This window comes from Myotis lucifugus, unplaced genomic scaffold (assembly GCF_000147115.1).
Source record: "Myotis lucifugus unplaced genomic scaffold, Myoluc2.0 scaffold_195, whole genome shotgun sequence".
NCBI lineage: Eukaryota > Metazoa > Chordata > Mammalia > Chiroptera > Vespertilionidae > Myotis > Myotis lucifugus.
Window position 1 is genome coordinate 1,930,766 of NW_005871243.1, and position 141,890 is coordinate 2,072,655.

A 141,890-nucleotide genomic window follows, 5' to 3' on the forward strand; every position below is an offset into this window, starting at 1 on the left:
GTTGTCCTCACTGCAGTGGTCCCTGCGCCCATTGTGATGGCTTGAACCAAGTGCTTTCACCCGTGTCAGTGAACTTGATCCCCTCTAACAATTCCATCTCCCCCGGGGACCAGCTGTGTAAAAGGTGCGCTACCCTTCCGCCCTTGAGTTTCTTGACCTCAAATTCTTTGTCCTCCCCACCCTTCAGCCACCCACATTACAAACCTTGTCACCTCCAGAATCTGCCTTACCAAGAAATCTTTAACTTAGCATCTCCCTCTCTGACCACAACATCCTACTGTTCCCACCCCCTCTTACCCTCCCTCAGTACATCACTCCCTCCTGTTTTCCACCCCGTCAAGATCTCTGGCAGCTTGGACCTGCTATTTTTATTATTATTATAATTACTAGAGGCCCGATGCATGAAATTCGTGCAAGGGGCTCAGCCCTGGCAGCCCCAGCTTTGTCCAAAAGGTCGTTCGGCTGTCCAGTCTAATTAGCATATTACGCTTTTATTATTATAGATCATTATTATCAGCCCCATGCTGTCTTTTTGTTTTGTCTTGTTTTTGTTAATCCTCACCCAAGGATATTTTTTCCTTTGATTTTTAGAGAGAGTGGAAGGGAGGGGTTGAGAGAGAGAGAGAGAAACATCGATGTGAGAGAGATATATCGATTGGTTGCCTCCCTCAGGGTGGAGCCTGCAACCGAGGTATGTGCCCTTGACCCGAACTCGACCCTACGACCTCTTAAGTTCGAGAGCCAACACCTTTATACTATGAGACAAACCAGTCAGGGCTCATACTGTCTTGACTTAATTCTTCCATCAACCAGACACATGGTCACTACCTCAGTCCATCTGGTCCCAATACACTCTACACGCTGCCCTTCTGGCACCTCTGCCTCAAGGAACCCTGGCTCTATCTAGCAGTTCCACTTCTGTATGGATGCTCAGCCTTCTAGAGACATTCCCCCAGGGGTGAAGACTCCACAGACTCATGGTCTCCAGTGTCAAGTCCTGGCTCTGCCACTTCAGGCCATGAAATGCTTGTTACTTCATCTCGGCAAGGCTTGGCTTCCTCACTACCAAGTGGGAATCAAGAGCACATGGCTCTCTGGAGTGCGGGGAGGATCGGCGGGGGCATGCAGCACACTGCAGTAAATGTGAGCGACAGCAATTGCCATCATTGCTGATGGCCAACCCTCCACATGAGGGCAAGGGGAGGTTTCTCTGAAACCACTCACAGCGGGTCCAAGCCTCCATCTTCCTTCTCCAGCCCCTCATCCCGCCTCTTCCGTGATCATTCACCACTCAGCTCCTCCTTCATGGAGGAGAAGAAGCCACTGGCATAGGTCTGGGCATTCTGTCTCATTCTCATTTGTCCGCACCCGCTGCCATTCCTAGCTCCATGTTTAGGATGTGCTCTTACCCTGCCCCTGCCCAGGGCTGATTCCCCTCCTTGGCCTTCAGGTGTCAACCTGCCCCTTTCCCTCGCATCGGCTTCCATCAGTGGGTCCCTCACTGTCTTGCACCTTCGACCTCTCCAGTGACCCCGTCCTTCCAGCAACAAAAAAGCGAGCACCTAAAGAGACGTCCACTTCTGAGAAGATGGAGTCAATATCCTTTTCCCGTTCCCTTCTCTAAGTACAACTAAAAACCCAGGGCGTTATAGATAAGACAAACATAGGAAGACTGAAAGGTGGAGAGAGGAAGACAGACTGACTACAGATCCCAGGACTAGAGGAAGTACACAGTGGTGAGTTACCTGAGTTTTCTTTTTCCCTTGTCTATCCCAAAATTGGAGCTGAAGAAGCCAGCAACCAGGACACACCAACAGGGAAGGAGGCAAAAAGCCCTGCTAGGGCTGCTGTAACAAAATACCACAGATTGGATGGCTTCGGTATTGGGATAATGCTTATCTCACAGAGGTAGAAACTGTTCCTTCCTCTTTGACTTTTTAGAAGAGTTTAAGAAGGATTAGTGTTGATTCTTCTTTATATGTCTCATAAAACTCACCACTTAAGCCACAGGGTCCAGGACTTTTCTCGGTTCAGAGATTTTTGATTACTCATTCAATCTCTGAACAAGCGTTATCTGAATACCAAAGCCAGATGAAGAGACAAGAAAACTACAAACCCATATTCCTTATGAGTATTTATTCAAAAATCCTCAACAAAACACGAATAAATCAAATTCAGCAGCATATTAAAAGGAGTAAATACCATGACCAAGTGGGATTTATTCCTGGAATACAGCTATGGTTCAACACCTACAAAACTCCGTCGACATAATATACCATTCAGGAACTGCAGCTACAGTGTTAATAAATCATTACAGGCTTTTCTGCTTGGTATGTGCTTCTTCCACATTTTGCATTCTCATCAGCATGTGACCCTTTCTGACTAAACGGATCAGCTGAGATTGAATTAATTCATTTATTTCAGCAAAAGCATGAGGATGTGCGTGCGGACGGATGGACCTCTCATTCACAGCTGACGGAGGTGCGTGGATGCCTGCTCCCTCTCTAACTATAAGAGGGTGTCTTTCTCTAACTATATTTTAGATCTTAAAATTGTTCATATCTTTTGACCCAGGAACTTCATTTCTAGATATGACCCTAAAGAACTAATCAGGCATATGCGTGCAAGAATATTCAATGTTCTACCAGCATTCATACTGAAAAGTGAGAGAGAGCTGAACCGCCTAACAGTATGTGTGTGGCTAAATCAATTGTGGTAAACCTGTGTGACTAACTGTATGTGGTTATTACAAATTATTCTAGAGAATCGGAATGATATAGGGAAGTACAATGCCATGCTAAGTGAGAAAAATGGAAAACAATTTGATTTCAATTCCACCCAAAAAAAAACCTAGAAGGAAATACTTCAAGTTATAAGTGGTTATTGCTGAGTTGTCTCATTGATTGGGGGTGAAGTCTTGTTTTTATTTTTGTGGTAGTTCTCTAAGTTTTTGTTAGTAACTCTATATTTCCTTTCTAATGGTTTTCATTTATTATGAACTCGTTCAAACATTCAAAAAATAGAAAGAAATGAGCAGATATACCTTAGGTCTCTACCTCATACAATAAAAAAGATAATTCCAGATTAATTAATTCCAGACAGTGGAATGGAGAGACTTTGGTAAGAGAATAGAGAAAAGCCTGTCTGATCTCAAGGTGAAGACCTCTACTGCTGACCTCTTTAGGAAAACATGTGCTGTTTCAATATTCCCGTCTAACAAGCCAGCCCCAAACTCAGTGGCTTAAAGCAGCAACCAGCTTTCCCTGTTGACAGTTCTGCAGTTGAGCAGTTAAGTCTGGGCTTAGTGGAGCAGGCCTTTAGGTCTTTGCTGGGCTCATTCGTGTAACTGTGGCCGGCTGTCAGGTTAGCTGGGGACTGGGTCAGAGGGTGTCTGGGCCACATGTCCATCATCCAGGAGGCCAGCTTGAGCTCATGTACCTGGCAGCTGGCAGAGTTCCAGGCCTCTGAGCTCAGAGCTCCCACAGCCTCACTCCCACCGCATTCCCTTGGCCAAAGCAGGTACTGAGAGTCCAGGAGGGTAGCCATAGTACCACCTCCTGACCGGAGGAGCTGTACAGACATTGCACGGATGCAGGAACGCAGGGAGTGGAGAGATCGCGCCATCTGTGCAATCGACCATAAAGTATAAAATGCACAAACCATAAAGGAAAAGATTGATAGTCTGAATACATAAAAATTAAAACTTCTGCATGAAAAATGACACTATATATGTATTACTTTTATAATCATAAAACAAAGTTACAATAAAGATTTCAGGACACTGCACATTATTTTTTTTTAAAGCACTGAAGAAAATATCTGTGTAAAAATCTCAACTTCCAAAGTGGGAAAATTACTGGGTCAATAATTTCATTATAGTTGGATGCTTCCTCCTCAGATAAGCGTATTACAGACTCAGTCAAATAGTAAAGCCCACCTCCTGCATTTGAAAAGGAATTCCTTCCACAGAAATTCTTATTACACATCTTATTACATGGTACATAATAAATTGTGTCTATTTAAAACTGTAAGTGCTGCCTTAGCTGGTTTGGCCCAGTGGATAGAGCATCGGCCTGAGGACTAAAGGATCCCAGGTTCAATTCTGGCGAAGGGCACATGCCCAGGCTGCAGGAGGCAACCGATCAATGATGCTCTTTCATCATTGATATTTCTATCTCTCCCTCTCTCTTCTTCTCTGAAATCAATAAAAAATATATTTTTAAATAAATAAATAAGTAAGTAAATAAGTAATAAAATTATAAATGCTTCTTTATCGTAATTCTTCTCATTCCAGGAGGATTACCGAATCAGTCACCAGAACCTTGGAGGTCTCCTGCTAAAGAAGCAGGAACGTTGAGGGGCTTGAACTTTCCTGTCTTCAGAGAGAGTGAGTAAGAAGGGACTGGGTCTAAGCACAGACTGAGGGACCTACATTTTTTTTTCTGAGTCAGGGCTCGAAAATCCGACCTTTGCCTTTTGTGTGACTCTGGGAGTGCCCGAAACACCAGCGCCCGTGGCCCCCTCCAAGGCCACGCGTGAACAGTTTGGGTCAGACCATGAGTTACCCGAGTGGCTCATGGCCGTCACAGTGTGAGCAGAGGGGGCTGCGGTGTCTCCAGGACGTGATCACAAATGCAGCCCTGAGCAGCAACAAGCCTGAAAGCAACCTTTCAGCTGAGAGCTGCAGCCCTGGGTCCTTCCTGGCTTGTACCCACAGATGAAAAAAGAAAGGGAGTACCAGAGATCGAGTGAGTGAGGGGGCACAGAATTCTCCGGGTGCCTCCACTCATCTGCCCGCCCTTCAGACCCACCGCGCTGGCCAGCATCCTGGAAAGAGCCCCTCATGTAAACAACACAAGGGTAGTGAGTGAGTCACCTCTGTCTTTGAAGGACCAACCAAGGTGAGAGCTGAGAGCTGATGTAATCTCTTCACCCAGCTTCCTGCCCAAGTGGCTAGAACACCCATCACACCCCCTTGCTGTCTGCTGGCCCAGCTCTGCGAGGGGGAGGGGGCGGCAGCATGGTACCCCACCCCCAAATGTCAGGGCCCTGCTTACATCCCTGTGGCGTTGCTTGACGATAAACATGGCAATTTCGCCTTTACCAATATTTACCTGCACCTCCAAGGGCCACAGGAAGGATTCACAAACACTTGGTTTCTCACAGAAACGCTCTGCAAAGGGGCGAGGGAGGGTCTCTTTCCCTTTTAGCCACCAGCAAAGTTCAGGTTTTAATCTACCCTTCACTCGGGGGAGGGCAAGGCCCCAGGACCTGGGAAGCAAGGGCCTCCCTTCCCCAGTTTGGGGGGAGACTCCAGCCGGCTACCCTAGGAACGTGCAGAAGGAAGTGACTGAGGACCAGTGGCCAAGAGGAGGGCAGTGTGCTCGTGACCTGGGAGATGGGAACGGCTCTCCTGGGGGGTAGTGGGAGGGGGGCGGGGGAAAGGGGTCAGGCACCTCTGGTTTGCTTTGAGTTGATGGTATAGCAAGGAGCGTGGCAGAGGCAGTTCGGTGTTAACAAGGAGCGTGGCAAAAGCAGTCATTTCTGTGAACACTGCCTCCAGTTGCCATGGAGTCCACAGAGGCTGCGATGCTCCTGTGGCAGCTCAGTGCACAGGAAGTGCCTGACCATGTGTGGAACCGACCCTTATCTCAGGTCTAATCTCGGAAGGGCCACTGCATGGGCCCTGGAGGTCTCTTCCTGTGGGCTCAGACTCCCCTTGGGGGGCCCCCTTTTGACACCTACGCCATCCCATCTCTGCGTGGAGTGCAGTCATTTCCCGTAACAGAAAATTTCCAGAATTGCTTCTGAAGTACCCCATCCCCCCAGGCAGGCAGGCAGGTGAGCGGTCAGGAGGCAGCGGTCCTGGATTGCAAGAGGGATGTCTGACTTTGCTTTGGCTTTATTTTGTTGGTTCTGTTTGCTTTTAATAGCCCTTTACACAAATGTATTAGCCTGAATGGGGTCTTGGTACCCCATCCCCCCACCTCAAATCATGGGTGTCATGGAGATGGCAGTGACCTGAGCGGGAGGAAACATTATCTCTGGAAGAGCAGGGGAGCCCCCACGGTGACTGTGGAATTCAGTCTGTTGTACCCAGAAACCTCTCCCCCAAGAAAAATGATGCTGACTCAGCTGCTGAGAGACTCAGAGACTCCAAGAGGGCTGGGACGCTACAACTGAATAAAAGAGCATGTGTTCAGCCCTGGCCGGTTTGGCTCAGTGGATAGAGCGCCGGCCGCGGACTGAAGGGTCCCGGGTTCAATTCCGACCAAGGGTACACGCCCAGGTTGCGGGCTTGATCCCCAGTAGGGGGTGTGCAAGGCGGCAGCCAATCAATGATTCTCTCTCATCATTGATGTTTCTATCTCTCTCTCCCTCTCCCCCCCTGAGATCAATATATATATATTAAAAAAAGAAAGCATGTGTTCAGAAACCATCACTAGGTCCTCGTTTCTCTCCTCGTGAATTTTGTATGGTTTCAAGGCCCCATGCGAACAGCCCTTGCATGAAGTCTGCCTGCGTCCCTCCATCCCCAGCTGCCCCTGGTCTTGCCCACCTCCCACCACTCCCCAGCCCAGAGCCTGGGTTGGCTTCTTCTGTGGCACCCTCATACCAACTGAAAAACTGAATGATTGCAACACTTTAAAATGTTCTGACTTCAGGAGCGAGAAGTGGTCACTATAGAACAACCCAAAAAAAGCACAAAGAAGAACATTTTTAACGAGAAGAATGAACCAGACTGAATGTATTGCCCTGCCTTCTACAACACCCTTTTGGTGCTTCTGGACCATGGTTGACTTGAGGCAGCAGAGCACAGTGATGAAAAGTGTGGCTCTGGAGTTGGACTGCCTGCGTTGAAAGGCTCGGTGACCTTCAGCAAATCCGTTCACTTCTCTGAGCCTCAGTTTCCTTATCTGTAGAATGGGGACATCCCTCACGGGTTTGTTGTGAATACAAATGTATCTAAAGCACTTAAACAGTGCCTGGCCCATGGAAGCACCATATTAGCATCCACCATGTTCTTGATTTGTTCACAGTCTCATGGAGTTGAGCATATAAAGGTCAAGGTTACTACTCTAAGTATCGCTGCATTGACCATCATGGTTTTTTGTTTTGTTTTTTTTTTTTAAGGATAAATGGAACTTCTGCACATTTTTAAGGTTTTTATGTGTATGTCAAGTGCCTTTCTATTGACATGGAACCAGTTTTAAAATCACTAATGCGTGTGATGACGGTGCCCATCGACAAGGAATGATGGAACATTTTGAGCAGAGGAAGACCTATCAGGTCATAGAAGGCTCAGCAGTGTCCTACTCATCCACCTATTACTACTCTAGATAGTATTGGTCTCTACGTCAAACCAAGACCCCATTCAGGCTAATACATTTGTGTAAAGGGCTATTAAAAGCAAACAGAACCAACAAAACAAAGCCAAAGCAAAGGGTTTTGTTTTTTTCCACTGAGAGAGGGAAATGCATGGGAGTTGTCTATGCTTTTTAATATTAATTGTATTAGGTGGAAGTTGAAACAGATGTCATATTCTCCCCCACAAATCCAATAAACACCAGAGTTCTGTTGTTTTAAAACAGGCAAAAACACTCCAGCGGCTCTCAAACCAACAAAGGAACAGATGTCACAATATGTACTGCTTTGCAAAGTGCTGTCGAAAACAGAACTAGAATGTTCATTCCTGACGTCTCTGAGTGGCTGCCCCAGAAGCGAGTGATGGCACTGGGGCGGGGAGCAGGCGGAAGTGCACCGGAAGCTGAGTGGACAGAGTGTGCAAAGTGTGACTTAAATCCCCAATTTTAAGGAAGTAGGTGGAGAGGAGCAGTTTCTAGAATAGAAACCCTTCCTTAACAACGTGTCAGGGATAAAACCAAACTCACAACAAGTACAAAGAAGAAAATAAGCATTATTTGCTATCTCTTTCCTCACTGATCACACTCATTAATTTGAATATGTGTTTTACATCATTGAAATCATGTGATACATACAATTTTATATTCTTTTTTCACTATTACATCAAAAAATTATCTCACATCATTAAAAATTTCCCACAAACATCACTTTTAAGAACTATAAAGTATTTGTAGATGATACCATAATTTTCTTATTTCTTTATTGGTAGATATTTTCCCCAATTTTTCTTTCTTTTTTATTGATTTCAGAGAGAGGAAGGGAGAGAGAGAGAGAGAGAGAGAGAGAGAGAGAGAGAGAGAGAGAGAAACATCAACGACGAGAGAGAATCACCCATTGATCAGCTACTTCTTGCACACCCTCCCACTGAGGACCGAGCCCGCAACCCAGGCATGTGCCCCAACTGGGACTAGAACTGGTGACCTCCTTGTTCATGGGTTGATGCTCAACTACTGAGCCACACCAGCCAGACTCCAATTTTCAATATTATAAATAATACAACAATAAAACCACTGTGTATCCTATCTATGTTTTCCAGAGATATACTTCTCTCTTAACTTTTCCTTGTAAACACCCAGAAATAACTATGGCAAATTTTGGAAAAGAGAAAACACTCATATTGTTATGAAAATAGAGGTTAATGGGCTGGTAAAAGGCAAAAATATATTATAACATATCACATTATTAGAATATAATTTTACCCACAAACTTGAGGATATTTGAATCATTTAATTATTTCCCAAATTATCTACAATGAATGTATATTACTTTATAACCAAGGAAACGACAAAAAGAGGGTAATTTGTGGAAAAAAAATACAGGAAGTGTCACTTCAGGTTGGCCAACATATGTGTAATAGGAGTTTCAAAAAAGAAGAGGAGTGAAAATGGAGAAGAGAACATTATCAAAGAAGTACTAGAAAAAGATTCTCCCAGGGCTGAAGAAAGACAAAAGGATTAGTCTGAAAGATCCTGAGTACCTGGTACAATAAACAAAGAATAATTCATAGAAGCAACCTCATGGAATTTCAGAGTTCTGATAATAAAAAGAGATCCTAAAACACTCAGTGAGAGGCAAGAAACAGATAGCCAACTAGAGACTAAGAGGGAGATTGCCATCATTCTTCTCATTAGCAACACTGAGGCTTGAAGACAATTGAGCAACTACCTTCAAAGTCCATAGAAATAATTTTGTACCTAGAATTTGATATCTTGCGAAATGATGGATCCAGTGTCATGCAGGAACTTGGATTCCCATGCAGTTTTTGGAAATAAAATTACTTGATGATGTACTACCCAAGCAAGAAAAGAATATGAGAATTAAAACCAATTAAACCAGCCTTGAAATGCAATTTAATGAAACTCCAGTAGAATGTGCAGTTGGCCTAGCCGAAGGTCTGTATATTTGGAACAAACAAATGATATAATTAAAGAGCTGAAAGGTATTTGTAATATTATAAAGAAGATACATGCTTCTTTGTCAATCAACTAAAAATTCCAGAAAAAATAAGTTATAAACACACACACACACACACACACACACACACACACACATCATGGCCCAAATATAAAACCAACCAAAACGTATGATTTTGTACAGTCGATGGAGCCTAAGAAAAGAAGACCCACTTGGCCTTGACTTTGGAACATTCCCCACTACAGATCCCAACATAATACCTGCTCTGTAGAGACTGATATTTACAATATCTGTACTTTAAATACAGCTTGTTCGTTGGCTTTAAATGATCAGACTTAACTGACAGAACATGGAGAACAAATTTACTAAACAGAAGGCATGTGCTGGAAGCCTTGGCAACATTACAGAGGTGGTATAGCTGAGAGAGGGTGAGGAGTAATGGGAGAGAAGCAGTGGACAGAAGAAAAGGGGTATTAATTTTCCATCTTACATAGAGGGGAACCAAGAGTTACCACCAACAATTAATGGGTCAATAAACAGAAATTGAATATTCTGTAAAATCATAAGGTTAACCATCAGAAGAAATAAAAATACACAACTATCCATGATTTGCAGGTGGGAGAAGGGGATCTATAAGTGAATAAGTTTCTCACCTATTGCAGCTAAAAGTTCTTCGATAGTGCTTGGAGCTGATAATCGAGATGTAGGTGTAGTATGCTACTTAGCACTATCAAGATAAATACCAGAAGAAATAGAAACAGAAACAATCAAATGAAGGAACCTATTAGGAGGAAACTAGGAAAAGAATGGAAAAGAAGACTTACTTTTATGGTGTTCTATGTGTTTTTAATGTTTATTTCCAGGCAACTATATTTTAATAATTAAAAAGCAAAATAAGAAAAATACCAAAGGATTTTAAAGTAGTAGATATGCATCAGGTAAAAAAGATAGAGCAGGTGTTTTTTCCCTCTGTTTTCTAATTATACTGTATGTAATATGGTATTTGTTATTTCCATAATGGAAAAATTCATAAAGAAAAGAGAGAAATAATGCATTATTTTTATCACATCATAGTTAGAAGTTGTAGAAAATGGGGATGACGAGGCAAAGAAATGCACCTAAAATATCTGTGGGAGGATTCTACAACGTCATGAAGGCCAGGCTAGCTGTGTGATCTTGGCTGTCACTTAGCTCCTCTGGTCTCAGTTTCCACCCCTGAAACACTGAGGAGTTGCCTTTAGAAGTTCTCAGGCCAAGTTCAGCTCCAAGAACGTATGAATCTCTGAATTTCCAGCAACTGTGAGCATCGCCATTGAGATCAGTGACCGAGGCAGTCTTGACTACAAAACAACTGGGTCCTCTTTTCTGTTGTTGGGGGGTTATTTCCTCTTGGAAGTTGAAGCTGAGAGGGGCTGCAGACCTCATGTTTTTCTAACAGAATTGCAGTTGTTTGCTCCAACAACAAGTACAAGGTCCACATAGATTATTTGCCCTGGTGTGTGCTCAGAAAAAGGCCAAAGGATGTACCCCAGTGAGGACCAAGGATGTACCCCATGTCCGACCCAAGCCCTAGAAGAAACCTGTCATCATTGGGGCTGTTGCTGTTTTACAAAAAAAAAAGCAGTAAGTGTGTTGAAAGCCATAACCACAATAAAACTGCCACATCAATCCGGGAGGTATTTTTTTTACTAATAAACACAGGAAATCACACACCACCAAGACCCGGCTAGAACCAGATCCCGCTGCCTGCGGGGTTCACCATCTCTCTAAGTCTTGGCATTTCATCCACATTGAAGTTCTGCCTCTAGTAGGTTATTTACAACAGCAACAAAACAGAAATGAAAACAGAAAGTTTGTGGTGAGATCAAGTAACAGATGGCAATTCATTTGCTTGTTGTAATATAGTGTCTGAAATTGTCGGGTCACGTTTTGAACACTGAGGGGCAGTATCTAAGGAATATCCACAGGTCAGTGGTAGATTCTATACTCTTGCCATAGGAAGTGGTCCTCAGAGCAGCGACATCCCGGGAAGCTTTCACATGTACAGAAGTTTAGGCCCCAAACAGACCTGCCCAATCAGACACGGCTTTTTACCCAAATCTCCAGGTGACACGTTTGGGCAATAAAGTTTGAGAGATGCTGGTTTACAAGACCTATGATGTCCACACACCTTCCCATATCAAAAACTGAGGATTTAACTGTACACAAGGTCAAGTACCTAAGTCCACAAAGCTCTCCAAGAAAGATGGTTGTTGTTTTTTTGTAATATATTTTATTGATCTTTTTTACAGAGAGGAAGGGAGAGAGATAGAGAGTTAGAAACATCGATGAGAGAGAAACATCGATCAGCTGCCTCCTGCACACTCCCTACTGGAGATGTGCCTGCAACCAAGGTACATGCCCTTGTCCGGAATCGAACCCGGGACCTTTCAGTCCGCAGGCCGACGCTCTTTCCACTGAGCCAAACCAGTTACGGCAAGAAAGATGGTTTTTGTTGTTGTTATTATTCTTATTATTCCTCCCATGTACAGATGAGGAAACTCAGGGCACTTCCGGAGGACTGGGCTACCAGGAGCTTGCAGAGGAGGCTTAGGGAAGTTAGAAACTTGCTCAAGGTCATAGGTAGCAAAGGGCAGAATTGGGATTTGAAACAAGATCCCTTTGAAGCCCAGACTCGTATTCTTAGCCATTACTTTCCGTTGCCTCGCTAGAGTTGACTGTTTTCAAGGGACTCCAGCAGGCTGATATACAGGCTGCCACCAATGAATTCAGTCGGTAGCATGTCAAGAACCGTTTTCCAGAAGACCATCCTTAGGAGACATCCTCAGGAAACTTCTTTCTCACTCCTCCCCTGACCATCAGGGGTAGATATGGATGTCCTGGAAGGGATCCTGCCCAGAGTTTTATACTAGAGAGTGTGACCCTTCTAGGCAACTGAGTCTGAGTTAGGCAGCCCTAGAAACAAAGCCTACGAAATGCCTGTGTTTAAAAACAGAAGGCAAAGCTTCCGGGAAGGATGGCCTATTTTATGATACCTTACGGTTTCAGAATGACTGTGGGCCCCTTCACCTACCTCCTGTGGGCTAAACACCATCATCTACCCTTTGACACTCGGGTCTAGAAACAGAAGGGGAAGGCGTAGAGGCAATTGCAGCTGGCAGGAACCTTAATTTTCAAGAACCTAGGTCAAGCTTCCCCGAGCCCCTCATGATATGACTTGGGGACATGAGGGTTTTCTAGAAAGTCATGCATGCTTTTCCTGGGAGGAAGGGCGGGGGAAGGAAGTGGGAGGATCCAACAGCGATCTTCTCAGCAGTCCATTCTTCAGCCCCACTTACTTGGTGACACCAAATGGGGTTCATCTTCTCTATGTGCAAGAACTAGATTCAGCTGCAAACAATAGAAATGATGATGATCCGGATGATTGTGATGATGGCTTAAATCAATGCTCTTCAAACCATCATGTGCTCGTGCATCACCTGTGAACCTTGTTGAAGTACAGATTCTGATTCAAAAGGCCCGGGGCAGGCCCTGAAGTTCAGCTTTCCTCACAAGCTCGTAGGGGTGCCCGTGTTGCTGGACCACAAAGCACACTGAGAAGTGAGGGCTTCAACGAGGCACAAGCTTACTCCTCACTTAGGTACAGAGCTCCTGGAGGCTGACCCTCCAGCTCTAGGGCACCATAGCAGCCTCAGAGGCTCTAACTCTGAGCTCTCTGTTCTTCTCTCTTCAGCACGTGGCTTCCATCCTTAAGATCACCTAGCGATCCAAGAAGGATCCTGGAGACCCAGCCCATCCAGCCATGCTGCAAACCTGCAGAAGAGTTTCTACTAACCAAACCAGCTCCTCTGAAAGAAGGTATGTGGGCCTTCTGCTTTGTCCCTTGGCCACTCCTAACCTTCATAGGAGGGGAGAATGGGGGCTGATGGGCAATTAGGATGTCTGCCCATCTCTTCATCCCACCCATCTTTCCATCATTTTGAAACTTTAGAGGAATACGACCTTGGCAGCCCCTCTTTTCCAGAAATTACTCTGGGGAAGAAGAAGCTGGGCCCCACTGTGCATTGTCTGGGTGACTGTGAGCCATTGGGTAGGAGCCAGAGAGAATAAATGAAAACATGCTGACAGCAGGGCAACAGGGAAGATGAATCCAGCGGACTGGTCTGAATTCTGCTAGAGTCAGGCAGAAAAGTAAAAGACCATGGGCAGACCTTGTGTCCCACATTTGGTCTTGCTTCTGACACTTAAGTTCTACTTTATATTACCCCCATGGGCCTGACAGCCTCTTTTAGTCTCCTTGGAACACAAGTCCTTTCTGCCATGTTCCAGCTGGACTCTTCCCACTCTCCCTCCATGCCCGGAAGTGCTCCAGCCAAAGCCTGGAGCCTCGCTTTTGGCTCATGCCACTAGCACCTGGTCTTAACCATTCTGGGGTCCCTTCTCATGCTTTGACTAGAGCCTCCAGCGCTAAAACCTGCCAGAATCATCAGAAGTGGCTGAAGCCAATTCCTTAATGCTTTAGGTATTTTTTTCTATGCCCAATGCCCCTTTGATTGAAACTGCCTAGCATACAGCCCCTAACCCACCTACCCACCCATCTAGGGAAAACAGTTCTGGGATAACTTTTGGACAGGGGTGACCACAGAGGGGACCAGGAGTGGACACCCTACTATAGATTGCTAGTGGCTTACGACATGGTCTGATGCAAAGGGAACTGAGAAAACTAAGATGGTAACATTAATTGAGCCAATCAGAGTCCCTCACCAGGGAATTTAACATGAAGTTACAGGATAGAAAGAGGCAGTTGTGATTGCCACTGAGTCAGATTAAGGATGCCTCAAACTCCCATTGATGATGTCCCCAGCTCTCAACACCACTGAGCTCAGAATTTCCAACCTAGTGTTATTCATTCTGCTTGTTATCTAGGAACTCCACAGATATTCAGACAAACACAGTTGGCATCCTTTTCTATTCATCTAGTGAAAATGATCTGTGACATCTTACGATGTACACAGTTAATGCTGTGCGAGTTTCTGGTTTTGATGCCTGTCCTGCCGTAGTATATGTCCCTTCCTGGCTGAAACTGCCCTTCCCACAGGTATTCTCTGTGCTAAGGTGGTCACTGATTGGGCCAAAGGAGCCCAACCATAGGCTTTCCAGTTGAGGCTGCTGACTTGTGTTTTCCTAAAGGTAACAGTGGCTCAGCTGCCATGGTCAAACCCCAATAACATGGTTAAAACAAATCTATGTTTACTTTTTTCTCTTGTGGAAGTCTACGCTAGTATGGCAGCTCTATTCAGCAAAGGTGTCAGGGACCCAGGCACTTTCTATCTTGTTGCTCTCCCAACTCTATAGTTTTGTCCTCATCTTCACTGCCCAAGATGGCTTGCAGCATCCACATTCCAGTAAGTAGGAAAGGGAAAAGGACCCTGAAGGACATGCCCCTTCCCTTTAAAAGCACAACCTGGAAGGTGCATAGATAACTTGCACTCACATCCCATTGACCAAAACATGAGCATATGGCCTCACCCAGGTGCAAGGAAGGCTGGGAAATGTTAGTCCTATACTAGTCAGCTATGTGCCTAGTGAAAAATCGGGGTTCATATAAAGTAGGGTTACAGTTGTGAGTACACAAAACACAGAGTTTATTATTTATTAATTATTGTATTATTTTCCATACAAACAACCATAAACCTATTTTTGCCCCACCCTGTATTCTGTGCCTCGCTAAAAATTGGAAGTTCTATTATTTTGAAAGAGAATGAAAAGGAGGGGGCAGGTCCAGTCTCGGCTGGTCAGACCAGCTCCGTCTGGATTCTGGGGCTGGAGAAACCAGAGATGATTACTTATTGAGAGTAAGAGGAGATGGAGGGTGACAGGCCAAAAGAGTCACAGCCATGAGGCTCATGAAAGAATTCAAGAGCATGGATACACCCCAAACCACCTGTGACACCGACAGCTCCCACTGCTGCTCTCTGCTCTCCCATAAGGTGTCCTCTTGGAAAACGCCCTTCTCTTAAGGAGGGTGAGACACTCTGAAGTCTTTGTTGCAGGTCCAGGGCAGTCCTGTTGGAGGTGAGGTTCAAACAGTGTTTTAACAATGCTCCTATTCTCCAGATGAGATAACTAAACCCTAGGTCAGTGATGGCGAACCTATGACACACGAACTCATTTTTTTGGTTGATTTTTCTTTGTTAAATGGCATTTAAATATATAAAATAAATATCAAAAATATAAGTCTTTGTTTTACTATGGTTGTAAATATCAAAAAATTTCTGTATGTGACACGGCACCAGAGTTAAGTTAGGGTTTTTCAAAATGCTGACACGCCGAGCTCAAAAGGTTCGCCATCGCTGCCCTAGGTGCTTCATCATCTGTCCTCAGGCAAAGGAGAAAACTGCATGAGAATCTGCTGCTTCAGCCTCTTGATCAGAGATGAAAACAAGCCATCGGTACACGTACACGATGCTATCTGGCTTCCTCTGTGTGGAAGGTGCTGATAGAAATCAAGAGGGTCCTGTTTGCCAAGACCACAAGTTCCGGGTAAGTCAGCGTAGAAATACATCAATAAATGAGATGTGAAGCTGGGTATATCAACGGACACTGAACACCTGACACACAGGCCTCACTGAGGCTCCGAATGTGTGAGGCCTTTGTGGAGACCACTGAGCAGTTAGCCACAGTGCACACAGTAGGGCCTGAGGACAAGTGGGAAAGGAGAGTGCGGTCAGGACCTGGGCCCCAGCTAGCGCCCAGGGGACAGGATTAGTCTCAGGTCCTGGGGCCAGAAGTCCTTCTCAGAAGGCAGAAATAGTTCCTGAAGAGGAGAGCCAGTATGATACCTTGCCTGACAATATAACTTTCAAAAACAAGACATCCAAATCACTTCTCAGGCCTTAATTGATTTGCAATATGCCTGATCTGGCAGTGGGCAAGTCCAGAGGTCATAGGCAACCCGCAGCCCCAAGTGTGGGCGTCTGCCAGACACGCTGGCCACAGGCCAACTGCACTGGAATTCTGAGGTCTCTGTTTGGGCTTGGATGGTCCTTGGGTTTGGATTCAGACATGCTGGGCAGCATGGAGAGGACACAGTGGGTGACCATGGTCCATATCAGCGAGCACCAGGGGCTCCAGCAGCGCAGGGCTCCCACAAAGAGTGAAAGTTTGGTCCTGTTCAGCAACTACTGACAACTGTTGATGGTGAAAAAAATTAATCAGATACTTAACTCTCACCAGCATGAGCGAAAAAGGGAATCTGTGGGCTGCATAAGCAAACCGCGCAAAGTACGGCGGTACAGCTGGACCCAGGGACGGCCAGATTCAGAGATTCAGCTGTTATCCAGACTTCTTCCCCAGGTTGGGCTGCTATAAAAAATGCCACAGACTTGGTGGTTTAAACAGCAGGCATTTCTTTCTCACAGCTCTGGAGGCCAGGAAGCCTAAGATGAAGAAGCTAGCATGTTAGTGTGTGGGGAGAGCCAGCTGCCTGGCTTGTAGAAGGCTACCTCTTGCTGTGTCCTCTCCTGGTCTCTTCTCTGTGTAAGTGAACATGGGAAGAGAGCGTGAGCTCTGGTTTCTCTTCCTCTTCCTAGAAGTGTGCTAATCCCATCATGGGGGCCCCAGCCTCTTGACCTCATCCAAACCTAACTACCTCCCAAAGGCCCCACCTCCTAATACAGTCACATTGGGGTTAGGACTTCAACATCTGAATTTGGTGAGGGAGGGATATGGGATATAACCATTCAGTCCATGACAACTTATGTCTCTGATTTTCTTTGCATTTTGAATTCATTCTCACAATGTAGCTTCCCCCCACATGGCAAAAGCCATGAGTGCATGCAGCTTTAGACCTAAATACTAACGAGGAGAGAGTGTGGGTTGAAAAAATGCCTCCAGCAAGTCTCTTGATTGGCTTTGCAAGCCACTTACCTATTCCTGGACAAACACTTTGACCAAAAGAATGTTGCTACTATGATTAGCCCAAGCAGGTCACTGATGGTTGGACTGGGAAGAAGCAGCTTGCCCCCCAAATGAGGAGTGCTGCTGGAGGCCTTCCCAGCAACAAATGTCCATCACTAAGGGAGCTGAGGGTGAAAGGGATGAAGTGGGAGCTGTGCTGAGCTAGCGAGTGGCACTAATGGGGAATCTGTGAGAGATGCCTGGGGTGCCTAGAAATAATTCAGGGGATGTACTTTGTAAGGGGCTGAAAACCATGAAATAATGTCTTGTAAGCCAAAGAAATGCTGTTTATTACTATTAATATAGAGATTGGGGTGTTCTGGTACTATGATGTCTACCATTGACTTTGAAATTCTTCAACACTGAAAGTGCGATATAAGGGTGAGTCACTCCTTTTAATCCACACCCTAGAGGACTCCTGTCACCCTAACTATGGTGACTCAAGCAGTGGTCATTAGAATTTAATCAGAAGGCCATTTGTGAGGCAATCCCTCTTCTGGATATCCACCCCAAAATTTTGAAAACATTTATTCATAGAGATATATGTACCCCTATGTTCATTTTAGCATTATTCATAGTAGCCAAGACATGGAAATAACCAAAGTGTCCTTCAATAGATGTTTGGATATATATATAACAGAATACTACTCAGCCATAGGAAAGATAAAATATTGCCTTTTGCAACAACATGAATGGATCTTGAGAATATCATGCTAAGCAAAATAAATCAGATGGGAAAAGTTAAGAACCATATGATTTCACTCATATGTGGGATATAAAAGCAACAAATGAACAAACAAAAACTTACAGACACAGACAACAGTATGGTGATTACCAGAGAGTAAGAGGGGTAGAGTAGAAGAGGGGAAAGGGGGTCACATATACGGCGACAGAAGGAGAGTTGACTTTGGGTGGTAGGCACACAATGCAATATATAGATGATGCATCATAGAATTGTACACTTGAAACCTATATAATCTTATTAACCATTGTCACCCCAATAAATTTAATAACATTTTATCGTTTAAAAATATTTTTATTGATTTCAAAGAGGAAGGGAGAGGGAGATGGAGGTACAAACATCAATGATGAGAGAGAATCATTGATCAGCTACCTCCTGAAAGCCCCTGGGGACTGAGCCCACAACCCAGGCATGTGCCCTGACTGGGAATCGAACCTCCACCTCCTGGTTCATAGGTCTACACTCAACCACTGAGCCACGCTGGCTGGGCTTAATAAAATTTTGCAAAGAAGAAGGCCATAACCAAGAGGTACTCCCACAAGTGCTTCAGCTGTCTTTATCTCTGATCAATACCAGAGGTCCTGTTAATTAGCATAATGCATGGAGAGATGGGCTTTCATTGGTGAAACATGGAGAAACTCCACAATACATAAAAACAGGGTATTAGACTCTAGTGAGCCTTCCTCCTTCCCTCTTAGGAACGCTGCCCATGGCCTATATCCAGCTGCTGATTCCAGAGAATATGGGCCAGCCTGAGTCTGATTGTGTGGTGCGCCAATCCCACTATGAGAGTCTTGTCACATTTGCCCCCAGTGAAACTTTCTTTCATGCACAGAGCTCCCTACAGAAGAGAGTTTGGACTTTATCGAGCACACAAGGCGGAGTGATTGGTTTGTGCCTACTCGCTGATAAACATCTGTTGGGGGAAGAACTCAGCGTGAGACTTGCTTGTCTGGGGACCTGGAGCAAGGCTGCAGGGAGGAGCTGGCCCTTACTCCTGTAACTAGTGGTGGCTGCTGATAGTAACCAAAAGGAACCCCAGGGTTCTATGTGACCAAAGTGGGGAGTAGAAGGTGCCCTTGCAAGCCCAGGGGCTCATCAGTTTTCCTCAGAAAGATCTGTCATGCATTAGGTCTTAGGGTTCCAGCTGGGGCAGGAGTCCAACCCCCAAAGATGGGTAAAACTGTTTGGTACAAGGCAGGACCTACTCAGAGTGAGACTGAGAAATGAACAGGTGTCCATGAGGCAGAGAGGAGGCAACCCAAGAAATGAGGCAAAGGCCCAGTAGCCAGAAATGGAGGATGACCTTGGGACCCGAGGATGACCTTGAATGTGGGCCTCAGAGTGGGCCACAGCCCTCTTAGAGACCTGGCAGAGGGGAGCTTAATGTTGGATGGTGGTGGTGGGGGGGGGGGGGCTGCAGAACTGAAACCAGGCCAAGGCTGGCAGCTCTCTACCCATCCAGGGACACCCGGACTATCCCAAGGAAAAGCAAAGAGATTGGAACTCCTGATGCCTCACTCTAGTGACAGCTTTGAATCATGAACCTTTCTCTGCACGGACCACCATGTTAAAGATCATTGCAAAGACTGTGGAGAAACATCTCTGTAGCTACTGGCATGAACGTTTCTTTGAGAAGAAAGGGTCTTTGAGAAGTCTACTTTTCAAAGGGTGGAAAGGGAGTTTCCAGCCTTGACTTTGAGTGCCTCCTACATTTTCTGCAGAAGGAAGGGGCTTTTCTGGAAGGCAAAGGAGGGAGGAAGAGGGGGAGGGCTGGTGTCAGGTCAAAAAGGCAAGGAAGAGAAGAGAGTTGCGCCCACAGCCCACAGGAAGGTCTCAACAAACCTGCTGAACACAGATGTGTGAGGTTAACTGGCCCTGCTCCCCCCCCCAACCCCTGAAATCTTTATCAAATTCCGCACTGCTCATTAATGCATGTGTACCTCCTACTCCCTATTGAGTCATGAGTAACCACACAGTTCCTGCTGGTTAATACCAACTACCACTAGTTAAAGGAGTTGAAAGTCACCTACCACCTGCTCCCTCCCCACCAATGCCCCTTAACCTCACTCCAGGTCACCCGAAGAGCAAGTCTCAGAATGAATTCTGCCCCAAATACTGATATTTGTTAGCAACCAGGAAATCCTTTCAAGTGCAAGGAAATCGTTTGGGGCCACAGAGAGGTGGTGAGGATGAAAACAGAGACCTCAAGCGAAGACGAACATATCTTAGTGAGAACTGATGTAGATGGCTTTCTGCATATTTCTTTATACACACCTAGTACTTCATCCCAAATCTTATTGGAGTCAGGGACTACTTATTTTGCTTTCACAACCGCATGTGACCTCACTCCCCAACCAGCAGGGGAGAAATATGATAAAACGTGAACAGCATACAAATGAGCCTTCTGCACTGTGAAACGTGAATGACTCTGTTCTGCGAAGCTGTAGATATTGAAGGTGTGACTATGGGATGTTGTACCTTCCAAACCAAGCATTTCCACCCAAGGTGTCCCACAGGAAGATCTATAAGGAGACACCCTGGAGGAGACACAAAGGGACGGGCAGGCTTCATCTGTCCAGCTGTAGGGGAGGAAGGAGGTCCTGTCCAGCTGCAGCGGCAGAGTGTTTGGCATCTGCACGGTCCAACACACGGAAACCAGGTGAGCATCCGGTGCTGGGGTCCGGCCAGCCATGCACCAAGAGGTGCAGAACTCAGAACTCAAGAAAGAGGACCCCAACGACAGAGCCTTCCAAATTCAGGAAGATGGCGAGTGTGGGTAGAAGGGTACCTGGGACAACAGTAGGTTGGTTATAAGGCTGCAGCCACTAGAGTGAGATTTGGGAAGAGCAGAGGACTCCAGCTCTGAGCAGAAACTGAGGATAACAGGAGCTATAAGAGCGGGTTCTGGAGGGACTGAGCCCGTGACAGGTAGAGGTTAGGGACGGAGAGTGAGAGAAAATCCCAGTTACCAAAAACCATGTCAGGTCAGGGCACACTGGCCAATCCTGAGGCTTAGGCCTGGCATGTTGAGCTAAATCTCTTTGAAGGCTCCTTCCTAAGGTCAGGGCTAATGCCAGAAACAGAAGGTTTTTCTTTCTTTTTTTTTTTTTTATTGATTTCAGAGAGGAAGGGAGAGGGAGAGAGAAATAGAAACATCAATGAAGAGAGAGAATCATTGATCAGCTGCCTCCTGCATGCCCCACACTGGGGATCGAGCCGGAAACCCAGGCATGTGCCCAGACCAAGAATTGAACCGTGACCTCCTGGTTTGTAGGTTGATGCTCAACCATTAGCCACGCTGGCCAGGCAGAAGGAGTGTTTTAATTAGGAGGCATGCAGCTGCAAGTAACCAGAAGCTGAACTAAAAGTGGCTTTAACGAGGAAATCATTGACTCACAAATGAAAAGACAGTAGAACAGGCCTACGGCTGACCAATACAGTGGCTCCAACTCCACCTTTTGCTGACTTTTTTTTTTACTCTGTCTGTCATGGGACGGTGGCTTCATCTGCAGGCTTCATCCTGCCATGCTGGCCTTGGGTGTGGACAGGGTGACATTGCAGGGTCAGCTCCCTTTGGGGCTATGAACCATGTGGGCAGGGTAGACACCTGCACGAAATCATTCTGCTGTTAGGAAGAAGGAAGGGAACGATACCGAAGGCAGGATGAAGTGCAGGTGGGTGGCTGACTTGAGGTCTTCCTGCTGGTCCTCTGACCAGCTGTGTGAGCTGGGGGAAGCCACTTCCACTCTCGAGGCCTCCTATTTTTCATCTTATAACAAAGAGATTGATCTAGAGCAGTGATGGCGAACCTATGACACGCGTGTCAGAGGTGACACGCGAACTCATTTTTTTGGTTGATTTTTCTTTGTTAAATGGCATTTAAATATATAAAATAAATATCAAAAATATAAGTCTTTGTTTTACTATGGTTGCAAATATCAAAAAATTTCTATATGTGACACGGCACCAGAGTTAAGGTAGGGTTTTTCAAAATGCTGACACGCCGAGCTCAAAAGGTTTGCCATCACTGATCTAGAGAATCTTTAAGGGGTCTTGGACTCTATGCAATGAGATGTTCACGGATTACTCAATGCGGGCCTTCGAGTGTGGGAAACGATTCTAGTCGTTTGTGGAAGATGGTACTTCCCAGAGATGAATGACCCCAGCAACTTCTCCATCCCACGCGCCCATCTGCAGTGGAACCTTGCCACTCCGCCATCAGGTGACGGAGTCTGATTCTCAGCCCCTGGCATCTGTGCCAGCCTGATGACTCGCCTGGACCCAGCGGGCCACAGTAGATTATACCTAATAAACTATGGGAGAAGTGACACTGAAAAGGCCGTGAAGACTCCAGTTGGTTCTCTCAGCACACCAGCTGCAGGAGAATCCAGCGCCATATAAGAAACCCAGCTACTCTGAGACGGCCTCGCTGGAGAGGCCGTGGGAAGGCGTTCATGTGGACAGCTCAGCTGGGCTTCCAGCCCAGCGCCAGCATCAGCTGCCCGCAGTGAGTGTGCACCACCTTGGACCTCCAGCCCAGGCTGACCTTCGGATGACTGAACCCTCAGCTGACATCATATCGCAGCTCCATGAGACATCCCACAGGTGGATAGTCCTGCTAAGCCCGTCCAGAATTTCTAACCCAGAACATCAAGAGCAAAAGAAGATGATTGCTGCCCTAGCCGGTTTGGCTCAGTGGAGAGAGTGTTGGTCCTCAACTGAAGGGTCCCAGGTTTGATTCCGGTCAAGGGCATGTACCTTGGTTGCAGGCTCGATCCCCAGTGGAGGTTGTGCAGGAGGCAGCTGATCGACATTTCTCTCTCATTGGCATTTCTAACTCTCTATCCCTCTCCCTTCCTCTCTGTAAAAATCAATAAAATACTTTTAAAAAAAAAAAGATGATTGCCATCCTTCACCCTTATGTTTCGGAGTGACTTGTTATGCATCCGTGGTAACCAGAATATCCTTAGAGTGGAGTGGGCATAAGTGAACCAGGAAAGATTTAGACTCAACTTTGAGAAGTTGTTTCTGATAGTTGCAAAGCACTGAAAATATTTTGATTCTTTTTTTATGTGGCTACTTACGAAATCAGGAGGAGAGATTCTTTGAGGAATAACCTGGGGGAGTCTTGCCAGGAGGTCATAACAATGACCTTCTCATTTAGGCAGCCCTTTGGAGTTTGTGAAGGGCGAATGAACTCAGTTGAATGTCAGAACTAAGGGCTAGGGCACAATTCAAGCCCCATCTTTGTTCAGTCCCCCTCCTGGAGTTCCTGAGCCTTGCCCACCTGTTTTTTCTTGGAGAGAGAACACTAATGAATGAGCAAAACCTCCCTTCAGTGAGCGCCCGTATGTAATGGGCCAACTTCCTAATCCTCTCCTCATTGTACCTTCACATGGGGACAGCAAAGAGGGCTGGAGGCCTCTGAGCTACCAAGTTTCCTTGTTGGCCCTCCTGTGCTCCTCTGATGGTCTCAGGGTCCCGCCCCAGCAGCCCCTAGTACAGCTGTTTTTAGCAGCTGCTGCCTTGACTCTTAGCAGTTGCACCTTTGATTAATGGTTTTTCTTGAAGTTATACAATCAAAACTTACGATGGCTCTGTGAGGCGGGCAGAGCAGATGTTATTAACACTATCGTGGTAGCCAGCCTTCGAGATGGCTCCCAATAGTTTGTACCTCCTGGTGTTCACATCCTTCAACAGGTTGACTTGGGTAACAAATGGGATAGTTTGACTTTAGAGGCTATGGCATAATCGAGTGTGGCTTCTGTCTTGCTCTCTCAGATTGCTCACTCTGGGAAAGGCCAGCTACCATGTCAGGAGGACCCTCAACTGGCCCCATGGAGAGACTCCTGCAAATAGCCTTGTGAGTGAGCTGTCAGTAAGCAGACCCTCCAGCCCCAGTCCAGCCTTCAGATGACTGGGGCCCCAGCAGACACCTTGACCTCATCTCATGAAAGATCATGAGCCAAAACCATACAACTGAGTTGCTCCTAAATTCCTGACCCAAGAAAACTGTTTAAGGTAATAAATGTTTATTATTTAAGCTACTAAGTTTTATATATATTTGATTTCAGAGAGGAAAAGAGAGGGAGAGCTAGAAACATCAATGCTGAGAGAAAATCATTATTCAGCTGCCTCCTACACGCCCCCCACTGGGGATTGAGCCCACAACCCGGGCATGTGCCCTGACCAGGAATCTAACTGTGATCTCTTGGTTCATAGGTCGATGCTCAACCTCTGAGCCAAGCCGGCCAGGCTAAACTACTTAGTTTTAAAGGAATTTTAAAAAGCGTAATAAGTAATTACAAGTGAGAAGCTGAGGCTCAGAGACATACAGTGCCTAGCCCAAAGTGACACAGCTGGAACTGGGAAGAACACCCTCATCTTGTGACTGCTGACTCATACAGACAGGTTCTGTTAGTCCATGACTCAGCAGTTCTCTAATTTAGCCCCAGAAGAGGGAGAGATGAGGCTGCAGGCATGGAGCAGTGACGGCCCAAGCAATCCTGCCACACTCAGGCCCCAGACCCACACAGCTCCTGCCCAGGAATCCAGGGCTAGGGAGAGCGGCTGAGACCCTTGGCTCCCATTTGCATGGGGCCTCCATGACGAGGAGAAACAAGCCAGCATCCTGACCTTCTCACCTGGACAGACCCCCACACACGTGTTCTGGGTCTCAGCCCTGACCACTAAGGACACAATTGCTGAGCCGCGATGCTGCAATCCTGCTGGGCTGTGGCACAGGCGTGTGTGCAGGGGGGAGGAGGGGAGGGAGGCGGGGCGAGCTAGGGCCTAAGATCCCCGACTCAGAGTCTGGCCTGGTCTCCAGTGCCCTCACTGCTGACTCCTGTGTCCTCTTTAGAGAAGTCACCCAGTGAGGGGTGCTTTCAGTTCCCATGTGAATCACTGTCCACATGATCACCGGTCACCCTGCCGCAGGCTGTGCCTGTGGCCTACGTGAGCTCTCGGTGGTGACAGTATGGGTTGGTCATGCGGTCGGCCTGGGGCAAGTCTATCTGGCTGTTTCTTCATCCTTCCAGCTAAATGGGACTTATTCCAGCAAGAGCCACTATGCTCCCCTCACCCCCAACCCCCTGGGTTTGTGCACGTCAAGAGGGTGGTTTAAGACAAAGGGTAAGCAGTTCTTGCTTGTCTTCAGAGTCTCAAGTCCAGCTGTTGGCGCTGTGGAGGGAGCACCAGATAGAGGCCTAAAGCAGGGGCTGGGATTGGCAGCAGGAAGCGGAGAAAGGCTCACGGGATGGGCATAGGATGCGGCAGGGAGCAGCCCCTTGGCTGTGCAGACCTGTGGAAGGGAACAGGGAGAGACCTGAGGTGGTGACATTTCTTGATAAAGGACCTCGACAGCCCAGCGGAGGGTCTTATGCCTATGACCTTGTGTGGCATTCAAGGACTTCCATAATAGAAGAGGAAAAAAACAGGTATAGGACACCTGGGTTCTAATTTAAACTCAAGATTCCATCACTTGGATAGCCTTGGAAAAGTTGTTGGCTGATCTGGGCCTCGGTTTCTTCCTGAGTCAGGTCAAGCAAATGGTATTCAGACTGGGTTCCCTGGGATACCTAGGGTTCTGCAGACCTACCTTAGAGTTTGGCATTGGGAGGGAGCCTCTAAACCAGTGCTGCCCAATAGAAATATAAAGTGATTCACATATACAATTTAAACAATTTTTAGTGGCCACATTTTTAAAAATCTAAAAACAAATAGGTAGAATTAATATTAATAGTATCTTTCAACATATAACCAATTTATTACGTTTATTAAGATATTTTACATTCCACGCTTTGTACTAATTTTTCAATATTTGGTGTATAATTTGTGCTTAAGCACAACTCAATTCTGACCAGCCACACTTCCTTCGCTCAATAGCTGACCTGTGCAGGGGAGGAATCAAGGCTTTAAGTAAGAGCAGAAGACTCTCCCTGGTGGACAAAACGGAAAGTGCAGGAGAGACCAAAGGATTTAAATGAGTAAAACACCTGAAAGCACAGAGAAGACTGATATGTGTGTGTGTGTGGGGGGGGGGGGGGGGGGGGGGCAGGTGGCTCAGTCCAGCCAGAGAGTAAAAGCAGGTGAAGGAGCATATCAGAGAGGCCATGAACTCATTTGGCTTCCTCCGGCATCATGGGTTTTCATGACATCGAGTCAAGGTCTCAGTTCCTTGATTTAATGATCATGTATAATGCGGGCATCTGTGAGGGCATCTGGGGAGAGCACAGGCCAATCAGAGATGCAGGTCACGGCCGAACTCCTGAGGGATTTGGGAGCGAGAACTGATGCAGACTCACTGCTGGGAAGAGAGGGAATGTGTCCCGGGGATGGGATGGGGCATGGACAAGGGTGTGTTGAGCAGGGAAAACCTATTTGGACAATAATCCAGGCTGCAGAACAACTGTCACCATCAAGGCAAAGAAGCCAGAGGCATTCAAGAGGCAAAATAGCGGAGGTGTTAGGAATAGACTCTGGAGCCAGGTTCGCTGCTTGCTGGCCGTGTGACTTCGGATAACTTACCTCCCGGGCCTCAGCGTCCTCATCTATACAATGGAGGCAATAATCGTTCCTGCCCCTGTGTCTGCAGTGTGATGAGTTGTGTTTGTGACAATAGATTCTTTCCTAATAGCGTATGTCAAATGCTTAGAATGGAGATAAGAAAGTGCCATGGCTTGCCTATTATAATTACAGGGGTTTCTTTAGAAGGACCACATTTTCTGCGAGTGCTCACGCAGGAGCCAGCCTCGTCCCCAGTGAGTTGACCTTCAAGTGCAATCATATGACAAGTCTGTTCTCTACTTAGAAATGGCAATATTGTTTCAATAGAGGGCAGTGGCCCACAGCGTATCTCTCTAGCGCCTTCAAATGGAAACTGCCAACACAGCCAGCTTCCTGACCTGGTGGGGACTCAGGACCACGGAGGTTCAGCCCTTGTGTTAGGGTTCCCTCTTCCCCAGGGAAAATGTGGGTGTATCCGGATTCACAGTTCTCTCTTTTAACTTTGAAGAATTCAATGATCTTCTCATTTAAAAAATAATACTAATGGCTGCGGTTCGTGGAGCCACCTCTAAGAGGCAGTCAGTGACCAACGTCCCATCTCCGCCATTCAAGTCTGCAAGGCCTTTGTCTCCCATTTCAAAGCTGAGGACCCTGAGGCTCAAGTGTCATCAGAATTTGCCTAAATGACAGGATTCCCTGGAGCATAAAAATCTGAGCCCTGGGCAGTTGTGCTCAATCTTCCTGTACCTGGAATCATTGGGTGAGAAGGAGATGGGGGGAGGGGTAACTTTGTAAAATCCTGGCAGTGCAGGCCTCCCCTCCAGGTCAATCAAACTGAAACCTCCCGCTGTGGGACCAAGACATCAGTGTTTTTAAACTTCCCGAGTGAGTTAGTGTGGAGCCCAGATTGAAAGCCACCCATTCGGAAGAGGTTGGTCTGGTTCCCAAACCTGACCAATCAATCCCCAGTATCATGCCTGAAACATTTTTACACGGAATTGCATGGAATGTTCTCCTCGCCATGGCCTGCTGCAATCATTGGTGGTCTGTGCCAAGAGGAATACGTATGTATGTTCTTGAAAACTCCAGTATGTGTGCATTTAGTTTATGTAAGTGACACTGTGCCATCAAATATCATTTGGGATGCTTTTTTTTATTCAGCATAATGTTGTTTTTAAATATATTTTGATTGATTTCAGAGAGGAAGGGAGAGATGGAGAGAGAGAGAGAGAGAGAGAGAGAGAGAGAGAGAGAGAGAGAGGAAGAAACATCAATGATGAAAGAGAAACATTTTTTGGCCACCTACTGGGGATCGAGCCTGCAACCAGGCATGTGCCCTTGACCGGAATCAAGCCCGGTACCTTTTAGTCTGCAGGCCGATCCTCTAGCCACTGAGCCAAACCAGCCAGGGCAGCATGATGTTTTTTTGAGCTAAACCCATGCAGCTGTAGTAAATGTACTTCTGACTTCTGCTTTGTCTTCCTGCATGTCCACGTATCAACATTTTATGTGTCCGTTTCCTACTGACAGACACTCCAGATTTTGCCACCAACTAAGCTGCCCTGAGCATCTTCCTGCTGTCTCCTGGTGACCTTAGCCAAGTTCCTCTGGGTGTGCAGCCTAAGAGTGGAGCTCCCCAATCAGAGGGAACGTGCAGCCTTAAGTTGTCCCAGCTTGTCTTCAGGACACTACACCAATTCACACTCCCACAGACTCACCTCTTGGGGCCTCTCTTTCCCCATCCATCCTCGTCAGCCCTTGACATTCTCTGTGGTAGGTCCCCAGAAAGCAGCCAGGCCAAGAGATGTTATGAGACTTTTAAGAAATGTTATTGCGCTCTCTCACAGTAGGCTGAGACCAGTGTGTGGGTGTCAGCCCCGAGGGGAAGGTTGGGTTCTCTTATCTAGGGTAGAAGCATGCAACATAGGGTCAGGTTGTGGCAGCGCCAGACAGTCAAGCGGAGGGAATGGAGGGGAGGGCACGAGTGGGTCAAGGGAATTAAGGGAGGAGAGGTCACAGGTCAGTCAGGCAAAGGGGGATTCATCTTATCTTGCTTCTGCAGGCGCCAGCTGTCTGCCCAGAGCTATGGGAAAAAGCTTCTAACAAAATATATTTCAGAAAACATGTCCAAGTAGGAGAGATTAGGAGTGGTTCATCCTAACAATCTGACTTTCTAATTTTTGCCCAATACATGGGTTAAAAAATGATATCTGACAGCTTTAATTTGCATACACCCGAGCCTTCCAGACTTGAATTCACAGCTATTCCATGACTTGCCTCTCGCTACCTCTGTAGTCACACCTGCCCCCACCATCTCTAACCCCTGGCAACCATGCCTGCTTTCCATGTCTATGGCTTTGTCATTTCAAGAGTGTTATGTAAATGACATTGCACAGTACGTGACCTTTTGAGGGTGCTTTTTTTTTTTTTTTTTTTTTTTTTTTTACTAATCATAAAACCCCTGAGTAGTAGTCCATGATATGGAATTTAGCCATTCATCTACTAAGAGGCATTTTGGTTGTTTCCAGGTTGGGGCTATTAAGAATAAACTTTCTATAAACATGTATAGTTTTTTGTGAAAACATGAATTTTTATTTCTTGGTCATAAATGCCTAACAGTGCAATTGTGGGATCATACAGCGTGTGTTCTGTTTTTTTTAGAGGACGGCCCATAACTAGGCAAGGATGTCTCTTGTATGTTGACTCTGATGAATCTTCCAACCGATGAAAATGGTATGTCTCTCCATTTATGTAGATGTCCTTTGCTTTATCCACATTTTGTAGTTTCAGCATACCTGTTCTGTACACATTTTGGTGATTTATGCATAAGTGTTCCTTTCTTAAGAGAAATGTTATACATTAATTGTACATTAATTTTGCTTTCCACACTTCTATTGCTACTGCATAGAAATACAATTGATTTTTTTACATGTTGCTCTTGTATCCGCAGCTTTGCTTATTATTCTAGGAATCATTTCAGTTTTTTGTTTTTGTTGTTTTTTTAATATTCTTTGGTATTTTCTATGTAGACCATCTTGTCATCTCTGAACAGGGACAGTTTTATTTCTTCCTTTCAAATAAGTATTCCTCCCTCCCCCGCCCCCTTATTAACCCTTTGAGTCCCAAGCAGCGCGATTGCGCTGCTGAGATTTTATGTCAAGAAAACATACGATTCGTTTGAGTCCCAGGGGGTATTGAAAAAACACTGTCGAAGAATCCCAAACAGCGCAACCGCGCTTTCTCTAAATGAGTACGAAAAGACCCAAACAGCATGATAGCGCTTGTTTTATTTTATGTCGAGAAATACCAAGCAGCGCGATCGCGCTGCTTGGGACTCAAACGGTTAAACTGTCTAGGACTTCCAGCACTAGATTGAATAAGAGTATTGATAGCTGACATCCTAGCCTTGTTCTCAGTCTTATGGGGAAACACTCAGTCTTTCACCTTTAATATGAGGTTAGCTATAGGTTTTTAAATAGATATTCTTTATCAAGTTGAGGAAGTTTTCCCATCCTTTTTTTTTCTGAGAGTTTTATCATAAATGACTGTTGAATTTTGTCAAGGGTTTTTTTCTATATCAACTGAAATGATCATGTGATTTTGCTTCTTTAGCCTTTTAATATAGTGGATTACACCGATTGACTTGAAGTCAATCTCTGAATAAACCCCATATGCTACTTGCTAATATTTTGTTAAGGATTTTATTCATGTACATGTGTGAGGGATATTAGTCTGTGGTTATATTTATTTTTGTACTTTCTTTGTCTAGTTTTGGTATCAAGTTGATACCAGTCTCACAACATGAATTGGGAAGTGTTCTCTCTTCTTTAAACATTTGGAAGAATTCTCTAGTCAAATTATCTGAATCTGGAGACTTCTTTCTTGAGAGTTTTAAATTATGACATCAGTTTCCTTAATGGTTGACAGGCTAATCAAGTTATTTCAAATTGGTGAGTTGTGGTAGTCTGTATTTGTTGAAGAATTAGTCCACTTCCCTAAGCTGTAGAGCTCTTCATAGGATTTGATTATTATTTATTGGTGGCTGCAGAGTCTGTAGTGCTATCTTCTACTTCATTCCTGGTATCAGTCACTTGTGTCTTTCTCTTTTTTGTCATTCTTCTAGAGCAGCCGTGGGCAAACTACGGCCGGATCCAGCCCGTTTGAAATGAATAAAACTAAAAAAAAAAAAAGACCGTACCCTTTTATGTAATGATGTTTACTTTGAATTTATATTAGTTCACACAAACACTCCATCCATGCTTTTGTTCCGGCCCTCCGGTCCAGTTTAAGAACCCATTGTGGCCCTCGAGTCAAAAAGTTTGCCCACCCCTGCTCTAGAGGGTTATCATTTTTTATTGATCTTTTCAACCAGCATAAATTTTTTTATCCCATTTCACTGTTGTTTTTTGTTTTCAATTTTATCATTTCTGCTCTTATCTTTATTTTTCCTTCTCTCTACTTAACTTGGATTTATTTTGCTTTATTTTCTATGTTTTTAAAGTAGGAGTTTAGATACTTATGTGAGACATAATGTAGGCATGTAGTGCTATAAATTTCCCTCTCGGCACTGCTTTAACTGTTTCCCACAGAGTGTGATGTGTTGTATTTTTATTCCATTCAATGTATATTTTTACTCCCCTAGAGACTTCTTTGATCCTTGGATTATTTACAAGTATGCTATCTAGTTTCCAATAACTCACTTGGTGAAGATTTTCAGGCACAGAAACTTGGTTTACTATTTTATTTTATGTTTTTCCAGCTGATAATTTTATAGTGATGATGGGCTACAAAGAGAACTACATCTTTTGTTATTGAAGGAGCCTGGAACTTGGTGAGCTAACTTTGTTGACATGGAAACATATATAAAACCACGCATACATTCATGCATACACACACACACATACATACATACATACATGGCATTCTTATACCCACATTTAACAAGCAGAGCTCAATCTCTCATTTTCAAAAAACAAAAAACCAAGAAACAGGAAAAGGAAGACTAAAAATGTCAGGTCAGCAATGCATCTCTAAAAAACGTAAGCCAAACCAGAAACCTCTGGCGGAAATATCAGATTTGGGGGTGACCATACACAAGCTGTATTTCTTGTAGGTTAGCAACACTCACCTCTAAGCCAATGTCCCCCCCCTCCTCCCTCATCACTGCCCCCATCATAGCAAGATCAATCCTCACATTCTGCTTTGAAAATTTGAAAAAATAAAGGGCACTCCATTTAACACAACAGAGGAATGAAAATTTGAGGAACTAAAGATGTATCACATAGAAAGAAAAGTCTATCGGCAATTCAATGTCTGACAGATAATAATTCCCTTCCCCAATGGCATGTGCTGAGGAGCATGGACGTAGTCTATGTGTAACATGTGGAAATATATAAGTATCTTTATAAGGTCTTTCCCTATCCATCTGGTAACTATTTCTGCCTTCCTGGTTTTATGGTTTCATTTCTTACACTTAACCATACCAAGTGTGGCTTTATCGTACATTTACATATCTGGCAGTGTCTAGGGTCACTCGGAAGCCAAGCCAGAGAGGGGGATCTTGGGGCTCTCGCTCCAATTGTAGAGTGAGGGAGGGAAACCCCACCTTCCCCGCTTAAGCTAAGGGCACCCAATTAGTTTAGGCCAGGGCTTTGCAACCTCGGCGCCATTGCCACGTCGGCAATTTTCTTTCATGCGAGTTTGTCCTGTTTGGCTCATCCTTGGCCTCTACCAGCTAGATGTCATGAGCTTCTCCCCAGTTGTAATAACCAAAAATTCCCCCAGACGAGAGACACTCGTTGAGACAGATGCCTCCTCACTTCCTGTTCTGGATGTTGTAGAAGCCATGTTGGCCGGAGCCATAGCAGCCTTCTTGCCAACCTGAGGAGTGAAACCACAGAGAGGCTGCGGCTGGGGTAAGAGACAGAAAGGGCCCTGGCTCTTGGTGACATTGCCGAGTTGCTGCACCAGCCCTGGCATTTTCTTCCTAAGGGGAATCAGCAGCCTCCCACTACCTAAGCTGTTGTAGACATGTGCTCTGTCCCTGACAGCCAAGAGTATCCCAGTGAGTCCACTGATCACCCTATTCCTCTACTGAGACCTTCACTAAGTCTCATTCAGCATGAATTTCAAACTCCTTAGTTTAACGCAAAGGCCTTGCCTCCCTCTCCTCGTGTCTCACCCACCAGTCCTCTCCTTTTGAGCCATAATTGGAGTCCTTCGAACCAGCCCTGATTCTCACATTGGCTGATCTTCTCCATCTCACGTTCTTCCTTCTTTTGTCTTCCTGTTCATTTCTACTCACCTTCCAAGAGTTAGCCCATGTCAGTTTTCCCTGGAAGTGAAAACTTCCAGTGCTCCCAAGGTGTGGAGAATTCTGGACGTTTCTGGTACCACTAATGACTAAACAGACACCCGAGAAGCTTGGGGCCCCTGGAAGATTTCCCTGAATCTCCATGAGATGCTTTGGAAGCACGGACCCACAGTTACTTAACACTCCTCTCACTGGGAGTGGTCACGTGTTTCCGTGGGCGGGGAGTCGGGCCTCTGTGGCTTCTTGTACCAAACAGAGCGCTGGCTGGCTGGTCCAGGGTGAGTGCTGTTGTTCGGCACACCAGGTGGCCTTCGTGGTAAGGATGTGCCATGTGGGAGATGAGCTGGCCAGAACCGAAGGCAACGGGGACCAAATTCAACCCAAAGAGGCTACACATCTTTCCAGCCTCAAACCCTGGCAGTCCTGCCTCTCACACCACACACCTCATCCGCTCTGACTCAGCGGGCGGCCCAGAATGTGCACTACGGCGTGTGTTCCCCAGCACCTGGCGTTCAGCCCCTGGATGACTCATACTCGTCCTGCAGAACTTTCTTTGACATCACCTCCTCTAGGAGGCCTTCCTTGCTCTCCAAGGCTGGTGTGCTCAGAGCCAGCCGCTCACATTGCACTCACCACCCTGCATCCCGATCGCCCATTTCCACACCTGTGAGCCTTGAGCATCTTAGAGGCAAGGAACCCGATTTAGTCCTTCTCGAGCCCTCTGCACCTAGAATAATGCCAGGCCTGACATGGCACAGTCAGTGAGGTGGGTGCTGTAATCCTCTGCAATTCATCTAGGGAAACTGAGGCACCAAAACTACACGGGCACTGAATCCTGAAGTCCGAGTTGAAACCCAAGCAGCCTAGTTCCAGCGCCCCTGATGTTAAGTTCACCGTTTGGCTTCCTCCTCCTGAGCCTCCTAGACACTTGTTACAAAGGCAGAGGCCGGCCTGGGTCGGGTAGGGCCTGGGAAACCGCGTTCATCCTGAGCCCCAGACAGCACTGTGTCCACACCAGCTTCCTGCTGAGAAAGGATGGCCGTGCCCAGGAGCATAGGAGAGTCCAAGGCTCTTCAAGGCCCCGCCTTCCTGTGCTTGTCTCGCTAAATCACAAACACATCCTCCCTCTTCCCCAAACTCTTGTTCTGCCAGGAAAGCTGTCACCTTCCCCCCAACCCGCCCAAGGAATGGGGGAGTGAGAAGAGGACCCCCTCCCCCTACTCATGAGGAGCTGACACATGCCCCGAGCCCCAGGGACATCCCCACCAGACCCTTTCAGAGGCCCTGGGGCAGGCCCAGAGGCCCCAAGCTTCTCGTTGTCTGTTTAGTCATTAGTGCTACCAGAAACATCCGGAATTCTCCACACTTTGGGAGCACACCCACCAGGGGCCAGTCCTCTAACTGCAAGCCGTGGCTGCCCTCTGACACCCCGATGGTTCCAGAGGCGCTTTGCTCTGCGTGCAACCTGGGAAGCGAGGTGGTGTGTCCAGGGGCAGCCCCAGCCAGCCGCCCGCCCGTGTTTCCCCAGCTCCCGTTGTGCATACCCTCCAACCAGACCCCACGTGGTCCAGGGGCCAGAGCATGCTTCTAAGGAAAGGGCCTCTACCCGAGTCAGTGAGTTTGCTGCCACCGAGGTGGAAGGGGTGCCATGTGAAGACTTGGCAGGTGGCCCAGAGCGACTCAGCTGTCACTTGGGGATTTCCCGGCTGTGCTGCAAATGGAAGCTGAATAGAGGGGGCACTCGCCTTCAAGCCACATCAAAGGCAAGTTGCTGGAGAGTTCACAAAACTCCGGGTGGTGATGTTTATCTGAGAGTGTGGGATGGCGGCAGGCAGGATGGAAAATAGGCTGGGATTTCCCCCTCAGCAATCTTACACGTTCTGTTGTCTCATAAAGCACCCAAATAGCAGCTTAAAATGAGCACCATTTCATTATTTCTCATAATTTTGTGACTCAAGAACTTGAGCGGGACTCAGCTGTGAGTGTGTGTGTGTGTGTGTGTGTGTGTGTGTGTTTTATCCATGGAGGTCCCTGGTGCTACTGAGCTGGTAGATGGCTTTTGGCAGAGGAGACTGGTGAGCTGGCCCAGACGCTCCCATGTGGTCTTACCAGCACAGCGGCCACATGACAGTGGACTTCAAAAGTGGTGGTTCAGCCTCAGCCGGTTTGGCTCAGTAGGTAGAGCATCAGCCTACAGTGAAGGGCCATAGGTTCGATTCGGGTCAAGGGCACGCCCACCCCCAGCCAGGTAGGGGCAGTTCAGGAGGCAACCAATCAATGTATCTCTCTCTGTCTCCCCCTCCCTTCCACCCCCTTAAAAATCAATGAAAAAATATCCTCGAATGAGGATTAACAACAACAAAATACAAAAACAAAACAAACAAAAAAACAACAACCTGGTGGTTCAGGGCTCCCAGCCAGAATGTCCCAAGAGGTCCAGCTGAAGGCTGCGGACTTCTCATGACCTTGAAGTCCCAGAATGTCCCTGCACTGGGTTCAATTGGTCAAGCTATTCGCTAAGACCAGCTCACATTCAAGAAGAGTGGGATTAACAGTTAAAACTTCACCCTCATATTTATTCTCCCACGTGAAAAGAGAGCTAGAAAATACTTGCTAGGCTCATTGTGGGGACTTTTTAACCCCACGTTTGCTGAGTTCCTACTGTGTGCCAGGCACTGTCCCCGACACTGGAAAGAGCGAGAGCCAAGAACAAGACACAACGTGGTCCCTGCCCTCACGGAGACGGTGCTCTAGACAACCGTCTAACAAACAGTCACAGTGTCTGGCATCAGAGCTCAGCACGTGTTGGCCGCTGGCATTATGATTGTTCAATACATCATTATTGGATGAAAATGTTGTCATAAGCAGAGCCATGCTTTGAAGAATGACAGGGTGCAAAAGAACACAATCAACACAAGAGCCTGACCTGTTCAGGAGGTGGAAGTTTAAGCCCCGGAGGAGGAGGAATGAACTAGGGGAGGGTGGCCAGGAGAGCCTTCAGGCAGAGGGGACAGTGTGGGTGACGGAATGCTGTCGGCAAGGGAAGCATGCACTGAATGGGGCAGGATGGGGATGGATCACCCATAGCTCTGAACTGGTGTCTTACCTTCTCCACCCTGCCCCGTGCTCCCATGAATGGGCTGTATCAACAGGCTCTCTCACCTCCTTGCTGGACCCAGGGGAAGGTACCAGTAAGAGTTGGATGGAGTGGAGTAGGGAGGAGAAAGAGGTTGGAGCATGTATTCCTCTGGGCCCCTTTCTGCTGGGCTAGGGTTGGAAGTGACTTGTTCCTCAGCCAAAGGTCAGGTCCCAGGTCAAGCAGCCTTCTCCAGGCTGTAGGTCTCACCAGCCTCTGCAGTGGCTTTCCCCTGCCCACTCTGCTAGGTCAGGGGCGCTTCACCAGTGCTCCTTGCCTTCCCCACACCCTGACCCATGGCCCCAGCTGCCTCCAGTGCACACTGAGCTGCATGCCACTCCCCCCACACTCCCTGCTGCTCTAGCCAGTGACTGCGTTTGGCAGGTAGTAGATCCCTTTCATTCCTGCCCGAACCAGAATTCCCCTACGCCAGTGGTCGGCAAACTCATTAGTCAACAGAGCCAAATATCAACAGTACAACGATTGAAATTTCTTTTGAGAACCAAATTTTTTAAACTTAAACTATATAGGTAGGTACATTGTTATTAACTTAATTCGGGTACTCCTAAGGCTTAGGAAGAGCCACACTCAAGGGGCCAAAGAGCCGCATGTGGCTCGCGAGCCGCAGTTTGCTGACCACGGCCCTACGTTCTGCTTGTCTGGAGGTCTTGGTTCCAAAGACACAACAATGATTCCACTGAACTAGAAGTTGAGGCTGCCATCCGGACACTTTGGGTCCTCTTACCTCTGAATCAACAGGCAAAGGAGGGATTCACTGCGCAGGCTGGCATGTAACTGACCTGCCACTACACAGTAGACGTTAGAAAGAATATGTCTGGAACATGGGTGACTCCTTGGGGTGTCTCTTAGTCCTACGTGCTGAAATGCTAATGGTCCAGGTTTTAGGAATGAAGGGTTGGATCAGTCAAAGAACCATGACCACCTAAAGTACCTGCGGAGGGCAACGAGAGTATGGAATGGGTAGTGAAAGAAGGTAGCCGTCAATACCAGCTATGACTATGTGGCCAGATAGAGAAATGTGAACCAGAACTGTTATAAGTATCTCTTCCTTATTTTGTCATGAGTATGTCTATATACGTATGTATTAAAGCAAATAAATTTGTCTTCCTTCTCTTACCCTCTAACACAGTGATGGCGAACCTTTTGAGCTCAGCGTGTCAGCATTTTAAAAAACTCTAACTTAACTCTGGTGCCGTGTCACATATAGAAATTTTTTGATATTTGCAACCATAGTAAAACAAAGATTTATATTTTTGATATTTATTTTATATATTTAAATGCCATTTAACAAAGGAAAATCAACCAAAAAAATGAGTTCGCGTGTCACCTCTGACACGCGTGTCATAGGTTCGCCATCACTGCTCTAACAAGATATAGTAATAACAAGTAACTGTACATTATGTATTCAAGTTACCAGATATCCAGGAAAAGAATATCACCCAAGAACTTTGAAACCTGTCTAGGGAAAAGCTTAGTACATTCTCAGTTGTACTCAAGATAGTGGTATCACGTAGGAACAAGTATGACTTTGTTATTATAACTGTGTGTATACTTGTTATTATAAATGTATCTATAAATATATATGTATATAGTAACTGTATATATTTATAATTTATATTACATATAAATATATGATATGATAGTGTATATATATAAATACATATTTATAAATATATCTAAATATCATATATATGTATGTATGTATATCATATATATGTATATATACAGGGTGTCCCAAAAAATATATACACACTTTGAATAATTATTAATTCCAATGCGTTAAATCTAAAAAGAAAGAAACATCAATTGAGCTATCAGCTGTAAAGCATGTATACATTTTTTGGGACATATATATATATGTGTGTGTGTGTGTGTGTGTGTGTGTGTGTAAAATTTCTGCAAGAGTAGGCCTTCCTTCCCCCAGCTGCCAGCACCAGCTTCCCTCTGGCACCCAGGACCTGGGCTTCATCCAGAAGGTCGTCCAGTCTAATTAGCATATTACACTCTTTTATTATTATAGATATGTAGAGAGAGAGAGACAGAGAGGGAGAGATTGCTTTTCATCCTACTGATGCTCTTTTTCTGGTAGAACCTTGCCTAATACATCTACACTAATAAAAGACAAACATGCAAATTGACCGTACCTTTGCTATGCCTTAAGCCACACCCACCAGCCAATCAGAGTGACTATATGCAAATTAACCCAACCAAGATGGCGGCCAGCAGTCACGGAGCTGGAGCGAGCAGGAGGCTTGGTTGCCCCAATGATGGAGGAAGCCAAGCTTTCCGCCTGCCGCGGCGGCTCTGAGCTCCACTCAAAGCAACAAAGTTTCAATTATAGAAGCTAAATAAACCCCAGATACCTGCTTTCAGCCAGTCGTGGCCATGGAGCTGGAGCGAGCAAGAGGCTTGGTTGCTCCAGTGATGGAGGAAGCCAAGCTTCCTGCGGCTGGCTGTAGCCTCTGCAAAAGGCAACAAAGTTTCAATTATAGAAGGTAAATAAATCCCAGAATAAATAAAAGAAAAAAAGGAGAGGCTGGGAGCTTCCGTCGTCAGGGGGCTTGGCCAGCCTGAAAACAGCCCTCAGCCTCTCATCCAGACTGGCCAGGCACCCCAGTGGGGACCCCCTCACCCTAAAGGGGGAGTGGCCAGCCTGAAAACAGCCATCAGCTTCTCACCCAGGCTGGCCAAACTTCCATGGGGTGAGGGTCCCCACTGGGGGTTGGGGGGGCTTGACCAACCTGCAAACAGCCATCAGCCCCTCACCCAGGCTGGCCAGACACCCCAGAGGGGACCCCCAACTGGATCGGGACACCCTTCAGGGCAAACCAGCCGGCCCCCACCCATGCACCAGGCCTCTATCCTATATAACAAAAGGGTAATATGCAAACTGACCCTAACAGCAGAACGACTGGGAATGACTGGTCACTATGACACACACTGACCACCAGGGGCAGATGCTCAATGCAGGAGCTGTCCCCTGGTGGTCAGTGTGCTCCCACAGGGGGAACTCTGCTCAGCCACAAGCCAGGCTGACGGCTGCCAGCACAGCAGTGGTGGTAGGAGCCTCTCCCGCCTCCTCAGCAGCACTAAGGATGTCCTACTGCAGCTTAGGTCTGCTCCCTGCTGGTAAGTGGACATCCCCCGAAGGCTGCCGGGCTGCCAGAGGGATGTCTGACTGCCAGCTTGGGCCTGATCCCCCAAGGAGCAGACCTAAGCCAGCAGGTGGACATCCTCCGAGGGGTCCCAGACTGCGAGAGGGCACAGGCCGGGCTGAGGGCCCCCCCCCCCCCCCCGAGTGCACAAATTTTTGTGCACCGGGCCTCTAGTACCTCAATAAAGTCGAACCAAAAAAATAAATATGGGCGACTACAGTGGTCATGTGTAGTTGGACCTTGGTCAAGTGAAAGTGAAAAGTGGCCAGGCACCCTTTCCTCTTTTTTGCTAGAAACGGGAAATGCAAGCTGCCTGTTATATAGAAGTAAAAGTGAGAGTCCTTTTCTCTTTCCTCTCTATACCCAAAACTGGGAATCAGGGAACTAAGATTTCCCCTCCGAAATCAACTAGCAGATTTGACGTGCACAGGCTGAGATCGGTGGGACTGAACCCAGACACCATCTAGAAATAACATGACTAAGAGCATGGGTACCCCTTGCTCTTCCCAAGCAAATGAACAAGCAGGGGAAGCGCTCCAAGTTCTGCCCGTTGGGAGGCTTTCCCCTCACCGTTGTCCTTCAGGGATGTCCAGCAAGAAGCTGCAGTGCCTCTCCAGTGGATCACCTTTGGGCGGTGTCTGCAGATCACGCAGAACCATCTATAAACCAGACATGAGTTTTTCTCCTCCTCGTTCAACTGGACATAAGGAATTCCTCGTGAGGTCATAGGTGTGTGGCTGGGAGTAAGAAGGCAGTGTAGCAAGCGTAGGGGCCGTGGGCATTTGGGTCACTTCCTCACATAACTTACTTGTGCTTTCAGGGCCTGCTTGGTCCTGTCTCATGTAAAGGGTGTCCCAAAATTCATGCAAGAAGTAATTTTGATAGAAAACACAGGTTTATAATTAAAAATTGTAAATTTTTTATTGATTCATAAAGTATACAGTATAGGGTTATGTATGGAATAGCATATCAGTTAAATGGCCTCCAAGGCTTTGCTGACACATACACACTCTTTTGTTATTGCCTGAGCAGCCGCATTTTCGAAGAAGAATGGTCCGATGATGCTTCTAGCCCAAAATCCACGCCAAACAGTAACACGTTGTGGATGCATTTGTTTCTCAACAATCACTCATGGATTTTCTGAACCCCAAATGCGACAATTTTGTCGATTAACAAAGCCATCAAGATGAAAATGAGCCTCATCGAAATTCAGCCATATTTATGCAAAACGGTCATGGAAAATTTCAACAAAAGAGTGCATATGTATGCATGCATATAAGCATAACCAATGGACATAAGACACTGGGGGGTAGGGGAGGCCAGGGGATTGTCAAGGGCGGGAAAAAAAGGAGACATATGTAATACTCTTTGTAATACTTTAAGCAATAAAATAAAAAAAAGAGTGCGTATGTGCCAGCAAAGCCGTGGAGGCCATTTACCTGATATGCTATTCCATACATAACCCTATACTATATGCTTTATGAATCAATAAAAAATTTACAATTTTTAATTATAAACCTGTGTTTTCTATCAAAATTACTTCTTGCGTGAATTTTGGGACACCCTTTATAACACCTCCATTCAGTGATGGCTTGGTGGGTCATAAAGAGGTGGAAGGGCTGCTTCTCCTGGCAATGAAGGGGTTCTATAACCCCAGCTTCCTTGGATCTTCCCATATGTCTCTGTCCCAATTTTCAGGATCTCTTTTTCCCTAGTCAATGCCCTCACTTTAACAGAAGATACCCTGCAAGGCTGTGGATTTGGTTTGCATTATGATTTGGCCACTGCAGGTTGAGAGGTGTTTTGGTTTTCAGAAATCTCAGTCTGCTGGCCACAGGAGATAGATTTCTTTAAGGACAGATCTAGAAGTTTTCATGTCACTCATGCAAAACTTGAGCTGACAATCTGAAGCCCTGAGCTAATCTTCTTTGCTCACTTTCTCTAGGACAATGGAGAGCCACCAGCCAATGTCATTACACATCTTAGATTGACTAAAGCATCTTAAAGTATCAAATACATGGATGGTCAACCAGAACCTTGCCTTTGTAAGTATTTGATTAAGAGCACACATTGGCAATATTTTCCCTATCTCTATTGCCACATCACAACAAGATGACAAACTTTTTATCACCCACAGAAGTTTCATCATGCCCCGTTGTATTCAAACCCTCTCTCCACCCTCAACCCAGGCAACCACGGATCTGATTTCTATTACTGCAGATTAGTTTGCATTTTTTATAACGTTCTATAAATGCAATCACCCAGTGTATCCTCTTTCTCAGTTCCTTCACTCAGCATCATTTTGAAATTCATCTGTGTTGTAGCACGTGTTAATAGTCGGTTCCTTTTAATTGCTAAGAGTATGCCACTGTATGGGTATTCCACAGTTTATGTACCCATTCACCTGATGATGGACGCCTGGACTGCTTCAAGTTTTTGCACTATTACAGATATAGCTGCTATGAATAGCAGAAATAGCTGCTATTATGAACAAAATTTTGTATGGACATTAATTTTATTTCCTTTTTAAAAAATATATGTCTTTATTGATATGAGAGAGAGGGAGGGAGAGGGACACAGAGAGAGAAACATCGATCAGCTGCCTCCTGCACACCCCCTACTGGGGACTGAACCCCCAACCCAGGCATATGCCCTGACCAGGAATTGAACCAGTGACCTCTTGGTTCATGGGTTGACGTGCAACCACTGAGCCACACCGCCTGGAGCTGGTTTTTGTATTCTTGAGTAAATACATAGGAGTGGGATGGCTGGATCACATAGGTGTGTGTTTAAATTTTGAAGATTCGGTCAAATTGTTTTCCAGAATGGTTATATCGTCTCTTCAAGTTAAAGCTGTCACCAAATAGCCCTTCATTGATCATGTGGGTCAAAATCTTTGTGTGAAAAGAAATCAGTGTTGAAATGAAATCTCAAAATGCTAGTCTGACACATATAATGAGGACTGAACCTCCTCCGGGCGTTTCTTTTTATTTTATTTTTATTTTTTGCCTTGTCCCTCCCTACTCACTCCAGTTACCACAATTTCTTCCTGGCAACTGGGAAGAAATATCTCCATGAAAGAGAGATAGTTCAAAAGCAGGAAGAATTTCTTGTTGGTCTGCCCTTACAGTGAACACACATAACTCTGTATTGCCCACCAAGATCCTCCAGAACGGTAAGAAGACAGATGGAGGGGGACATTCCACCCCAGCCTAAAGGGTCAGATACTGTTTAACACCCCAACCCCAACCCTACACCCAATCTTGGAAAACAGCTTGAACCAAGCCATCCCCAAGAAACCTGAGTCCTCGGAGTCAGGCGAGCTGGGCTGAATCCCACTCGGCCACATCACAACAAGATGCAGGATTTCATCCTAGATTGGATCTTGACTGGAAGGAAAAGGCTATGATAAAGAACACGATTGAATCAACTGACTAAGCAGGAATACCCATGAGTAGATTAGACACCAGTGTTAACATTCACACAGAATTTACTGATGTTGATAACTGCACTTTCTTGCTATTTGACTGTGGCCCAGTGACTTACCTCTGGGCAGCTCTGCAGGCTCATCCCTAAAGTTCAAATATGGATAGTGCCCTCCTTACTGAAGTGTTGCTATGAGGTCTAATCAAGTCAGTGGTTGGCAGAGAGATGGAGGCTCCCGAAAGCCATGCTTGTCTGTGCAGATCCTCCTGCTAGACAGGCAAGGATCCCAACAGACTTGGGCTTTTGAAGTTATGGAATCAGGGCCTCCAGAGGGGCTTCTGGGCCCTCTGCTCCCTCCTTCCCAGCCTGAACCCCCTTCAGAGGGCACCTAGGGATACAACTTAGGAGAAGCTCTCTTGCTCCCACTCCAAGGTCCAGATGTCTTACCTGCTACAGATTCCGCCAATGAATGAATGGACTACTTGGCCAGAGGGGGAAGTTCGGAGTATTATACTAACAATAAAGACTTCTGTAGGAAACAAATGAAAAAGCAAGGCCATTTGAGTGAATCTTTGAGAAGGTGGAGACTCTAGATCAGTGGTTCTCAACCTGTGGGTCGCGACCCCTTTGGGGGTCGAACGACCCTTTCACAGGGGTCGCCTAAGACCATCGGAAAACACATATATAATTACATACTGTTTTTGTGATTAATCACTATGCTTTAATTATGTTCAATTTGTAACAATGAAATTGGGGGTCACCACAACATGAGGAACTGTATTAAAGGGTCGCAGCATTAGGAAGGTTGAGAACCACTGCTCTAGATCATGACTTCATGCAAAAATAACCCGATTGTATTTGCAAAGAGGAACTTGGGAAGGAAACACAAGAAATTAATCAAAGTGGTTTGAAGGAGGACAGAAGAGTAAGGTTTTGCACCGTCTACTTTTTGTTTGTTTTTAGCTTTTAAACTATTGATTTGAATAGAATTTCAAACAGAGAAAGAGGCAGGACTAAGAACAGCACATACAGAACTCACACTGTTGCCACTGTCACTGACAGTTGCTAACATTTTGCCCCACAGCATTTTCCTGTGTGCTTGCAGGCATTCTCTCTCTCTCTCTCTCTCTCTCTCTCCCTCTCTCTCTCTCTCTCTCTCTCTCTCTCCCCGAATTATTTAAAAATAAATTGCATAGCCCATGGCTCTTCATCCCTAAATATTTCAGTGTGTACTTCCTGAGAATAGGGATGACATATTACATAACCACAGCGCAGTTTTCAATGTCAGTAAATTCTGTGTTGACATTAACATTTGTGTCTAATCTGGGTATTCGGCTCAGTCAGTTTATCCCATCATGTTCTTTATAACAAGTCTTTCCCTCCAGGCAAGATCCAACCTAGGGTCATATCCTGCATCTGGTTGTCATGTCTCTTTATCTCCTTTAATCTGGAATCGTTTCTCAGCCTTTCTCACAGTGACATTTTTGAGGAATAGAGCTCCCCTCTTTCTTTATATTAATTTCTGAGAGGAAGGAAGAGGGAAAGAGAGTTAGAAACATCGATGATGAGACAGAATTATCTATCCTCTGGCTCCTCCACATCCCCCACTGGGGATTGAGCCTGCAACTGGGCATGTGCCCTGACCGGGAATTGAACGGTGACCTCTGGTTCATAGGTTGGCGCTCAACCACCGAGCAACACCAGCCAGGCAAGCTCCCCCCTTTCTTAACAGAGGATTCCACATGTTGAGTTTGATGAGTTGTCATCTTTGGATTTGGGTTATGCCTCCCTGGCTAGAATAGTGATATTGTGTCCTTCTCAGGACATCACATCTGGAGGCACGTGATGTCCACCTGCACCCTCATTAATTTTGATCATTTTGTCAAGGTGTTGTCCAATTTCTCTGCTATGTAATTACTATTGTTTAATAAGTAGTCTGTGTGGAGACACTTTAAGACCATGAAAATATCCTGCTTGTCAGTAAAATTCCTCACCCTTAGACTTAGTGTCCATTGATGGCTCTTGCTTGAACCAACCAACCTTCACTGTGATGGCTGCACAGTGATTTTCCAACTCCAGCTCTGCCTCCACTTGGACCTGCTGGCCTCCAGTCCTCTCCTGTATGCAGAGCCCTCCCCTCTCACCTGTCTATTGTCTTACTTGCTTTCTTACTTACTATCAATATGGAGTTGTTTCTCAATATGTATCTTTGATTTTGATCAATGATTCACATTGACTCCTGTGACTGTATTACTGATGCAATAAGAATAATGTGCAGTGACCTGCAGTGACCTTCACAGGGTCACAAATTTCTGTAACTCTTGAAGCTATTGCCATTTCATGTCCTCCTGTAGATCTAACTCTGCCTTAGACTCTGACATTAATAGAAGGGCCCACCCTCTCCAGCCTAACACTCAAATAGGTCACACTAACTTCAAAATCCAGATTACACTGGCCCTTGCAAATACATACCCCCCATGACAGGACCTCAGCACTAGTCTTCCTGACCTCATCTCCTAAAGCCTATTCAGTGTATGATGAGGACCTGACATGGTCTCATGTGTTGTCATCAACAAGGCTGCAGTATTCTTCCTTTCCATCCCTTCATGGTATCCTTAGCCTGCACGGCTACCCAAGGCTGCCCCTTATCAGTGCCATGGTTGCATATGTTCCCTGTGAACGTACTGCTCACTGAAGCCAGGATGCTCTCCCCAAGGGCTCCCAACGCTGCAAGACCTTTGATGTGAATAAGCCCATGCCTGGTCTCATGTCCATGGGGCTGAGGCTCAAACAGAGCCATCCATATTGCTGGACTTGGTCCCATTAGATCATGAGACCGTGGAGACCTACAGTCAGAAGTTCATGTATTAATAGCAATTCATTCCTGCCAAGGACTCCACTCTGATACTGATGCCAAAGACCTCTGACGCTGTTCTCTGCCCTGGATCCTACTTTCCCACAGACGGGTCCAGACCTTAACAGTGGTAACCAGGTCGCTGTCCACACTGTGCTATACCCAGGACTGGACTTCTCCTTTTGCATGTTGAGTCGACATGAGGCTGGAACTCAGCCCCACCTCTGTGCAGCCTGACGCATGTTTTAGAACTTTCTGTTTTAAAATGTATATACTGACCCTGGAAAGGAAGAAGTAAAACCATCTCACTATGATGATGGCATGATTTTACAGAAAATCCTAGATTTATAAAAACAAAACAAACAAAAAAAATAAAAAAACACACACTATTAAAGCTAGTAAAAGATGAAGAATATAAGATCAATATATAACAATCAGTTGTATCTTTATACTCTATTAATGAACAATCTGAAAATAAAAGTAAGGAAACAATTTCATTTACAACAGCATAAAATTAAATACTTAGGAGTAAATTTAAGCAAGAATGCATAAAATCTGTATATCAAAAACCACAAAACACCATGGGAAAAAGTTAAAGAATACCTAAGTAAATGCAGTGTTTATGGATTGAAAAACTCAATATTGCTAAGATAGCAATACTCCCCAAATTGATCTACAGGTTCAATGCAATCCCTATTAAAATTTATTTTCCATTTATTGATAGTGTCCTTTGACCCACAATAGTTTTATAGTTTTAGTTCTTAACAATTGGGCCCTTAATCCATTTTGAGTTAATTTTTGTATCTCACATGAAGTAGGAGTCCAAGTTTTTCTTTTGTATCTGGTTTTCCCTGCAACATTTGCTAAAAAGGCTAATATTCTCCCACGGAGTAGTCATGGCACCCTTGTTGAAACCACTTGCAATCATACTCCATTTATCTATTTACAATCTTAAACAGAAGAATACAGCTGGAGGCCGCATACTTCCTGATTTCAGAACTTACTACAAAGTTATAGTCATCAAAACAGTGGAATGCTGGCCTAAGACAATAATGGAATATAATTAAGAGTTCAGAGATAAAACTGAAAAACTTTGGGCAGGAAACAGGTACAAATCTTTGTGACTTTGGATTAGACAATGGTTTTTTAACTATGACACCAAAGCCACAAGAAACAAAAACAACTTATAAATGTACCTTTATCAAAGTTAAAAACTTTTGTGTGTGAAAGGACACCAGCAAATAATTAAAAAGGAAACCACAGGATGGATAAAGTTATTTGCATATCACATATCTGATAAGAAACTGGTGTCCAGAAGCCATATATATAAAAGCCTAATATACAAAGTGTCCCCTTGGGAGTTTGACTACCCGTGAGTTTGATCACTCACTATGACGTGCGCTGACCAACAGGGGGTGGCATGGAATGAAGGGAGGCCCCGGCCAGCAGCCAGCAGCCACTAAAGACCATACCTGTGCACGAATTTTGTGCACTGGGCTTCTAGTATATAAATAATGCTTTTAAGAATAAAAAGCCAAATAACCCAAATTTTAGAAAGGCAAATGTTCTGAATAGATACTTCCCCCAAAAAATACCCAATAAAGTAAATTTCCAAATGACGTGGAAAGATACTCAACATTGTTATTCATTAAAGAAATATAAACATAAATCATAATGAGTCATCATTTCATACCCTATCAATTTTTTAAAGGAAGGAAACTAACAAGCGTTGGTAAAGATGTGGAGAAATTGAAACACTCATACAACATTGGTAGGAAAGTAAAATGGTGCAGCTTTGTGAAAAACAGTTTGGCAGTTCCTCAAAGAGTTAAACATAAAGCTACCATACAATCCAGAAAGTTCACAACCCAAGAGAATTAAAAATATATGTCCAAATAAAATGTGTACATGAATGTTCAGAGCACCATTATTCATAATAGCCAAAAAGTCAAACAACCCAACTGTCCATCAATTGATGAATGGATAAATGAAATGTGGTTTAACCATACAATGGAATTATGCAACCATTACTTAATCAGTTATTTAACCTTAAAAAGGAAGTACTGACATGCCACAACATGGATGAATCTTCAAAATGTGCTAAGTGAAAGAAGCCAGACACAAGAGATCACATATTGTATGATTCCATTTACATGAAATGTCCAGAATTGACAAAACCATGGAGACAGAAAGTAAATTAGTGGTTGCCAGGGGATGGAGAGAGGTGAGGAGTGGGATTGATTACTAACAAGCATGGCATTTCTTTGTGGGGGGTGGTGATGGAGATGTTCTGAAATTGGATAGTAATGATGATTGTACATTGTGAATATTCTAAAAACTTCTGAATTCCACAATTTAAAATCATAAATTTTTGCCTGGTCAGTGTTGCTCAGTGGTTGAGCATTAACCTATGAACCAGGAGGTCATGGTTCCATTCCCGGTCAGGGCACATGCCTGGGTTACAGGCTCGATCCCCAGTAGGGGGCCTGCAGGAGGCAGCCAAACAATGATTCTCTCATCACTTGTTTCTATATTTCTCTCTCTCTCACTTCCTCTCTGAAATCAATAAAAATACATTTAAAATAAATAAATAAAATAGTGAATTTTACATTACATGAATTTTATCTTAATTTCAAATAATCATAATTATTTATAACCGGTACATTAATCAAATACAATTTTTGATAAAATAGAAATACAACTGAAAAAATACATTATCCTTTATTATCCCTTCTAACTCCAAAATTACCTGAACCTACCCTTGATAGATTCCAGGTAGGAAGCCTGGTGGTGGGAGGAGGAGGGGTTAGTGAAGACTCCATCTCCCACCTTCCTCTAACCTACTTTTGGTTTCTCATGAGAAGCACCATTTCTGCCTGAGACGCGTGGAAAGAGGTGTAGATATAGGTGAGTTCCTTTTAAACTTATGTTCTCCTCTAATTTTAACAGGAATTCTTAGACTTTGGTGGCCAGCAGAACCACCTGACGAGCTGATAAATGTGCAGATTCCTGAGCCCTCCCTCCAGAGGCTGATTCCATGGGTCGGTGCATGGTGCTTGGAGTAGAACTGTCATATATAACACTTTTCTTTTCCTTATGCTAAAGACAGTAGAGGGGATTAATTGGTTATAAATTTTTTTAAAAATATATTTTATTGATTTTTTACAGAGAGGAAGGGAGAGAGATAGAGAGTCAGAAACATCGATGAGAGAGAAACATCGACCAGCTGCCTCCTGCATATCTCCCACTGGAGATGTGCCCGCAACCCAGGTACATGCCCTTGACCAGAATCGAACCTGGGACCCTTCAGTCCGCAGGCCGACGCTCTATCCACTGAGCCAAACCGGTTTCGGCGGTTATAAATTTTTATGTAAGGTGTGGTTGTTATTGGTAGTTAGATAATTTAGAACTGTGTTTCTCAATCCAAAATATATTGCGGACCAAAAAGATAAGTTTACTAGGGTTGAGGAGGCCAAGGAGATAGGGAGAGAGAGCAATGACAGGCAAAGGGGAACCAACTAGAATGTAACTCAGAGTGGTATAGGGTCTGGCAACATTCTCCTTCATATTCCTCAGGCCTTCCGGGCCCAGACTAGGAGTACCTTTCAATTTTTGAGTAAATGAATGAATAACCAACAGAAAAGTAGAGTGGTTTTTGTAGATGCCCAATATCCCCTTTATTTTTAATTTGCTGAGAGTTTATGTCATGAATGGGTATTGAGTTGTGTCAGATGCTTTTCTGCATTTATCAAAAAGGATCATGTAGTTTTGTCATTATTCTGGTTAATATGGTGAATTATATAGATTATTTTTTAAAAGAACAATTCTTTTTAAAAACGATCATTATTGATTTCAGAGAGGAAGGGAGAGGCAGTGAGAGATAGAAAAATCAATAATGAGAGAGAATCATTGATCGGCTGCCTCCTGCACGCCCCACAATGGAGATTGAGTCCACAACCCGGGCATGTGCCCTGACCTTCAGAATTGAACAGTGACCTCCTGATTCATAGCTCAACACTCAACCCTGAGCCATGGCAGTCGAGCAGATTAATTTTTCAAATACTGAACCAATCTTATATTTCATGTATAAAGACCACCTGGTTATGGTATATTATCCCTTTTAAATATATTGTTGGATTTGATTTGCTAATATTAGGTCAAGGGTTTTACTTCTATGTTCATGAGGAAGTTTGGTCTGTCATTTTGGGTGGGGGGGGTGCAATATTTTCGTCTGGTTTTGGTATCAGGATTGTGCTGGCTTCATAAAATGGTTTGGGAAGTATTCCATCTTATATTTCAGATAGTTTTTATAAGATTCATATCATTTCTTCCATAAAGTTTCACAGAATTCACTAGAAAAGTCATCTAGAGTTTTCTTTGTGGGAAAATTTTTTTATATAGTTAACTAAATTTCTATAATAAATGCAGGACATTTCAATTTGCCATATCATTTCATGTCTGTTTTAGTAAGTTGAATTTTTTAAAGTTTTTTCCTATTTCATTTAAGTTGTTGAATTTAAGATAAAATTAATATATTTCTTTGTTATTCATTTAAAATCTGTAAGATCTGTAGCAATCACCATTCTTTCATACCTGCTGTTGACAGTTTCCGTTCTCTGTTTTCAATCAATCTAGCTAGAGTTTTATTACCTTTACAAATATTTTTCAAAAACCAGATTTTGTTTTGTACATTTTCTCTCTTTTATTTTCTATTTCTTTATTTCTTTCTTTATCTTTATTATTTCCTTCCTTCTACTTACTTTGGGTTTAATTTGTTCTCTTTCCAGTTTCTGAGCCACCAATTTTAGATCATTGATTTTTAAACCTTTCTTTTTTTCTAATTAAAGCATTTAAAGCTATAAAATTTTCCTCTAAGCACTGCTTTAGTTACATTTCATGAATTTTGATATGTGCTACTTCCATTATTATTCAGTTCAAAATATTGTACAATTTGCCTTGTGATTTGTTCTTTGACTCCTAGAGTCTTTAGAAGTATGTTGTACTTCCAAGTTACTGAGGTTTTTCTAGGTATCTTATTGTTATTCGTTTCAGATATTCTCAGTGTCTAGATGGAGCCCTCAGGCATCCCAGAGTCCACCACCCCTTATGATTATGATTCGCAGAGCCTTTTGTGTGAGACTCAGACCTTCACCTTTGCGACCTTCAACACCACCATCCTGTACTGCCTGGTGTTCTTCCTCAGCCTGGTGGGCAACAGTCTGGTGTTGTGGGTCCTGGTGAAGTATGAGAGCCTGGAGTCCCTCACCAATGTCTTCATCCTCAACCTGTGCCTCTCAGACCTGGTGTTCTCCTTCCTGTTGCCTCTGTGGGCCTTGGTGTACCACTGGGGCTGGGTGCTGGGAGACTTCTTCTGCAAGCTCTCCAACATGATCTTCTCCATCAGCCTCTCCAGCAGCATCTTCTTCCTGACCATCATGACCATCCATCGCTACCTGTCTGTGGTCAGCCCCCTCTCGTCCCTGAGAGTCTACACCCTCCAATGCCGCGTGTTGATGACCACAGCTGTGTGGGCCGTCAGCATCCTGTCCTCCATCCCCGATGCCATCTTCCACAAAGTGTTTGATCCTCCAGAATATTCATCGGAACCTTCGAAATGTGATTATTCAGAACTCAAGTGGTACCTGGCCTCGGTCTACCAGCACGTTGTCTTCTTCCTGCTCTCCATGGCGATTATCCTGTTCTGCTACGTGGAGATTCTCAGGACTCTGTTTCGCTCGCGGTCCAAACGGCACCACCGGACAGTCAGGCTCATCCTCACCATTGTGCTGGCACACTTCATCAGCTGGGCTCCCTACAACCTCATCCTGTTCCTGCAAACACTGTTGAAACTTAAGATCATTCAGAGCTGCAAGATCTACTGGCAGCTGGATTATGCCTTGCTCATCTGCCGTGATTTTGCCTTCTCCCACTGCTGCTTCAACCCAGTGCTCTATGTCTTTGTCGGGGTCAAGTTCCGCAGACACCTCAAAAGTCTGCTCCGGCACTCCGGGCTCTGCCGGTCACAGGCACCCAGCCTTTCCCCGTTACCTCACTCCCCAGGTGCTTTCCACTCTGAGGGCGCCTCCTTCTATTGAAAGGGAGTTTGGCGCTGCAGGTTGAGATGGACAGAAAAGATGGAGGGGGAGCAAAGAGAAGTGGTACAAGAAAGAGCATTGCAGAAGGCACAACGCTGGGGATGCTACGGCTGCAGGGGTGGGAGATGAAAGAAATACGTTATACCAGGAGGTCCTACTGCAGAAAAGGTGCTCCCTGCCTGGAAATTTTATATTGCCATCAAGAAAAACATTTCTTAGATTCTGAGCTTATTATTCATTCCTTCATTTATTCATTCATTTAGACATGGGTTTGTTATCATTGCTTAGTTCAGAAGGTTCTAAAACATGAAAGGGTTCCCAGAAAGGAGCATCCTTCAAGACTTGATAAGGGGCTGAAACTCATGTGTGATAATTGTGCAAATGTAGGCTGCTGGCAAGACAGTCTCTCCCATTCCTGACTGTACGGTTGTCCCAGCTAATTTTAGAGAGCATTCCTCAGTGATGACTGGATGAGGACAAAAGTACCCACATCCTCAAATCTGGATTCTAAAAACCTACAACTGGACTGGAGATGTGTTCTGCATCATAATTCCAACTTCTAGCATATGTAGTCCATAGATCTTTTATTGAAAAAAAAGAATGAATTCAGTAAGTGCTGCCGTCTGCATGAAGCAAGTACTTGGAGAATATAAAGATGAACAAGGTCCCAACGTCCAGCTCTGAAGGCCCAGGCTGGCATCCATCTTGGTGAAGGCAGCCAAGGTGAAGATTCCTCCAATATCTCATTCTCTCCCGGTAGCTATTGATCTGACACTTCAGATTCATCATGTTCCACCTGGAATGTTCTCCTGCTTGGTTGACGGCACCAGCTTCCCCCCCCCCCCCCCCCCCCGGTGCTCCCCCTCCAAACCTGAGTCATTTTCAAGCCATGGATTTCCTTTTCCGCCACTCCCACGGCCAAGTTCTATTGACTCTGCCTTTCCAGGGCCTCTCAAAGTTGTTCTCCCCATTGCAGGGGCATGGATTCGTCCCCAATGGGCTCACTTTCTCGGGATCTTCCTGCTGCTCATCTCTTTCCCCACCAGCATCCTTTGCATTGAAACCAAGCTGCTCAAAACCCTTAGGCAGCTCCTATACCTACAATAAAGCCCACACACCTTAGCAAGTCCTTCAAGGCCCCTGAAATCCACTGCTAGCTAACTTGTGCATTCTATTCCATCCTAAGCCCCCATGCCACCAGCGTGGCATCCAACCACAAAAGACCCAGTTTCCTCTTGGCCTCTGCCATGCTGTCAGGATTCCAGATTACACACCCACTTGGCCAAACCAAAGCTCCATGGGTTTTGAGCCCACTCTTCTTAGAAGGCAGGCTTAAGGGGTCTTGTATCACCAGAGAGCATGGCCTTTGAGAGGCTTGATCCACTGTCTCCTTACCCCATCCCATTCCTTCAAATCCCAAGATGCATATCTAAGTATTTCTTTCAACACATACAGCCACATCCCTAGGAGCAGTTCATGAAATACAATCATGTCCATCTCTACATTTCTAGTGATGTTTTGGCACTCCCAATAGACTAGCTCTGAAAGTGATCTTTAACCAAGAGTCTTCTCCTAATCCAGTTCCTTGGGAATGCAAGGAAAGAGGCATAGAGACAGAAAGGTAAAAACTGGAAGGTAGAGGGACCCCCTATCAAAAAGGGAGTGTGGGTGAGGCCAGGGACTGTACTCTACATTCTCTGACCACACCCTTCATCAGCTACAACCTCCTGCTTTCTCCTCCCTCCACCCATTAAAACCACTGTTCAACCTCAACCGGACTCTTGTGAGCCTATCCCTCCCCTAATAGTTGAAATATGCTGCCCTGGTCACCGGGCTGCAGAACTGCCACACCAGAAACATATAAAATCCCCAACGATACCCAAGGAAGATCCTCTTCACAGCATTTCCACCTCCACACTCCCTCAAACAAAATCAAGAGGAGAGGAACCTTGCTGATCTCCAAACAGGAACGTGCCTCCAAGCCCAGGGCAGCCCCAGACCTCAGATGAAGTTCCAGCTAGAGTGGAACTTCCTCAACAGCACAATCTGTGTTGCATAACTAGAACCTGCCTTGGTGCCCCACAATATTTGTGGTTGGTTGAGTAAGTGGATAAGGAGACTCTCTTTTTGGTGTGTTTTTTTTTTTCTACTTCCATTTCCTCTTCTGACACTTGCTTATATTACATCCATCTTCCAGTCACTCCAGGTACCATTCACAGGCTTCCCATGGGTTCTTCTCCAGAGCCCACCAGCCCAGGCCTCACCTGGTTGTTGAATTCCTATGGCTTTCATTTGTGAAAGCTGCCTCTGGTGGGACAAAGAAACCCACACGCATGGAAACCCCAGTAGAAAAGACCCCCAAAGTAAACTGGCTGAGAAGTCTCTTGGGATTTGAGCCCTGGACTCAAACCCCAAATCCAAGCTCTTTACTCACTTACTGTGACCTTGGATCTCTCAGAGCCTCAGTGTCCTCATTTGTAAAACTGTATGTCAACAACACAAAGACAGATTCTATGCACACAGTGGAGGTGCACATGAGGTTATGTGTGTAAAGTACTTGCTTTGTAAATCATTCAGCCCAGACTAATATGAATTACTATTGTAATCATCTAATAAAAACAGAATCATTGTATCATATGCACAAATAAATCTCTACCCAAGATCATTACATAAGATTCCTAAAAGTTCTCTGCTTATGGGGGGAATTGGGTTAGGATTTGGGGTGAAAGGAGGGACACAGAAGAAGGGTTGGAGATAAAGTGTGAAACAAGTCCTGTGTGAATCAGGATGGTGGAAAATTGGCTCCATTTAGGCCTTAGGCGAAATTGTCCGAGGCCAAGTCTGTCTTGAGTGTTCCCTGGCTCAGTTTTTTGTCCCTATCTCTCCTCTGGCCTAACACCCACGTCTCTGTCTCCAAGTCCAGGGCTTTTTCGTATTCTTAATCCAACTGTGTCTGAACAAGGACCAACCAGAAGGAATGATACTGCTTTCTGCTCGGAATTTCTTTTTCACACTAAGTCTTTGGAACTCAAGTGTATTCCGCACTTATAACACATGTACAATTCAACTCAAACTAGCCACATTTCAAATTCTCAAAAGTCACACACGGACGGGGCTGCTTTCCCAAAACCGTGGTTTGTGTGTCCTCGGAGATTGAAAGGTTAACCTACAGCCAGATGCAAGGGAGAACCAGTAGGCGTTGTCAACCTCAGCTCTGCGGAGCATGCCGGGAGTTGTAGTCTGAGCCCATCTGCCGCTGGGGTCCGATGGGCGTTGTAGGCCTCGGGCTTGTGGTGCATGCCGGGAGTTGTAGTCCGCACCCGCTGGTGGCGGGCTCTGCGTATCATGGCCGTCTCCGCCGCGCACCCACAGTCTTCCGCTTGGCCCCAGAAAGTTTCGGTTCTGCCCAGCGGTGGACCCACTAGCGCGTAAGTGCCACCGGGGGGCCGGCCGGACCCTGGGGGCGCCCAGGCTGCTCTCGGCCCCGGAGCGGAAAACTTCGAGGCACCTGTTGCCCTTTCCGTTCCCACCCCTCCTGGGTGTCCCGCAGACCCTGAGCCCTTGCCCAGCGGGCCTGGGAAGTGTCCACAGCGGGTGAAACTGGCCCTAGAGCCCAGGCTGTCCCTGGTGACCAGTGAGGAAGACAGACTCCTCCCCAACGCCAGCTCCAAGACCTCCAACGGCCGAGGGGCCGCAGAGGAACGCCCCTGGTGGGGGTCTCAGAACAAGCCTGGGGTGTTTTAGGCGCAGCAGGGAGAGGTCCCCAGCTTTCTGCTCGCATGGTCCAAGGCACTGACCTGAAGGAGCCAGTTCCTGGCTCAGCGGGGCCAGGACTGCCCAGACCCTTCACTTTGCGCTGCTCCACGGATGCTCTGGTCTCTCCCCTCCTCCCGTAAGAGGTTGGTTTGTTCATCCCGAGACATCCATCCTCAGATCACGGCCCTCGGCCCCTCTACCCACTGCCCCTTGTGCCCAGACACAGGCTCTCAGGTTGGCCCCCGGCCATCCTTGCTGAAACACCTGTGGGTTTGTGGATTGGCTCTGGTGTGGCTGCTCCGCACTTGAGCAGAACCTCGGCTGGGGGACGTAGACAGGGTGCTGAATGTTGTTGTTATAAGAAATCATGTGTGGTTGACACATTAACCACGTGGCTCCCTGTGCGTGCATCTTCTGATGCCTTTTGTCACTCTTCACAGTTCCCATTGGCTGCCCTCCCCAGGGGAAAAATTAAAAAATTAGAGCACTTCGTGAAACCGCCGGCGTTGGCCACAGCCTCTCTGCCCCTCTGCGCCCGCGTCTTACCACAGCCGCTTCCTTTTCCGACAGAGAAATGGGTCAGGGGCTCCGAGGGCAGAGGATCAAGCCTTAATCTGCTCACTGCCCCCCTGCTGCCGCCGCGGGCCTTTCGGTCTCGGTCGCAAGCTTAACTTCCCTGCCATCTGCCTCGTGCGGGTGCTGGGGGCGCAGCCGGGGGAGCGCTGCCGGCTGAGGTTTCCTGCTTTGGGGGCTCCCACCTGAAGTGGGCCCAGGTTGAGTGGGCCGCCTTCTCCCCCTTCTGTGACAAGAACTGCTTATAAACGATTGAATGCCCTGTACCGGTTGTGGGCCGTTATTATCTTCACCCCGGAGAGCAGAGTTCATTGTCTCCGAGCTGGGCTGTGTGGCCTTCTTTGATTAAATGATTCCTGTTTTAGGAACCGGGTTTTCCGCTTCGGTTCGTTTTTAATTGTTTCCAGGATTTGGTTAGGAAAATAGTTCAACGCACAGACTCTTCGAAAGACTTGTATGGTGAACGCATACCCACCTGTTTGATTCTAGGATCAATATTTGACGTCGGTGATTTTTGTGCGTTGGAGTCAGTCCCTCTAGCGGCTCCTTGGATGGTCTTTGCTCCTTGTGGCTGGTTTCAGGGCACTGGTGTGGGCTTGGGAGCCACGCTGTTAGCCTGGTCCTTTGGGGGCAGGGTTGGCACCCACAGATGTTTGTGATGGGAGGAACCACTTAGAGCAGATATTGGGGAGGAAAAATTATCCTCTGCCCTTCAAGGTTCTTCTGATGGGACTAATAGTCAAATTGACAGGAGGCAAATTAGCAGGAGAAAAACAAATTAAAGGTTAATCACACGTATCCAAGGGAGAGACCCGGGGAGAACTGTGTAACTCACCAAAATGGTGGAAGCCAACACCTTCAATACCACCTGCAGCTAAAGACAAAAGTAGATGTTGGGGGTGGAGGGTCCTTTCTGGGAGGGTCCAGGGTGAGGCTGTTATGCAGATTTAAGCTCCTGCCTTCTCCAGTGCAGGCAAAAGCAGGCCTGGTCCCCTGAGGAAACACCCTTACAAATGGAGATTGCCCTTACAAATGTAAATGGCCTTTTACTAAGGGTAGCTTCTAGGTATTTGGGGCTTCTGGCACCTCTGCTGTTAAAATTAACTGGCCTGCCGTGATCTGTATCCCAGAGAGGCCCACGTGGAGCGGTAAACTGCTTAACCTCCAACCGCCAGGCCGGAGCAGCTGGTGACGTTGACCCGTGTTGGTCACCGAGGTCGTGGGCTGCTGCCACCAGAACGCACAGCCGCCCACCACTCCTGGCGGTCCTTCTCTTCCCTCTTGGCTGATGGGTTTTCTGGTGAATCCAAGGACAACTTGGGTGAGTCAAGACCAGAATGCCTTTAAACTGGAGGCAGAGGAAGGGTGTTGTCTAGCTGTGGTCTCCTGGTGAAAATCACTGCTAGGAACTCAGAGTTTGGTGCCTCATTCACAGGAGCAGCCCCAGTCGGCAGAGCAGGTAAGGCTCATGAACTGGTGTCATAACTAGGCAGAAGCCGCCTGTGAGCAGAGATGAGTGGAGACTAACTAGGCAGAAGCCGCCTGTGAGCAGAGATGAGTGGAGTTTGGCCTTGTCAACATCTGCTCACCTAGTGGCTGAATGTCATTGTCTTGCTCAAAAGATAAACAATGTTCTCTATTTGTAATCTCAGTGCCAGGTTTGTTTTGTTTTGTTTTTAAGCTCTTGATTGGCATAAGAGCCTCTGTTTGAGGAACTAAATACACGAGTAGAGTGGCTGTTGAAATGTTTCCATGGCTCTGTTTATCTCCTTGCTGTTTTTAGATGTGTCACTGTGCTGTCCCCATTTTAAGAGGTTCACCGTCAGAGCACGTGGGCTCCATGGCTTTTAGAAGATGAAGATGGCAGAGATGTGCCGAGTTGTGCAGGAGGCATGTTCCCCTCTTCCTCACATTGAAGCCACTCAGCCTGGTGGTTGTAGAGAACACCAGTGGTCCTTCCTGTTCATGCAGTTCTGGGTGGCATTAGAAAGACACCAAGCGGTTGTTTATAGCTGGGCCAGATCCTGTTTTCAGGGACCAGGGTGTGTACGTCAATGTAGTTCTGAGGACTGACTTAAGGAGAACCTGAGGTCTGGTTACAGCACTGGGGCCCTGCGGCTGGTTCAGGGACCCAGGGGCAGGTTTGACCAAACCATGGGAGGATGTAGGTAGTGCACCTTCAGCCTGAGGCAGAAAACTCTTAGGGACAAACTTGCAATTTAAAAATAAAAAAACACAACGGAAGCAGAAAAAGCACTCTAAGCAAGTCACTAGAAGGCAGAGGGGTAGGGCAAGAGAGTCCCTGTAAGAGGTCCAGGATGGACAACTGAACCAGAGGTGGTGTCCATTTAACATAGAGCTGGAAGGAATTTCCTCAAGCTGAACCTGCAGCCTTGGTCAGGGAGGTGCAGCTCTCAGTAGGAGCCTCAGCCAAAGTTAGCCACTGAGAGTATCTGTTCTTCTCTTTCCCCAACTCATGAAGGAAGGTAAAGGATCACCTCCCCACACTGTACCAAGAAAACAAATTTTAAAACCACCACACACAACGTAGGAGGAGGTCAAATAATGTCCCTAGGACAAATAGATTTGCTAAAACTGCCTGAAAATAGTTTGGTGAGCGAAACATACAATGGTTCTCACCCAATCGTGGTGTGATCTTGATTGCATTATTCATCGCATGATAGGTAACGGAAATTTCACATGACCAGTCTGATTCCAAATTCAAAGAGCATCCAGATTGGCAGTACTCGGCTACAACTGATAAAAGAGAAGACCGTTTTCTTGCCCATTGCCACAACTCCCACAATCCTAGTTCTTGCTTGCCCCTCTTATGTGCCAGCATAGCCCCACCCCCTACCCCACCTCCGTAACCATGTTGCTGCTCTTGTCACCCAAGGAGCACAACCTAACTCAGATCCATCAATTCTTCCCATACCCACCCCTGTAGTGTTCCTGTTGATGGTTCCAGATCTAAACTTCCAGGAGTGGAGGAAGCAGAGGGCCTTGGGGAAGGCTGGGTGAATGGGGAGGTGGTGGTAGTGGCTGGGTGAGGGAAAGGAGGCTTCTGGGTAAGGCTGCCTCCGGGTCAGAGCTGTGGTACACACTCTCCTGTAGACACACTTAATCCATCCAATCCCTAAATTACATAATTCCATTCATTCTCGGAGTAATAACTATAGTATTGCCACAATGATGATGATATAATGTCTGCGTTTACAACTTGACTTTTGAAATGCATTATTTTAGTCAACATAAAAGTATTTTTATGCTCAATAAAGGCAAATTGAAAAATCAGAGAAATAGTTTTTTGGGGGCAGATTTACCTATGTTACTCACCATTGCAGGATAATTATCATTATTTACATGGTGCTACATTTCTAGTATATTTCTACGCCTAAAGCACCCCCCATCCACAGGTTCCTCTTCACCCTGCTCTCCTGGGTCAGTGGGCAGGGATTGCGGCCAGATTTGTGTGTCTTCCAGGACAAGTGACCAAGAAACCTGAAATTGCTGGTGGGGAGGTGGGCAAGAGGAGGTTCAATTTGGTTTGTGGAGCAAGAGTCAGTGGTTTGGTTTGTATTCATTCATTCATTCAACAAGTAATTTATTGAGGGCCCACCAGCATAGTCAGAACTGAGCTATGTGCCTGGGAAATGATGAATAAATAATGAATAGCGATGGAGCTTACAGACAAGTGGGAAAGACCGATTAAACAAGAAAGTACTGGACGGGTACTGCAGGCGAGTCCCCATGCAGCGGGGGCTTAGAATCGTGAGCAAAGTAGAGTTTGCCAGTGGGTTCACCTGTTTTCATTACAGTGCTTCTCAGGCCTCAAGTGATCTCTTATTGTTATTGTGCCTGCAACACAATTTGGTCATGCTATCTGCTTCTCCCCCCTGGAGCATGAGTTCCTTGAAGGTCTGGGACTCCACCAGCCTGTTCACAGCTGTAGCCCTATCTCCTGGACCAGGCCTGCCTCTTAGAAGTGGTGCCCAGCAAACCCCGTTGGCTGGCAGGAGGTTTGTTAGCACATATGGGTCACCTGCTGTCTTCCTCAAGGCCATGTTTAGTGGTACAGCACATCCTGCCAGAGATTCGGTCCGGAGTTCAACATTGGCCGGCCTGGCTCCCAGGGTACAATTGGGGAGCACTACTGTGTTCCCACCTGCTTGGGGTTTGTGCTGTTAGGGGTCGGTGCGCCCGCTTGTTCTCACTTGTTTGTGCAGCTGTCCCAGAAACTGCCCAGATTTTCACACGCACATGCCATTGTGGCCTCCCAGATGCTTTCTCTGGCCTTCGGTGGCACTGCAGCCCCAAGTACCAGTACTGATGGGTGGTACTGATGGGTAGCCCTTCCTGGGAGCAGCTGCCCACCTTCCTGGAAAAAAAAAAAGACAGCTTCCCCCAGGCCCAGAAGCACACCCCCCATCCACAGGTTCCTCTTCACCCTGCTGTCCTGGGTCAGTGGGCAGGGATTGCGGCCAGATTTGTGTGTCTTCCAGGACAAGTGACCAGGAAACCTGAAATTGTTGGTGGGGGGTGGGCAAGAGGAGGTTCAAGAAGGGATGACAAAGTCTGAAGTCTTCGTTCCCTTTAAGAAAAGGAGAAGATTGCAAGCCAGAAGGTGTGCTTGGGAAAGATGACCCAGGCATACAGTGGCTCACCATTTTAATTATAGTCGAAGGGGTGGGGTTGCCTCAGGAGCCTTTGCTCACGTGAGCTGAAATGTCTGCTCTGAGCTGGCCTCTGACAGACTGCTGAGCACTCGCCCAGGCACCTCGAAGCTGGTGAGGGCAGCCTGACTGCCGGCAGCCGATTCAGCGCCGAGCCAGCAGCGCCGTGGGCCTTCCCAGCCGCAGGTACCTGCCTGGGGCCCCCCTTTCCATAGGCGGCTGAGCCAGGCCACGGCAGTGGGCTCTTCCAGAAAGGCTTGCTGCTTTGGCTGATCTGAACGGGTTAACATCCTTTCTTGGTCTGGGTGGAATTTACAACTGGTGTGTTCCACCGTGTTTGAGAGTGGGAGGAGCCCCACCGGACGGTGGCCTCTCAGGGTCAGTCTTAGTTATTGTGTTGTTGTTATCAGTACTGGTTATTGAACAAGTAGGACAAATTTTGAGAGCAAGGAATGGTTGCCTTTCATGCCCCAAACCTCCTCCTCCCCTTCTTTTTTTTTTTTTCCCTCCTCGAACCCTTCTGATTCTTCTTTCCTGATGTAGCTACATTGCCCCTGCCAGAACCCATTTCTGGGCAACATGAATATTAGTCATTTGCACCATAGAATAAATAAGTTTATGTGAGTCAGTCTTTGTATCTTGATTTGGGACTAAAGGGCTGTGTCTATTGTTTAAGCATTTAGGGCTTCTGGGCAGGAATAGGAGGAATTTTCAAGGTGGGGGAAGGTCATTTACCTCTAAAATAATTTTTAAAAGTGCGTATAGTCCCCTTTCCTCTTTCAGAAGATTGGATGTTTTCAGGCATTCTGGCTAAGCTTAAACATAATTTTCAGTTGTTGGCAAGAGAATCCAATGTCTCCCCAAGTAGTTAGTGTCAGAAGTGAATTGAATTGTGGGACACGCAGTTGTTGTCGGAACTGGTTCCTGCTGTGGGAAAAAGCCACACATTTGGTGTCAGAAGTGGTGTGAGTTAAAAAAAAAAAAAAAAGATAAAAAGCTTCATCCCTCAACGAAAGGCCGAAGTTATCTAGAGACACAGGAAGTTGACCGTGGTTTGGAGAGAGGCAGTGCCCTTGCCCCTTTCTGTGTCTTTCATTGGTTAATGACCTCAGACTAAGGAAGAGGGAGGGCAAAATGCTAAGTCCATGGAGCCAGCATCCCTATGGTGACCATGTCATGTCTTCCAAGGAAGCTCTGACTCCCCGAAACCGTGTGAGGTGGTGACCCGCAGCCTCGGTGGAAAGCCCACCGCGACCTACAGGCCCAGCAGCCGGTTCTTAGGGCTCACTAGCTTGGTGGTGACGCAGGCTATTTGGAAAAGCAGCTCAGGTTGCTGGCAGCTGGCACAGCTCACCCCGTGACCCGGGAACTTGGCTTCCGCTGAGCACACTGCTGGGTCAGGCAGGGAAGGCCTCCTGGGCTCGGGCCCACACAAGGGCAGCTTCCCCAAAGCGCCTAGAGGTCTTGAAGGAGCAAGTCTCTCTCTCTCTGTCTGTGTTCAGGCTCGTCATGCCAAGGTGCCAGTTTGGTCTGCAGACGTTGTTTCCCTCATGCCAGACTCCAGAGAGGGCTGGTTTCTAGGATATGCAGCTGGTTGTGTGGTTCCTGCATTGTCCTGGCCTGAGCTGCCAGCTTTACTCCACCTGCTGTTTTCATGCCCTTCCAAGCTCCGCCCTCTCCCAGGTGTGCCAGTCTTGCCTCTACTTTGAATAAACACACAGGCCCAGTAGGCTTCCTTTGAGGACTCTTGGGGTATTAGTCATCTTCCTCCGAGATTAGTCCTCCCAGAAGCTGCAAGGCTCTCTGTGTTGACAGCATTCAAAAAAGAGGGACGTTGGTAGAGAAACAGGCTTCCCGGACCCTCCTCCCTGGCGCCCTTTCCACCTTGTGTCTCTCTGAAGACCTGTTCATTTTCAGGCCTGGCCCGACGCGGGTGCCATCACAGTGTCCACCTCCCCCTCCCCCAAGCAGAAGGAACCTTCCCTTCCCCAGGTCCCACCGCAGCTCGTGCTTGTTGGATATTTACAGTCAGGTGACCACCGCCACAGTCAAGATAGAACAGAATTGCCCCCCAAATTTCTGCATGCTCTCATAGTCAAAGCCTCCCTTCACCCCAGCCCCTGGCAACCACTGATCTGGTGTCTCCCCAGTGTTTTGCCTTTGCAAGAGCATGCACGTGGATCGGAAAGCATGTAGCCTTTTCAGTCTGGCTTCGTTCACTCTGCATAAAGCACTTGTTATGTGTATCTGTGGTTCATGCCTTTTCACTGCCGAGTACGCATAACATCTTACCCAGATGTCTGCATGGACCTCTTCTGTCCTCTCCTGATATCTGGATGTTATTCTGTCTGTCTCCTCGGTGCACAGCCAAGCCCGTCCAGGGCTGGCCTGTGTCTTGCCTGCCTCTGTGTCCCCAGCCCACACATAGGCCCGTGACAGAGCGTGGGGCCCGGGCAGCTGGGCACTGCCTCGCCAGGGGGTCCGAAGTGTCTGCCTGGGCAGCAGGGCCCCTGCAGAGGTGTGGCCCAGCCTGGGCGCCGGCTCTCTCCAGGTCCTGGCTGCTCCCTGCTCAGTCTCTGTTCAGCAGGCGACCTGGACAGATAGGGTTGGGTGGTCTGGCCTTTTGTAAACCGCTCCCACCCTCAGTTTGGCGTCTGTGATGGGCAGGGTGACAACTCTCTGGGGCTCCGTGTCATGAGTTACTGGGAGTGTGTAAGTATGCGCCTCTCTCGTTCCTCCCAGGCCAGAGAAGCCCTCTCTGGGCCTTGTTTTCCCTGAGTCACAGCTGCCCTAGCTTGTTAGTTAAAAATAGGCCTGGCATCCCCGCCCTGTGACAGGCCCTCCTCACCCAGGCTGACACTGGAATGTTTATGTAAATATTTGTAGGAGCTCAGGTTGGGATCATTTCTATTCCCAGATCTTCTTGTCTTGACTCCTGAAGCAATGAGGGGACGGTGAGGGCCAGCACGCGTTAGAAACACTCGGGGTAGCGGCACGTTATTTGGGAAGTGGCTGGAGTTCAGGGTGGCTCCTAGAAGCCAGTGGGACTGGTTGGTCATTCGCTGTAGTGACAGTGGCTCAGCTGAAAGTCCAGTTTGCTATCAGACTGACCGGGGTTGTTCAAACCCCATTTCCACTCCTTGCTGGCCCGTGGTCTTAGACAAGTTCCATGACTTCCCTGAATGCCAGTTTCTCGTTGTGCGTTATCTCCCCTGCTCAGGCGGTTGTGGGAATTAAAATGATCACGTGTGTAAAGTGCCTGACAGGGCCCAGCATCGTTTAGCGTGGCTACTACTACGGGCACCTCTAGTCTTGCCAACTGCTGTGCCAGCAAACACTCCACCTTTGCATGGGACATCTAAGGAAAGAGCTAGAGGTTCTGAAAGAAGGACACAGGAGTGTCCAAATGCATGCCCAGGCCTCTTTCCAGTGCTGCTCAGATCTCATCATTGTTGGGTTCAGCCACTACAGTGTCCTTAAATCACTTCAGCAGCTGCCCAGTAGGGCTGGTAACTCAGGACTCACCAGCCGCAAGAGGACAGTAACTGAGCTTAAAATAGAAGTGTCCCTTGAGGGCTGCGCAGGCCCCTGGGGAAAGGCCCGGCAGTGTCTGCCCACCCAGGCAGAGCCGGACTCTGGGCATTGAGGCTGCAGACCTCTCCCTGTGAGGCAAGCCAGGCTTCCTTGGTCCAGAAGCCCTGAGGGTACGTGTCCTGTCTCGCCCACCGGTTGCAGAGCTGCCCTCCGAGAAAGCAAGCCGGGGAGGGTGTTGGGAGCTAGGGGTCTGGTGGTAGCTGACACCAGAGGCCTGGCAGGCCAGTGAGCTGGGTGGGTTGGACTAGTTCTGGCCTTGGTTTCGGGGTGTAAGGGAGCCACTGGGAGGCATTTTTAAAGGTGGAAAGTGAAGCCGTGCTAAGAGGGCAGATTAGGAGAGGCTAGGCCAGGCTGTTTGGCTGATGTTTTTTGTTTTGTTTGTTTTTTTCCCATTGATTTTTTTTTTTTTTATGGGAGAGTGGAAGATAGAGAGAAAGACAGAGAAACATCGCTGTGAGAGAAATACATCGATGGTTGACTCCCACAGGAGCACTGACTAGGGCAGGCCAGGGAGGAGCCTGCAACCAAGGCACGTGCCCTTGACCGGAATTGAACTCGGGACCCTTTGGTCCGCAGGCCGACGCTCTATCCACTGAGCAAAACCGGCTACGTCTTGTTTTTTGTGTGTGTGTGTTTTTTAAGGCCCCAAACAGGTCATTGTGTCTGAATATAAGTGTGTCAGAAGCCAACCAGGGGATGCCCACAGAGCAAGGCCCACACAGAAAGGTCAAGCCCTCCCCATTGCAGGAAGATGCCCAGACGGGGCAACTTTGTGCTCAGAGCAGCATCCCTCTGCTGTTTGTACATTTTGTCTGACTGGTGCTTCCTCCCCCTGCAGGTGCCACCATGGAGTCTGACTTCTGCTGATCGGACCCAGGCAGGAGGGCACAGCCGAGACCGCGGCCTGTAGCCAGTCGCCATGGCTTCCCCCAGCACGGATGGCCAACTCCAGAGGATCATCCGTGATTTGCAAGGTACGGTCAGGCCGCCAGGCATGCGGGTTTGGTGTGGAGGGAGCTGTGACTGCTTTTGCTTTTGCGGTTGAAGTTCAGCCCTTTCATCTGTGTTCACACGGGGAGGGGTGGGGGACGTTGATTGGAGCCCTCAGGACACATTATATTGAAATATTCGGGGCTCAGCTGTCCATCCTGTATGGCTGGGAGACCCCAAGGGCCCTCCTCTCTGGGCACTGTAAGGGCACTTTGTAAACAAAATCAAATACTCCTTTCCAGGTCCGGGTCTGGTTTCCGTGTATGTGTGTGTGTGTGTGTGTGTGTGTGTCTGTCTGTTTTCCTGGCTGAAGCACGCGTCTCTGGGCTCTCTCTAATGGAGATGGGAAAGAATATTCTCCTTCTCTCTGAGCTGGAAGACCAGATACCAGTCTTTCTTGTTTTGCCGTCTCGCCTGCTGGCAGTGGGCAGGTAGCCTATCCTGGACGAACTCCGGAACTCCGAGCTCCGGTTGTGGGCCTGCTGCTCCTGGGCATCGCCAGGCGCAGGAACTCAGCCTGAGGGTGCAGAGGAAGGCCCCTGCCACCCCACCCCCCACCCCAGCGCTCAGTGCACAGCAGTGATCTGACCTCTCTGCCAGCTCCTCGTCTGTAAAATTCTACGTTGTCCTTACTCTTTTTCGTGTTTAAACAGCTCTGATGTTGGGATCATCTTAAAATCAATTGCATCTTAGATTTGTTGAAGTAAGGCACTTCCTGCTACATTAAAGGAGAAAGACTTGCAAAGGCCTGGCCCCTAGCTGGGCCCCGTTAACAGAAGCAGGCACTGTTGTCATTCTTGCGATTGTCACATGACTATTTGCACATTCTGGGTCTTCTTGAAGCCTGGACTTCCCTGTACTGAGCGGTGAGGTGATAGTGAAGGGAGAGTGAAGAAACATGGCCAGAACGAAGGATAAGGCTTTCTGGCAGCCAGTGTTAAGGGACTGCTCAATGATCCATCCACACAGCAAACATCTGTTGACCAAGCAGTATGAGGCCTGCATGGTGGGCCTGCAGGGATGGCCTGGAAAAATGCCCACCCTGGGAGCTGTTGCAAAGTGCCTGTGGGCTCTCGGGTCACCTTAGCGCCTTCTGACTTGGCCTTACGTCCCTGGGGGTGGACACAGCACTTACGTTTTCGAGGTGCTTTGCCATCATCGACCACTGCCGCCTCCTGCTTCCCGATTATCCTGCTTGTCTCCTAGTGGTTGGCCTCCACCTGGTTACGTGTTCCTGTTTGTTGTCTTAAAGATGCTGTGACAGAACTAAGCAAAGAATTTAAGGAAGGAGGGGAACCCATCACAGATGACAGCACCAGCTTGCATAAGTTTTCTTACAAACTTGAGTACCTCCTTCAAGTAAGTGACTCTGTAACGTGTTGATTTCTGCTCTGTTGTCTTGTTTCACTTGTCAGCTTTAAGGATGTGGGCCAGGAAGCTCAGTGAAGCCATTAGGCCGTCCTGGTTAGGCCCGAGGCATCGTGACTTGGGCCTCCAAATGCCATCCTCTGAGGATTCGGCAAGTTGCCCCTTAGGACAGTGGTTCTCAACCTTCCTAATGCCGCAACCCTTACAGTTCCTCATGTTGTGGTGACCCCCAATTTCATTGTTACAAATTGAACATAATTAAAGCATAGTGATTAATCACAAAAAACATGTAATTATATATGTGTTTTCTGATGGTCTTAGGCGACCCCTGTGAAAGGGTCGTTCAACCCCCAAAGGGGTCGCGGCCCACAGGTTGAGAACCGCTGCCTTAGGAAGATTTGGGAATCCAGAACATTCTTTAGAGACTTAGGTCAACTTAAGGCAGGTAAGAAGGTTTCTGTATAGCAGGGGTCTTCATTTGGGGGAGTCACATCCCCTTTTGAAAATTAGGTGAAAGCTATGGAATCTCTTCCCAAACAGACATGCGTATGTGCACACACCAATCACATTTTGCAGGAGCATTTGGGCCTTTGAAGGTTGTCCAGAGGCCTGTGCTAGAGCCTTCCTGCCCAAAGCATTGTGATTCGTAGGCCAGCAGCACCAGCTCACCCAGGAGCAGGCTGGAAATGGACGCTTGGTCCCCACTCTGAGGTCAGCCCAGGGAGTTCTTTCACACACTTGCAGCCTAATGCTTGTGTCCGCTGGTTCAAGTGCACAGACCAGAGAACTCTGCAGATGCAGAAAAGTACATCAACTACAACAGGAAGGAAATGGACCGATATGTTAATAGAAGTTAATCTTAGGCATTATAATCTTTTCTATTTTTAAAAAATATTTTTTATTTTTATTGATTTCAGAGAGCAAGGGAGATGGGGAGAGATAGAAACATCAACGATGAGAGAGAATCATTGATTGGCTGCCTCCTGCACGCCCCCTACGGGGGCTCGAGCCCACAACCCAGGCATGTGCCCTTGATCAGAATCGAACCCGGGACCCTTCAGTCCGCAGGCCGATGGCGTATCCACTGAGCCAAACCAGCTAGCACATCTTTTCTATTTTTTAAAATCCAGATTTCCTAACATATCTGCATGTCTTCTATAGTCAGAAAAAAAATGCTGTAAGGTGTTGTGTTATAGGAAGATACGCCTATACATTTTGAGCACCATTAGTTTTCAGCGTCACATCCCACCAAGGTATATACAGGATGAGAGCCCGCTGGAGGGGTGCCCCAGCCTGTTGAAGGGCTCCTGCCCCATGCGTGCCCTTTCAACCTGTTCTCTGTTTTACTTTGTGAAGATATTTATGGACTTTTTTTTCTCATGTAGCCAGTTTTGGTTTTGGATTTGAAGTGATTCATAGCTGACACTTACTTGAATTTATTGTATGTGTATTAAATATTGATGTAACGGATTAAATCCCACTAACTCATTTTCCTAAATTGAGACATAGTTAACACACTTCATGTTGCCCTTAAGACTTTTCACTTGTATTCCTTTGTCATAAGTTGTTATATATCTTTATCAAGGTTGTTACTAGCAGACTTTGGTGGTCTCCCACCCAACTCTATGCATAGAGATCTCTTCAAGAGATAAATTTTTTTTGGGGGGGGGGGAGGGGTTTCTATTTCTGAATCTTAATAGTTGTATGACCTTGAACCAGTTACTTAACCTTTCCCAGCCTCAGATCTGTAAATTGGATTAAAGCACCTTCATTTGACAATAAATAGAAATAATGCCGGTAAATGGCCTTGCCCAGTGCCAGGCAACCAAGAAGCTATTGTTAGTTATCATTTAATGAGATGAACAGCAGTGGGTCTGGACCGCCTCTCTCTGTCCCTTTCCCTACCCAGTTCGATCAGAAGGAGAAGGCCACCCTCCTGGGCAACAAGAAGGACTACTGGGATTACTTCTGTGCCTGCCTGGCCAAGGTGAAGGGCGCCAACGATGGGATCCGATTCGTCAAGTCTATTTCGGAGGTAAGCAGAGCAGCCAAGGACCCCACGTCTTCCTGTCACCCGTCTTCAGCGTCTCTTTACAGAGAACTTTGCTGCAGACAGTCAAGTGAGGAAGTGGTGTTTACGGGTGGTGAAGTAACACATTAGCCCAGGTACACTCAGTGCCCACTGTCAGCGCAGGGAAGCCGCCCACATGAGCCTTCACCCAGCCGGGCCTGTTACGAGACCGCAGCCCACACTCATAGCGGGCTGTTCACACTGTGGTCGGCCCATGGGCCCCCGGAGGTGTACAGCACCTGCTGAAAGTGTCAGTTTCTTAGATAAATTCTTCATGTTTGCTGGGCTGTTGCCTGTAGGTTTTCCAGAAACCTTAGATTTGAAATGAAGAGAGTGATGTGGGATCTTAAGAGACATTAAATGCCGGTGTGCTAAGCAGCTTCCCACGTTAAGTGCTGAGCCCCTAGAGCAGAATGCCCTGGCTTCCGTTTTGCAAAACTCCAGAACAATCTCTCTGTCTCTCCCGAGTCTCCCACTCCTGAGGAATCTTTTTCTCTCGTACGCCTAGTCCATCTGAGAGTAAGAACTTTACATATTAGGGAGCAAGTGACCCCCTGGATTTAGAGCAGGAGGCCTAGAGGGTTTGGACATTTCATCTTTTCAGTGTCTTGTCTGTAAGTTTAAAGATACTTTAAAGGCAGCACCGTGCTCCTTGGCTGGCCTCCTGCAGAGACCGCAGTCCGGTGCTCCCGGGAGAACTCCTTTCCAGCGCTGGAGCCAGCTGGTTTCTTCTTATAGAGCATGACAGATACACTGGCATGAGGGCTGGGCGTTTTCCACCAGCTGCACCTCTGACATCTGAGATCATGAAAGATCCCGACTTGAGGAGTTTGTTCTGCCAGTGTCTTTCATGTCCATGTATCGCAGACGGGTCTTGTGAGATCTTGCCTGGTGGGCCACTGGGGTCTGTGATGTAGAATATGCTTGCTGCTCCCCAAATCTAGAGGGGGTGCTCAGTGTTGCCCTCCTGTCCATATGCTGAGGAGTTCCCTTGCACTCCATCTCCCGCTCCTCACAGCAACTGCAGCCTGCGACCGCTGACCTCCAACAGCTCAAGTCTGGAAGTACATTTAGTTTAGTCCTCACGGCTCAGGGTTATGAAACGCCTCCATCTACTCTTTAGCTGGTTCTTATTCTTTACTCACAATTGCAGTCCAACCTTTCGAGGCCAGGAAACTGTCTTCTAGAAGCAGGAGCGTTCCCTGCTTGCACAAACATGGTTGGGTTTCTGGTGGCTGACATAGGCTCCCCCGCCCAGAGGGTGCAGTCCTCTCATCTGTTGAGGACTCTGCTCTCTGGGCACTCTGGGCACCACTGAGCTTGGGATGTCACTGGCAGGATGGGCTGCTGGTACTTGGGTTAACTCTAATCAACAATCAAGTGCCAGTAAGCCAGAAGGTAAAAGTTCATGAGCAAGAGCATTGCTGGGCCCCTCTGGCCCCTTTGGGCGGAGGCAGCCATGTGGACTAAAGCAGTCGAGGGCTCTGACCCGCCACTTCTAGAGGTTCAGGATGGGCTCACGCTGGGCTCTGTGCATCTCCCCACGATGGGCAGGAGCAGAACCTGCCTTCAGCTTGGTTGTCAGGCTCCTGGCATATGGCCCGCGTAAAGTGGAATCAGCTCTCCTGTACCTTGCAGACTTCCTGTCCTCGCTGTTGCTATATCGCTTCCTGATAGACTGCATATGGCCTGATTGATTGCTAATAAATTTCAGGAATTAGGCCATAAAAGCAGACCCAGGATCTTAAAACGTAGAAAATAAAATGGCTGGGCAGTATTTTCATTTGTAATACAAGGGAACCACTGTTCTCTTCCCTAAGGGATGTTTAAAAAGACCTTAAAATAAATAGCTCCCTTTCTGTATATAAAATACATTCCATTAATGGGCCTGGTTAAAAACAAGACTCACGTGTTTTCCATTAAAAAGGTAAATGTCCCAAATGCTGTGACAGTAGCCATTTTGCTCATAAAGACCAGCCGCTCCCTGGGAGCTCACAGACACGGCTGTCCTGTGAGGTTGGCTCGGTTCCATGGGGCTGGTGGGGAGGGTGTTTATGTGACAGACACACTTCGCTTCACCGCACCCGGCTCAGCTGTTATCGCTGCCCGAGTTCCCTAGCCGTCACCACTGGACACTTCGTTCTCACTTCACTCATCAGTAGCAGAAATGCTTGGACATAGTGATGTCATCAAGATTCCCCCTGGGCATCTATCACAGCCAACCGACTGTAGACAGGCCACGGCGGTTTTATAAAGCCAGGGCCACGCTGCCACCCACCTCCCTCCAGGCATCCTGACTTTACCCCAAACCCACAAAGCTGACATGGAAAAATGTCTTGCAGCCTTTGTGATTATTGAGGTTTCACACCTTTTTATTTTTTAAAACGACTTCATGTTGTGGTATCATCTCCTTAAGTGAACCGTGAGAAGTCGGATAGCTCTGAGCTAAAGGGTGCCTGGTCTTCTGGAGCCGAACCGTTGGCGGTATGAATCCTGATTTGCAACTGGTCTCACTTGTCTTCTGTGGCTGTCCCCTAGGTCTCGTCCATCTTGGCTGCTGTGTGTCCCCAGCTGGCAGTCTGACCAGCACTCTCCCTCTCCACAGCAAGCTTCCAGAAACCTTTAGAAACCATGTTTTGTTATGGTGGGGAGAGGTTTCGAAGACAGTCCCGTACCCAGGCCCTCCATCCAGCTCCTCCACCCTGAACGAGAACTGTGCTCCTTTTTCATGACCCCCGAGTACCTGGGCCACCTAGACGCACCCCTGCTCTCCCCCCACACACACACCTGCTGACTAAATGCAGTGAGTTGGTGTAGCTGCAAAGAAACCCACCAGGAAAGTGTCGACGATGCGTGCACTTCACTGCTGGTTTCATGAGGGTGCAGAGGAGGCAGTTATACAGTCATTAGAACTTCTTAAAAGTCCCCTTACACAACCCTGCCCTTTGCCCTCCTCTCTCCCCCTCCACAAGGGCTCCAGCCAAGCCCTGTAAACCTCTTCCGCCAAACAGCCCAGACTAGCCACGCTGACCAGCTCTCGCTCAGGCTCACTTCTGGTGTGAGAAGTCCTTTTTTGGCCTCCAAGTTTCATTCTGAATATTCCAAATTAAATCATACAGTTCTTCTCTGACTCCAAACCCAGAGACTCTGATGGAGTAGAACCCACAGGTGTTCGGAGCCTCGTGAACACATCTTTCTGAACCTGCCTATAGGTTATTCCACAGGTTATTCTTGGAGGGAGGCCCAGAAGAAGGCGACCCACTTCAGGCCTCGCTCTGGGGGGTGATGTTATCAGATGTTTGTGTCCTTTGAGGGACATGAGTGAAGCCAGTGTACAGGGTAGAACTGGGTGGCGTTGTCTGTGCTGTTTCTGTTTTATGCAGGCCATCTATGGGTGCTCACAGACATGCGCCATTATGACTTAGGCTAACAGTTCTGCATCCCCATGTCATCTTTTTCCAGCTCCGAACATCTCTGGGGAAAGGAAGAGCATTTATCCGCTACTCATTGGTGCACCAGAGGCTGGCAGACACCCTGCAGCAGTGCTTCATGAACACCAAAGTGACCAGGTAAATGCCGACAGCTCTGGGTTGACCCTGGTCCATTCACAGGTGAACCCAAGTGCCCTGGTGAATGTAATGACACCTGCGGCTGCAGTGTCTGCCCTTGTGGCATAAGCAGAGCCTTCCCACATCTGTCATCCTCACGTGGGGGGCAAGGGGCACTAAGTGCCCCCCCCCGCCCCCAGGCTCCCCGTGCTGAGTCTGAGTCCTAGAGCAGGAGCGTGGGTCCAGATTGACAAGCAGTTTTCCCTGGGGTGGCATGGCCTTGGCAGGCACTAATGAGTGGACACACCCCACTGGTCACCCTGGCCTGTCTGCAGAATCACCTGTGGGGTTTTGAGCCCCACTGAGCCTGGGCCTCACTGAGGTAACCACCTGCCAGGCATGTCTGGGCACCCTGGAGGTCATGATGGGCACCAGTGAGGGAACCTTTGGGCCACTAGTGATGACACCTGGGGTGGGGGAGGGGTTGAGTGTGTAAAGCAAGTGGAGTGAGTGTGTCAGACCAGGACCCCTCTTCCAGCTCTGCCTCCCTCTCCCTAGGGAGCGTGCCTCCAGGTAATCAAAGAAATCATTGCTGAATTAATAAAAAAAAATAGAACTGTTGGGGGAGCATACTTTGTTTCATTTTGTCACCTTTAAGATGGATTTGCCTAAAGGTGTATTTCTCACACAGTGACACGTGAGGGCCTTTGTGAATTCATGTGAGGTGAGAGAATCTTCACACATTGGATTTGCAGGCTGTTTTGTTCTAGTCTTTGGTGAGAACAGCTTGGCTTCCAGTGTTTAGGAAGCCAAGTTCACGGGCATCAGCCAAGTAGCTCTTTAAACTCAGCAGTGTGTCCTTTTAAATTCTTCCTGCTCCAGGAAGTGAACAGCGGACACCACACAGTGCAGATCTTTTGTTCTTTGTCTTTTAAATTGGTGTCAGGACAGAAATTAGCAGTGAGGTCAAAGTCCTGTAATGAATTCTCCAGGAGGAATCGCAGATGAGACAAAAAGGAAGTGTTCTGTCCCCTACAACTACCCTTTCTGGGCAAGTAATTGAGACTTAAGGTTTCTCATATCCTTTTGGGGAAATAGATCTAACAGAAATAATAACTGTATAAGTATCTAGTTCATCTCAGGAATTTCTGTGAAGAGCAGGCTTATAGGGGAGTTAGGAGCTGCAGTGGAAATCACATGGCGGGGGGGGGGGGGGTCGTGTGTCTGTCTGTCTGTCTGTTCGCTTTAGTAGCCTGTGTTAGAATTGGATGGGGCAGCGCCATGCTGAGAGCACTCAGTCCACTCTTTTCTTTCCTGCATTTCTTGTAACCTCACCTTGTATGTTTCCCTGCAGCGACTGGTACTACGCCCGAAGCCCCTTTCTGAAGCCCAGGCTGAGCTCTGACATTGTGGGCCAGCTCTACGAGCTCACCGACGTTCAGTTTGACTTGGTGTCCAGGGGCTATGACTTGGACGCGGCCTGGCCGACGTTTGCCAGGTAAAGAATTGCTTGGTTTAAAAGACAGGGTGGTAGGGGGATGTTTGAAGTGTTCAAAATTGCCACCAGTCTACTCAAAGGACTTGTGTGCTCAGTAAATACACAAAGCTTCACCACTCTCATGCCTATTAATTGTACAGACTTTGTTGAACAGTGACTCACCAAACATCTGAAGGCTCCAACCTTAAGCTGACCTAATTGGCCAGGTGGCATGAGAGGAAATGCATACGCAAAAGCCAGGGTTTTTTAATGTTAAGGGATGTGTGCCAGTCTGGGGAGGAGCAGGTGGGCTTTTTCCCGTTCGTGTCCTTGGGGGTTAAGGAGGCCTTCCAGACAGGAAGAGGGAGTGGAAGCTACAGCCTGTCCGTGGAAGGGTTGCTGGGAAGGTTGCCATGTTTTCACTTTTTACACCAAGATGGCGCTCAACACATCATCCCGCTGAATCCTGACAACACACCAGGAGGGTGAGGCTGAGGACACGGGCTTAAAGAGGGGGACTTGCCCAAAGTCACACGGCTGGTGGGCCGCAGAGGCAGGGCCTGCACCTAACTCCCCAGGACAGCCACCCCACTCGAAGCAGGTCTGTGAAGCCGTGACCATGAGCCCCTAAGCACAGTGTGACCTTATGGACCACGTTGACTGCTCCTTGTTCCTCACTAGCAGACAGACTGAGGCAGGCACCAACAGTCAAGGAAAGTTTAACCAAAAATTGGGAAATACTACGCTCACTTAGGTGTTGTTTGGCACAGGGAGGAAAGCCATCATGTTTAAACTTTAACAGCGGAGTCATTTGCTATAGACGGATGTGAATGTGCTCTTTGGTGGAAACATTCTTACTCTCTGTCTGGGAGGGCATTGCCCCCCCAACACACCTGGTTTCCACACGTGCGTGTGTGAGTGCATGTGTGCGTGCGTGCGTGCTTCCTGCTGTGATACAGGTGTGCCTGTTCTATGCCCCGCAGGAGGACACTGGCCCCCGGCTCCTCTGCCTACCTGTGGAAACCCCCCAGCCGGAGCTCCAGCATGAGCAGCTTGGTGAGCAGCTACCTGCAGGTAATGCCCGAGAGGCTGGGGTTTCCCCGCCGTAGTGTCAGCCAGGATGTGTCCTTGCCCCTCACAGCTCAGGGCGATGTTCTCAGACACCTTTGTTGCGGCCAGAGCAACGAACCCTCAGTTACACCCACTATTTTCTAGAGTCCAGGTTCTTATGACCAAATAGAGCTTAAGCCCCTTAAAAAGTAAATTCTTTTAAAAGCTTTAAGGTATTTGAAAAGAAGCAGGTTAACATTCTGGTTAAAAGCGGCTGAGTCAAATCCCGCCTGTCACCTACCAGCTGTGCCCCAGGAAGATGCCTGACCCTCTGGAAGCGTCAGCTCTCTCATCCATACCAAGGGGATCGAAAAATCACTGTAGCTGAGCGGATAGTTGTGGGGGTGGGTGCAGGAGCACGTGTACTGTGCATAAGGGCTTGACACAGCAAGTGCTAAATAAGTGCTGGTGGGTAGGGTTAGTTTTGTTAGAAATGAATGTGTCAGAGTTGTATATAGTTTTGTGGGAAAGGCTGCTGAAATTAATCAACAAAACAAAATAAAGGGACTCAACATAAGCAGCATTAAGAGTAGAAAATGGACTAATCCTTCACCCTGTTTTGTGGTCTAATCACCCCAGGAGTTGTGGGCATAGTACATGGTGGACAGTAGTTTAAGTTATGTAAGTTAAGTTAGTAACATTTTTATGTTACTAATGCAGGAGGCTGAGTGGGAAGCAAGTTCTGAGTCTCGGGGCTCTCACGTGTGTGGCCCTGGGTGTTCAGGGTGTGCTGCTGGCAGGTGCTGTGAGCAAAAGGGTTCTCATCCTTTGAACAGCTCGATGGACTAACCTTAGGTCATGTAATTGCTATATTGTTACTTCTGTTCTCATTCAACTCTAAAGCTTTTCCAAATAGCCATGTAACTTCATCCCAAAGCCATGTTTTTGTTGTTTTCCTCCCCCTTTTCCCCTCCCCCCACCCCCAGACTCAGGAAATGGCCTCCAGCCTTGACCTGAACAGCCCCTTGAACAACGAGGCACTGGAGGGCTTCGACGAGATGCGGGTGGAGCTGGACCAGCTGGAGGTGCGGGAGAAGCAGCTGCAGGAGCGCATTCAGCAGCTGGACCGAGAGAACCAGGAGCTGCGGGCAGCCGTCACCTCACAGGGGGAGCAGCTCCAGGTGGAGAGGGAGCGGGCCCGCTCTGCAGCCGAGGACAACGTCCGCCTAACGCGCATGACGGCTGAGCTGCAGAAGCAGTGGGAGGTCACCCAGGCCACACAGAGCACCGTGCAGGAGCTGCAGAAGTGCCTGCAGGCCCTGGAGCCAGGCCCGGCGGAGAAGGAGGGGGATTCCCACTTGGCCCTGCAGCGGCTGGAGCCCATGCTGCAGCGCCTGGCGCAGGAGCTCGAGGCCACACGGGACGCGCTGGGCAGGAAGGACGAGCTTTCGGCTAATGTCCCAGGTCCGGGCATGGCTGAGCAGAAGGCAGATGTGGCACTGGACACAAAGGGGCAGCCAGAGCTCGACCCCAGTGCCTCGGCCCTGACGATCCAGCAGCTGGGGGAGAAGCTTCACGCCCTAGAGCGGGAGAGCACCAAGGTCCAGGAGCTCAACAGGCAGCAGAGCACGCAGCTGGAGCAGCTGGCCAAGGAGCTGCAGCTGAAGGAGGAGTCCCGTGCCGGCCTGGAGCGCGTCGTCAGGGAGATGGCCTCGCTGCAGGAAGAGCTATCCGCGAAGAGGAAGGAGGCCACCCAGCTCCGGCGCCGGCTGCAGGAGTCGCTGGCCCACATGAGCACCATGGAGGAAGAGCTGGCAGAGGTGAGACAGGTCGAGCGGCAGCAGCGTGAGGAGAAGGAGCTGCTGCAGCGCGAGGCCAGGTCCCTGACACGGCAGCTGCGGCTCCTGGAGACCCAGCTGGCACAGGTGAGCCAGCGCGTGAGCGACCTGGAGGAGCAGAGGAAGCAGCTCATCCAGGACAGAGACCGCCTCAGCGAGAAGGTGGGGACGCTGGAGCGGCTGGCTGCGCAGCCAGGTCCCGGCCTGCCCGTGGCAGCGGAGAGCAGTGAGGTGCTGGCCCCCCAGGATTCCGCCCTGCAGGAGGGACCGATGGATGGTACTACAGTTCAGGGTAGCAGCCGGGAGGAGGAGCTGCGGCAGGCCAACATGGAGCTGGAGAAGGAGCTGCAGAGCGTGATGGCCCGTAACCAGCGCCTGGAGGACAAGCTGCGTGCCCTGCAGGCGGATTACCAGGCCCTGCAGCAGCGGGAGGCAGCCATCCAGGGCTCCCTGGCCTCCCTAGAGTCCAAGCAAGCCAGCATCCGGCACATGGGTGACCAGATGGAGGCCAGCCTCCTGGCTGTTGTGAAGGCCAAGGAGACCATGAGGACCCGCATGGCCGAGAAGGAGGCTGCCCTGCAGAGCAAGGAGGCCAAGTGCCAGCAGCTGCGGGAGCAAATGGAGCAGTGCCGGCAGCTGGCAGAGGCCCGGGAAGGGGAGTTCAGGGCTTTAGAGAGCCAGTGCCAGCAGCAGACCCAGCTGATCGAGACCCTCAGAGCAGAAAAAGGCCAACAGGGGCTCAGCCCACCTCAAGAAAATGCATCCCAGGAGCTAGCTGCCCAGCTGGCCCTATCTCAGGCGCAGCTGGAGGTCCATCAGGGGGAGGCTCAGCGAGTGCAGGCTGAGGTGGTGGACCTCAAGGCCAAGCTCCAGGCAGCCCTGGGTGACCGAGAGAAGGTGCAGAGCCAGCTGGGTGTGACTGAGGCGGCTCTGCAGGAGCACAAGGCCCTTGTGCAGCAACTGAAGGAGCAGAACGAGGCCCTCAACAGGGCGCATGTCCAGGAGCTGCTGCAGTGCTCAGAGCAGGAAGGGGCCCTGCAGGAAGAGCGGGCCCAGGAGGCCCATCTGAGGATGGAGGAACTCCAGGCCCTGCAGGAGGAGCTGTCCCAGGCCAAGTGCAGCTCCCAGGAAGCCCAGCTGGAGCATGCCGAGCTGCAGGAGCAGCTGCACCGGGCCAACACGGACACCGCCGAGCTCGGCATCCAGGTCTGCGCACTGACCGCGGAGAGGGAGCGGATGGAGGGCGTGTTGGCCTGCACCGTCCAGGAGCTCCGGGATGCCAAAGAGGCAGCCGCCAAGGAGCGAGAGGGCTTGGAACACCAGGTGGCGGGGCTGCAGCGAGAGAAGGAGAGCTTGCAGGAGAAGCTGAAGGCTGCCGAGGAGGCAGCTAACTCACTGCCTGGCCTGCAGGCCCAGCTGACCCAGGCCGAGCAGCGGGCCCAGGGCCTTCAGGAGACTGCACACCAGGAGCTTGACACCCTCAAGTTCCAGCTGAGCACCGAGATCATGGACTATCAGAGTAAACTTAAGGTAATCCTAGCCTTGGCCATGGGCTGCACCTGTCTCCTGCGGCAGGACCTGGTGGGTTCATGAGGGGATAGGACGCACCTTCAGCCTGGGCACATGAGGGCCCAGGTGTACATAGTCCCGTCCCGCCATCATAGCTCACAGCATCCTCTCTGCAGGAACATGCTAGGGGCCCAACATTGGGGAATGATGCCTTAACCCAGAAATCTAAACTCAAGGCCATGGCTCACAAGTTTGGCCCAGAGAATTTTTTTAAAATTAATAGTCAGCATTCAAAGAGCAGGATGTTTACACATTCACTTTGGGCACTTGTTTCAAAATCTTGAGAGATTCCATATATATATATATATATTGATTTTAGAGAAGAAGGGAGAGGAGAGAGAGAGAAACATCAATGATGAGAGAGAATCATTGATCCGCTGCCTTCTGCACACTTCCTACTGGGGATTGAGCCTGCAACCCTGGCATGTGACCTCCTGATTCATAAGTCGACGCTCAACCACTGAGCCATGTTGGCTGGGCTGGAATCTTGAGCGACCTTAAAGCCTATGCCCTCCTCGGTGCGGCAGCGGTCAGCAGGAGCTGGGCGGGCACCGCCCACATTAAAGGGGACCTGCATCCTCTGGTATTTTCCTTGCGATCCTTCATGCAGTTACCCAGCCCGTTTGGGCATGTTTGAGACCCCTGCTGTCGCCTCTGTGACCAGAAGTCCTGGCTGCCTCGAGGCCTGTGTCTGTCCCCTCAAGTGCCATTCTGACAGCAGGTGCAGTCGGAGGGAACTGACTCAGTTATCACAGGGCCTTGGAATAGATGAGAACAGTGGTTACCACGTGCCTCTGATGCTGCACAAAGAAAAGGAGTTAAAAGTGAGGACAGGGATGACTGTTCTCATCTGTTCCAAGGGCCCCGTGGTAAATGGCATTTGTTTGCACAGATGTGCCTCCTATCGCCCCATCCCATGCAGCTCCATGGGGCTCAGAGGCCACATTTTCCCTTGCAGAAATGAAATTCCAAGTTGGGGGACCACGCTAAGTCTCTCAGTAAACTTGAAAGAGTTTTATTACCAGTGAAGCCTGACGCCTATTGAGTTTGGGGGAAAAGAGGGAGTTAGCTTGTTTTTACCCATTTGGGGAATGTGGCTGAGGAGTTTCAGAGCAAGGACCCCACTTCTGAAATCCCTTTCTCGTCCTCTCCAGACTGCCAGCGAAGAGTGCAGGAGCCTCCGGGGCCAGCTTGAGGTACGGGGCCAGCAGCTGCGGGCTGCCAAGGAGGCCGTGGACAAGCTGGAGGTAGGCCTGGCGGGGAGTGCCCCTCTGGGAGCCCTGATCAGAGGCTGGCACCTGGGAAGGGAGACCGATGTGGTGGCCTCCACCTGGTCGTTTCCTCTCTCAGAGTGTGGACCCATCAGGGGCGAGGGGATCTGGTTTGGTTCTTACTGGACCATTGAGGGGCTCCCCATAGGACTTCCCATTCCCAAGCTGAAGGGGTCATCAGTCCACTTTTGCAGACACCCCGAGTTTGTATCATGGTCCCTTTCACTCCCCGGACACCTGGCTGGAGCTGCCAGATGTGTTTTTCACGCAGCCTCTGGCAAGGAAAACGTCCTCTAGTCATCCCTGCAGATGTGCTCTGAGTCAGTCTGAACCGAGCAGGGACGAGGGTGGTGCTAAAACCACAGTCTTCAGGGCAGCGACTTTTTTCACTGAATCCTGCTTCCTGCCACCCACCCCCAGCCCCACCCTGGAGATCCTGACCCCTGCCTCCCCTCCAACCACCACAACCAGTTGCCATTGATGCTTAAGGGACATCATTACAAATCGGAGTGTGTCACATGCCACAGACATAGAGCAAAGGTTCTTGGCCTCATTTAAAACCAAAAAACAAAAGTCCCTCCAGTTGGAAGGGACCAGCCAGATGGTGAGAGCACAGCTGTCGCCTCGTGGCGTCTGACACGTGCTTCTGCGCCTGCCGTCCTGTGCCAGGCCACCCAGGCAGACCTGGGAGAGAAGCTGAGCCGCACCAGCAGCCGCCTCTCGGAGTGCCAGGCCGTCGTGCTGAAGAAGGACAAGGAGGGGGCCGCCCTGCGCGAGAACTCGAGAACTTGGACAGGTTAGTGACGCGGCCCTCCCACGCGCCCCTCCCACGCGCCCAGTGGCAGTCTTCAGGGAAGGGGTGTTGGGTGCAGTCATTTAGAAAGTCAGCCACTCGTGAAACAAGTCCTTTTTCAAGAAAAGCCACAGACCAGAAAGTGCTTGTGCCGGAAGCATGCCACCGAGAGCCTGGCTGTCGCCCCTCACAGTCCTGTGGACGGCAGGCCCTTCCAATTCCACTTCCTTACCCCTGGCAGGCGTATTTCAGTCTGGTAGCATTGTGTTTTAGAAAAACTAACAGCAAGTAAAAGTTGGGATGTAATAATGGCAATAAAAGCAGCAGACGCTTAAATAATGCCTGAAATGGAGCAGGCACCGCCTTAAATACTTCGCATCTAGTTGCCCACTTAATCCTCCCAACAGTCCAATGAGGGTGGTATTATTTATTCCCATTTTATAGGTGGGAAGAATGAGGCTCAGAAGAGTTCATTTGCCCTCCCAGGTCAGACAGGGTATAAGCGATGGTAGGATTGGAACCCAGACACTTTGGGCTCCAGAGGTCTGTTTTCTCAACAATATCCGGACAGACACATGTTCTGTTTGACTGGGGGGCGCTGGTATTGGTGCGCGTGTGCGTGTTTCCCCCGCTATGCAGGTGCCTCGAGCTCTCCCTCATTTCCCAAGCGCGTCCCGACAGTGAGCGAGTGCACCAGGGACCCTGGCCGGCTTGTGTCCCCACAGCCGCTCTGGTGCTGTGTCTGTGCAGAGCACATCACGCTCTCACCCTTTCCTCATGGTTTTTTAACCTTATAGTTGGGGCCTATGTGTGGCCAGCCCCTGCGCCTCCCCCTGTGCCTCCCCGAGCCTCCTCGTCTTCAAGCTTAGGGACCACCTGGAGCACGAGCCCGCCGCCTGGCGATGGGGCCCAGCTTGTCCTGCCAGGCGCTGATGAAAACAGGTGTAGCCGGAGGAGATGCAGGGACCGAATTGCACGTGTGCCCAGCTCCACCCCCAAGGCAGGCACCCGAATTGTGCCGAGGGTTTTACTTTTCTACTCACCCTCCTCCCCTTCTCCTCGGAGGCTGGGCCCACCAGCGGGAGACGCAGCGCATGTTGGGTGTTCAGTGGCTAGACATGCATTCCTTCCCACCTGACTCCTGGCTCCGTTAGCCAGGTCACGCTCACCTGGCAGTGTAAATAGAACTTCTACGTTGGTGATGGGTTGTTGTCTTTAATGCAGTAATAGTGGTTGGTTGTGAGATCTCACACCATTGTTTTAGCTGCTCCAAGTTGCATTTTCCATGTGGCAGGAGTGGATTTTTTGTTATCCACTGTTTGAGCAGGCCATGCTGGTCTGTGTGTACTCATTTAAGTGGACAGGGTCTAGTGAACAGCCTCCTGACGACATTATGCTGGAGGTGAAAAGGCCGGATGAGATGCAAATTAGTTTGTCTCTGCAGAGCCCTCTGTCTACTGGAGCTTTTATAAACATCTTGTGGTCCTTGAGATTTAGAGAGCATCTTTGGCAAACCACTGCCTTAGGGGATAGCCAGGCTGAAGGTGGGGTGGGCAAGGGCTGGCCAACAGCGGCTCAGCCAGCACATCGGGCCGTGCCCGTGGAGCGCCTGCTGTGTGCCCGGTGCCATGTCTGTGTGTAGCGTCACAAAGACACATGAAGACTGTCCTCCATGTGGTCACCTCCAGGAAGCTGTGCCCCTCTGTCCTTTCTGTCCTCACTCCTTTTCGTCTTGCAAATACTCCCCCTCCCCAGCACTAGTCCCTGAGCCTTGTCCTAGAGCTCCTCTTAAAACCTCATTTCAACTCATCCTGGGGTGTTCGGGTGCCTGCGGTTACCTGCTCTTCCAGAATTCCCCTTGTGTTTGGTGTGAAGAGTTTGGGTGTGTGAGGGGAGTCCTCGAGGCCAGGGGCGTGCCCCACCTGTGAGCAGGCAGTGCCAAGGGGCTCCTTCACTGTGGGGGGAGGCTGGGAGGGCCGCAGGACCCTATTAGAGGCCCAGTGGAAGCGGGAAGGAGTGGGGAGTCAGGGAACGTACCACTCCCCCACCAGGACCCAGAAGGAACTTGAAAGAGCCACGGCAAAAATCCAGGAGTATTGCAGCAAACTCTGCCAGGAGGCGAGAAGCCGGGAGAAGAATGACCAGAAGATGCTGGCGGACCTGGATGACCTGACTAGGACCAAGAAGAACCTGGAGGAGCGGCTGATAGAGCTGCTCAGGTGAGTGTTGGTGTTTCTTTAAAGACATGCAACTGTTCGGAACGGAACTCTTCATGGAAATGCGCTCCCACCCCATCTGCCACCCCCCACCCCCCCACACACACACACATACACATAGACACAGACACTCACGTACAGGCTCTGCTCAGGCCCATGGCAACCTGGTGAGAGTGGATTTCGGTTTCACAATTTTTTCAATTGCCTTATAATTTTCCTAAATTAGATTCATGCATTGCATGGCAATATTTTCTTAGATCTCTTTCGTCTGTGGGTGTCCCCACTATCTCTCTTAACTTTTTTTTTCTTTGCAATTTATTTTTGAGAAAGCCAGGTCATTTATCTGGTCATTGCATCCCCATGAGGTCATCTAACGTGTTCCTCCAGCCTTTGTATTTCTATAAATTGGTGGTCAGAGCAGTGCTTCTCAGCCCTGACTGCCCATTAGCATCACTGGAGAGCCATTAAAAAAAACAAAATACTTACATCCAGGTCTCACCCAGAAAAAGTGGGAATGGGTTCCAGGCATCAGCAAGCCAGAGCCAGAATCTCTGCTCTGCTAGAGGCTGGCTCAGACTCAGGTTCACACTTGTGGCCAGGACACTGCATGGAATTGGCTTAGAGTTCTGAGGCGTTCAAGGGCCACATCGATCTGATTAGCCCTTTCTTTGAATGTTAGTTGCCATTGATAAGCAATGCTAGACCTAATCATTTATTTGGGGTTGCAAAACGGTGATGTTAAATTTTAACTAAGGTGGACGTTTAAAAACGTCGCCCACATGTCATCAATGTGCAGACCTGAGACCTGAGCACAGAAAGCTTCCCCCGATGGGTGAGGAGGAAGCCCAGGTCCGCGGCATTCCCACATTCCCAGGGTGTGGGTGCCTGGCCTCCTGGGACAGAGAGGACAAGTTGTGGAGCAGCCGGGAGAAATGCTGGTCCTGACAATGTCTTGTGTGCTGGGAAAGCCAGTCGATTCCATGTTCTGGCTTTGGGGGTTAGGAAGTTGGTCTGGGGTTGCTGTGAGGTCCCTGGCTGGGTGGAGCCTGTTTCCCTCAGGGCTGAGGTGGCTCTGGTGTTGGTCATCAGGGCTGAGGTGCTGCTGGGCCACGTTAGGCTTTAGGATGGTGACTGGGGTTCCATCCGGGAAAGAATTAAACTCTCCCGTGTCAGAAGCCGGGAGCCCCGAAAGTGACCAATGGCAGCAGTAAGGATGTCTCTGTACACGTCTTCCCTGGTGTGCCGGGCACATTCGGATACTGCCAGGCCTTTCTCAAAAGCCCCCGCTTCTTTCAGACTTACTTCCTGGGGTGACTGCTGTCCCTCGGGGGAACACGGGGTGACAGACATCATTCAGGCTGGGAAAGCTTTGATCCCCTGCAATGATTAGATGCTACTTGAACCATGAGCCATAAATGCATCGAGGCCCCGAGCACATTGGAGATGTGAGAGGGCAGTGTGCTCGTGGTCCCTGGCTCACAGCACACTGTCGGGCAACCACGACAGCACGCTGGGGTTCAGCTCCCGGCGGCCTCGTGCACTGTCATCTAGACGCCTGAGCTGTGTCACCCTGGCCCGTGCCGGCCGCTCTGCAGGTGCCAGAGCCTTTTCTGCACGTCCCAGGTCACCTCTGTGCCTTGACGTGTGTGGTGCTGGTGAAGGGCCTGCACAGTGGAGGGGCCTGTGGAGTCGGTGTGCTTCCAGGGTACAGGTGAAGTTTCCTTCTGTGTCTTGGGGGATTTGGAGTCAGTTTTTAAAAATGAATCCGGAACAATTCTATTGTTTTCATGGATTCCTTCTTTTTCCTGACGTGGCTCTGTCCCAGGGACAAGGATGCACTCTGGCAGAAGTCCGATGCCCTGGAATTCCAGCAGAAGCTCAGCGCTGAGGAGCGATTCGGGGACTCGGAGGTGAACCACTGCTTTGACTGCAAGCGCGAGTTCAGCTGGATGGTGCGGCGGCACCGCTGCAGGTTAGCAGGCCGCACGCTGGCCAGCACCGCCCCTGGCAGAGCCTGGAACAGGGCAGGCAGCCGACGGGCCGGCCTGAGGCTGTGCCCACCAGGACCACAGTGCTTTTTGGTTGTAAGGGACCTGGGCGAGGAGGGTGTCTTAGGCAGGGTAATAGCAGGACCCCAGGGGATCCTGAAGGGAAAGAGCCTTGCATACAGATGTGTGAGTGGAGTTAGGGGACCCGAGGGGATGTGGAGCACCCAGACCAGCAGCCCTGACCCTCCCTCAGCCTGAGGGACCAGAAGGGGAAGGGTATTACTGGAACCCAGGCCCGTGGGGCTTAAGCTTCCCTGGAGGAGCACAGAGCAAAGACCCCTGGGGCCCAAAGAAGAGCAGACAAAAGCGGGTCTCCAGTGGTGGCAGAGGGACATCGCACAGGCCTGGGGTCTTTCTCTCAGGGCCTCGGCCACACCCGGATCCTGTGTCAGGGAAGGTGGTCTTGACCACACACTTTATCCCCCAGCCTCCCACAACCTTAGGAAACAAAACATTCTCCCACTAAACCAACCAGGATGGCTTTATTGGTATCTTATCAGATGGGCCTTACGGCCACATTCTAAAGTGGGGGCAGAGCCAGGTGTGACAAGAGCCATGTGGTGTCTAGAACCCGACCCAGAGCCCCTTTCTGGTGCTGAGCAGATGGCACGAGGCCCACAACACCGTCCTCACAGCCCATGCTTGCTTGGTCCCCAGGATATGTGGTCGCATCTTCTGTTACTACTGCTGCAACAACTACGTGGCGACAAAGCCCGGGGGCCGGAAGGAGCGCTGCTGCCGAGCCTGCTTCCAGAAGTTCAGCCCTGGCTCCCCGGACAGCACCAGCTCGGGCACCAGCCAGAGCCAGCCCAGTCCCACTCTGTCGCCGGCCCAGGCTGGGCTGCAGGCCGCTGGAGGCCAAGGTCAGACTCCTGCTGCCGCCCTCGGTGTTCCCCAGGTGCCATCCCCACACCGCTGCCCCATCTTGGCTAGTTAGCTGCCACAGCTCAGTTCAGTGTTTTCCAAACCTGGGCACTAGGGAGGTATAAAAGTGTAGTCAACCAATTTGAGACTTTCTTTATGATGCACTTGGGATTGAACAAGAATTGAAAAGGGAATACCTTTCTGCCGGTGTGATTCAGCGTCGTGAACATGAGGTCTGTGTCCCTGTTAGCTCACATACTACCAGTGACCGTACCCCACACCCGAGAGACGCTGTCTCTCGCAGCCTGGGCCCCGACGTCCCACCCTCGCCCCCAGAGTGACTGAAGGCCAGGAGCTGTGTCTGGAAATGACCGCCTCCTGCACGCCTTCCTGGGGCTCACGGTCTCTCAGTGGCCAGGGAGGGTGTGTTCTCCTTCGTGTCTTTCACTCGGTGCAATAAAAGGAAGCGGGATTTGCTGCTCCTGCTCCCAGCACGGCCCACCTGGCCAGCTCAGGCTGCTCTCGGGGGCTGGCCTGTGGGCGTCCCGGGAGGCAGAGCCGGCATGGCCAGGGCTGAGGGAGTCTCATCTCTGCTCAGGCAGCGCTGCCCACTGGGCTGCTCCCTGTGGACTCCTTGGCTTCTGCCTGGACCCAGGGCCGCAGTGTCTTTTGTTTAACTGGATCCTCGAAGTTGGCAGCCTCATCACCCACAGTGGGTACAAAGAACCGCTTGGCACAGCTTTAGTATTTCTTCACCTCTTTTGCGAGTCCTTTATGTGTTCTGGATACAAGTTATTTACAGATATGTGTTTTACAAGTATTTTCTCCCAGTCTACAGCCTGTCTTTTCACTTCCTTTCAACAGCACAAGTTTATAATTTTGATGAAGGCCAGTCAATCCATTTTTTTTTCTCATGGATCAATTTTTTTTTTATTTTGTGTATCATATGTATCTTTGGTTAACCCAAAGACTCAAAGATTTTTTCAAGTTTTCCTGGAAGTTTTACAGTTTGAGGTGGCATGTGTGGGCCTCTGACCTGTTTGGAGCTCATTTATGGATGTGGTGCAAACTCTCGGTAGAGATTCATTCTTTTGCACATGGTTGTCTCATTGTTTCACTACCGTTGGTTGGAAAGTGTATTCTCTTCCTGTAGAACTGCCTTTGCATCTTTGTCAGAAATCAGTCTAGTCTTCCAACCCGTGAACATAGTACAGCTCTCCGTTCATTACTGTCCTGTTTTATTTCTCTCAGTGGACATCACTTTGGGTCCCTGATGCTCCTTTGTGTCTGGGTCTGTACAAAGAAACCAATCCCTGGCCCCCTTTTTCAGCCGCTCCTCAGCCCTTTTATTATGTAGACTTCGGGCAAGAGGAAGAACAGAACGTTCCTTCTAAAGCACGGCCCGTCCCAGGAGCCATGTGGAGGGCCCGTCCCAGGAGCCATGTGGAGGGCCCGTCCCAGGAGCCATGTGGAGGGCCCGTCCCAGGAGCCATGTGGAGGGCCTGTCCCAGGAGCCATGTGGCAGGGCCCGTCCCAGGAGCCATGTGGAGGGCCCGTCCCAGTATCCATGTGGCAGGGCCCGTCCCAGGAGCCATGTGGAGGGCCCGTCCCAGGAGCCATGTGGAGGGCCAGATGGGAAACTGGTTGCTCGCCCGTCCCAGGAGCCATGTGGAGGGCCCGTCCCAGGAGCCATGTGGAGGGCCCGTCCCAGGAGCCATGTGGCAGGGCCCGTCCCAGGAGCCATGTGGCAGGGCCCGTCCCAGGAGCCATGTGGAGGGCCCGTCCCAGGAGCCATGTGGCAGGGCCCGTCCCAGGAGCCATGTGGAGGGCCCGTCCCAGGAGCCATGTGGAGGGCCAGATGGGAAACTGGTTGCTCGTAGGAACTGGAGCCTTCTTTTTGCTCTGACTCAGTGGTGAGTGTTCTGGCGGCCACAGAGGGTGGCCCTGTGCCAGGGCACTGGGGTCACTTGTTTTGATTTCTGATATTTCCTGTCTCCTCTCGTCTCTCTGCCTTCCTCCCTCCCTCCCTCCCTCCCTCCCTGTCATTCTTGTTTCTTCTTTCTTTCACCTCAGACCTGCCATCACATTTTCCATGACGTATGCAAGAGGGTGTTTGTGGGTGGGGACGGGCACAGGAACACGCACAGGGCATCCTTGCTGCCAAGTGGCCCGCAAAGCCCAGCACCAGTCCCCTGGTCAGGACCACAGTGGCCGCTATAAGTCCTTGAGCAGAGGGAGCCCCCCCCCCCCCCCCCTGGATTGGGATGAAAATGCAGGCCAGACAGAATTCAAAGAGGCATAGAAGGGCCTATCTCACAGATCGAGGACTCGGCAGCACAGAAGTGCGTTTACTTTTCCGTTCGGGTCTTTCCTGATAAGGTTTTGCTACATGGTTTCCCTTCTAAACCAGGGGCTTCAGAGGCCGTGTAAGAGCGTGAAACCTCTCCAAGCCCCTGACTGGAGGGCTGGAGGGAAATTAAGCTGTGCGTCTAGTTTCCTCTGTAGTCCCACTCTGCTTTTCTGGCTCTTCCCAGTAGCCACGTCCCGACAGCCATTCCTCGCGCATCTGGGCAGAGGAGCTATCGTTGGGTGATTCCTCACTGTGTGTCCCGGTGGCCTGTCCTGCGTGGCTGCACCCCTCACGCCCCCAAGGCCCCCTCCCCTCCTGTGCATGACCGTGTGTGTTTCTCCTCTCTCCTGACTGGCCTCCGCGGTCCAGGCGCAAACCCAGACTTCAGGTCACCAGACGACACTGTGTTCGACATCATCACGGACGAGGAGCTGTGCCAGATACAGGAGTCGGGCTCCTCCCTGCCTGAAACGCCCACCGAAGCCGACTCTCTTGACCCCAGCATGGCCGAACAGTGAGTAGAGGTCGCCGCCATTTCCCGAGTGCTCGTTCAATGCCTGGCCCTTGCGCTGGCTTATCAAAGGACCAGGAAAGTCTGGAGCAGCAGTTCTCAACCTGTGGGTCGCGAACAATGAAAATACACCCTGCATATCAGATATTTACATTACGACTCATAACAGTAGCAAAATGACAGTTATGAAGTAGCAACGAAAATAATGTTATGGTTGGGGGTCACCACAACATGAGGGACTGTATTAAAGGGCCGCGGCATTAGGAAGGTTGAGAACCACTGGACTCTGGAGGGAGGATCGCTGTCCTTGCTGAAGGGAAGGGGCCTCGGCACAGTGCTGGGGAGCAGTGGCCCTCAGGGAGTTCAGGGCTCGGGATGGTCACTGTTGACCTTGACAGAGACGTCCCGGGAAAGTCAGTGGTCCCGGATTTCAGCATTAAGGCCTTCCTGGGCGTGGGCAGCTACAGTAGCCTGCTCAGGCTGCCATAACAAAACACCCAGACTCAGTGCTGACACGCCGGAGATGAGTTTTCTCACTGTTCTGTAGACTGGAAGTCCAGGTCCAGGAGGTGGCAGTTTGGTTTCTTCTGGGACCTTTCTCCTTGGCTTGCAGACCATGACCGTGCCTCCTCGCGTGGTGTCTGCACGTCACCTTGGTGTGTCCTGCCTCCTCCTCGCACAGGACACCACTCAGGTTGGATGAGGGCCCATGGTCCAAATGCAGTCACTTTCTGAAATCCGGCGGTTTAGGACCACAGCATGAGTCTTGGTCTTGCCATCTCGTATTGATCTCTCTGTTCCTCTCTTCCTCCCCGACTTGAGAGGCGGCTGTCACCCAGGATTTCTGCTGCACGGGAGGGGATGCATTTAATCATCATGGGACTCTCGACAGGAGATTTTAGGCGTAAGGGCACCTCCGTATCCAGTGTTCTTTTACTAAAGAGTGACTACACATACCATGGTGTGGCCTCATGGTTAAAGCCATCCTGATCACACAACCAAGAGAGCCCCTGCTCATGTCGCTTCTGTGGCTTTGGGCCTTTTCCTTCTGGAACCCCAGAATTCTTCCCGGACTGCAGCAGCCTGCGCGTTCTCCCCCACCCTCACAGCCCAGCGGTCCCCAGGGCGTGTTCTGTCCCATTAGCTAAGTCGCTGTCTGCCGTCCTCACCTGGCCCCTCTTCACTGACGGCGCCTCGCCTCCCAGCCAGGTGATGGTCAGCTGAGCAGGACCGAGCTTCGGGCCTGGGAGGGCAGCCTCGGCTGCAGCTGCATGAGAAAGTGAGCCCCCTGCAGCCTTCTCTCCCCGGCCCCTCACCTTCCCCTTTCTCAGCAGGAACAAAAACAGAAGGTGTTCTGAGTGCTGACAGATATGTGCGCGTCAGTCACGGGAATCAGGAAGTGTCCCAGGGAAGGAAGCTGCCAGCGCTTCTGGGAGGCTGGCCTGCGTTGTGATGTGTAGGGCTGAGCTGGCATGTCTGCTGTGTGCCCATTACCTGGCACCTAGCGGCCCCTTTGTCTTCTCCAAGGTAAACCACTCCAGATGCCCAGATGATACTGAGCTTCAGCTCACCCACACAGCATCATGGCCGGTAACACTGTAGAGCTGATGCTTCGTGGTCATGTGCTTTGGGGAGCTGTGGTGGGTTTGTCACCAACCGGGAAACTTGATGCCTGGTATCTCGGCAACAAAATGAGGACAGGATATGGTGATGCTGATTAAGGTTAGAACGCCACAGTGTGCTTGGGTTAACCAACAGCTCTGCCTTCGGGTAAGTGGAGCTGGCAGGTACCTTGGGCCCGTCAGCTGCATAAAACCTCACCAACTTTTGGGGGAGGAGAAAGGCTCCTCACTGGGGTCCTAGCCCTCGTTCTGCGGTGTGAGCCTTGGCAGGTATTAATCTCTGAATTAGTTTCCTCGCCTGCAAAACGGTGTTGGCAGTTCCCAGGAACCACAGGCCGGGCACATGGAAGGTGCTGCCTTTGGAGCCCTTGGAGGAGAAGGCTGGAGTGCACGCCCTGACCACTCCCGGGCCGCGTGTTCTCTGCTCTGCCTCCACCCCTCTGGTGGGGCAGCTTCAGGTTTCCCTCCCGCAGCACCCTCTCCCCAGTCATCGCGCTCACGGAGGTCACCAGGCTGCTCCCAGGTAGCCCTGCATCTGGTCACCCTGTGCTCACACAGGACAGGGCGGCCCTCTGTGGTCTCTACCAAGCATTGCAAACATGGTCGGCGAGGAGCACTTTCTTTACCTTCAGACCCTGAGGCCACACCCAGGCAAAGTGCCCACACCCAGCCTGCTCCCCTGCTCCCCGTCCTCCCTCTGTCTCCCTTCCTTTCCCTGCCCCTTCGCCAACCCCTCCCCCACACACGCCCTCCCCCGTCTCCAAGGCCTTTGTGACGTGCTGGTGTGCGTGAGAATAAGGGGCTGAGGGTGGGGACTTCAACTTCCGGGCTGTTGTGTGGATGGAATGAAATCAAGACGCAAAAAGACGCAAAAGCCCTGCGGCCTCCGTGGGCTGTGCCAGTGTCTGTGGCCAGTAACGAATGGCGTGTACCCAAGGGGAGGACGTGGAAAGTCATCCCTACTCCCAGGTGTCTCAGATAAGGGCCTAGAGAGTGTAGGACCAGTGAGTGATGAGGCAGGAAGGTGAAGGATTCAGCTGCTGTGCGGTTCCTGGGGACAGGTGGGTGGGTTTGCTAAGCTGTGGAAGGGCCGGGGGTGGGGTACGGACTGGCGGTGCCTGGTCAGGGAGGAGCCAGTGGTCCCAACAGTGGCCCTTGTGTTGCCGTGGCCAGGCAGCCCCCAGCTTGGCCCTCGGAGTGCACTGACCGGGCCTCACTGTCGCTAGCCAGGGGTGTGGGTGGTGACGTGGGCCTGGGGGCCTGAGTGACTTTCCCAGGGACACAAGAGGTGGGGCTGCCACTGAGCCGGTGTTTGAGTGACCCAGGGCCCTGCTCTCCCCTCACCACCGCTTCCCCCCACAGAAGCCTGTGGAGATGCTGCAGGGCCTCGCCTCTTGTGCGGGGACACTGTCAGGAAAGTCAGGGGCTGGTGGCCCCGCTGTCAGAGGTGGAGGCACACAGGGAGATGACGGCAATGCCCCAGTGAAGCCCATTTAAAGAAGGTCAGCGTCGGCCTTGTCCCCAGGAAAAGAGCAGATCGTGTTGTTTGGGACGGACGCAGTGGTCGTGAGGCCCGAGTATAGGAAAGTCACTCATGGATGCACTGAGCGCGGTTATGAAACAGCAGGTGGGGTCACGCGGGCCCCGTGCCGCTGGCAGTGCGTGTGGCATGCCACGCCTCTCTGAAGGCGCGAAGCAAACCCTCCCAAGCCTCGCCAACACAGCAGCTTCCATTTTGTGTTGCTAGTTTTTGTCTTTTCAATTTACCGGGGTGACATTGTTAATGAGATTATAATAGGTTTCGAGTGTACACTTGAAACATCATCTGTATATTGTATTGTGTGCTCATCACCCTAAGTCTACCCTCCTCTGTCACCATATATTTGACCCCCCTGACCCTCATCAACCTCCCCCCACCCCTCTTCCCTCTGGCAACCACCATACTGTTGTCTGTGTCAATGAACTTTTTATTTGTTTCTTTTGTTTGTTCACTTGCTGCCTTCTGTGTTATGTCCTTCACGGTGAGTGAGAACATGATTCCTGCCCTTCTCCATCTGATTGACTTTGCTTAGCATGTGACTCTCAGGATCCATCCACGCTGTCGCAGATGGCAGTGTTCCATCCTTCCTTGCGGCTCAGCAGTATTGCTGGTTCTCGGGACAAAGAGCAGGCACTTCTGCCATTGGGAGCCCTCCTGCCCGTGAATGCGAACTGTGCCGTGTTCTGTACGCAGGGTCTCCAGTCCGCAGCCAGCCCTGGGAGGTCGGCCGTGGTACAGTCCACGTCTCACCAAAACAAAGGTGAAGAGATTACCACGTAGTGACGGGCAGAGCTGGATCCAGGTCTGGTCTATCTAAACCTCAAAACCACACTATTCAGCCCATAATTCTGCCTGCGTAACAGCTGATGTCAGCTGTCCTCCTCATTTCGGCGAGTGACTGGTGACTCATGAACCAAAGAGGCAACTTTAAGCCTATTGAGCAGAGAGTTAGGATCTAGTAGACACAACACGCACAGTGTCTGACATTTAAAACTCTGCCTCATGCCGTGACCACAGTATGGAGGTTAAACAAATGCACCTCACATGGTGGGCAGGAGGTTGGAAACCACAGCCAAGGAGCTGGGTGGTGTTCACTGGTATATTCCACGTCCTGGGTAGAGCAGTGCCCTGAGAGTTTGCAATCTTAACTGCTTTCTTGTGCCCTGGGCCCACAAATAAGCTCTTGGCCTATCCCAGGCATGCCACATTAAAGTGGAAAGTGCCCAAGGGGTAAAAGTAGTTTGGAGACTTTTAAAAGTTTTATTTCTTAGTCATGAAAATCATATGCTGTTTGACATATGTGTGGAAGAGAGAATTACATACACATAAAGGATTTGTGTGCATGTATATGAAAGGCATAGGATATCTGTGTTGTTGGTTTTTAAAAAAAAATTTTTATTGACTTCAGAGAGGAAGGGAGAGGGGGAAAGAGGTGGAAACATCAATGATGAGATAGAATCATTGATTGGCTGCCTCCTGCACACCCCCTACTGGGGACCAAGCCCACAACCCAGACATATGCCCCAACCTGGAATCGAACTGAGACCTCCTGGTTCATGGGTCAATACTTAACCACTGAACCACATCGGCCAGGCAGATCATTCAATTTTAAAATGAGCAGACCCAGCATAGACTCCTTCTCAGAACACTTCTTAGATTCACGGTAATCTTAAACTTGGCTATGCACAGTTTCTAGCATTCTGTGGACCTCTGGGATTCTCAGCCGACTCAGTTGTTTTGGCCTGTTCATATTCCCTGGTGCAAGTCCTTCCAAGATTAATCACAGAACAAGAGCATAAAAGTTAACCCAAAAGTGAGGAGCCCAAAGGAAAGGGTCAGCACCTGTTCAAAGGAAAGGGTCAGCACCTGTTCTCATGGCTGCTCTCATCCCTGCCTCCCCGAAACTGGAAGAATCTCCTGTCAGCAGCTCTGTGGTCATGGAACCTCTTCAACCTTCAGTCTCAGTCTCAGTGAAGGAGAACCTGGGGTTTTAGAGTCACGCCATTCCCCCTGGTGTCAGAATTCTCGGAGATGGAGGAAGGAAACCCTCTACAGTTTCTAGCTCCCCCTGTGAGCTTTAGGCCAGGTGTTCAAGGAGAGAACAGGTGTGTTCACGCCTGAGAAGAAGCATTGCACACCAGCTGCAGCGTTGGGTCACTTCTCCGTGAAAATGCACAAGCTATAAACAAAGCCTTCCCCGTCGCCGCCAGAGGACACGGCATTCTGTGCTCCTGCAAGTTCCTGGGCAGCTTCTCTGAGCCCCAAAGCCTACAGCTGGAACATGCTGGTGCCCTCCGCTTGCTGGGAGGCGGAGCACGTCTTGGAAGTGTCCTCCGAGGACTTCGGCTGGCTCCAGGCTCCCACGTAAGGGAGGCAGCCAATGTCTTTCACAAGTTTCCAGAAGTTCTTCCGAAACTTCAGGCCAACAAAAGCGTAGAGCACAGGGTTGAGGCAGGCCCGCAGGTAGGCAATGGCCTCCGTCACGACGATGGCGTAGTGGTAGCTGGTCATGGTGTGGTACACCCAGCTCGTGCTGCCTATGAGCTTCACGAGAGTGAAGGGCGTCTGGGTCAGCAGGAACACAGCTACCACCAGGAAGATGATCTTGAGAGACTTGTGGTTCTGGAAGCCTCGGGCACGAAGCAGCGTCTTGATTATGACCGAGTAGCAGACAATCATGGTGAGCAGTGGCAGGAAGAACCCCAGAGTCATCTGGGTGGCGAGAACCACAGTGGAAATCGCCTCGTTGTGATCACAGACCCACTTGTCGTGCTCATGGACATCACCATAGATGATCTGTGGCAAGGCCAACAGCAGGGAGACCACCCAGATGGACCCGCAGATGGCCTTGCCCCAGCTCATCCGCTTCGCCTTCTGGTTATAGGCCTTTGTGGCCCGGACCACCGCCATGAAGCGGTCCACGGTGATGCAGACGAGGATGAGCATGGACGTGTAGAAGTTGAAAGTATAGACGCCCAGCAGGATTTGGCACATCACCTTGCCGAAGACCCATTCGTGCATGCCTGCGTAGGCCCAGAAGGGCAGGGTGCAGACAAACACCAGGTCAGCCAGGGGCAGGTTCACCAGGAACATGTCCGTCAGGCTCTTCAGCTTCTGGTAGAAGATGTAGATGACCAGCACCAGCGAGTTCCCCACCAGGCCACAGAGGAACACGGCCACGTACATGCAGGGCAGAAAGAGCTTCTTGAACTCCAGGAAGTTATTGTGCTCCTGTTTGTTGGCGTTGGACACGTTGAACACGCTTGCAAAATAGTCGTCATCCTCCATAGTGTCTGTTCTGATGAACACCTGTGAGTCAAAACACAGGAGTCATGTTTAGGCTGAGGGCCCACACCTGTCTTCCCACTGCCCCCTTGCCCAGCTCCGCCCTGCACAGTCTAGTACACGACACGGCCAGTTCAGTGGGGAAAATGCTCCAGTGGGACAGGGAATTCTTCATGAGCCTTACAGTTCTCAGGACTCACCCGCCTGGGAGACCATGCGCATCCCAGAAAACCTGTGCTCACTTCGGCCTCAAAGGGCACCTGTGGTGACATGGGGTCGGTGCCCTTTGGTAGAGCAGCACAGCAGGGCCTGCTACACCTGCCCAGGCCTCACAGCACGTGCCCGCCCATCCCGTGCCCCACCTGCTGTTACATTGGACCCCTGAACTACTCGTGAAAGCCAAGGCACGTGTTCCCCAGGAGGTGTCTGGGGGATGGCCCGTCCCTCCTGCCTTTTGCTCTCAACTACATAGATTTTAAAGGACGGCTGATAGAAAAACCAGGCAGAGAAATGGACGTGGCTGCCCAGCACTTGGGCTGAGCTGGCCCCTGACCAGGGATTGGGGAGTTCTCACACCCCAGCCTCATCTTTCCCCTTTATCGCCTGTCCCAGGGACAGTGTGCCCCGTCAGAGCCTCATTTCCTGAAGATACTTTGACCTTTAGGCATCTCTTAAGAGGTAGGTTTCCTTAGAAGAGAACATGGCTTTAGCTTTTATGACTAGCAGTTTAGGCTGAGGGGTCTCCTTTAACAAATGGGAGCCCTGGTTGAAATGGCCAGCTGGGTCGGTGGCCAGAGGCCGGTGGCAGGCCTTGCAGTGGGGCTTGTAGCTGAGTGCAAATAGCTGCCTCTTTTGCCTGGGACTCCCTGCCCTTCAAGGCCCACACTTCCCTTTGACCCTTCTCTTTGCCCTGTGACCCTGCCGAGGACCACAGGCAGGACATAACAGAGGTGATGTGACCCATGGCGTGGGCACGGGCACCTGCCTGCAGCAGCTTCGAGTTTGGAGTGCCAGGCCACTGGCCTGCAGATTCTCCACACACAGTGGCTCATTTCCAGGGACCCAGGGCTATACCTTGCCAGTACCTCAAGAAGATGGGTTTTTTGTGTTGCTGTTTTTTAAACGAAAACACAGGTATTCTTTATTGCAATTTCATAGTTGGAAGGAGGCAGGTATTTGGATTGGCAAAGTCAAAATAACCACCAGCAAAAAAAAATACAACAACCGGCCAGACAAGGGCATAAACAAGGAGGCCTCATCTCTCCTTTCTTATCTCCTCGAAGACTTCTGACTGGAAGTGGCATCAGCCCTGGTGCTGTCCCCTCAGTCTTTTCTGGGAACAAAGCACCCTTCACTGCAAGGAAGGGCCTTGCCTTTGGGTGAGACTACGCAATAAACAGTCCCTGCTTCCCGTCTGGCCGCGGTGTCTCAGTGGTTGAGCACTGACCTATGAACCAGGAGGTCATGGTTCGATTCCCGGTCAGGGCACATGCCTGGGTTGCATCCTCAATCCCCGGTGGGGGGTGTGCAGTAGGCAGCCAACCAGTGATGCTCTCTCATCGTTGATGTTTCTAATTCCCTCTCTGAAATCAATAAATCGGATTTTCTCAAAACCTTAAAAAATTACTTTCCCTTCTAGAAATGGGAAAACCATTTACTTCCATAACCAAAGTTCTATGTTTATTTCTGAAAATAAAAAATAAAAAAGGTAATATATGCAACTTTGGAAATAGTGTAAATGTCTAATAATAAAAAAATAGCTAATTATAATTCAGACAAAATAGAATATAACTAATGTTTAGTGCTTTTAATATTTTTAAAACGGTAACGCATTTGAATTGCTCAGAAGAGTATAAGCACAAACTTAGTATTGGCTGTTACTATTGCAGTGAGTAGGTGACAGGGGTATAGAATTAATCATGGTTCTTAACCTTTGATCATAAACCCCTTTGAGAATCTCATCGAGGCCGCAGACCTTTTCCTCAGAAATACGTACACACACTTGCACTCCTGGGGTCCGTGAGCCCTTTGACACTCTGCCACATACCCAACCACCCTGGTCTAAGAATCCACGATAAGCTATAGGGTTTTGACTATATATTTTTTAAAACAGAAAAATGACCAGATTTTATCAGCAGTTCGCTCTGGTTGGTGCAGACTTATTTCCCTTATATTTTCCAAAAGTTCTATAGTGGTGAACCATATTCCGAGATAGGAGCCTGTCGTATTAAATGCAAAAGAAACAAAAACAAAGGCTATTCAGTGAACAAACATAGACAGCGAGTCTCCTCATCTCCCGGGAGGGTCTGACTGCCGTTGCCCCCCAGGACCATTCGCTTCCAAGCACGTCCAGTGCCCAGGACCCATAAGTCATTTCTCTAACCCACGGCAGCAAGCAGGAGAGATGGGATCGGAACCTGGAGCAGCTGCGCGCTAAAGCCTGGGCATTTCAGGGCGGCTGCTCCAGGCAGGAATCTGAGAGCCCTGGCTCTTACCTATAGAGAGGAAGACAAATGACTCACCCACCAAGATGCCTTTTCAGTTTGTTCCAGAGATGAGCTGTGCTCAGCAGCAGGCTCTACCTCTGCCTCTCTGTGATGTGGTCCATGTTTCCGCTGAGTAGTTTTGAAGAACCCTCGGTTGCTGATTGGAAGAGGCCCAACCCATCTAGCAGATCAGAATCCACATGACCAGTCTGCACCCATGTAATTTGGGGTCAAAGATAGGAAGCTGTGGCTCCGTCACTGAGACCCCTCTGCCCCCGGGCTGGCGACCGACTCGCCTGCTGGGACCTGAGAGGGCTTTTATTTGTAAACCGATGGCATTCGAATCTTAAAATTCTTTCATTCACTAGTCATGCATCTCTTTGGAATAGTTTGGGTCTGGACCAATGCAGAGTGCATGCTCTGGTCTCGTTCTGTGTATGCGTGCAGCTCCAACGTGATAGCCACGGATTCTCAACCCTGCAGAACTGGTACCCCATTTAATAGGTGAGAACACCCAGGGCCATAGTTGAATTAGTCCCATGTGCACACAGCTAGTAACTGGCATTTCCAGGCTACAAACCCAGCTCCGTCACTGCCAGGCCAGTGAACCAGATGGCTTCTAGGTGAATGTGGGTCTGACATGGGATAAACCAGCCATGTCATTAGGACGAGTTCAAGAGCCGGAGTTGGAAGGACCTGAGCCTTGTCTCACACACGCTCGGCCGTGCTCTTCTCGCTTAGTAATCACTTGTGCCCCATGGGGCAAACCAGGTCTCGACCTGCTGCCCTCCACAAGTGCCTTTTGTCATCTGCCTGTTTGCAGTGTTGCTTGTTTCAAGGGCATTCCTTTTCTTGGAAACAAAACTAAGCTGCTTAAGGGGAAGTAGCCAGTCATATGCCTTGGCTTCCCACTGGCGTAGCTTCCCACTGGCGTACTGCAACATTTTCTAAACAGGTGAGGGGAGAACCGGAGTGGCATGGCAGCCGCCTGCCGCACACTTAGCAGGGAAGTCAGGCTGCGCTGACCTGCTCGCTCTTCCTCAGCACCTGGCACTCTCGAGCCAGAACTCTGGGCTGAGGCCGTCACAGCTGCTGGCAGAAGAGGCTGCCTGCAAGACTTTAGTGGGTGACAGGGCTGTGGAGGGTAAGAGGGCTGTGGAGGGTAAGTTAAAAGATCCTAACAACGGTAGCCTAACCAAAGGGCTAGGGAGGTGTGGGAGGGAGTTGGGTGTGGCCTGCACAGCGTCGCCCCCAGGTGTTGGTTGTGAGAATGGGCCTGCAGGTTTGTCTCTTATGTCAGACCATAGTTACCAAGTAATCAGAAATCAAAATACCAGAACTGTTCTTCTTCGCTTGGTTTTTAGGCAAAAGGAAATCAGTGACTAAAACAACAACTACTAGGAATTTACTTTAATCGTAAAATAAAATACCCCAATCCACAAAATGACTCACCCAACCTTGCAAACCGGGCTGTTCACTAGAGTCTCCTGCAGTGATGGGCACGTCCTGGGTCCGTGCTGTCCCGCACAGTGGCCACTAGCCCGTGTGGCTGCTCAGCACCTGCTGTGTGGCTAGTGCAACTAAAGAGTCACATTTTGTAGCTTTAAAATAATTTGGTGAATTTGGGTTTCAATAGCCATAGCTAGTGGCTATCTGTTGGACAGTGCGATTGTAAACCCAAGACCTCTGCTGCTCACAGGGCCCTGCTCACAGATGCAGGCTGCCCGGGGGACTGCAGGACTCTCATCGGTCAGAGCACCACTCCTAACTGCTGGGCTCGGCCAGAGCCGTAGATGGAGCCCCTGAGGAAGATGGTCAGCCAGACCCTCGGGCCATAGGGGCCTTGCAGGCATCCTTTCCTGCCCAGCACGTCCAAACGAGCGGGCCATCTGCTATCCAACGGCTGCAAAATTGACATACAGCAATTCAGTAAAAAAGAGCCAAGGCATTTTGATCTGTGGGAGGAAAATACTAGAGATTGCAGCTGCAGAAACCAAGCTGGAGGACCCCACCCGGGATCCCTCCTCCAGGCCGCATGAACCCCTGGACTGCATTGCCGGGGACTGCTCAGCATCACCTCGTCTGTGATGGCCACTTTCTTCTTACTTGGTTCTAACTTGGAGCCTTGCCCGGCTGGCGTGGCTCAGGGGTTGAGTGTTGATCTATGAACCAGGAGGTCATACTTCGATTCCCGGTCAAGGCATATTCCCAGGTTGCAGGCTTGATCCTAGTGTGGGGCATGTAGGAGGCAGCCAACCAATGATTCTGATCATTGATGTTTCTATCTCTCCCTCCCTTCCTCTCTGAAATTAATAAAAATATATTTAAAAATAAATAAGTAAATTGGTTGTGTGCTCCCTTGGGGGCATTTGAGACAGAAAACTGCCTTAGCCTGAGGCACCTAACCTGGACACTTACTGGGCACAGGCTGTGTGCAGGGCACGTGCCCAGGGATGTCGAGATGAGCGCCTCAGGGGGTGGAGCAAGTTGGAAGATACCTGTGGTGAAGACAGGTCCAGCTGGACTGGCCGGAGGCTCGGGGAAGTGTGGCATGCCGTCTCCCCACGAGGCTGCTGTGGCTAGCGTTAAGCTCCCAGGGCTGGAGCCTGGCGGGAGGAAGGTCACTTGTGGGCAGTGAGTTTGTCTCGCTCCTTTTCTTAGAAAAGCACGTCAATGACAACAGAAAGAAATGGGCCTGGGAGGGGATAGGCTGCCCCCTGGTGGCTGTGCTTTTGTTCCCTGTCATTCTCACATTTTTTAATCCTTGGGCATCTTCTAACACAGCTGCTTGGACAATTTCTACTACATCTCACAGTGAGAGTACATGTTACCTGACCACCTGGGTGTGGACATGTGTAGACTCCAAATCAGAACAAGAGCCTCATAAAACAATACTGAACCCTCCCCACATGCACTGGTCATTTCCGGTCTGTTTTCCTAATGTTGGCCATAACTTACTCACAACCTACTACGTGGGTTGTGACCCACTGTTTGAAAATCTATTGAAAACTACTCGCTACCTTCCCAACTTCATCGCCCACCCAGGCATTCTCTCCCCTCCTCCCCCCCAGCTCCCTCTCGCGGGGCCTCAGGCAGGACCAGCAAGGGTCTGAGGCACCTACTCTGGGAATCATCTCCTTGTGGGTTGCTGGGGGTTGTCTGTCGTCATGATGGTCAGAGAGGGGGGAGACGCAGAAAGAGAGGGAACAATAGGTAAGGACATCTTTTGTCCTAAATGTAGGAAGATGGAGAGAACCCACTGCAGTTTTCAGAGTTTGTTTCATCATATGTTATAGATCTTTCTCGTTTACGGTGTTTCCACTTTGGACAAGGATAAAAGCAAATGAAATGAGGTCGGCCTGCATGGCCTTGGGCCCATCTCTCCTCCCCTGGACCCCTGTCTCTTGAGCTGCTTCTTGCAGGGACATTCTGTGATTCTCTTTGTCCCAGGGTCAGAGGTGGGGGATCTGGAAGCCATGGTTAGAAGAACAAGAAGGGAGGAGGGCAGAGCTGGGGCAGGGCCTGGGGGAAATGGAATGGTGAATGACAAGACTTGCCTTGGTGGCAGCAGGCGAAAGGGCTTAGCCAGCGTCACACAGTCGCAAAGCCAAGACCGGAACTGCCTTGAAGTGATTCCCAACACCCCACCCCAAGCTATGCCACCTCTCTGCCCTGAGCCATAGTGGGCTCCAGTGGGAGGCTGACTGTCCCGCTGGTCATGGGCTGGTGTGAACTGTGCAGAGACAGCCCCAGCCGGGCACCTGGGCGCTCCTGGGTGTCTGGTGATGTAGACACCCCTGAGAGCCCCCAGTGCCAGCCCTCACCACCCCCACGTAGTTGCACCCCGAGAGCAGATTCCCACATCCTGCGGCCTCAGCACTCCAGCAGTAGGCAGACAGGAGCAAGGTCGGGCAGTGGGAGCTCTGGTGGCGAGCAGGCACGATATCCAGGCTGTCCAAAGGAAGCCAAGAGGTCAGAGCCTCTCTGTAACTCAGCTGGTGTGGGATGGGGGGTGGTCCATGTGTGTATGGTCATCTCATCCCCACACCCGCGGGGAAGACATTAGGGAGATCACTGCAGCCCTGTTGTCCTCTCCCACCCAGTGCCCTCTGCCCACAGGGTATGCGGGCCTGTCTCACGACCTCCGGATTGAAGGGTTTCCATGGGGTCTGATATTGGCTACATGACTCCAGCTGTGGGCCTCAGGTAGTGGGCCCCTGTGTGCTGATAGCTAAATGGCTGTACTCTCATGACATTTCAGGGACACCGCATCGAGCTCACTAACCCCTGAGGACACCGAAGACATGGCCCTGGGGCAGGACACGGAAATCTGCTTGCTGAAGTCCGGGGAGCTGATGTAAGTGCCCATCCCCAAGCGGGGCCTCCCGGGGCAGTGGGTTCGGGGCAGAGGAACTGACTTCCCAGTGCCGGAGCTGGAAAGCACCCGCAGGCTGACTGGGCACCGGAGGTTGTGCTTTTTTAGGTATAATTTATATACAGTAAGACCCCCTTTACAGTGTGTAATGCTTGGCCTTTGACAAATAATACAGTGTAATAGTCACCAATCATCCTGCCCAGCCCACACTCAGCTCGGCCAGCAGCTCATACGATCTCGGGGACCTCAAAGCCCACCCAGCTCTGCTCCCCACTTGCTGCTCCGTCTTGGACAAGTTACCTAACCTCTCTGAGCTTTAGTTTTAGTTTCCACCCCTGAGGCAACGCGTTTTTTCCAGAAAAGGCAGAGTTGAGGAGATGTGACTGGCTCCAGCCTCACACATTCCTAAGTTGTAGCCCTGAGCTAACATGCTGCGAAAGAGGCAACCTCGTTCTGGGAAAGAAAAATAGTCCAAACCAGGTCCATCACCCCCAAAAGCTCCCTGTCCCACTTTAAAGTCATCCCTCTCCCATAGCTATGCCCTGTGTTCTTTTTTGAAAATAACTTTGTTTTCTTATCATAAACACAATACATTTTCATTGTAGAAAATTAGGAAAATAGAGATAAGTAAATCACTTTGACATATAGCTCTCCAGTCTTTTTATACTTATACACATTTACATAATTTTTACTTAAATATTGTACATTGTATTTTGCAGACTTTTTAAATTTAATATTGCATGTGTATTTCCCCATAGCATTCTTGTTCTCTCCAGTGTTGTGCCCAATGGCTGTGTAACTGCATAATAGTCATTGAATAGATTCAGTCACTCATTCACCGGTGTTTATTCAGTACCTCCCGGGTACGAGGTACTGTTCTAAATCCTTGGAGTACAGCAGTGAACAACACAGAAAAAGATCCCTGCCCTCATGTTCAGCATGTAGTTCAGGAGGGTTGGACAAACTATAAACATGAGTAAGGAGATTATATAATATGTTGCAAGGTAGCGTGGTAGGGGAAAGAAACAAAGAGGCGGGTGAGAGGTCAGGGGAATTTGCAGCTTTAGATGGAGTGACGCCAAGAAGGTTAAGACTTGACAGAGTTGCCATTCAGATATGTGAAGGACCAGCATTCAAGCAGAGAAAACAGTCAGTGCAAAGGCCCTGAGGCAGGATGGTACCGGGCATGTTCAAGGACTAGGGTAAGGGCCAGGGTGGCAGAAGCAGAGAGACCTGGTCAGAGAGGGAATGAGGGCTGGGAGGTCCACATCACATCAGACCTCGTTGGCCATTCTAAGGACTTTGGTTTTTATCTGAGGGGGAAATGGGAGCCCCCAAATTAGGTTTGGAACAGAAGAGTGACTTACTCTAGTTTACATCTGAAAAAGGGTCACTCTGGTGTGGAGGGATGACCAGGGCAGAGTAGGGAGACCAGTAGAATTTACATTTATGATGTGAGAGTCCTATGGACAGGAGGCTTTTATTTGAGCAGAGATAGCAAACCCTTAATTTGTCCTTATTCGCATCTCCTTTGGGGAGACTGGGTATTGTTCTTTACTGAACATATAATGTCTAGAAAGGTCAAAAACATTAATTAAAGGCACAATCACAATAATGATGCAAGGGACAGTTCTGGAACATAAATTATAAGATAGCCCAGCCTTGGCGGGCTATTCCGTCAGGAAGTGACTCACACGTAATGTAGTAACACTTGATGTTACAAGAAAGACCTCTTCTCCACAATGAACCTCTGCCTGCTCTCAGATTCTCTGAAAAATGTAAACGTTGGGAAAGGCCTTTTATACCATAATTAGAAATAAAGCTTAGTACATGGAAACACGTTTAATGGAATTCAGTTTTCACAAAGGTGAATGACTCAGATCAGAGCTGTTCTTTTTAAAGCATTTGGGTTTTTAAATCATGGATTAGTCTTCCCGTTAGTGTAGCTTTGGGGAGTGTTTCTATCCATCCCCACAGCTTGGGAGGCAGACAGAACTCTCAGCACCAACACTTGCTGTTCAGTCTTGGGAACGTTACCTAACCTCTCTGAGCTTTCGTTTCCACCCCCGACGCAACACATTTCCTCCAGGAAAGGCAGAGTTGAGGAGATGAGACAGGCCCCAGCCCACCACCTCCCAGGCTGTAGCTCTGAGCTACATGCTGCCTCTGGAGTTGCTTGGTACAGGACGGGGCGCCCCCCAGTCAAGACAGGTAGCATCAAGGAGACTTTCCTATTCAGGTTCATCCTCTTACGTCATCTCCACACCAGGCAAGAGGCAGGTGGCTGTCTCTGTTTGCATATGAGGAGACGGAGGCTGAGGAGAGTCAGCCTGCAGCAGTAAGAAGTGAGGCAGCCACCAGAGTCCAGGTCCCTCTGGCTCCACACCTCATTCTTCACATCCCCGCTGGGTCCTGCAGAGGGCCGGCAAGCAGAGGCACTCCCGTCACTAGACCCTTCAGATTCTGGAAGAGGCTCGAACCCGCCTCGTGAGAGTTAGAGCCGGGGCACAGCCCCAAGATATGATCCCCGAGGCCATGATATCAGCCCTGCGTTAGAGAGTCGGGGGAGGGATCCCAGACGGCCGTGGAGGAGGTGGAAGTCGCACTCCCCACCTCCCAGGACCAGACTGGCATTACAGCGGAAACAGAACGCCTCACCTGAATAATCAGCTGAGACTAGCAACAGAAGTCTTAAAGCTAAGGATTTACAGAGAAGCCACATTGAGACTGGTAGGAAGGGCAGAGATTCCAAAAGGGCCGCCCCCTCCCCTGCCCCACCCTTCAATGGGCACGACTGAAATCCCAGAAGGCTGTCTCAGCTGCCAAGGTTCCCCCAGGAGCGAGCGGTCTCAACCCTACCCCCGGCTCCCCAGCCCAGAGGACTGGAGCCGGGAAAGAGGCACCACATAGCATCTGGCTGTGAAAATCGGGATTCTGTCCTCCTTGGTTTCCTGCTGGAAACTAGGGTGCCCCCTTTAAGATCCAGCACAAAATCTCGTTGGCAGATACTCACCCAGGGCTCCAAAGGAGGGAGGGCGGAGGGACTAGAGTTCTGTGAGGAGAGACTGGGGTTTGTGGCTCCAGGGAGAGAGCTGAAGGAATGGCCACCCGGGTCCTTGCCCTAAGCTTCTCTCTCATATTGTAGATGCTATCTTTCTTGGGTGGAGCATCTTCTCCCTCCAGCATCAGCCTGGGGGAAATGCCAGGAGTCCCACCCTCCAGGCTCCCTGTTGTCCAACACAGCAAAGATCACGCCCTGCAGAGGAGTCAGCTGCTTGGGCCCCGAGTGTAGAGGTCCAGGCAGGTTCAGGGGGTGTTAGTGACTGAGTTGTGTGGCTCTGGGGTGGGGGCCACACCCCTTACCTTCCCCCAAGACTGACCATTGCCTCCTTCTCTCAGGAGAGGCAGAATCTGGGACAGACAGGGTTATGTGGCTCTAAGATGGTGTCAGTTTTTCCCCTCACACGCCCAAGCAGTGCAGAGCCCTTCACACAGCCAGGTCTTAGTCTGTTTGTGCCTGATAAACTCAGCTGCCTCCCCCTGACGACTCCCTGAAACCCTGCTCCACCACGAAGGTCTGCAGGCACCCAGCAGCTGGCGGCTAGCCGTAGTATACCCCGGGACTTCAGTGAGTGGCCTCAGATCCAGCACTGACCCGCCTGTATTGGTGATAAACACCACTCACCCCTCCTCCCTGGTGACTCACTAAGAGCCTACATCATTCAACCCAAGTACTGCCGGAGGCTCTCTTAGTGACGGAGCCTAATGGGCAGCCAGAAGGCAGAGGCAAATCTCAGAGTGCCTTGTACCTTTTACTGACCTGCCCCCAGGCTCAGTGCTACTGAATGCCAGCCTTGGTGCACAACTTGGTCCTGCACACGCCCAGGCGCTGCAGAGGCAGCCACAAGCTGTGGGTTGTTTTAAAACTCCAAACAGGTTGCCTAGGGCCAGTCACAGGCAGCATCTCAGTGACCTGCACCAGAGTCCCTCCCGTGAGCCACCAGAACCAACTAGTGACAAGCATCAAACAACTCCAGAGCAGGATCCAATCACCTTCCCAAGGGGCACCAGACCCTGCTGAGGAGAATTCTGCTTCGTGTGGTCAACTCCTGCACAGCAGCTCGTACACTGTGGTCGGGGTCAATCCTCAGTTAGCCAGCCTGAGGGTCAGCCCCACACGTGAACAGGCAAATCAGAATTAAGACTCAGTTACAATAGGAGGGCTCCTGTAACCCACACAGGGACATTCCTGGAGCACCCAGCTCCAGTGGTCAAGGAGACGGTGCCACTGGGTCACACCTACTACGTAAGACACCCTGTGAAGACTGGGAGACATAGCAGATATACCTAATACACGGAGACGAACACTAAGAGGTAGCCAAAATGGGGAGACAAAGAAACATGCCCCAAGTGAAAGGACAGGAGAAATATCCAGAAAAAAACCACCAAATGAAATGGAAGCAAACACTCTACCAGATACAGAGTACAAAACAATGGTTATCAGGTTATCAAGATGCTCAAGAGGCACCTGTCTTGCCCAGCCAGCTGGCCAGGCTCCCCTTCCCAGAGGAGGCAGAGAGGGGAGCGCTGGGCCGGCCCGTGGGCGGGCGATGATGCCGAGCTTCTGCGCGGCCCCCAACTGCACACTGAAGAGCATGCAGTCGGATTTGGCCGCCTTCAGGTTCCCGAGGGATCCGGCCAGATGCCAGAAGTGGGTGGAAAATTGTAGGAGAGCAGACTTAGAAGATAAAACACCTCATCAACTGAATAAACCTTATCGATTATGTGCCAGACACTTTGAGACTTCTGTGATCTGTAGAACTAGTCCTTACAGGACAGTTCTTCAAGACAATGCAATACCAACAATATTTGATCTTACCAATCATTTGAACAATCCACATAGTAGACACAGAAAACAAATAAAAGAATTGAGTGAAGATGAAATCAGGACACTGAAACAGAAAAATATTGAGGAGGCATGGACTCCGGCAAAAAAAGAGGGAAGGATATTGTGTGTAGAAGTAGAGTGGCTTGAAACAGGGTGCCAGGTTTGAGGAACTACATTCATCTTGTTGTTGGAGCTTTTAAAACCCATGATGTTGACAAAACTTCTGAACAGGAACAAAAACATAAAGAAATCTACAACAGCAATGCTCAGAACTCCAGTGCAGAAGAGGGTGGAGAACAGGATGAAGACATTTTACCTTTAACCCTTGAAGAGAAGGAAAACTAATACTTAAAATCTTTATTTGAGATTTTGATTCTTACGGGAAAACAAAACATACCTCTATGGACACGAAGCTGATGAAATCCCAGAAGGTCTCTTTACTCTTGATAACTTTCAGGCACTGTTGGAGTGCCCGATAAGTTCTGGGGAAGAGGTTCTGAGAAAGCGCTTTGAGACAACAGCAGTCCACACGCTGTTCTGTTCAAAAGCACAGCAGAAACAGGTGCTAGAGATCTGTGAGAGCTGTGGGAAGAAACACTCACACTTCTTTTCGATTATCACTGATGACGTAGTGGACATAGCAGGGGAAGAGCACCTGCCCGTGTTGGTGAGGTTTGTTGATGAAGCTCATATCCTGAGAGAGGAATTTGTGGGTTTCCTGCCTTATGAAGCTGATACTGAAATTTTGGCTATGAAATTTCACACTACGATAACTGAGAAGTGGGGATTCAACATGGAATATTGTTGTGGCCAGGCTTACACTGTGTCCAGTGGATTTTCTTGCCAAGCTGTCTACACAACAGATTGGTCTGTTTTATCCTGTCTTTTTCCATGACTGTATCTACTGCCTCGTCTTGATTTATAAGCAAAACCTAGAAAACCTACAAAAAATGTGTTTTGTCGTTTATCTAGGAATAACACAGAAAATATTCTATTATTTTTGGTGAAGAAAGTCAATTTTGTACAGTTTATTTTGACGTAAATAAAATGTGAATTTGTTTTTTTAAAAAAAGATGGTCAAGAAACTTAGTGAGAACTTCAACAGCATGAAAAAGGACATAGAAACCATAAAAAAGGACCAGTGAGAAATGATTAATACAAAAATGTGAAATGAAGAATATAGTATAAGAAATAAACAGTCAGCCCTAACCGGTTTGACTCAGTGGATAGAGTGTCAGCCTGCAGACTAATAGGTCCCAGGTTCGATTCCAGTAAGGGCATGTACCTTGGTTGCGGGCACATCCCCAATGGGAGGTGTGCAGGAGGCAGCTGATCAATGTTTCTCTCCCATTGATGTTTCTAACTCTATCCCTCTCCCTTCCTCTCTGTAAAAAATCAATAAAATATATTTTTTTTAAAAAGAAACAGTCAGTTAGATGAAGTAGAGGTTTGAATCAGCAATTTGGAAGACAAGGTAGCAGAAAATATCCAATCAGTGCAGCAAAAAGAAAAGAATTTAAAAGATAAAAATGAGGATACTTTAAGGAAATTTTGGTACAACATGAAATATAATAACATCTGCATCATAGGGGTACCTAAAGGAAAAGTGAAAGAACAAGGGTTTGAGAAACCTATTTAAAAAAATAATAAGTGAAAACTTCCCTAATCTGGAGAAGGTAAACAAAACATAAGTCCAGGAAGTGTAGAGAATCCCAAACAAGACGAATCCAAAGAGGCCCACACCAAGACCCATAATTAAAATGGCAAAGATTAGAGACAAAGAGAGAATATTAAAAGCTGCAAGAGAAAGGCAGTTAGTTACCTATAAGGGAGCTCCCATAAGATTGTCAGTTGATTTCTCAACAGAAACATTTCAAGCCAGAAGGAATTGGTACGAAATAGTCAAAGTGACAAAAATCAAGGATCTACAACCAAGACTATGTTACCCAGCAAGGCTATCATTTAACATTGAAGGAGAAATAAATAGCTTCCTAGACAAGAAAATGCTGAAGGAGTTTATTACCATTAAATCAGTTTACCCATGTTGATCAGGTCCCTCTCTGCATTTGTTTTTTTAGGGTAAAATTGCCCTTCACAGTGGATGAGATTGCCAGCTTTGGGGAGGGTAGCAGGGAGCTGTTTGTGAGGTCCAGTACCTACAGCCTCATCTCCATCACCGTGGCCGAGACCGGCCTCACCATCAGCTGGGTCTTCTCCTCCGACCCCAAGAGTATCTCCTTCAGTGTGGTCTTCAGGGAGGCAGAGGCCACTCCGCTGGATCAGTGCAAGGTAAGGAGGCCAGCTCCCTGCCAGCGGGCGCGGGCTCACATCAGGACGCCTGGCCAGGCCCTCCCTACAGCAGGGCCACGGCCGTCCTGCCTTCTGCTGGGCAGGCCTCTCTTGAAATGTTCCGGGCCCCAGCTGTGAGAGGGACACGGAGAGAAACCAGGGTGGGAGAGCCCTCTGGCTGCATCACAGAGCAGGCACGGCGCCTGGGCTTGTCCAGCTTGGGGAAGGAGAGACCTGAAGCTCAGGAGAGCCGTCTTCAAATGTCTGAAGGTCACTCCTTTGTCAGACAGCTTCAATCTGACCTTCAGATAGATCGGTAGTTGAAACGTTGAGGAATGCAGACGGAAGGCTCAATGTAAGGATTATTTTTTAACAGAGTCGTGCAGAGCAAAAAGTATCACCTGTGAGAGATCACCATCTCCCGAGATCCCTACATCTCACCGCAAAACAGCCACTGTCACTTGGGTTGGTTGGGCTTGAAATCTTCACGCCAGAGACCAGTTCATACGCTCCAATATGGACGGTGGTCTGGACCACAGTTCTCAACCGGGGCCTCACGTTAGAAACACCTGGGGAGCGTCTTTAAGTCCTCCGCCAAGGCCACTCCCCAGGCCACGAAGTGAGGTCCTCGTGTGGCAGGGCACAGACATCCCTAGTGATTGCAGTGAGCGGCCAGGTTGAGGGCCACGGGGCTGGATCAGGGGAGGAAGTCAGAGTGCAGAGGGTGGGGTGGAATTTGGGACACGAGCAGGTGAACAGGACCCGTGGTGGTGATTGAATGTGGGGTGAGGAAGAAGGTCAGAATCCATGCCTGTTCCTCTGCAGGGACAGGGTGCAGGGGACAATGGATGAGAGCTGGTTTGGGTAAAAACCCCAGTTCTGTTCGAATCACTGAGTGGAGGGAATGGTGAGGACAGTCAGCCATGCTGGACGGGAGCTGAGGTGGATCCCAGGCCTTAATATGGTTGCCAAATCTCCATTTTCCAAAATTGCAAGAAACAGGATAGAGAAGAGCAATTTGGGGTGCCCTGGGGGCTTGGGGTAGGGGTGGGAAGGCCCCCGAGCTGAAGGCAGTCTCCTTCATTCTTATCTGAACACTCCTCTGCCCTCTCATCATTTTGGGGGCTGACAGCCATGCCACCTACCTGGCTTTGGGGCACTTCCTTCCTGAGAGGTGGCGATGCCCCAGCCCGGAGGTCCTGGAGCCTGTGGTCTGAGAGTGGACCCAGGGTCACCTGCCGACTGGGCACTGGGAGGTGGTGCCTCGCACTATGGGGCAGGTCTTCGGTTTGCAGATAAGCAAGCTGAGGTGCGTAGTGACTTGCCTGTGTGGTTGGTTGAGCAGCAGTGATACCGATGCACTTACCAGCTCCGCCCTGACCCTTCTGCACAGCCAAGAGCTCATACCAGCACCTTTGCTGTTAACCCTCCCTGTCCCCAAACTCACCGAGCGCCTAGCACTGCAACCACCCAGATTAACACTGTGGGTGTTTGTGGCCGGGAGGGAGGAGGTGACTAAATCAGATGTCCAGACCTTTGCCATTCCACCTGCCCACATGTGGCTGAGCCCTGGGTCTCTCCCCTTCCCAGTCACTCACCTGCCACACCTGTGTGGTTCGTACCAGGAATCACGCCTCCTCTCTGGCTTCCAAGTGCCTTCCTGGGTTATGACCACCATTGTCTTCCCCACAGTGGACGCCAGGGGGCAGAAGAAGCCCATCTATGGGGGGAATGAGCTGGGTGCTCAGTTGCTCCTCTGCCTTCACAGGCCCACTGTCCCCAGCCAGCTGTAGGTGGAGGTGGTTATTTCTGCCTGAGGTCCCCAAACAGATGTCACCCTGGGGAAGGTCCAGCACACGTCCTCAGCATCTGTCCTGTGTGGCCCCCTGACAGCCTGGGTCTTACGAGAAACAACGGGTGCAGTGTGATTGTGGAGGTGCAGACACAGGAAGTGTGCTCATGCTTGCAGTCTGTTCACAACCATTTGTTGAGCTTCTGCTCTGTACTGGGCTCTGTGGGGCCTGTGGGATCTGCCCTTGAAGAGCTCACAATAGAACCAGAGCCCCTAGTGAAAAGGCAGCCATGATTCACGGGGTGAGTGTCATAATCAGAGGGAGTGGGCACTGTGGTCACCTAACCCAGCCTGGGGGCCAGTGATTGGAGCAGGAGACCCTGGGCCAAACCAAGAGAAGCATATGGGGCCATGGGTTAGAGAAGAAGTGTCCAGGCAGGAGCAGCACAGCAGAAGGCCGGCCCCGACTCTGGTGGCACCGGTCAGAGACACACACACCCTTGCCACACCCTCTCCGGGGTGACTTCCTCCATGCCTGGACACCGAGCTTAGAGTCTGAATTTGGGAAGGCACTTGTTAAAGAAACAGTACACCAGGAACTCGAGGCTACCCTTGTGAGGACACAGGCTTGGCCAGAGAAGCTCGATGGCCACCTAGGGCCACAGAGGGAGTCAGGGGAGGAACCGGGACTGGGAACAGGACCTTTAAATTCTTACTTTTTAAAAAAATATATTTTTTTATTGATTTCAGAAGGGAGAAGGAGAGATAGAAACATCAATGATGAGAGAGAAACATTGATCGCCTGCTTCCTGCACCACCTTCCCCACCCACCCCCAAATACACTGGGGATTGAGCCTGCAACCCGGGCATGTGTCCTGACTGGAAATCGAACCGTGACCTCCTGGTTCATAGGTCGATGATCAACCACTGAGCCACGCCAGTCAGGCTAACGTCTTACTTTTTAAATAGCTTTATCGAGATATCACTCACCATTTAATATGTACAAGTCATTGGGGTTTTGTTTTGTTTTTAGGTTTATTCACTAAGTTTTGCAACTACCACCACTGTCTACTCTGATACCATTTTTATCACATCCCCCCAAAATATGGACCCACTAGCAGTCCTCTCTAACCTCTACCCAGCAGCCACCAGCTCACTCTCACTATGGACTTGCCTGTGCTGGACATTTCATGTGAATGGAATCGGACAGTATGTGGCCTTTTTAACTGGCTTTTTCCATTTAGCATAGAACCTCGCTTTGAACCAGGACCCCAAGACACCGGAGCCCATAGAAAGATGAGTTAAACCAACGTGGACTGTTTTACAGACACATCACCTGCATCAGGGCATGGCCACTCAGGCATGGAGGCCAAGGAGGTGTCCCCAGACATCACCGCTGAGCCCTGTCTCCGGTTTATGCCATTATCGTCCCGTCACCTCAACTGCATGAGCTCTGACACCAGAGCAGTTATGAATCTCCCCTAGACGTCTTGATGTATTTATTTAAAGTAATGAAGAGTCTTATTTTAAATGTATCCTCTTCAGAGGACCTGCCTTAACGAGCCCTTGGTTGTTGCTTTGTCGTCAAGGCTGTGACCGTAGGTAGGAGATGCAGGGCGCACAGGTGATCCTGTAGAAAGGACAGCCTTTCTGCCCAGCACCTCCTTCCTACCTGTGCTTGCAGGAGGCCTCAGGCCAGGCTCAGAAGTTTTAGGTCATGGACCACATCCATGACCTAACCACCCCAACCACTCGGCTCCCCGGGGACCTCAGACCCCAGTGGAATTAGAATATTATCGAACATGAATGAAACTTAACAAGATAATGTGCAGAAGTAGCTGCCTCAGAGCCCACACTTAGTAGATCCTCATGTATCTCTGTCCCCTCCAGGCTTGTCTTGGGCCCATCCCACACCCTCACCACCAGCAGCCTCCAGCCAGAGCAAATGTACTGTGGTGTCAGGAACACCCAGGCACTCTCTCCTATGCCTTCGGGATCTCCCTTTTGATTTCTCTTTTACTCGTGTGTGATTTAGAGTGTGTGATGTCGTTTCCAAGTATTTGGGGATTTTGCAGAAATCTATTCATTTTGTTATTTAATCCCATTGTCAGAAAACACACTTTGTATAACTTGAATCCGTTTAGATGTAAGTTGTTTGTTTGTTTGTTTTACAGCCTAATAGAATACCTGTTGAATGTTCCAAGTGCACTTGGAAAGAATGTGTTTTCTGCTATTGTTGGGTGGCGTTGTTCTATAATTATCAATTAGGTCAAATTGTTGATAGTGTTGTGCAAGTATTCCATTTCTTTTCTTTTTTTTAAGTTTGCATTTTTTATTGATTTTTAGAGAGAGGGGAAAGGAGAGACATCATTGAGAGAGAGAAACATTGATCGGTTGCCTCCCATACAGGCCCCGACCAGGGATCGAACCCTCAACCTTTCAGTGTTCAGGACGTTGCTCCAACTCACTGAGCCATACTGGCGAGGGCCTATTTTCTTATTGAGTTCCTGTCTACTTATCCCCTCAATTATTGAGAGATACTGAAATATCCAACTATAATTGTGAATTTATTTTATTTCTCCTTGTAATTATATCCTTTTTTTTTTTTTTTTTTTTTTGCTCTATGTGTTTTGAAGCTGTCATCAGGAGCATAAATGTGTAGGATTATGTCCTCTTGATGAATTGACAACTTTATCATCATAAAATTATCCCTGGTCTTATTCTTTGATATAATATTCACTTTGATATTAATATAGTCAATCCAGCTTTCTTTTGACTAGTGTAGCATGGTACATCTTTTTACATCCTTGTACTTTTAACGTATTTGTATATTTACATTTAAATAGCATTTCTTATAGGTGTGATGGGTTGGGTCTTGATTTTATCCAACCTGATCATCTCTGCCTTTTAATTGGGATGTTTAGACTATTTACATTTAATGTGATTATTGGTGAGATTAGGTTTGCGTATACATCTTCCTGTTTGTTTTCTGATTGTCCTGTCTGGTGGTTGTTTCCTTAGCACTGAGCTAAGGCTCGTCTTGTTCTCTCAGAGATCCCTGACCTTTATTGCCTATGTCCAGTATCTTGAAAACTGCTGCTTTGTATGAAACTGGATTCAACAGGAAACAGCCAGGCAGACGGATTTCACCTAGAATGAGCCCCAGCTTCCTAAAGCCAGAAAGGGGCTGCTTCTGCAGATGGTGGGCGTTCCGGCACTGGCCATGGTCAGAGGGGGCTGGGGTCTACTCCTTTGGGGTGTTGACCAGTTCATGATCTGGATGAAACTCATACCTACCCCTGCGACAAGTTATCACCAAACCATGGCGTGTGGAAGGCACCCCACTACCCCTAGGGGCTGATCCCAGCCCAGCTCAGCTCTGACCTCAGACAGGACACTGAGTTTCCTCCCCCCAAATAAAGGGTCTTCCCAGAGGGTCCATGGGGCCCTTTCAGCCTCTGATGGTTTTCCTTACCTGCTTTTCCTCCCAGGTCCTCATTCCCACCACCCGATGCAATTCCCACAAGGAAAACATCCAGGGCCAGCTCAAGGTCCGCACACCAGGCATCTACATGCTCATCTTCGACAACTCCTTCTCCAGGTAGGGGTCTCCTCATGCATCAGCATCTGGACCACCCACCTGCCACCTGGTCTCAAGAACAGAGGTGGACACTGAAAATAGATTAATTAATTATCATTCCTTTATTAAGAGTTCTTTGATTTTAGACCCCTATACTACAGTGTTCCAATGTGTTGCCAGTTTTATGAACACACAAGCTGATACTTACAGCCTTACTACATGTCGAGTATGTTCTCAGCCCTCCACACTCACGGACTCACTTCTGCCCCACAGCATCCCCAGGTAGTAGGGACCATCTCTCTCCTAATGTTACTGCTAAGGGCTGAGGGCCGGGGGAAATGAGTGACATTCCCAAGTCACACAGCTAGTGATAGAGCCAGATTTGAACACAGCTGGCCAGCTCCAGACTCTGAACTCAACCGACATGCTCTCCTGCCTCTCTGATGTCCAAGTTCCCCATGTCCAGGCCACAGAAAGGCTCAGTAAATACAGTGGAAGGATTCAATGGGTGGGTGAAGTGACAGATTGTTGAAAGAGAGGAATAAAAGAATGACGGCTAAAGCTAGGGATAAACAGGATAGAACTGTGAGGCGAAGTCCCTGGCCTGCTTGTCAGGGAGCAGGGGCTTCGTGTGCTGCCTCTGGGAAGCCCTGTATCAAAGCAGCAGGTCCAGGTCCAGGAGTGGAGGGGTTGGGGGGTGAGATGGCAATGTAGGGAGATATAGCTTGAAGGGCAGCCAAGGAAGGACGTGGGAGAGGACCGGCATTGATGAGCATCGCCCATAAGCCAGGGCTCGTGGAGACATGAGACGGGAGCTCCGGTTATGGCCACCTATCCCTTTGATGTCTTCTGGCTCCAGCATAAGCCCTTAATTGGGGCTGCCTCTTAGGAGACCTGCCTGATCAGCACGCAGCCACGTCTCTTCTGTGTGGTGCCCAAGCTGGTGGCCACATCCCCCCTCCTGGGCCCCCTTCCCAATCCACTTGGGTTTTCAGCAGAATAACTGGGTAGAGCACTCTGAAAGTCCATGGTGATGTTCATGGTGATGTCCCAGGGCCCCTGATTCTTTGCAGAAACAGAGCTCAGCTGGCCAGACAGGAAATTGGGTGCGGCCCAGGCCTCTGAGCAGAGGTCCCCTCAAAGGGCTCTCTGTGCCAACCAGCACCCTCGCCCTCCAGGCCCCTGCAGCCTCGGCCTCTCGGCTCTCAGGGTAACACCCTCCATGTCCATCTCTGTTTCCTCAGGTTTGTCTCCAAAAAAGTATTTTTCCACTTGACGGTCGACCGGCCCGTGATCTACGATGGGAGTGATTTCCTGTAGCCTCCGCACCTGGATCTCAGCAGTTTCACTTCACCCACAGGAAACACTACTCTCTCACCTGCCACATAAAACACTAAAACAAAAACAACAAAACAGCCCAGCCACTCCAAAGCTGATCAACTATGCAACTCGACAACACCCTGGCTGCTCTCCTGGCTGCATGGTCCGGGCAGCGTGCACTCAGCCCGCAGCTCAGCTCCCGGGGGCTCACACAGCCTTTCCCTCGCTGCCTCGCCCCGAAGGGGCACTACCGGGGGGCTCACCACTCCTGAGCACAGTTGGTTCCAAGCCTCCTGGGGAGTTTCACAGGCCAGAGGTGGTACCTACCTCTGCCCATGGAAAGAGTTGCCCTGCTCTGCCAGCCTGGCCCGGCATCCTGAGAGACCATGAGCCAGATGCCCTTGCCGGACCCGGTGAGGCCTTGGGTCCCAGGGTCATCATGAGAGTCAGGGTGCCAGGGGCCCTCACGAGACCTCAACCAGCCTCCTCCGGCCATGTTCCTGTCCCTTCCGCCCCAGTCAGCTTGGTGTTGCTCCCACACTCAGCAATTCCAGAGGCCCCTCCAACTGCCCGTTCCTCCTGGGCCTTCTGCTGGGCAATTCTGTCCGCGAGCAAAGCCCTTCATCACCCAGGCCTCTCAGATCTCCCCTAAGAATCAGAACTGAAAGTTATCCAGGGAACAGAACCCCCCACACTCAGAGCCTGCGGAAGCCACCCCGTACAGACGGTGAAAGCCCAACACCGGTTAACACCAATCTGTGACCAGAGAGCAGGCTGTGCTTGGCCTGCAGGTCCCACTTCTCGGCTGATGGCCTTCATTTATACAACTAGGAGCTGCCTCACATGCAGATACGTTTACTAATGATCATAATCAGGGTGAGAACCACTTTCAAAAATGGGCTCCTTAAGTCTTAGGTAACTCACGTGTAAACAGGCACGACTCATGAATCTGCTCTGTTCACCATTTGGTCCCGATTCCCTGGCACCACTTGCCCACTTCCTGCTGCTCAGCCGGAACCTGATGCCCAGGAGCCACCTCCCCTGAGGAGCCACCTCCCCTGGGGCAGATGCTTCCTTTTCCTGGTCTCTGGCCCTTTGCTTCGCCCACCGCAGAAGCTCAACTTTGATGGCCTCTGTGCCTGTTCAGGGGGGCCAGCCACCTGTAGCCAGGGCTTCGGTCCTTCCTGCTGAACAGAACATCTGACGAGGCAGCCCACGCTGACCGGGGCTGAGGGAGAGAGCGCTGGGCCCCGGCAGCCCTCTGTCATCCATGAGCCTGGCCTGGCCGGTTCTGAGAACTTGAGGCTGGGTCAGGGCCCCCCACTAAGAGCAGCACCGACCCCACTGTGCCCCAGCAGAGCACTCCTGGGGCGGGGGTTGGAGGAAATGGCTTCTGCAATGGGCTCAGACCCCTCGTTCAAGCAGGAGACTGGGCACTTGGGTTCGTTTAAGTGGGGCGTGAGGAATGGTGAACAACCTTCAGGAGAAAAGCTGGGCCTTGTGCTCTCTCCTTGGAGCCACCAGAGCTCTAGCATCTACGGCCAAGGGCCTGGTGGCGCCCTGCACCAGAACCACACGGCAAGGCCGGAGACCTCACAGCATGTGCTTGTCCTCAGGTGTGCCACAGCCCGAGACTGAAGGCTTCAGAGCTCGTTGTTCTGCCTGTGAATCCGTCCCCTCCCCCCTTCCAGGAAAGCATAATAGAAAGTAGCTGCTCACGTGAAAGAAACTAACAGTTAATGGAGAACGCAGGGCAGTCTGGGATCTGGTGAGAGCTTAGCTTTCGCAGGATCCCGGGAACCAGCATCTAGTGAGTAGCTGACAGGGTTCCTGTGAAAGGCCTGGGACATTCTATTCATGAGGTCCTGCTGCAGCTTTAAGACCACTTGGCCTGTCAACCCAGAGCCACTCCTGGGGAGCAGGGACCCTTCATGGTGAGCACCCCTGGAGCGTTGACTGCAGTTGCAAAAGGGCCTTTGGTGGTGGAAGGACTGTCCGATCGATCCCCAGGTCATGGCCGGCCCCTGTAGCATATTTTTTGTGTTGGATGCACTCCTGTGCGTTACTTTGCGTGTGAGCTCGGGTTTGCTGTGCACTCTGCAGCTGGAGACCGCCTTGCCTCCTGAGTTGTGGCAGCAGCTTTATTATTCTAAGCAGGGTCCCAGCTTTACTGAGGCTTTGGGGTTGGGGTACTTTTAAAATGCAAATGACAATGAAGATTTAGCGAAGGTGGTAGCCCAGCCAGTAGACAAAATGGCACTAGAAATCAACAAGGAGGAAACACCTTGAGGTCCCAGGTAATTAAAAAGGAAAAACAGCTGGCCCAGCTCTGAGTAAGTCACTTATTTTTTAATATTGATGCTGGCTGGCTTGTTCACTACGGCCTCAGAAGCCACCACTAATCCAGCACCCTGAGCACAGGGCCTGTCGGGAAGCGGGTTTGGGTGAAGTGTGGCCTCTACAGAGCCCACCGCACTCAGGTCGACTGAACCAGGGGCAGACAAATTCTCCAGCAGGAACCTGGAACAGGAAAACCCCATGAGGTTTGGGAAGTGGAAAGAAGCCTCATACTGTAACTCAAAAATGAAGGGGATGGTTTCTCCAAACATGTTCATTGTCACCAACCTAACGCGGTGAAGCCATTTCACTCATGAAAGGAAGTCCCCCGGCTGAGGATGAAACTCAGTCTGTGGCTTATGGTACCAATTAGATGTCCACTGCTACACTCTCAGGACTGTCATTTCTTAAGTCTGTGTTGGTAACTCCCTGTAAGAACCCCATCCTGGGTGGGGGTTGAGAATTATAGCAGAGAAGCCCTTTGTGGTGCTCGGAGCCGAGGGTCGCCCTTCACAGCCACTGCGGTCAGCTGTCCACCTTACAAAACTCCCAAAAGGCGCTTTTTAGTGGAACTTTGGGTAAGTTTTTCTCATTTCATTGTGACTCAAGGAAGTGGGAAAAAACTGAATAAAGCCTTTTCCCTCTTAATCACTTTAAAAATAATGAACCATATCTTTAAATATCGGGAAGCATTTTTATAAAAAGGCTTCCATAGAACCTGGTTATCCAGAGACGCTCTTGCCTGGTGGCTACGGAGCAATACCCGGGACTCAGGTGCACGGCTTCTGAGCGGAATTGCACTTTCATCGACTAACCCTCAGTCCTCGTGGCCTCATGGGATAGTGGGCCTGGGCACCCGGTTCATTCTGACCTGCCAAAGAATTACCCAGAAGCACATCAAATGCCAACACCCCACCTGCACAGTGGGGGTGAGAGCCTTTTGTATCCCCAAACATTTCTTTACAGCCTCTGCTGCACCGTTTGGAAGTGTATTTTTAACCTCAGGATTTAAATAAACACTATGACATTGAGGATGGTGTCATCTTTAATTCCATTGGGACGTAAGGCACACAGTGAAGTTACCCAGACCAGAGTCAGGTTAAGCCGCCTTGCTGGGAGATTGGTTCTGAGAAGTCCAGCACGGCCTGATCTCTGGATACTTCCCAGCCCACTCGGGCGGGTGTTGAGACCTGCCTGGGCCAATCCCCGTTCCAGCCCACCGCCCTCCACCAGGCAAGCTGCCTTCGGCTCACATGTCCCAGCCCTTCCATGGTACAGCGCTGTGAGCAAAGGGCGGGCGTCTGATTTACCAGAAGAGGGGGGTGGGGAGGTCATGGATGGCTTAAAACCACAATGAGTCCACCAGTGGTACAGGCCGGGCAGCTGGCAGAGGGAGGAGTGCAGGCTCCCAACTTACACGGCTCTAGTGGGGTCAGGCCCGGGGCAGTGTCCCAGTCACTCCTGGACCAGTCAGATTGAGGTCAGGCTGAGCTGTCCACACCTTACACTCCACATCTGGGGATGCCAGAGCTCCTTCCCTTGGTCTCCCTGTGCCTCATAGAACACCTCCCAGCCCCCTTCCCTGCAACCCTCCCCATTCTCCCGTGGCCTTCCCTTTATTCAGCCGTTTCGGAGTAACTTTCTGCATCTGTGTGCTCCCTGGCTCCGTTCATCCCCCCCTCCCTCCTTTCCCTCACTCTCACAGCATTGAGCACTGCCAGGGTGATCCAGTTACTGAATCCTTAGGGACTGGCCAATCACTGGTCGGTCCCTATTCCTTGGTCAGCTATAAGCCCTCAGCAATGCCATTGGCCAACTTGGTGAGGGACAGAAGCTCCTGGAACTCCCTTGGCCTACGAGAGGTTTGGAGAGGGTGCAGGTGAGGTGAGCAATCAGTGGCTCCTCCCCCTGTCCTCCCTCTTGTTATGTCCTCAATCCAAGCCTCACTCTGTCCTACGACCAGCCTGAAGTAACGGAAGATTGGTTCATCCAAGCACCCGAAACAGCACAGAGGAGGGATCTCTGTAGATGGAACAGTCCCTCCAGAGGCTTGGTGGCTTTGCGGGGCGGGGTCTGGAATGAGAGCCAAGACACATATGAGCATCACCCATAAGCCAGGGTTCGTGGAGACATGAGACAGGGGAGCATGAGAGTGCTGCTTCTGGGGCTGGGATCTGGGGGCCTCCATGTCAGAATCCCCATCGCACCTCCCCCACCCGCTAAAGCACCACGCAGCCCAGGATGACCTAAGTCTGCCCCAGGTTTTCCAAGGCCCATGCTTGCTCCCAGGCTCCTGGCCAGCTCAGTGCCACCAGCTCCGTGGCACGTGGAGGGACCACGCCTCCTCAGGCCACGTGCGTCCCTTGGTGCTGGGGGATGTGGCGACCCCCAGGTGACTCAGAAGGACGCTCAGCAGGGTCAGCCCTCTCGGTTTGAAGATGCGTGGGAAAAATCTGGCGAAAGGAGCTCGCCGCCCACACACATCTGAAAAGCCAAATAGATAGTGAAACCGGTCGCCCCAGAGGAGAAAACGGACTTTTTTTGAGGGAGCAGTTGAAGCTGAAGCCATGAAAAGGCAGGGGGAGGGCACAGCTGTTCTGAAAGCCGTTCAAAGTGGGTGAGGGTTGAAAGAAAGGTCAGCCTTTTGCTTTTCCCACGCCCCGGGCTCCTGGGGGACGATGGTAAAGCCGAGCAGAAGCGCGATGGCCAACCTCGGCCTCTGATGTGTGTCTCCTCCCTCCCCGCCGCCGAGCCCGTGGGAGGACCGAAACCGGTGCGGTTTCCTCACACCTTCTGGCCCGTGTGCACTGAGGTTATCTCCCAGCTCGCAGCCCCAAGTGGAGCCTGGAATGAATGGTTTTCTTGGCTAAAAAGGGAGCGACGTGAGACAGGCCTCACGAGACCTGAGATGCGTGCGTGTCCTGACCACGTTTAGCTTTGGGCCCGTGGCTCCGTGGACTCACCCAAGAAAAGGTGGGTCCAGGAGGCCCTCCCCAACTTTCTGCTCCCAAGGAGCCCAACCGAGCCACAAAAGAAGGAGCCCACTCCTGGGAGCCTAAAGCTGTCTGCCAGGTCAGTGGGGCCGCACTATCTTCTCCCTGGAGGGTTCGGAGGGGAGGGGCTCTGAGGATGAGCGAGCACAGAAGGGGTGAGGAGAGGGAAAAGCTGGAAGGGCCTTCCCCGAGGCCTCCGGCAGGGCTGGACTGCAGGCAGGTTAGCAGAAGTCGCCTTGCTCCTCGGAGGAAAAGAGCGGTGGGGAAGGGGCAGCGTTGGTGTGGCCAGAGCCAGCTACCCCGTCCAGTGGAGGCAGCGTGTTAGTGGAATGGAGACCTGGACCGTTTACCAAACAGACACCAAAGGCAGTGACAGCAGGCGGGGAAGAGGCAATCCGCCTGTTCCTCTGACTCCGGCTGCCTTCGAGGCCTTGAGTGCATCCACAGAAAGGCACTGGGGAGTGCAGGCCCCGTCCTGCTTCCCAAAGGCCTTGTCACAGGAGATGGGGTCCACGCGTGGAACCAGAAGCCTTTGTAAAGACAGCCCTGGCCACCGGCAAGGACGCACACCGAACGGTTGGGTGTTCTCTTGCCCTGGTTGTGGAAGAGGGAGGAGGGGGAACCAGGACCCATCTCGGATCAGGCCCAGAGCCCCTTGAGTTGCCAAGGGTTCAGACATCAGAAAAAGCCCAAGGTTGACCCAGGGCTCCGCTTTGCTCCAGAGTCAAGCTGTTCATTTAGTGTCAGTAAATGTAAAGCAAGTACCAAGGACTTTCTTATTTGGGTTCCCTGGTGGCCTGTTAAAATGCAGATCCATGGGCACCACCCAGTCAACTCTGGTCCACCTGAGCTGACTCGTTCACGAGTCTGCCCGGTGATGGAGGCAGAGCTGATCTGGGAGCCACTTCGAGAAGGTCCTTGAGGATGCCGCTGTGTCACCACTTCGGTTAGGACTTGAGGAAAGGGGGTAAGATGAGCTAATGGATCTATTTCTTAATTTAACTCCAACAGCGACCCTTAAATCTTGGAACCGGGACTTCTCCCTCAATGTGTTGGCCCAGCCAGATGCAGTGATGGAAAGTTCATTCTCGGAGAGGAAGGCATTTCTAAACGAATCCCCTCGTATGAAAATATTCTACAGGTAAATCTTTTTACACCCACATTTTTTATGGCTTGTATTTATATTCAATGGGCATGTTACTAACTGGCAGATCGCTTGTAAATGGAAACAAATCCCTTCCCCAAATCCAAGATAGTTCCCTTCATGTCCAAAATTTAAGAATCAGAGGAAGAAATGTGAGTTTGGTACCAATGGGTATGAGTTGGTGGAGATCAGGTTAAACATGGCTCCCCCCCCCAAAAAAAAAAAATTAACAATACACATGGGCTCCCAAGCTGGTCCATACACTGAATTCAGAAGCTCTGAACTTGGGTTGGGGGGGACTGGCATCTCTCCCCTAACTCCTAACTAAAATGTAGGCCTCCCCGCAGTTAGGGATGTAGATAACATGCCACACTAGTATGAATTGGCGAGACCTTTGACTTTGTCACCAGTGGAAATGACAGATATTTACATGTCATGTGACAGCTGTTGTAGACTCACAAAATATCATGGATGCTCATCTCCACCCAGAAAAAAAGGCTGTCCTTTGACCTGCTGGTAGATCTTACTTAATGCACCAACAGAGAGGCACACGTATTGCTAGTTCATGAATTGTTTTAATATGTGGAGAATTATATATCAATACAATTGGTTTCCTTGGTAATCCTATATATTTGATTCACTTTAAAACACTGAGCAGGGGCCTATAGGTCTTGTCGGATTGCCAAAGGTGCATGAGACCAAAAAAAAGAAGGTCCATTGGTCTGCATGGAAAAGAAGTCAAGAGAAAGATCAGCTCAGTGCAGTACCGTTCACTGATGGCAATAGTGGCGTTTCTATCTTAATAGGCTCTTGCCATAGTCAACCAGCTGTTGCACATGGGGGAACCAGGGCCCAGGGAATGTCTGAGCTATTTAGAGAAGATGCTATTCCCGTTGCTCATGCTGAGGTGGCTGTGGGCGTGGTTTTCTCTAAACCAGTGATCGGCAAACTGCGGCTCGAGAGCCACATGCGGCTCTTTGGCCCCTTGAGTGTGGCTCTTCCACAAAATACCACGTGCGGGCGCGCACGTACAGTGCGATTGAAACTTCGTGGCCCATGCACAGAAGTCGGTTTTCAGCCTCGGCAAGTCTATTTTGAAGAAGTGGCGTTAGAAGAAGTGGGGGGGGGGTGTCGGTCGGTCGGTCGGTCGGTCGGTCGGTCGATAGGAGACACAGCGCAGGCGGGGGCCTCGGGATACGCAGCGCGGGGGAGGCACGCGCGATTCGTGCACGAGTTGAGTGAGACTGGCTACAAGACGAGTGTGGATGGGAGAGTTGGAAGGGGTCGACCTCAGCGAACGTACCTCAATCAGATTGAGGACGTTTTTAGCAAAGGCCAGCTTAGGAGTACCCTAATTAAGTTAATAACAATGTACCTACCTATATAGTTTAAGTTTAAAAAATTTGGCTCTCAAAAGAAATTTCAAGCGTTGTACTGTTGATATTTGGCTCTGTTGACTAATGAGTTTGCCGACCACTGCTCTAAACCATTCTCATTTCACTGGAGCATAGATTATGAGATGATTTTTTAAAAGTCCTCTATAAACCAGGAATTACGAGGCCAGGGTGGAGCAGAAGATGCCTTTGCCCAGACTCTGACCTACTTTCCATGTTAAGCTCCAACATCTGAGGCCAACTCAGATTTGGGAAAGCAAGCACACCCACTCAAAGATTGCAGACACAGAACACGTGACAGCTTTTCATTTATTGAATCAGTTACCGGAAGTGTCCAAAAGTCTCATCCTCCATGGCCGCCGTCGCTGTGTACGTAAGCCCATCATGGGAAGAACACGTGTCAGCACCACCCTGCCATGGCAAAGGCCTCCGGGGAAGGGTGACCAGGTCAGAGCGGCAGGCGCTCACGGGGCTGCTTGCTTCCTCACGCAGGACTGTTTGTCACAGCCACCGTGGGCCAATGCAAGAGATCATACACACACACCCTTCTCAGGAGTGGGCCGGCGGCAGTCTGAGCCACTCCAGCCCACTCTAGCCAGCCCTCCCTGGACCACCCGCTCCTCTCGCTGCCTGTAGAGAAGGGGATGGCATTACTACCATTGCTCCAGGTTGCCCAACTTTACTTTTCCAAAGTTTCCTGGCAGCTGATTTCCCATACCTGCAGTACAAATTGGACAAATGACTAATTTTACATTTTAACCAATTTATTAGTTCAACATATTGTATCTACTACATACAAGGCACATACACCAGATCAGAAACACACACAAAGCTGCTTGTCCAAGGGCTCACCCAAGGAGGCTGTCCCGGGAACTGTCTGCAAACCAGTTGGTAAGCCAAACAAAGGCCAGCCTCGTGATTCTCAGCCACGGGCTCTCACCTGACAGAGCCTTCCAGAGCATTCTCCCAAATCTGAGTCCACGTGGCACGTGGCCTCTCCCTATTGCTGGGATGCAAGGATCTTGTATTCCCACTATAACCTCGGTGAGGAGAAAGGTTCATGGTACACAGATGAATGCTTGTTGAATGAATGCATGAGTATGCTGTAGGCCTGAACAACAATTTAAAAGACCAGATGTCAAACTGACTACTTCACAACAATGACTCCCACTTGAATATACGTGTTGTGATGGGTCAGCTCAAAATTAGGTGTTTGTTTTTTAAACTTTGTGGTTGAAAAGCCATGTTTGGTAATGGAAACATCACACTTTATTCACTTTCTCCATTTTTCTGATGCATAGAGTTCTAGTAAAATGTAATGATATACTACAATCCTCCTTTATTTCAAAAAGCACTCGCACAGCGTGTTTTCTGGAAATGTTGGATGTTCACAACTTCCTCCTGGATTTCCCCGCGTGGACTCTTCCAACTTTTTATCTTAAGATGAGCCTGTTCCTGAAACCTGGTTTAATTTGAGTGTGAAATGGTCCTACTTATGCAATCACTTAAAAACGAAGGCAATTTGCCAACAACGAGTCTTAAAGCATAAGAGTCACAGCATGTCTACCATCCTGCGGTGTAGCTGTTAGGTCCGGACAGTCCTTGGTGACAGTGGGATCCCAAAGGAAGCCCTTTGGAACGGGACGTGATGACGTGTGTTAGGGCGCAACTCAGGGTTCGTGGTCCTTGTGCTGTTCCCACGTCTCTTTTCTTCAAAATCAGAGGGGACGGTGGGCCTCCTGGCACTGTTTTGCCAACCAGCCTACACTGCCCAGCATCCTATTTACCTCTAGACTCCTACCGAGTCACCATCACAGTGTAGACTCTAGACCAGTGGTTCTCAACCTTCTGGCCCTTTAAATACAGTTTCTCATGTTGTGACCCAACCATAAAATTATTTTCGTTGCTACTTCATAACTGTAATGTTGTTACTGTTATGAATCGTAATGTAAATATCTGATATGCAGGATGGTCTTAGGCGACCCCTGTGAAAGAGTCATTGGACCGCCAAAGGGGTCGCGACCCACAGGTTGAGAACCGCTGCTCTAGACTGAGAGGAGATTCAGTGACCTCCATCCTGGCTCACCCTCCTCCCATCCTCCATCCCCCATCCTCACTCCACGGGGCCCATGACAGGTCACCCCAGAACCACAGTATCGAGAGGACCCAGGACGGAAGAGTTGTGTTCTTCTCGCCCACCTGCGCGCTGTTATTTAGGTTCCGCCCATGCTTGTTCCTTATTCTTCCAAGTTCCTCCAACGACATCTGGGTCTCCCGGGAATGGTGGCCATGCCGATGGCTCTGCCCATAGACTGACCTTGCAGCAGTCACCCTCCCCTTGACTGTGAGCAGAGCCTATGGGACTGGAGCCCTTGTTGAAGTGCTGGTCCAAGGCCAATGTTTATTCGCCACCAACTGTCCCACACGGGATGGGTTAGCGAGGCCTTTGTAGGACCCCCTGTGCTCCCTCGTTGCTGCCTGTTTTCTGCGCACTTTCCCACTAACCCGTCGTTTAGAAGCGGGCAGGAGGTGAAGGAGGATGTGGCAGGGTCCAGGCTTCTGTGTCCCCTTTGGAAGAGATGGCCTGGCCTTGAAACCACAGTAAGTCCCGGCACACGGAGAATCAGATGCTTCCTCTAGACACCTGGCGAAGCTGCCGGGTCAGGCTAAGCTGCTCTCACAGTCCTTGGCGGTTCCCTGGACTAACTGGGGAAACCTGGGAAATAAGTTTGACCAGAGGAGAGAGAAACGGGTCGGCCAACATGGTTTCCAGGTCTTTCGGAGATTCTTTTTCCATAGCCCAGTCTCTTCCTCACCACACTCTTCATATGGCTCTTTTCTCTGTAATTGTACATATTTCAAATATTGGGACAGAGTCAAGAAAATGACCAATAATAGATATGTTAAAATGTACATCAAAAACTATTTCTAGTTTACCTAAAACTAACATAACATTGTATATCAACTGTAATTGAAAACTAAATTTTAAAAAATTTAAGCATTTTTCTAATATATGAAATATTTTCAAATGTGATCAAATTGCCAAACAGCTAAAAGAAAGACGCAAAAAAAAAAGTATATTACTTTTTTTCCAGTTGAATGTCTAAGTTGAAAGCTTTAAACGTGATAGCTCTATATACTAAGCAAGGAGAAGCATGGAGGCCGATGCCCTCCCAGCAGCCTCAGCAATAAGAGGGCCGGTGGACCAGCCCATTTACAGGGAGCCAAGTGGACCCTCACAAAAGCCACTGAGCCGAGCGAGCCCACGGGGGCCCCGGGGCTGGTCCTCCCTGCACGGGCTGAGGAGATCGTTTCCATGACCCCGGTGGGCAAGCCGACTCCTCGCCACATCAGCCCTGAGGCAGGTGTGGAATCGCAGGGCCTCCGGCAGGACACAGAAACGGGTTGGAAGCCAACCGAACCCAGACGACTTGCTGGGATGGTCAGTCGCCCAGGGGCTCAGTGGTCAGTCCTGCAGATCATTTCTAAACAGGCACAAGGACCCTCCCTGGCCCAGAGCAGATCAAGGAGACCTGGGGGGACTGGATCTGAGGTTGTCTGGAAAGATTCTAGAATCTAGATTAAGACTCTGTAAGACCTGGCATAGGTATCAGCCTCAAAACCAGGGTAGAAACTCCCCCAAAAATGCAAGTTTCCGTGAAATCTTGTGCAGTGGCCAACGCTTCGGTGTCTGCTCTGGAAGGGGTGGCTGCAGAACTGAAACCAGGGCAACTCGCAATGCTCTGAGAATCTCAGATGCCTCAGATCAGATGCATGAATGCTCAGGCCAGGGGGAGCCAGGGGAGCCTGCATGCTGTCCATCAGTTCTCTGAAAATCGCAGGCATGGCAGCCAGGAGCCAGCAGACCCAGGTTGCTGCCCCGGGATGGCTAGGCAGTTTGGAAAAAATCTGGCTTGGCGAATTCTGACTCAAACTAATAATGTTCCAATTATTCCTTTCTGAGGTGTCTCTCTCTCACTTCCTCTTTCTTCTGTGGTGTCCCTCTGGTCCCATCAGTGGGGAAGCTGTATCTGTATTTATTGTCACTTCCAAAGGGACCATCCACCCCTGCGAGACGGTCCCTCACAAGGACAGAGCCCCTGAGGTTGTCTCCAGCAGCACCGAGGACATCTTCAAGCTGCCCTCTCTTCTGGCAAAGGAGGCCCACTGAGCCTGGCTGATGCAGCCCAGGTTCTTCAGGGTCTTCACAAGATCCCGGCGGAATCTCTCGCCCACAAACACGTAGAGGACTGGGTTCAGGCAGCTGTGGAAGAAGGCAATGGTCTGCGTGACCTGGAAGCAGATGTCAAGGTTGATGGAAACGGCACAGCTCGAGATGAACCGGGCGAAGGCGTCGATGGTCTGCACCAACAGGATGCAGTTGTAGGGGAACTGAGATAAGACAAAGACAGTAAGGACGGAGATGGTCACCTTCAGGGCCTTGTGCTTGGAAGACTTCTTGGCTTGGGTCAGAGTGTGAATGATGATGGTGTAGCAGCAAGCCATGACCACAAAGGGAAGGAAGAACCCCAGGATCACCTTCAGGGTCAAGACGACCGACTTCGACGTGGTACTCTCATCACGAGGGTACACCATGGTGCAGATGGTGATGTTAGAATCCCTCTTGAGTTGGCTGTACAGGATCTCTGGGATGCAGAGAGCGGCCGCCATCACCCAGACGACAATGCAAACCATTTTGCTGTATAGAAGCCTTTTCTGCCTCCAGGTCTGCGCTCGCGTGGCCTGGGCAATGGCGATATACCTGTCCACGCTGATGCACATGATCAGCAGCCCACAGCTGTAGAAGTTCATCTTGTACATGCTGTTGACCGCTTTGCACATGAAGGTCTGGAATTTCCACTGGTCGGCAGCGGCGATGGCCCAGAAGGGAAGAGTGGCCAGAAAGAGAAGGTCAGCGATGGCCAGATTCAGCAGGAACATGTCCGTCATGGTCTTCACCCTGGTGCAGTACCAGTAGACGAGGATGACCAGACTGTTGCCCACGGTGCCCACGATGAACACCAGCCAGTACAGGGGCGGGAGGAAGTGGCTCGCAAACTCCCTGACGTTGTTTTTCTTACAGAAGAAGTCCAACAAGTTTAAGTTCTCATAGTCATCCATGGAAGACGTGGAGTCATAGCTGAAGTCATCAGACAGATTAGGGACAGGACTCTGCAAGGAGACGCAAGACGGCATTAGGTCAAGGACACTCTTTTGGAGGCTCTGATGGCAGAGGCATGGACCACCTGACCCTTCCAAGCCCCAAAGCCTTTGATAAGACAAAAGAAATGTACATGCAGAAAACAGGGATTCTGAGAGCATCTGCTTGGATCATAACATTTATTGATTCAACAAATGTTTGTTGAGCACCTATGGTATGTCAGATACTCTGTATGTGCTGAAGATACAGAGGTGGGTAAGTCAGCACGGTTCCTGCTCTCCTGGAACTCACCGCTCATGGAGGGCACACACAAGGAGTGAGCAATGGCAGGACACGTGACAGGTCTCTCATGGAGTAATGCCCCTCAGGACCACTGATGGCACAAACGGTTATCACGCTCTGCGCATGATGCTGACTGCCCCTTCTCCTCTCTGTTCTGTCCTCCCCAAGAAGGTCCTCAGAGGCTCTTCAACTTTTCTGGGTCCAGATCCCTCTGAGTCTTCTGAGAGCTATGGGTCCTCTGCTCCAGCAGCACCAACCGTATCCACACATATGAGCACACATGTACACATGTGCATGCACACACTCTCTCACACGCAAGCACATACATAAGCCCCAGGACAGGTTGTGCCATTTTCAGGGTCCCTTGTTCAAAATTTGTTAAGAATTTCAAAACAGGCCGAAACCGGTTTGGCTCAGTGGATAGAGCGTCGGCCTGCGGACTGAGAGGTCCCGGGTTCGATTCCGGTCAAGGGCATGTACCTGGGTTGCGGGCACATCCCCAGTGGGGGATGTGCAGGAGGCGGCTGATCGATGTTTCTCTCTCATCGATGTTTCTAACTATCTCTCTCCCTTCCTCTCTGTGAAAAATCAATAAAATATATTTAAAAAAAAAAAAGAATTTCAAAACAGTAGAGCATTAAATCACACAAGTGGCACCTCTAAGTACAGGGCCCTGTGCAGTGTACAGGGCAGACTCCCATGATGCAGGCCCTCACAAGCACACATACACATGCAAACACATGCAATTCATGCATAGATTTGCACATGCACACTCACATATGCACAAACATGCCTGCCCTCTTGCACACATGCACATATACACATATTGCACACACTGTTCAGACACATGCACACACATGCACGCCCACATAACACCCCTCCTTATAGTTTGGGTGGGTTCCTGGCCCAGAGCCAGTCTAGAACCCCTGCTAGGGGGAGTGGAGATAAGGGCTGGTGATCAGAACCCTGAGCCATGAGCCCTTGAGAAAGGGATGGAGGGTGGGAGGGAGCAAAAATCTAAAATTGCATTTTCCTCTGTCTTCACAACATACCCCAAAGGGCTTCTGGTTCTCCACATTTGTAAAGCCCTCTGCACTGCGCATCAACTGCCTCTATGGGGCGCTGCTCAGCAGGGATCTTACCCAGGGAAACCTCCCAGAGAAATCCCTCCCCCACCCTGGATTTTTTCCCACACCCCCAAAAAGGGCAAGACAGGAGCGCATTTCAGGAGCTATACTCACTGTGAATTCTAGGGGTGTCATGGTGCGTCAGAGGCAAGCCCGCTTCTAGAAAGAGAGGGCAAAGATAAAGAAGAGGCTTGTCAGGGAGCAGTGATACAAACCTAACGGTGGAGGTTCAATGTTAAATCTGTTTTCCTCATGAAAAAGATCGCAAGCAAGGTTGGGGAGCACGCCGTGCCGATGTCAGTCAGATAGTCTACATTCCAGAATCATCTTGGTTGTTCACGTAGACGTGAGCGAAGCCTTCCTCTGAGGGCCCTGGCGCCTTCCCATTCCAGCGTCCTGTCCATCAGCTCGGCTTCTCTTGGCTCAGCTTCTCCATCGGAGTCTGTTTACCTGAATCCCCCTCTTCCCCATGTTATCAGCCTGACGACCGCAGGACAGCGGGTGACTTGGGAATGCTCGGGCCCAGACTCCGCAGGGGCAGAGGCAGGGCCTCTGGGTAACCAGGTGGCAAGAACATGCAAGGTGGGTGGCATCTGCCAGCATCGGAGTCCCTCTCCCGGAGGGCCCAGCGCCCCAGCACCTGCCTGCACGCTGGCTTACCAGCTCCGAGAAGGGTAACGGGCCCTGTTTTCCCTGGATCCCGACTCCTGCCCGAAAAGGAAGTCCTAGGTTTGTTTACCAAAGAAGAGGTAGTGGCCTCCTGTACAGGCCTCGGCTGACCGCAGGCCGGCTCCGTTGCTGTTTCCAGGTATTTGCATCTCTGTGAAAGCCACACGCCTGTAGGACCGAGGGACCCACAGCCGGACTCCCTCAGGGCAGGGCCTGTGCCTGAGCGGGCGGGTCCCCTCTGTGGTGGCCAGTGCCACACCCAAGCTCTAGAAGGAACCCTTCTCCGTCATCGTCATCGATCCCACCCTAACCTGCTGGTTTCCTTTTTATAACACAGCACCGTGACTCGTCCTGCTTTTCTGAAAGCCAGTGGTTTTCAGTGCATACCCTGTGAGACAACCGCTTTGGAAAAGCATTTGTCAGTTTCTTAAAAAATGAAACATGCCTACGCTCTCCGTGTGCCTAGTCACCCCACTCCTGAGTGTTTGCCTTAAAAAAGCGCAAGAAAGACTATCCACACAAACACTAAAGAACCAGTGTTCATAGCAGCTTTATTTGTAACAGCCCCGACGCCCCTCAAGCGTAGTGGAAGGACGAGTAAAATATGAACCCTTGCTACAGAGTAGAGGTGAATGGCTGGTACACCGGCTGGGTGAATAGCTATTTGTCTTTGATTGTCGTTGGACCTTGGTTATGGCTGGTTATCGCTGGATTCGGGGCGCACACAGGGATCGCTGAGAATGGTGTTGGTGAGAGTTCGGGGACAGGCCTCCGTGCGCTGTGGGGAGTGGAAGTTTAGGTGATCTTTTTGGAGGGGTAAGCCGTATCTGTCGAAATTACAAAGCACAACGGCTCTGACTCAGCAGCTCATCTGCTGGGAACACACCTACTGGTATTATCTCAAAAGAACACAGAGACGTGTACAGGGCCGTGTGTCAGCATTTCCCCCAGGACAAAAACAAAACAAAACACAACAACTAGAAAAAAACCTAACTATCCAGAAACTGGTCATATTCCAATGCATCTGTTCAATAAACCACCCGGAGCCAATAAATAGAATAAGGTAGACCTCACAGCGTACAAAGAGCTCAGCAAGATTATTAGGTGAAAATGCCCAGTGTAGAAGACTATGTTGCATGATCTTTGAAAATCTATATAAAAGGTGACGCACCTCACAGCTGATTCGCACTGAAACATTGTCTGGCAGGAGCTTGAACAATGAGGGCCAGTGCAAAGTGAGACTCTCATTTTTTTCCTTTACTTTGTGCATGAAGTTTGAAGAGCTATCAGAAAAATAACCTGTCAGCTTTACTTAAAAAAAAAAAAAAGAGGCCCCGTTGCTCTTCCGCTCCCTGGACCTGTTTGCAAAGCTCGTCCAGAGGAGGAACTCGCAGCCGCCCAGCTAGCCGGCCGCTCGCCGAGCCATGTCTCCCATTCAGTTCCCCGAGCTGCTCTGCGTCTTTGAAACCCTGCGCTGGCTTTTTATAAGGGTTATCTCTCTTCCGTGACAAAGGTGTTTCTGGCTCATAGAAAATTTGGAGAGAGCCAGAGAGCAAAAACGAACCATTTTCCTCCCCAGACCTAAAGACACGCCCGGCGGCCTTGCTCTCCATTCCCCTCTATCTTAGTCAGAATACTTGTTGAGTATTTTATTCGTAAACTGCGAAGCCTCAGGGCGCACTGTCATTTTCCTCTTGCCCCTGAGAAGGAGGGAAAAACAGAAGGAGGAAACCCCACATATGACAAAAGGTACAGAGACTGTTGGGAGTGCCCTGGTGCCTGACTCAGGGATGCCCCACATCTCTGCCCTGCTGCTCAGAGTCGCCCCGTCCCGGGCTCTGCACCTCAACTGGAAAGCCCGCCTGTGTTTTGCAGCACAGTGAGCTGAGGCCGGGGGAGCACCATGGGCCAGAAGTGAAAGACCCCATCTGGCCCTGGGCATCCCTTTCTGCCTGTGGACCCTGGCAAGGAGTGACAGATCCTCACTGAGCCTGGGTTTCCTCGTCTGTAAAAGGGAGGTGAGCCCAGCCAGTGTCGCTCAGTGGTTGAGCGTCGACCTATGAACCAGGAGGTCAGGGTTCTATTCCTGGTCAGGGCACATGCCCGGGCTACAGGCTCGATCCCCAGGAGGGGGCATGCAGGAGGCAGTCAGTCAATGATTCTCTCTCATGATTGATGTTTCTCGCTCTATCTCTCCCTCTCCCTTCCTCTCTGAAATCAATAAAAACATATATTTATAAAAGGAAGATGATAGCCAACCTTCTCCAAGGGCTTGTTGGGAGGGCCAAGAGCAATGCCGTGCATGAATGCTTTTTGCAGAATGCAGAGAACTCTGTGAGAACAAGGGGACGGTCTTCATCCCACAGCTCACTTGCCAAGTGTGCCCTGATGCCTGACTCACTTGCTCAGCTTAAACAGTGTATAAGACATGACCTGTGTCCTCACAGCTCATGGCCACAAATACCAGCAATGGTGAATGCTATGAAACACTTTTGGGAATTCGGAGAAAGAAGTCTCATTCTCCAGCGCTGGGAGAAATCTAGGAGGGCTTCACTGAGGAGGTGGTGTTTTTGCTGGCCCTTGGAGCCTGGAGATCACAGAGACACATACAATGAAGGAAGAGAACATTGCTCCAGAGCAAAGAAACATATCAACAAAGGCATGAAAGCCAGAAAGCATGAGCTGTGTGCCCCTCGCGTCTACCTTGGAGGTAGAGGAAGCGAGAGACCTGCTGAGTCTCCAAAAGTGGAACATGCCTCTTAGACAAGTTAGCCTGGAATCAGTTTTTTTTTTCTGTTCTCTACTGTCCTCACGTAACCAAGATAAAAGTGAGCAGGGAGCAGCTGAGGGCGCAGTAACGCCCCCCATCCATAGACTTCATGGCTCACAGTAGTAACCCAGCAAATTGGACACTGACGTGAGTCAGGAATGTGGGCCCTTCCTTTGATCTTTGTCCAGTTTGCTACAGGGTCAGGCCCCCCCCCCCCAGTCCCCATAGGCACTGACCTGGCCCCAGGGGGCTCCCAGCGGGAGCCTGTGAGTGGGGCTCCTGAGTAATCAGACAGATCCTGGAAGAAAGGCTTCCCTGAGCTCTGGTTTGTTCATCCTGGAGAGATGGGCATGGGGACTGCTGGCTCACCCCACCCCAGGCCCGCACTCAGCACAGCTCACCTGCCCTGCCAGTGGCGGGGAGCAGCAGCTGATTAAGAACTCAAGAGGGGTATGTTTGAAAGGCAAAACAGTATTCATTGAGCCTGCGGACTCAAGGGTCCCAGGTTCGATTCCGGTCAAGGGCATGTACCTTGGTTGCGGGCACATCCCCAGTAGGGAGTGTGCAGGAGGCAGCTGACCGATGTTTCTCTCTCACCAATGTTTCTAACTCTCTATCCCTCTCCCTTCCTCTCTGTAAAAAATCAATAAAATATATTTAAAAAAAAAGAACTCAAGAGGGGTATGTTTGAAAGGCAAAACAGTATTCATTGATGAGTCATTTAAAAGAAAGTAGCTTGGCTGATTTCTGATTAGAAAGGAGTCTTTTCACACCGTACCAGGAAAATCCCCCCAACGCAAGCACCCATCATGAAAGAAATGAAAACACAAACGCCTCTTGTCTAGTTTAGCCGCTGTTAACTTTCCCAGACACCTCCTGTTAGATGATTCCCTGTACACACACACACACACACACACACACACACACACACACACACACACAAACACACACACTCTTAATGGTGAGGAAATCCAACTGCATGCACAATGCTCTATCTTGCTTTCTAGTGAACAGTCCCTCACGGGCCACTTTTAACGCCAATTTAACATGGAGCTACAACATCCGATTGGGTGGCCGCTGAGTATTTCGTTGTCTGGATGGGCTACAGTCTATTCGACCCATCACCTCCTGGGCATGTCATCGCTCACCCTGGAAGCCTGGTACTCATGACCACTGAACACGTACACAAAATCCTGGGTCTTAGAAGCTGTTGTGACTGCACACAGCTGAGGGCACAGGTGGCCCAGGGCCGGGGAGGAGATAGCGGGGTACTCACCTTGAAGGGCAGCACGCGAGAGAGGCTCGGGAAGAAGGGGCCGCCAGCTGTGCCTGGGAGGGGCTGGCTTGCTGTCTGCCTGGGACGAGAGGCAAGCCTTCTGAGCAGGCAGCGACCCGGTGAAAACAGCACAGAGGAAGCCAGGCCACCCCTGTCGGTGCTGTCACTGGTGGGGTGGGCCCAGAGGGTGGGGAGTGGGGTGTCACCAGCTGCAGCTTTCAGCAATTCGCAGCGTCGATGGTTTGCAACCAGAAACAAAAAGCCAAGGGAAGCTGGGCTAAGCTAAAACCATCTCTGAACACGCATGTACAGGCTGATCATGCAAGAATAGCGTTTTTTCCTGGATGGTGCGGCTGCTGACAGGAAAAGGGAAGTGGAGAGTCCCCGTGAGGGCCGGGCCATCAGCTGGTGAAGGTGCATCTGTAAGGTCTCTTCAGGTGCTGGTGTCTGAGCAGGCCTGGGGAATCGTCACCCCAGAGCTGTCCATCACCTTGGGACCCTTTGGCCTTGACCTAAACCCATCGAGCCGTGCCGTCCAATACAGTGACTGGTAGCCCCGTGTGCCTCTTTAATTTAAAATTAATTCAAATGTAATTAGTTCCTTAGTCACACGAGCCACACGGCAGGTGTGAGATAGCCGCACGTAGCCAGGGACAGCGTGCCCGTCCTCTCTGGCATCCTATCGAATGGCACTACATTAGCCAACATGTGACACAGACCTAGGAACACAGGGAATGCTGGGGGACCACAAGCACCTTAAACTCGGGGTCACATAGAGCAAGATTTTATTTGGACGTGGCCACTATACATCAGATACATTAACATTGATAATATGTTTCATTTTATTCATTATGGGTGTTTAGATGAAATTTTGGAAAAAGCCTAAACATACAAAATGTGTTTTTTAAAATATATTTTTATTGATTTCAGAGAGGAAAGGAGAGGGGGAGAGAGATAGACACATCAATGATGAGAGAGAATCATTGATTGGCTGCCGCCTACATTGGGGATGGAGCCTGCAACCCGGGCATGTGCCCTGACCGGGAATCGAACTGTGACCTCCTGGTTCGTAAGTTGATGCTCAACCACTGAGCCACACCAGCCGGGCCAAAATGTTATGTTTTTAACGAGGCTCGCAGGGGGAGTCTCCCCAGCCACATCGATGGCGGGCCTTGGATCACGACACAATTGCACCCCCGCTGGTCACAGAGGAAAGCCCCAAGTGGGTCCCTTGTTGTGATTATGACAGAGTCTTTCATACTTGCTCTGAGGACAATCACCACCACAGTCCCGTGGAGGCAGTTCCCCTGGTCAGTGGCCCCCCACCCTGTGGACCCGGCGGTGCCCTCCAGCAGAGCGGGCCTCCCAGACACAGGGCCCCTCAGTCACCATCAATCTGGACAGAAAAAAAACAAAGGGTGAGATGCAATTGGATTGATTATCTACATAGGAAAGGCCAACACTCAGCCCTCGGACTGGCGCAGTAAGAATGAAAGCAGTGGTTGTGCAGCCGCCGCCTCCACGGAGCCCTGAGTTCCCTTCCCTTGCCCCACGTTCGTTGAGCATCGTGTCGAAAAGGGTGCATGGCCGGGAAGCAGCCCCTCGCATCTCCCTCTTCACTGGCCACTGTGACAGAGAAGGAAGGGGCAGCAGAGGGAATACAGTGCGCTGCTAACTGCTAACTGCCTCTCCCGCTGTCTGTGTGCAGAGCCGTGAACCTGCTTCCCCCTGGGTCTGACGGCCAGGGAAGGCTTTCGGGAGGCTGGGCTGGCCCGCCCTGCCCCTGTGGTGCAGGAAGATGCTGGGCTTTCCACCTTCTCGGGGGCCCAGGCTGTTTCTTCCCCAGGTAAGGGCATCCCACTACTTGCCCACCTGCTGCCTGGGTGAGACGGTGGGAGGAAGGGAAGTGGGGCAGGCAGTGGGGGAGAAAAGGATTAAAGGATAGGGAACCCTGGGGTCCTGGTAGCCTCGGGGCCTGGAAGAGCTGCCTTAGAACTCCCAGGTCCCCTCCCCGGGGAGGGGGGTGCAGAGAGGAGCGGGGGGGGGGGGGCACGAGCTGCGGGAAGCGGGACAGAGGACCACTCATTTCTCGGAGCCTGGGACCGATGTGGTTGTGTTAGCTGTCGTGGGTTAGGTTCGTTCCCCGGAGGGAAAGCCCCATTCTTTTGTTTTCTTGGCTGCGTTTCTCTCTTCGCAGGTAGAATCCAGAGCTGGGCGGTTCTGAGAGGTTGCAGGTTCCCCTTTGCCATGGGCATTACTCTGCATTCTCACCCCGAGAAGGGGAGTTCCCGAGGGCAGGGCCGGGGTGCGTCCCCTCCGGGTCGCGGGGCCGGGTTCGGGGGCTCACGCTCCGGCATTCCCACGTTCTGAGCGTCTAACACGGTTTGCCTGCCGCCCTCCATTTCCAGGGCTTCCACGTTTAAACCAGCCTCGGGGTCTGTCCTCCTTCTGAGGCTCCCACACATCCTGGGAGAGTGATGATGTGAGGTGTCTACTCTTCATGGACTAAGGCCTTATCTGAACCTGGGGAGTCCAGAGTGTCTGCAAGGGGTTCACAGGAGCCCGGTGGGGAGGGTCTGAGGGGGGCAGTGGCCAGGGGCCCCAATGGCAAATGTCCGAGGGATAAATCTGTAAGGACTCTCCTTCTGCCCACTGGCCCCATGAGGCTGGGGACCCTGGGGGCTTGGCCATGGTTGCAGCCCAGCAGCGATTGATGTCTGTCTGTCTCTCTCTCTCTCTCTCTCTCTCTCTCTCTCTCCCTTTCTCCGCCTTCCCCTCTGAAATCAATAAAAATATTTTTAAATTTTTAAAAAATTAAAATTGGCTTAAACTTAAATGTAAACAGCTACCTATGGCTAGTGGCCACCATGGTGGACAGTTCAGGTCTGGACAGATCACCTTTCAGCAGCTGATATCTCTCCCTAAGCCGGCACCTTGGGACGGCTCTGTCTGTGATACAAGCCGAGGCCTCTGGGGCTTGGGGGCCACTCTCCTCTCGCCAGGGGCAGAGGGGCTTGAAGGGGAGCCCCTCCCTTATCTTTTGCCAGATTCAGTGAAAGTGAGGAGGCCAGATAGGGGGCAGTTGTTAGAGGCAGAGAGAGAGAGAGAGAGAATGAATGAATGAATGAATGAATGAGTGAGTGACGGTCCCCACCCTGCAGCAGCAGGAATGAAAGGGATGGGGGCCACAAGAGCTGACAAACGACAGGGAAGGGGAGCGCAAGGTCACTTGGAGGCTCCGGAGAGACTTGGGTGCCTTCACAGAGAGGGGACGTGGGAGGAAAAGTTGGTTTGAGCCGACAGTGACGCACTTAGCATTGGACGTGATGTGGTCCAGGGATTGGAGTGGACGTATCTGGAGCTCAGAGGGAGGTCAAGAGTTCATCTTGCAGCCTCCAAGCTCTTGCAGAACCTGAGCTATTTATAAGGGAGACGAATGTCCTCCCCGCTTCCTCCGCGGTCTGTGCCTGCAGCAGGTGAAATGTGAGACCAGTTGCAGGACTTATCTCATGTGCCTCAGCTCTCAGCGATAAAGCTCGGCCCTTCTGCCTGGACACACTTGCTCACCGGCAGAGCTCAGCTGAGTCCTTCACTCAGCATCTCTATGTCACATTCCCACTCTGCCTGCTCTGATCTAAGAGACAGGGGTGAGTCCTTCATTGAGCATCTCTATGTCACATTCCCACTCTGCCTGCTCTGATCTCAGAGACAGGGGTGAAGCAGTAAACGAGACAGATCATATTAAACTAAATGGCAGAATTGGAGCAGAGAGATGACAGTGTGGCTTCGGGAGGGCTCGCTAAAGAGGTGACACTGAGGAAGAGAAGTCCCCATAAAGGTGAAGCCTGGGGAGACCATTCCCAGCAGAGGGGACCGGTGGCAGGAAGAGCTGGCCGTGCCCCAGGATGTCAAGACCATATGCTGGGGACAGAGAGGGCTGGGGGGCAGCCAGAGAAACGATGGGCTCCCTCGTGCGGGGACTAGAGGCCAGGGTCGTCGATTTGATCTGATGCCAGGCGTGAGGTTTACGTAAACATCAGAGGTTTACACAGACAGTGACATGACCCGACCTCCACGTCTCACAGCTCACGGGCTGCTGCGTGGGAGACTTCAAGGAAAACAGCAAGAGCTCGCACGGCTTCTCCGCAGGCTCCCGGCGTGAGGCCCACCTGCCAGAGCAGCTGGTGGATGGGCTTGTCCCTGAGCTTGGCCCGCAGGAGCCAGACCCCGAGTCTGCCTGCCGGCCACTGTCCCTGCTCCCTCTCTGACTCTAGGGAGGCGTGGGTGTGAGTCTGAACACCCATGTCCCTCCCTCTCTGACACCCAGGCTGAGGGAGGGCACCCCGCTGACGGCAGGTAACTTTTGCAGCGCTGGTGACAACCAGACCACGAGAGGTGCTGATGGCTTTTTTAAAAATAAGTTTTGCGTGTTTTTTAAAGCAGTTTTGGGTTCACAGCAAATTTGAGCAGAAGGTACAGAGAGTTCCCACACGCAGGCATCCCCACCAGAGTGATTCATCTGTTACCACGGATGAACCTCCACTGTCATCATAACCACCCAGAGTCCACAGTTCACCCGAGGGCTCACTCTTGGTTTGTAGGTTCTTGGGGTTTGGACAAAGGTCTAATGACGTATCCACCTGAGAGTATCGCACGGAGTAGTCCCACGGCCTTAGAAATCCTCTGCTTCTTCATTCCTCTCTCCCAGCCCCCCGCAACCACTGATCTCTTTACCGCCTCCATCATTTTGCCTTTTCCAGAATGTCTTATAGCTGGAATCATGCAGTATGTAGCCTTTTCAGCTTGGCTTCTTTCACTTAGTAATATGCACTTAAGGTTCCTCCACGTCTTTTCATGACTTGATAGCTCGTTTCTTTTTATCACTGAGTAATATTCCATTGTCTGGATGGACATCTTGGTTGCGTCCAAGTTTGGGCAATTGTGAATAAAGCTGCTGTAAACATCTATGGGCAGGTTTTTGTGTGGGCATACAGTTTGAACACGTTTGGGAGAATTCCAAGGAGCATGCTTGCTGGATCATAGGGTAAGAGGAAGTTTGTTTGGTAAGAAACTACCCAACTGTCTCCCACGGTGGCCGTACCATTTAGAATCCCCACCAGCAATGAATGGGGGTGTTTGATGCTGTCGTGTCCTGGATGTTGGCCATTCTAATAGGTGCTTAGTGGCATCTTATTATTTTAACTTGCATTTCCCTGATGACATATGACATGGAGCATACGTTCATATACTTATGTGCCATCTGTGTATCTTTCCTGGTGAGGTGTCTGTTCAGATCTTCGGCCCATTTTAAATTCAGGTTGTTTATTTTCTTATTGATGAGTTTTAAGAGTTCTTTGTATATCTTGGAGAACAGTCCTTCATCAGATGTATCTTCTGCAAATATTTTCGCCCAGCCTGTGGCTTATTTTCTCGTCCTCCTGACATTATCTTTTGCAGAGCAGATGTTTTTCACTTTAATGAAGTCCAGCTTCTCAATTCTTTCTGATGGATTGTGCCTTTTGAGTTGTATCTCAAAAGCCTTCGCTGCACCCAGGGCTACTTAGGTTTATCCCCATGCTATCTTCTAAACGTTTTCTAGTTTTGCACTTTACATGGAGATCTGTGATCCATTTGAGTTAATTTTCGGAGGAGGTGTGAGGTCTGTGTGGAGATTCACTCTCCGCATGTGGATGGCCAGTGGTGCCAGCACCATTTGTTGAAGAGACTGTGCTCCATTGAATTGCCTTTGCTCCTTTGTCAGAGATCAGTTGACTATATTCATGGGGGTCTATTTCTGGGCTCTCTATTCTGTGTCATTGATCTAGTTTCCTGTGTTTTCACCAACACCACACTGTCTTGATTGCCAGAAGGGTTTTTAACTAGGGGGAGTTTTGTGAACCTAAAAATCAGACCATTCAGTTTTTAACTCTTCTTTTCCTAGAAGAAACGCAAATTACAAATGGACCCCCATCCCAGAGCCTCATCCCGCCCCCAGTTGCGCCCGGGATTTTGACCCTCACCCTGTCTCTGACCCCTGGTGACGCTGATAGTTGATAACTTTTTTCAAACGCTGAAAGTTCAATGGCTGGTGTTGTTTAAAAGTCAGAAATTTTCCACGGCATTAATATAGCTGTGTCAAACGTCCCGTTTCAAAATGGCCACATCAGAACCACCACATCAAAGGTCAGCCCCTACGTGGAGCTCAGAGGAGCCTTCCTGACGGGCAGCAGCTGGCCCGAGGCTCTGCTTCCTCCTCTCGCCACGCACCTGAGCTGCTACCTGCTGGACGGGGAACCCGAACTCAGACCCCAGCCCAGGCTTCAGGTTCCTCACCGGGCTCCACCTGAGAAGCGACTGCTCATTTTTCAATATTAACCACGTTTAAAAAAAATACACCGACAAAGGTCATGCAGCAGCCTTCCCAGACGGTCCTACGGCCCAGACAGAGTTAATACGTCTCCAGCTGTAGGAGTTGGACCCCGGTAGTTTCTCGCTCGGACAAGCCCTGATGAAGCTTCTCCCCCTGCATCCGAGATCACGAGATCACGTAGGAGGGTCACCTGCTGTCTCGGCTTCCACCTGTGGTGTCTTGTATTGAGGGGAGGGGGGAGGGGGGCGGGGGGAGGGGAGCCTCTGAGCAAGGGTGGGGGACAGTTCCCCTTCCTCTCCCCACTCTTGCCAGCACCACAGAAATGACCCGCCCTTGCTTTCTGTTGGCCTCAAAGACTTAGCTCATTTCTCTTTCTGTTTTAAGGCTCCTGCTATCTACCCGATTTCTTGAACTTCCCCCCATTCCACCCACCCCCGGGAATGGCCAAGGAAGAGAGTCGAAAGGTCCATACTCGGGCATAAAGTGCTGGGATGACTGCCACGTACTGTGAGACCCTGAGCAAGAGCCTTCCTTTCCTGTCTGTGGGGTCAGTGCCCCTCCAAGGGTTGCCGTGAGGGCAAAAGGCTAAAGTGGGGAAGAGCCGGGCCAAGGCCTGGCCCTCAGCACAGGCCCAGTGAGCGGTACTTTTTCTGGAAGGTGTCATCTCGCTGTCATGGTGACACCTGGGGTCTGCCCAGTCTGCACGTGCTTGCAGGATGGTCTTGTCTCAGAGCCTCGTTCCTCTTCTGCAAAGCAGGGTGTCAGTAGCTATGCCCCAGGGTGCTGTCGGGGTTGCTATCTGAGACGGTGGTGTTCAGGAGGTGCCAGAGCAGCCATACTGATCCTGTTGTTGTTTAAAGATTTTATTTCTAGGCACTACGGAGAAATTCAATAAATGGCCAGGGTAGGAAGAGCACTTAAATTCAACCCAATTAGCAGGCTTGCCTCGAGGTCGCACCCTGGATTCCCCTTTCTAACAACCTTTTTTTCTTTTTAATTTAATATAATTTAATTGTTTAAAACTTTATTGTTCCAAGTATTACAAATGTCCCCTTTCCCCCCGTTGACCCCTCCTACCA

General features: G+C 49.7%; 4 protein-coding genes and 2 non-coding genes across 7 annotated transcripts; 3 read left to right on the forward strand and 3 right to left on the reverse strand.

Annotated features, from left to right (window-relative positions):
* The first annotated feature begins 4,308 nt into the window (after positions 1 to 4,308).
* LOC102435978 lies at positions 4,309 to 17,075 on the forward strand. The gene is made up of 4 exons (XR_002831251.1): positions 4,309 to 4,387; positions 13,073 to 13,197; positions 15,702 to 15,882; positions 16,761 to 17,075. It is a non-coding gene; the product is annotated as an uncharacterized LOC102435978 (transcript).
* Positions 17,076 to 42,158: 25,083 nt separating this feature from the next.
* On the reverse strand, positions 42,159 to 42,364 carry LOC111827630. The gene has a single exon (XR_002831262.1). It is a non-coding gene; the product is annotated as a small nucleolar RNA U85 (small nucleolar RNA).
* A 5,920-nt stretch (positions 42,365 to 48,284) lies between these two features.
* XCR1 (X-C motif chemokine receptor 1) lies at positions 48,285 to 52,278 on the forward strand. Its single transcript, XM_023760888.1, has 2 exons — positions 48,285 to 48,363; positions 50,509 to 52,278. Exon 2 carries the CDS (start codon positions 50,526 to 50,528, stop codon positions 51,549 to 51,551), a length of 1,026 nt encoding a protein of 341 aa, XP_023616656.1. The 5' UTR covers positions 48,285 to 48,363; positions 50,509 to 50,525; the 3' UTR covers positions 51,552 to 52,278.
* A 552-nt stretch (positions 52,279 to 52,830) lies between these two features.
* On the forward strand, positions 52,831 to 118,656 carry FYCO1 (FYVE and coiled-coil domain containing 1). The gene is made up of 18 exons (XM_023760871.1): positions 52,831 to 54,979; positions 64,986 to 65,121; positions 66,390 to 66,496; positions 68,415 to 68,540; positions 72,039 to 72,145; positions 73,479 to 73,622; positions 74,585 to 74,675; positions 75,638 to 78,019; positions 79,213 to 79,305; positions 79,999 to 80,114; positions 82,171 to 82,341; positions 84,164 to 84,310; positions 85,044 to 85,249; positions 87,970 to 88,114; positions 101,306 to 101,401; positions 108,386 to 108,596; positions 113,880 to 113,989; positions 115,213 to 118,656. The coding sequence occupies exons 2-18, from the start codon at positions 65,067 to 65,069 to the stop codon at positions 115,286 to 115,288; spliced, it is 4,383 nt and encodes a 1,460-aa protein (XP_023616639.1). The 5' UTR covers positions 52,831 to 54,979; positions 64,986 to 65,066; the 3' UTR covers positions 115,289 to 118,656.
* CXCR6 (C-X-C motif chemokine receptor 6) lies at positions 93,194 to 97,896 on the reverse strand. Its single transcript, XM_014462947.2, has 2 exons — positions 97,081 to 97,896; positions 93,194 to 94,582 (listed from the first exon to the last, which is right to left on the reverse strand). The coding sequence occupies exon 2, from the start codon at positions 94,559 to 94,561 to the stop codon at positions 93,542 to 93,544; it is 1,020 nt and encodes a 339-aa protein (XP_014318433.1). The 5' UTR covers positions 94,562 to 94,582; positions 97,081 to 97,896; the 3' UTR covers positions 93,194 to 93,541.
* Positions 118,657 to 127,066: 8,410 nt separating the features above from the next.
* Positions 127,067 to 130,425, reverse strand: CCR9 (C-C motif chemokine receptor 9). Of its 2 annotated transcripts, XM_014462951.2 has the most exons (2): positions 129,942 to 130,425; positions 127,067 to 128,328 (listed from the first exon to the last, which is right to left on the reverse strand). In XM_014462951.2, exon 2 carries the CDS (start codon positions 128,275 to 128,277, stop codon positions 127,240 to 127,242), a length of 1,038 nt encoding a protein of 345 aa, XP_014318437.1. In that variant the 5' UTR covers positions 128,278 to 128,328; positions 129,942 to 130,425; the 3' UTR covers positions 127,067 to 127,239. The 2 variants fall into 2 exon arrangements, with proteins under 2 accessions (XP_014318437.1, XP_023616642.1); XM_023760874.1 differs by lacking the exon at positions 129,942 to 130,425 and having other exon boundaries at positions 127,067 to 128,469.
* Positions 130,426 to 141,890: the final 11,465 nt, after the last annotated feature.

What these genes read in the sequence shown, in the direction of transcription:
- XCR1 (XM_023760888.1), top strand. Translation starts at nt 50,526, where the DNA reads ATGGAGCCCTCAGGCATCCCAGAGTCCACCACCCCTTATGATTATGAT.
- FYCO1 (XM_023760871.1), top strand. Translation starts at nt 65,067, where the DNA reads ATGGCTTCCCCCAGCACGGATGGCCAACTCCAGAGGATCATCCGTGAT. An exon ending in ATGAACACCAAAGTGACCAG is followed by an intron (nt 72,146 to 73,478) that starts GTAAATGCCGAC and finishes GTTTCCCTGCAG; the next exon opens with CGACTGGTACTACGCCCGAA. An exon ending in GCCTGGCCGACGTTTGCCAG is followed by an intron (nt 73,623 to 74,584) that starts GTAAAGAATTGC and finishes TATGCCCCGCAG; the next exon opens with GAGGACACTGGCCCCCGGCT.
- CXCR6 (XM_014462947.2), bottom strand. Translation starts at nt 94,561, where the DNA reads ATGGAGGATGACGACTATTTTGCAAGCGTGTTCAACGTGTCCAACGCC.
- CCR9 (XM_023760874.1), bottom strand. Translation starts at nt 128,352, where the DNA reads ATGCCGTCTTGCGTCTCCTTGCAGAGTCCTGTCCCTAATCTGTCTGAT.